Source organism: Oryza sativa, chromosome 1 (assembly GCF_034140825.1).
Source record: "Oryza sativa Japonica Group chromosome 1, ASM3414082v1".
Taxonomy (NCBI): domain Eukaryota; kingdom Viridiplantae; phylum Streptophyta; class Magnoliopsida; order Poales; family Poaceae; genus Oryza; species Oryza sativa.
Window position 1 is genome coordinate 3,794,631 of NC_089035.1, and position 108,608 is coordinate 3,903,238.

General features: G+C 41.4%; 12 protein-coding genes and 3 long non-coding RNA genes across 24 annotated transcripts; 6 read left to right on the forward strand and 9 right to left on the reverse strand.

Moving 5' to 3' along the window:
* The first annotated feature begins 2,299 nt into the window (after window positions 1–2,299).
* On the forward strand, window positions 2,300–3,810 carry LOC136355713 (uncharacterized). The gene is made up of 2 exons (XR_010740008.1): window positions 2,300–2,841; window positions 3,065–3,810. It is a non-coding gene; the product is annotated as an uncharacterized lncRNA (long non-coding RNA).
* Window positions 3,811–19,798: 15,988 nt separating this feature from the next.
* On the forward strand, window positions 19,799–25,850 carry LOC4327122 (ABC transporter C family member 3). The gene is made up of 10 exons (XM_015762000.3): window positions 19,799–22,233; window positions 22,353–22,439; window positions 22,524–23,162; window positions 23,245–23,409; window positions 23,490–23,784; window positions 23,866–24,080; window positions 24,252–24,557; window positions 24,666–24,729; window positions 24,862–25,101; window positions 25,277–25,850. Exons 1-10 carry the CDS (start codon window positions 19,831–19,833, stop codon window positions 25,378–25,380), a joined length of 4,518 nt encoding a protein of 1,505 aa, XP_015617486.1. The 5' UTR covers window positions 19,799–19,830; the 3' UTR covers window positions 25,381–25,850.
* A 323-nt stretch (window positions 25,851–26,173) lies between these two features.
* LOC4327123 (transcription factor HY5) lies at window positions 26,174–27,460 on the reverse strand. Its single transcript, XM_015762010.3, has 3 exons — window positions 27,076–27,460; window positions 26,596–26,978; window positions 26,174–26,524 (listed from the first exon to the last, which is right to left on the reverse strand). Exons 1-3 carry the CDS (start codon window positions 27,194–27,196, stop codon window positions 26,417–26,419), a joined length of 612 nt encoding a protein of 203 aa, XP_015617496.1. The 5' UTR covers window positions 27,197–27,460; the 3' UTR covers window positions 26,174–26,416.
* A 5,715-nt stretch (window positions 27,461–33,175) lies between these two features.
* Window positions 33,176–33,980, reverse strand: LOC112937928 (uncharacterized protein At1g15400). Its single transcript, XM_026023169.2, has one exon. The coding sequence runs from the start codon at window positions 33,831–33,833 to the stop codon at window positions 33,498–33,500; it is 336 nt and encodes a 111-aa protein (XP_025878954.1). The 5' UTR covers window positions 33,834–33,980; the 3' UTR covers window positions 33,176–33,497.
* A 1,324-nt stretch (window positions 33,981–35,304) lies between these two features.
* On the reverse strand, window positions 35,305–39,620 carry LOC4327126 (NADH-cytochrome b5 reductase-like protein). Its single transcript, XM_015766410.3, has 13 exons — window positions 39,359–39,620; window positions 39,237–39,279; window positions 38,496–38,571; window positions 38,018–38,077; window positions 37,501–37,551; window positions 37,345–37,399; window positions 37,150–37,220; window positions 37,014–37,065; window positions 36,795–36,872; window positions 36,459–36,548; window positions 36,256–36,369; window positions 35,996–36,064; window positions 35,305–35,664 (listed from the first exon to the last, which is right to left on the reverse strand). The coding sequence occupies exons 1-13, from the start codon at window positions 39,476–39,478 to the stop codon at window positions 35,608–35,610; spliced, it is 936 nt and encodes a 311-aa protein (XP_015621896.1). The 5' UTR covers window positions 39,479–39,620; the 3' UTR covers window positions 35,305–35,607.
* Window positions 39,621–40,797: 1,177 nt separating this feature from the next.
* Window positions 40,798–44,537, forward strand: LOC9266294 (uncharacterized). Its single transcript, XR_001542640.3, has 3 exons — window positions 40,798–41,155; window positions 41,297–41,456; window positions 41,984–44,537. It is a non-coding gene; the product is annotated as an uncharacterized lncRNA (long non-coding RNA).
* Window positions 42,173–45,477, reverse strand: LOC4327127 (probable prolyl 4-hydroxylase 6). 6 transcript variants are annotated; one of them, NM_001409051.1, is made up of 7 exons: window positions 45,311–45,455; window positions 44,360–44,476; window positions 43,711–43,768; window positions 43,555–43,626; window positions 43,121–43,178; window positions 42,887–43,047; window positions 42,174–42,745 (listed from the first exon to the last, which is right to left on the reverse strand). In NM_001409051.1, the coding sequence occupies exons 1-7, from the start codon at window positions 45,394–45,396 to the stop codon at window positions 42,386–42,388; spliced, it is 912 nt and encodes a 303-aa protein (NP_001395980.1). In that variant the 5' UTR covers window positions 45,397–45,455; the 3' UTR covers window positions 42,174–42,385. The 6 variants fall into 6 exon arrangements, with proteins under 6 accessions (XP_066163002.1, XP_066162998.1, XP_066162997.1 ...); NM_001409053.1 differs by having other exon boundaries at window positions 43,522–43,626; XM_066306905.1 differs by having other exon boundaries at window positions 42,173–42,745; window positions 43,522–43,751; window positions 45,311–45,477.
* Window positions 45,478–45,620: 143 nt separating this feature from the next.
* On the reverse strand, window positions 45,621–46,975 carry LOC4327128 (zinc finger CCCH domain-containing protein 1-like). Its single transcript, NM_001409049.1, has 2 exons — window positions 46,405–46,975; window positions 45,621–46,261 (listed from the first exon to the last, which is right to left on the reverse strand). Exons 1-2 carry the CDS (start codon window positions 46,907–46,909, stop codon window positions 45,927–45,929), a joined length of 840 nt encoding a protein of 279 aa, NP_001395978.1. The 5' UTR covers window positions 46,910–46,975; the 3' UTR covers window positions 45,621–45,926.
* A 3,282-nt stretch (window positions 46,976–50,257) lies between these two features.
* LOC4327129 (protein kinase PINOID 2-like) lies at window positions 50,258–57,765 on the reverse strand. Of its 3 annotated transcripts, XM_066306914.1 has the most exons (7): window positions 57,601–57,765; window positions 55,374–55,422; window positions 55,119–55,280; window positions 53,793–54,110; window positions 53,355–53,457; window positions 52,121–52,710; window positions 50,549–51,580 (listed from the first exon to the last, which is right to left on the reverse strand). In XM_066306914.1, exons 6-7 carry the CDS (start codon window positions 52,699–52,701, stop codon window positions 50,680–50,682), a joined length of 1,482 nt encoding a protein of 493 aa, XP_066163011.1. In that variant the 5' UTR covers window positions 52,702–52,710; window positions 53,355–53,457; window positions 53,793–54,110; window positions 55,119–55,280; window positions 55,374–55,422; window positions 57,601–57,765; the 3' UTR covers window positions 50,549–50,679. The 3 variants fall into 3 exon arrangements, with proteins under 3 accessions (NP_001393229.1, XP_066163011.1, XP_066163012.1); XM_066306915.1 differs by lacking the exons at window positions 55,119–55,280; window positions 55,374–55,422; window positions 57,601–57,765 and having other exon boundaries at window positions 53,813–54,110; NM_001406300.1 differs by lacking the exons at window positions 53,355–53,457; window positions 53,793–54,110; window positions 55,119–55,280; window positions 55,374–55,422; window positions 57,601–57,765 and having other exon boundaries at window positions 50,258–51,580; window positions 52,121–52,771.
* A 116-nt stretch (window positions 57,766–57,881) lies between these two features.
* LOC4327130 (monothiol glutaredoxin-S1, mitochondrial-like) lies at window positions 57,882–60,673 on the forward strand. Its single transcript, NM_001406301.1, has 7 exons — window positions 57,882–58,022; window positions 58,169–58,244; window positions 59,034–59,210; window positions 59,350–59,449; window positions 59,545–59,611; window positions 60,103–60,181; window positions 60,285–60,673. Exons 2-7 carry the CDS (start codon window positions 58,176–58,178, stop codon window positions 60,348–60,350), a joined length of 558 nt encoding a protein of 185 aa, NP_001393230.1. The 5' UTR covers window positions 57,882–58,022; window positions 58,169–58,175; the 3' UTR covers window positions 60,351–60,673.
* Window positions 60,674–61,410: 737 nt separating this feature from the next.
* LOC4327131 (uncharacterized) lies at window positions 61,411–65,341 on the reverse strand. 3 transcript variants are annotated; one of them, XM_015775747.3, is made up of 10 exons: window positions 65,227–65,341; window positions 64,570–64,680; window positions 64,284–64,386; window positions 63,680–63,716; window positions 63,480–63,549; window positions 63,242–63,346; window positions 62,716–62,866; window positions 62,544–62,626; window positions 61,932–62,025; window positions 61,411–61,856 (listed from the first exon to the last, which is right to left on the reverse strand). In XM_015775747.3, the coding sequence occupies exons 2-10, from the start codon at window positions 64,607–64,609 to the stop codon at window positions 61,766–61,768; spliced, it is 774 nt and encodes a 257-aa protein (XP_015631233.1). In that variant the 5' UTR covers window positions 64,610–64,680; window positions 65,227–65,341; the 3' UTR covers window positions 61,411–61,765. The 3 variants fall into 3 exon arrangements, with proteins under 3 accessions (XP_015631233.1, XP_015631316.1, XP_066159439.1); XM_015775830.3 differs by having other exon boundaries at window positions 64,781–65,341; XM_066303342.1 differs by lacking the exon at window positions 65,227–65,341 and adding an exon at window positions 64,937–65,087.
* Window positions 65,342–70,345: 5,004 nt separating this feature from the next.
* LOC4327132 (protein THYLAKOID RHODANESE-LIKE, chloroplastic-like) lies at window positions 70,346–71,163 on the reverse strand. Its single transcript, XM_015770941.3, has one exon. It carries the CDS (start codon window positions 71,052–71,054, stop codon window positions 70,638–70,640), a length of 417 nt encoding a protein of 138 aa, XP_015626427.1. The 5' UTR covers window positions 71,055–71,163; the 3' UTR covers window positions 70,346–70,637.
* Window positions 71,164–73,702: 2,539 nt separating this feature from the next.
* On the reverse strand, window positions 73,703–99,173 carry LOC4326215 (uncharacterized). The gene is made up of 28 exons (XM_066305985.1): window positions 99,042–99,173; window positions 97,899–98,033; window positions 97,699–97,781; window positions 97,393–97,585; window positions 97,172–97,310; window positions 96,932–97,097; window positions 96,209–96,375; window positions 95,907–96,080; window positions 95,341–95,436; window positions 95,135–95,251; window positions 94,517–94,839; window positions 94,086–94,353; window positions 93,841–93,969; window positions 93,482–93,528; window positions 91,993–92,227; window positions 90,951–91,358; window positions 89,357–89,543; window positions 89,199–89,252; window positions 88,358–88,528; window positions 88,124–88,255; window positions 87,652–87,791; window positions 76,245–76,334; window positions 75,995–76,123; window positions 75,103–75,255; window positions 74,672–74,773; window positions 74,387–74,554; window positions 74,227–74,306; window positions 73,703–73,996 (listed from the first exon to the last, which is right to left on the reverse strand). Exons 2-28 carry the CDS (start codon window positions 98,000–98,002, stop codon window positions 73,954–73,956), a joined length of 4,098 nt encoding a protein of 1,365 aa, XP_066162082.1. The 5' UTR covers window positions 98,003–98,033; window positions 99,042–99,173; the 3' UTR covers window positions 73,703–73,953.
* On the forward strand, window positions 77,096–78,458 carry LOC112937940 (uncharacterized). The gene is made up of 3 exons (XR_003240795.2): window positions 77,096–77,235; window positions 78,109–78,179; window positions 78,325–78,458. It is a non-coding gene; the product is annotated as an uncharacterized lncRNA (long non-coding RNA).
* On the forward strand, window positions 90,903–92,881 carry LOC4326214 (uncharacterized). Its single transcript, XM_015765762.3, has 2 exons — window positions 90,903–92,417; window positions 92,779–92,881. Exons 1-2 carry the CDS (start codon window positions 90,997–90,999, stop codon window positions 92,792–92,794), a joined length of 1,437 nt encoding a protein of 478 aa, XP_015621248.1. The 5' UTR covers window positions 90,903–90,996; the 3' UTR covers window positions 92,795–92,881.
* Window positions 99,174–108,608: the final 9,435 nt, after the last annotated feature.

Consider the following 108,608-nt stretch of genomic DNA (forward strand, 5'->3'; position numbering starts at 1 on the left):
TTGCCAAAGTCCCTAAGCATGGTAATTAGAACATCCACCTCGCTTTGTACAGGGTTGAGAAAAACAGCTGCATCATCTGCATAAAGCGAAGTCCTCAATCTAGCATGGCGACTTCCGATGTTGGTTAGTTGCCTACCTTCGGTCGCCAGATGTAGAAGCCTTTGTAGGGGGTCGATAGCCAAGATAAAGAGATAGGGGGATAGGGGGTCCCCTTGCCTCAAGCCACGTCTGTGTGCAATGCATTCCCCCTGGTCTCTATTTAGGACTACCTTGGAAGTGGCGGTGGAAAAGAGCAAACAGATCCAGTTTCTCCACTGGGGGCCAAAACCCATGTTTTGCATCAATTCAAGTAAATATTCCCAGGAGACCGAATCAAAAGCTCTAGCAATGTCTAGCTTGAAAAAAAGTGTTGGCTTTTTGCTGGCATTTAGGTTCCTGAGCACGTTCCGAACATACAGGAAGTTGTCTTGAATGCATCTTTTTTTTATGAAGGCGCTCTGTGCAACCGAGATCAGGCTATCCATCTGCCTGGCATGCCTTATTGCTAGAACTTTGGATGTCAGCTTGGCGACGGAGTGAATGAGGCTGATTGGCCTAAAATCGGTCACCAAGGTAGGGGCGTTCCTCTTTGGAAGCAAGGTAATTGCTGCTCTGTTGAGTGCTCCAAAGTTTCCTCCTGACAGGTTATACAAACACTAGAAAACATCCATGATATCCTATTTAATTAGATGCCAGCATTTCTTGTAGAAGGTACCATTAAAGCCATCTGGACCTGGGGCCTTTTCTGCCGGCATCTGCTTTAAAGCGGCCCAAACTTCCTTCTCTGTAAAAGGTTCATCTAGTTCATCGGGGTTAACCTGTGGTAGATCCATCGCGTTCCAATTTAGGGTGCAATTTCGCGCCTGGTTGTTGCCTAGGATTGAGTTGAAATGGTTGAAAAGCGCCTCACTTTTTTCCTCATGTTCTGTCAGGATAGCACTTGTTGTATGGAGTTGGTGAATGTGGTTTTTCCTTCTCCTCGAGTTTGCGTGAATGTGGAAAAACTTTGTGTTGGCATCCCCTTCTTTCAGCCATGTCAATCGCGATCTCTGCCTTTTCTTTGACTTTGCCACTGCTGCCAGCCCCAAAATTCTTAGCTTGAGGTCTTTCCTGAGCTGGTGTTCATCGACAGTAAGGATCCTATCCTCCTGGGCCAAATCCAATCGGAGAATCACCTCCTGAGCCACGTGAAATTGCATTTTGATCTCTCCAAACAGACTTCTACTCCACTTCCTGAGAGCTTTAGTGGTGGCAGTCAATTTGTGGCTGAGTTTTGTAAATGGATGTCCACCAAAAGTGTGAGATGACCAAGCTTGTTGCACTACCTCCATGAATCCCGGCACCCGGACCCAGAAATTTTCAAAGCGGAAGACTACCCTTTTGGGTGGGCTTACAGTGGAAGCAAGAAGCAAAGGGCAATGGTCTGAACAGAATGAGGAGAGGGCCTGCAGTGTGTGGTTGGAGAACAGGATGTCACCATCAATATTACAAAAAACTTTGTCAATTCTTTCCAGAGTAGGCGCTTCCCGCTCATTGCTCCATGTGAATTTCCTATTTTGGAGCTTGAGCCTCCTCCAATTCTTAATTACGAGTATAAATGGACTCTCTCGATGGTTTATGATTTTACGATAGAGGGCATGTGAATTAAACCTATTGTTGAAGGGATCATCCTGAACATTGCTCCACGGTAATGTGGCACCGACGCATGAGTTATACTTGATACTGCAGTGTCAAAGGGTGTATGATTTCAGCCTCGAGGTCACATGTTCAATCACTAGCAAACTCTTAATTTTCCCTTAAAAATATATTTGGAGGGATGTCTCTCACTCCAAATCTCGGTTTTTTTATGTGGCACCGACGCACCGTGCGGGCTATTGATTTTGGGCTAGAATGAGTTTGTGGGATAGTGTGGGCCATATTGTTTGGGCCGAAAAGGGAATGAAGCTCACGTGTGGCCCATTCTATTTTTTTTCCGTGCGGCCCACCAAAGAACGGGCCGTTCCTGCAACCGGGGATTCGGATATTTAAAGGAAAAAGTACACCGAAGGTCCCTCAACTTGTCATCGAGTTACAAAATCGTCCCCCAATCGCAAAACCGGATACAACGCATCCCCTTAGATCCCTTGGTGGTTTTGACCCCGGTTTTAGCTGACATGATGGCTGACTCAGTGTGGGACCCATGTGGGCCCCACATGTCAGGATGCCACGTCGGCCAGCCTCTCCCTTCCTTTCCTCTCCCCTCCTTTCGTCTCGTCTGGTTAGGAATTAGGATGCAACGTCATCGGCAGGCCGGTCGGCGGTGGGGAGGGGGTTGCCCGGGTGAGAGGTCCGTCGGCCGGCGGGCGATGCGGCAGCGACAACGTGGCTGCTGAGACACGAGAGAAGGGGAAGGCGACGGGCCAGCGTCGTGGTGGAGAGGCGGCAGCAGGCGTGCGAGCGTCGTGGCAGAGAGGGCGGAGGCGGCGGTGGCGGTGGAGAGGCGATGGCGGCGGATGCGAGCGTCGTGGCGGAGAGGAGGCGGCGGCGGCGGCTGCCACGCGGGAGGGGAGGCCAAAGGCGACGGCGTGGGCGAGCGTGGAGGCACGCGACGGCGAGGCCGCCGCTCCGCCCGTCGCCTCTTCTCTCTCAGGTTTCTCCTCGTCTGGGTGGGCAGGTCGGCCGGCGGGTTGGGAAGGAAGGGAAGGGGTTGGGGTGATGGCTTGCTGGAGCTGCTTCGGCTACAGCTGGTCGATGAAGCAGGAGGCGAGGTCTGGCTGCCGGAGCCGTTCCAGCTGTCGGCGCCCTTGCCCAGCTAGCCGCATGGTCTGGGGACTTGTTCGCTTTCATCGTTCTTCGAATTCTCTCCCCGTTTCTTCGTGTACTGTTTAATTGGTTCTTAATCTGCTCATAAATTAATCGTCGTCATCTATGGCCTGGATTGCCGGATAGTATCTTTGTGCTTGTAAATTTTTAGCTGCTATGCGAGAGCTCGTGCCAAATTTGATATGCGAGAGTTTTGTTGTTTGTTCTGCCGGCGACCGAGCAGGACTGGTCCGGGCACCGGAGCGACAGGCACCGCGCGCCGTCGCCCACCGCCGCGCAGAAACGACCGGCGATGCAGCAGCCGCACCGGCCTGCCGGAGGACCGAGCAAATGGTGGGCGAAGCGGGCGACGGCGTAGGCCGGAGCGGCCGGCCGGCGGTGGGCAGGCACGCTGCGGGAGAGGAAGGGGCTGCGGCGGCAGGGGCGCAGGAGGTCGGGCCGCACCGGCAGGCGGCTGTCGACGTCGACCATTTAGAGGGCAGAGAGAGGACAAGAGCGGGGAGAGGAGAGAGCGGAGGCGGATGGCGCCGATGGGGAGCGGGATGGGGATAGCAAGGCTGCCATCGCCGTCGTCGTCCATGGCGTGGGGGAGGCTGCCTCCGCTCCGCCTGTCGCCTGCCTGCCACCGCCGAACCTCCTCCTCTCCCGCCTCGCCCCGTCGGCTTCCTCCCCAACCCGTCGGCCGGCCTGCCCACCCAGAGTCCTAGACGAGGTGAAAGCTGAGAGAGAAGAGGGGAAAGAGAGAGATGACGTGGCATCCTGACATATGGGTCACATGCTGAGTCAGCTGCTATGTTGGAAAAATCGGGGTCAAAACCGCTGAGGGATCTAGTTTGTCCTGGTTTTGTAAGTTAGGGGATGCGTTATATCCGGTTTTATGGTTGGAGGATGATTTTGTAACTCGTTGACAAGTTGAGGGACCTTGGGTGTACTTTTTCCATATTTAAACAACGAACCTTATTTGGGTCTCTGGCAACCGTTAGATGAGGCTGTGCGGTCCAGATCGAATTGGTCAGTGCACACGAAAGATCTAGGAGAGCGGCCGGAGAACAATGGCCGTCGGAATGTATTGTTTTCCCCTGGCAAAATGGCTGATTTCTTCCTCGAAAATTGCTTTGTTGCCTAGCAACAGTCTTGACAAGCATTTCTCTTTTAATCTCGTATAGCTGATGATCGTCTGTTTCTCCATTGTGATTAAGCCAAGTCGATTTGGTTTACTTGTTGTCTGACTATGACCAGTTCAAAACAGATCATTGCTCATTAGATGTTTTACTGAAGTTCTGCACATTATCACCTCTGCCGAATTCCATCTGTCTCGAAAGAGAAAAGGGAAATATCTGTTGTCCACGTCTGACAAACATTTTTTTTAATCTTCAAAAATGAAGTGGCAGATTGAATTGAAATGAAATGCTACTTCAGCTTGACGCTGACAGAAAATTCTCAAATCCTTTGGCTTGCATGCGTTATCTCAGGTAGCGCGCGGGAATAGCGATGCGGCTACTAACAAAGGGGTTCGGGGTTTAAAACTCCGAACTCATTTGGCCGTTCGATTGAGTGGATCAGCTTGTCAGCGACCTGCATCATACTATCATAAATTGGTACTATCTTTATATTTTAATGTATGACGCCGTTGACTTTGTATTCAATGTTTGACCATTCGTCTTATTCAAAAAATTTATACAATTATCATTTATTTTATTGTGACTCGATTCATTATCAAATGTTCTTTAAGCATGATATAAATACTTTTATATTTGCACGAAAAATTTAAATAAAACGAATGATCAAACGTTGGTCGAAAAGTCAACAGCCTCATACTTGCTTAGCGAGCAGCTAGTGCAATCATATAATCATTACACTCACAAATCACGAACGGCTTAACGAAGTCAGTGTTTATTCTAAGTACTCCTTCCTCTTTTTTTCTTTCTTTTTTCTTTGTTAATCTCTCTATGTGATCGTCAGATCAGATGCAATGTACTGCAGTTCGTTTCAGTATTTTTCTTATTTTCTTTTGTGTTTGGTTTTTGCCTATTAACCAGCTGAACGAAATTCTGAAACCCAGCTAGCTATCTGCTATCCCTGTATGTTCAAGCTGACCTGTATCTTGAACAAGTTTATCTGAAGTGGGAGTACGTTACACTGCCTTTATTTTCGAAGCTGCATGCATAACTGAATCTAATATCCTTTTTCAGGCGAAACTACTGCATGATTAGGCCGATCGATTGCATAACTGAATCTACATCCTTTATTTTCAGGCTGCTGATGGCTTGCATGCAATCGATTTTTCGATCATGATCACTAATTGCGTGCTTTGATTTTACTGGAAAATCTGTATATATATCATCACTGGAAAGATGAGCAACCAGCATCAAGGTTGCTGCTGCCGTCATCACTGGAAAGATGACCCCCTCTGGTGGGTCGCTACCAGCCGTTCGATTAGCCTCTGCGGCCCAGATTCGTACTGTGTGCATCAAAGACGGCCCTGTTTGATGTGGGCTGCCTCGCGCGGCCTTTGCAAAGCCCAGCCCATTTAGCCTATGGAGTCCGTTCTGGCCTGGCTCACGAACTGTCATCAGCCCACATAGATAGGCCCAGATGGCCAGATTCCACGGAAATGGCAGGCAGTTCCATGGCCTGGCTGTAAAGCTCGCAGAACAATGAACGAAATGCCACATTGAACTTGATTTTCTTTTGAGATTAGTTTTGAATACTCTGTATCTATACTACTACTATTAGCTAAATGCTCACGCGTTGCAAAAAAATAAAAAAAATATTTCATTACATTTTCCAATGTTAATTAAAAATTCATACTTTCTTTGAAATTCATGGGAATAGATGATGTTGGTTCATATGGCTCACCTTTTGATGTAGAGTAATACTCCTAGATGGTGGATTCACTGATTTGAATTTCAAGTAGAGGCGTGGTTAGGGGTGAAAACGGTACTGAAACGGACGTAAACCACCTTTATCATTTTTGTTTTTATATTTTTTTTGGGTATCGGAATCGGAAACCCCGGATACGAAAATGGAATCAAATATTATCGAAACCGAAAACAGAGCGAAAATGAACCGGCGCGAATACAGTAATGAAAATTTATCGGAATACGAAAACCCCTCAAATTGATAAATCCAATTATCAAGTCTCAACGGTTAACAATTCATCATAAAACACAACCATATAAGACCAATTATTAAGTCTCAACAGTACATCACAAAACACAATCTATGAAATAAATTATTTATGTTTAAGAGAGTAATACTGTTGATAAATCCCAATGCAGGAAAAAATATTCTTATGTAACTTCAGATTTGCATAACAAATATTTTTTTTAAAAAAATAATAGACAAACACCATGGTATTCACTATTCAGTGCTTACAAAAGGAATCCAGGGTATTTCAGTCACAAAATTTCCGGAAATTCCGAGAAAATTTCCGGAAAGTTTCTGATCGATTCCGAGTTCCAACGAAAACTGCCCTTATCATTTTCGATTCCGTTTCTGATAAAATATTTCCGAATTCGTTTCCGTTTCCGAAAAATTCCGACCGACAAATTCCGTTTTTGAAAATATGTCCGGAATCTGGAAAGTTTTTGTACCGTTTTCACCCCTAGCCGTGGTCACACTGACAGCATGAACCCACATAAGTAGATACTATCATTAAGGTCTTTTAAAACAGTATAGATAAAGACCACTAAGTAGTGGTGTAGTTCCGCCAAAACCATTATTTTTATACATCTATTTTCTATAAATTAGTTTATGACATTACATGATAGTGTTAACATTGAAATTTAGTAAGCCCAAAGTTACCATCGGCTTAGAGTCAGTATCGGCTTCAAAGTTCTAGAATCGGCCGATGGGAGTGAAGTCGCCACGATGTCGTGTTCTTGGTGGAGTCGGATCAATCAAAGGAAGCTTATCTAGAGGAGTTCGAGTTCAAGAAGGATGCGACATGACAGTTATCTATTAATTAGGCATAGTTTGTTAGTTTCATTTTATCTTTAGTAAAGTGTGTTTAGTGTCCGATAAGGACTTTATCTTTTCATTTTTAGTTTCTTTCTTGTTCGACAAGGACTAGTATCTCCCTATGGGTATAAATATTGTCACGCCCAGAAATTTCTGAATAGAATTCCAAGCAGAATGTGCATTAAAATCCCCGTCCAGGACCGGTCGGGGTACACAAACGACAATGTTGACATTCAGATCCACGTCTTACAAACATCATAAAAGTCTTACCTAAATGCAGCGGAAAAACGAAAGACAACAGGAGCTAAGCCTTGACTAGAACTGCAGCGGGAACACCACTCCACAGGCATCCTCGACGGCACGGACGAAGCCTACTCCTCAGAGAAACCTCCATCTGACACATACTCATACTCTGGGGTTGGGAAAAATAGAGCAAGACTAAGTACTACCCACTGTACTCAGCAAGTCATACCAGAATAGGGGTATGATGCAGGGAATTATCAAAGAAGAGCTAGAGTGGTTCATTTGCATAAAGCGAGCATTTATAAGCAAAAGTTGAAAGATTTAAATAGTTGTAATAATTAATTAATATTAATCATCCACTGTCCAACGCTATACCACGTTGCGACAGGCCCAACCATCCACATATACTATCCAAATTCTAAGGATTTCACTAGGGTGAGACTAATCACGGTGAATCTGGTTGACCGCCCATAACCGCGGGCACGGCTATTCGAATAGTTTTACTCTGATCAGAGGTGTACAACTGTACCCACAAGACACAGCCCCACGACACGTTTCCGTGCGCCGACATGCCACCACGACATACCGGAAAGAGGCCGTGACAGGACCCTTCGCATAACCCCCTCTAACCAAGCACACTACACCTTAGGTTTCACCCCCACTCCTCGCAAGGCAGCGGGCAGTCCCCTCTCGTGCCTAGGTGAATCTGGAAGCGGCAGAGGCCGTCGTAGGGCCCGCCCCGCTCCATCACGCCCACCCTTGCCTGGATGCGTTGACTAGAGGAAAGCTACATTACAAGCCCAGCCGTTGCCCACGCTGGCTTGTGGTAAATACGATAAGTTCTTCCAGGACATCCCACGAACCGGTCCTTAACTGCCATGGGTGCGACCAGCAAAACCATGCACTCACAACCCACCATGTGATTTATTTTAATTAACCAGCACCAAAGCGGTGGCACTAATCCAACACTACCATTAGAACCAACAGTCTAAACATTAATAAGATTTTCCCCATTGTGCACTAGTTGAACTAAGCATGGCTAAGCAATCCCTAGTCCAATCTCTAGTCATGTTATAACCCCAAGCTGACAAAGGGACATGGTACAACAATAGCGTGGCTATGACAATAGGTAAACACCCCATAGTAACATTATAAAACAATGCGATATTTGAAGGAAAACAATAGAGCATTTGTAATATAGGATCAACATGTTCAAGTGACAAGCATGACTTGCCTTGCTCTGCTGCTGGAGGAACCTCGGCGACTATTTCGAAGTACACCGGAGCGTCGGAGGAACCGGAATCTAGCGACATACAAAGCAAACATTGCAAACAGGCTATAAGACTACTGAAACAGAGAACAAAACCATTTTTAATGGATTCTACACATTTTTCTTGATTTACTGAGACTTGAATGGGCTTAAACGGAGCTCGGATGAATTAGTTATGAATTTTAGAAGATTCACTGTGTTTATTACTATAAAAGAAAAACCTTAAATCATTCATTGCGCAATAAATCCCAGGGCTGACGTCAGCACGGGGGAAGGAGGCGCGGCGCCGACATGCGGGGCCCACCGGTCAGCGGCTCAGGGGGGGCGGTTCACCGTGGACCGGGACCACGCGGGTGGTCCACCGCCGGTCCACGGGACCGACGGCCCAGATCGCCCTCGGGGCTGATCGGACGGGCGGTGGCGACCCGGCTCGGCTCAAGACCGGCCAAGCGGCCACGGCGACGGCGACGGCGCGCGCACACGCGAACGCGTTGCCGGCGACGGCAACCGGCGGCGGAGGCGACGGCGCAAAGGCGACGCGAAGGCGGCTGCGCTAAGCGGCGGCTAGGAAGGAGAGGGAGGGGAATAGATGGGAGAGGAAACCTCACCGAGGGTGGCCGGCGCGGAGGAAGACGACGGCGAACGGCGACGGCAAGCCACGGGAGGACGACGACAACGGGCGGACGGGATTCGGGGTGCCCTAAGGAAGGAGAAGAGAGAGATTAGAGGGAGGGAGATGAACCACGGCGACCGGCATCCATGGCCGAAGGCGGCGGTAGAGGTTGAACTCACCGGAGCGCGAGGGGATGCGAATTCCGGCGACGAAACTCGACGGGGAAGGGGCGGCCGGGGTGGAGCTTAGCCTCGCGAACCCGACGGCGGCGACGGCGCGGTGCGGCGGCGACCCTAGCGGCGGCTAGCGGCGGCTGAAGTAACGGAAACGGCGGCGGTGGGTGGTTGCACGGCGCGGGAGCGATGAGGAGCTCGGGAGAGTTCGGCGAAATGGGGAAAAAGAGAGAGGGGGTGGCGTCGGAGCTTAAATAGGGAGAGGGGGAGCCGGACGTGGCCGGGAGAGGCGAGATTTCGCCGGCCAACGTGGGGAGTGGGGGAGGAGAGAGAGGTGGGATTCGAAAATCGAATCCCGGCCATCTCGGGCGCGGGCGCGGGCGCGAGAGAGAGGGGAAATGGGTGCGGGAGATGCGGCGCACGCGCGGACGTGGCTGACGTGGCCCGGAGGAGGCGGAGGCGTGGACGCGGCGGCGGTTGCGGGCGCGGCGGCGCCGGCTGGAGGAAGGAGACGGGCCCGACAGGTGGGGCCCACCTGTCGGCGTCCCGGGGAGAGAGGGAGGGGCGGCTTGGGCCGGCCCACAAGGAGGAGGGCGCGCGCGGCGGGGTGGACTGGGCCGACGGCCCAAGAAGAGGAAAAGGAGGGGAAAGGAAAAAAAGAAAAGAGGAAAAGAATTTCCCTGGGATTTAAAATATTGCAAGCTCGATTTTAAATGGTTAAAATTATTTCGAGAGCTCTGAAAATTCCACTAAAAATCTTGTTAGTGAATTTCGACATGTAGAACTCAAGAAAAATTCCACATGCCAATTCCGATTATTATTTGCATTGATTTAATAGGGTTTACTCTTGCTTTGCACCGGTGTTTTCTTAGAGTCTCTTATTAATTCAATTTTAGGCTTAGGAGGAGAACTTCAGGGTGTGACAAATATGTACACCCGGGGCCATTGTAATATATCAATCTATCGATCAATAATACTCTCGGCGCATCGCCACCCTCTTCCCTGAGGTTTTTACTTATCTTCCAACGGAACTTGGGCACCTGACGCAGGGATGCATCAGCTTTCGATCTCCAGCGAAGGGATAAGTCCTACGTTCTGTCGGGCCCTGGTGAATCTGTCGGCTACGTTGGTGTTGTTCAAGGCTGCATCGATTCGATCTCTTGGATCGCTCTAGTTTGGTTAATATATTTGCCTACATGATATCTCAATTCTATCTCTAATTGCATTGTGTTTAGAGATGCGTCGGTTTAGTTGGGACTGTCTCGGTTAGGTCTGATCTCCTGTCTTAGCCGATATATCTCTACAATCATAATGAGGTTCTAAATAGATTTGTTATATCCATCACATTTGACAGATCTATCGGCTCATCGAATATTAGATTATCATATACAATCTCGTGCTGCATCGGTTAGGTTCGATCTACTAGATCGTTGTTGATAATATAAGTCTTGTTAAGCCGATAGGTTCATGCTAATGTTTTATCGGGGTGCTAGCCGATAAGTTATCTGGACATTGCATCGGCTCATAAGGATTACATATATATACAAGTTGGATTTAGCCGATGACAACAAAAGTTTCACTGTTTAATCTAATCTGTGGATTTTATGGCATCGGACCTTCAGCCAATGTACGCTTTAACCTTCGAATCAGTGCTTATTCTATCATACCATTGCTAGTCGATTGGTTTCTACTAGACTATATTATTGTTAGATTTTATCATCATCAGCCGATTGCCTTTATATCATTATCTACATTGGACATATGGTCGATTGCTTAAACCCTATCGCTATCGGCTGGTGTCGGCATCGGCTATTATCGGCTATCGGCTGGAACTACTCCATCGGCTTGTCAGCCGATCGGCTGTTTGATCTATTATTTGTATATCTTGTCAGTTGCAGGATCAAACTGACTGGCACGCTCGCATCTCACCAACCTTTGGACCTGCACTGGAGTTAAGCAGATCTCCCAAGCCGGTGTGTTCGATTTTTTCGTCAACAGATAGTCTAATATTTCTTTGAATCAAATGAATACCATGTATCCAAATAAGCAAACAACTAATACTAGCACATTTAATGAAAATATATTTTATCTATAACATATTGTTATATATTTTCTTTTACCTATAGCAAAGTATGTGCATTTTGCTAGTAAATAAAATTAGTATAAACTTTGAAAGATTATACAGAATAGAGTAAATTCCTTGTATACCCTTGAAAAACCACTCAATCCTTCTCAAACCCTTGAAATTTACTCGATACTTTTTGTATCCCTGAAATTTCAACTTGTTCTCTTTCATGCTCCTCCCGTCATTTGACTGTCTAATTGCTCCATTTCATGCCTCTTCCATCAGCTGACTATCTAATTTCTATAAAAATGACCATGTTACCCTTACACATGGTTTAACATAGAAATATATGAATTACATTGTTGAAAATGCAAAAATTTGCTGCATGAAACTATTATAGTTATGATTTTATTGTGCAACACATTATTTATGACAAATTTTATTTTTAGATAACGAAAGAAAATCAGTATGTATTTATTTTATTTATTAAAAAGTCATGAAAAAAGGAGCATTCATATAAATATAGGGCTACTGATGCTCACGATAATATTTTACAGATATGCTCCTCTTTTTTATATAAATGATCCCGACCAAAAAAAAATCCACTGTCCTACTTTCAAACAAAATTTTCAATCTGTTACATTTTTATTTACAAAATTTATATTAAAATGTACTCTTTATTCTTTAATTAAGTCTTTAGGTCTCCGGTTGTACTCTTTATTCTTTAATTAAGGCACTCCCTATACGAAAGGAAATGTGATTAAAAGCACTTTTAGTCTTTTAGGAGTGAAAAAAGTGAGACATCTGTTGAGCCGGCGTTCATATGTCAAAGCCCCACGATACTAAAACCGCCATGTTAACAAGCAACAATGAACCAAACCCATAAGGCAGAACCTCTGTACCTTTTTGCAATTTTGCGTACAAAATGTACTCACTCCAGTTTTTTTTTTATCTTTTTCTTATATTATCACAAAGTATTTAATTCATGACTTGTTTTTTTTACACGTTTGCACGGAAGTTTATAATGAGATAAAATGCATATGCATCTCTAAAATTCAATAACAGTTTTTAAAAGGTACTGATAGGGATATGATATACCTATGTATGCTGATAGGGATATGTGTACATATGTATTTATACGAGCGTATACGAGTGAGCATATCTTCAGATCTTATAGGTATGTGTTGGATCTCCCTCCAAAACCGGTGACCATACACTGACGCGATGTCCGTTAATTCGACCCTCTAGCCTCCTCTGCTGCGTCTCGCAAACTACAATTGTTTGTTTCTCAGCAAGAAGCCAAGATGCATGGTTGTGGCTGTGTACATCCCTTAGGATGTAGAGGCCAAGTTTTATTTAAGTCCATTATCTTAAAAAAAAAACTAAGATGGTAATCGAGCTCAACAGAGATTGTTGCACCTTCGTTTACGTCGCACGTGGCGTTAATTATTTATCTCTTGTCCCGGACGTGGCCTCTTTTTTTTTTCACTTTTCAAAGATCAAAAAGACATAATTCTGCCGGTCGCTGCCTTGGCGCCAAAGTACTTAGCTTCTCCTATCATCATCCATCGCTGTCGATCTTGATCAGACTCCCGGATTCATCAGGCCGATCGATCGACAATGAGTCACCGCTAAGTAAATCAAACGGGAAGAAGCAGCGGCGAAGTTCTTCAGAAAATTTGCGCGATCGCTATCGATCGATGATCGATGCTTGGGGGGCCAAGTTCTGTATAGCTAATTAAGCTGCCAATTTGCTCAAATGGTCACTGGCTAGTCGGACCGACCTGTGAACCTACTTATATATTTAATAAAAAATAATCCGTGAGTTTCACGTCATGGCTTAGCTTATCGTGTCGTAAAGATGCAAGTAGATCAATTCATAAGTTTATTTTGAGGTCAAATTAATAGGTAACCCGTAAATCAATCCACGGGTTACTCACTAATTTTATCTATAATCGGGTTTACGGGTTAATCCGCTTGCATCTCTACTGGCGCGCACGTTAGTTCTATAATTCTAACAGTTGCAATCAAGTTATACCAATTGCAACCAACTATTCAGCTTACAGTGCATCGCCGTCACCCGTCATACGTCAAAGACGACGCTATTGTCGTCAACGCCAAATCATTTTTAGATTCACCTGCTGATTGTTTTTTTAAAAAATAAAAAGATTCACCTGTTGCGGTCGAGCACACGGTAAATTCGAAGTTAATTAACTCAATTTGTTTGTTACTGCCGTCGCATGTTGAGCTATTCCCACAGGCGTTTTGGGTTGTCTTACTCTAAGTTATATTTTTACGAGTTTAATTAAATTTATAAAAGAATATACGTTTTCAACAAAAAAAATATATTGCAAAGTGTATTCACGGGTGGATTTAATAAAACTTAATTTGGGGTTGAGAATGTTGCTCATTGTTTTTACAAACTTAGTTAAATTAGAACAAATTTGGCTTATGACAAATACAAAACTTCTTACACCATGAAATGAAATGGAGGGAAACACATGCTAATTATAATTGTGAGAGGTCTTGATTGGTACGATTTTACGAACTCAACGCAGCTCAGCTAGCTAGGCAACTTAGGGCATGTACAAAGGTAAAGTCAGATACGAGATCTACGTTATTTACAGACTAGCATTCTACAACAGTTAGAGACAATATGGTCTCTAATCATTAATGTATCAAACTACTTTTTCTTATTTTTCTTTCCTTTCTTTCACCACCATGCAACAAAATTTACTCTAATAAATGCTAAGAGTCGATTATAAGCTGTTCATGCATAACAACCATACTCCTTTCTCTTTTTTCCATATCATTAAATTTACTTGCATGGTAATAGAGAGAGACCACTAATAAACACCATTGTACATGCCCTAATGGCGAACCCTACCCAACAAGATCTAGACTTGATATAGGTGTTGACATTTACAACAAAGAAGCATACTACTTCCTCCGTCCCATAAAAAATCAATCTGGTACTGGATGTGACACATCCCAGTACTATGAATCTGTACATGCATTTGTCCAGATTCATTATTCTAGAATATGTCACATCTAGTGCTAGATTCGTTTTTTCGGACTGCGGAAGTATGTGACTTCACATACTCATTGGTCTAGTATGTTAAAGTTATATATGTGTATGTGTATATGAGTCTCTTTGTTTTTTAAGGCTGTGTTTAGATCCAGGGTGAAAAGTTTTTGCGTGTCACATCGGATATATGACCACACATTTAAAATATTAAACATAGATTAATAACAAAACAAATTACATATTCCACATGTAAACTGCGGGACAAATTTATTTAGCCTAATTAATATGTCATTAGCAAATGTTTACTGTAGTACCACATTATTAAATTATGGAGCAATTAGGCTTAAAAGATTCGTCTCGCAATTTACATGCAATTTGTGTAATTAGTTATTTTTTCGTTTATATTTAATATTTCATGCATGTGTCCAAACATTCGATGTGACAGGGTTATAAATTTTGTCAGGGGATCTAAACAGGCCCTAAGAATTTTCATTAAAAAGAAAATCAGCATGAATATAGGATGCTGGTAGCTATAGCCTATATATAGCTGCAGCTGGTATACATGGCCAATAATAATATTTGGAGTGTGTTTAGTTAACGTTAAAATTGGAAGTTTGATTGAAATTGGAACGATGTGACGGAAAAGTTAGAATTTGTGTGTGTAGGAAAGTTTTGATGTGATAGAAAAGTTAGAAGTTTGAAGAAAAAGTTGAGAACTAAGGCCGAGTTTAGTTTCAAACTTTTAACTTTTCCATCACATTGTTTCAATTTTAATTAAACTTCTAATTTTAACATGAACTAAACACACCCTAATCCTTGAAATCAGATTTGGATCTGATTTCCTTGATTTGGAATATTCTGAACCATATATTTATGGGTTCGATACTGCCTAAGAATAGATATTATGCACTAGTGGAATCTGATTGCTTTTCTGAACAGATCAGCTTTCCTTACTGATCACTTTCTGAACATCCTCTTTCAGGGCAGATAAGTGCTTCTTATTAATCACTTTTTGAACAGCCTCTCTTTTGACGGAATTTCTCAACAGCTTTCTTTATCACTTGTTTGGAGAACTTAAGTACGGTTAAGTCGCGTATGATTGCTCTTAATCCCTCATGGAACTACGGGAATGAATCTATTCCGTCCTGCTGATGATGCAGTGGCAACTGGCGACTTAGGATCTCAATTCATAACTCCTCTATAGTTCCGGTTTTCTAACCGGGACTACGAATTTAGGACTAAAAATCGCTATCTTTAGTCCCAGTTCAAATAAGCGGGATTAAAAATGGATCTTTGGTCCCGGTTGGTGTTATCCTCTTTTTAGTCCCAGTTGGTAACCGGGAGTAAAGAGAGAATAGCGGTAGTTCCAGATGGTCTCCTTTTCTTTTTTTTTATTTTCTCCCTAATCTTATCAAGTGGGAAGCATATCCCCAAATCAAAGTAACATCCCAAATCCACATCACAAATAAAGTAAAATCACAAATCTTAAAGTTACATATATACACAAATCAAATACATCACAAATCCTAAAAAATTACACACAAATCAAATACATCACAGGTCATCTCAGATCCATCCAATAAATCACAAAATTATACATGTAAATCACAAACTAAAAAAAAGAGAGAAAACAACGCCGTTGCCGCCGCCGCCGCCCGGCGCGGCCCCGCCGCCCCGGCCCACCGCCGCCTGCCACGGCCGCCGGCCCGCCACCGGGCCTGGCCCCGCCGGCCGCCGGCTGCCGGAGGGGAAGGGGAGGATGGGCAGGAAGGGGGAGAGGAGGAGGTGGAGGAGAGGGGAGGAGGAAGGGGAGGAGGTGGAGGGGAAGGGGAGAGGAGGTGGAGGAGAGGGGAGGAGGTGGAGGGGATGGATCGGGTTGAGGATGTAGGAAGCGAAGGAGGAAGGGAAAGAACAGGTGGAGGAGAGGATAAGGGATATAGATTATATACTATGCTTTGAATTTTAGTTTCGGTTGGTGTTCTCTCGGTTGGGAACACCAACCGGAACTAAAGTGCTGATCTTTAGTCTAAAGATCCTCAGCCCCCTGACATCAATCAGGGGATGAATCGGGACTAAAGATGATTTTTAGTCCCGGTTGGTAAGATCATAGAATGCCTATGGGGTTTTCAACCGGGACTCCCGGTTCTTTTTAGAACCAGGATTATTGTGGCTTTGGGTTGACCCAGCAAAGATTATTTATCCACCAGTGTAACCTCCTCCGTTTCAAAATATATGATATATTTTATTTTATTAGAATAAGACTCCTGTCAACATTTACTTTATCAGTATATATCAGATTCCTATTCTAAGTACTTAGTTATGATTGTACTTTTGTGTCACATAAATAATATCGTTACAAAATAGTTGATTATTAAAATCTTGTATTAATGAAACGAAGCATTCTATATTTTAAAATGGAGAGAGTACTAATAAGATAAATGAGGATATAATATATTTAAATTTTAATTACCAGGAAGCACTAGCCAATAGAGTACCTTTTAGCTGGAGAATCAGCATTATTTTTTAAATTTGATCGTCTAAATCACACTAAACAAGCTGACGCATCTTCTGAAAGCGACCGGCCAAAACATACTATATTATTTTAATTATTGGTTGCACTGTAGTGTATCACTGAAATTTCAAATATAGTATGTCACTGATTCGTCATTAACCTTCTATATCTTTCTGATGGCACCTTAGCTTTTGTGCTAGATTTGACTAGTCCACAGTATAGGTGCAAATAGAATAACTGGCTAAATTTTTAAAAAAGCGCACACGAATTAAGAAGTCGAAAGACAAGGTGAATATATATTGTTGTGGTGCTAGTGCCTCGGTGAAATACCTCGGCAATCTTAAAATACTAATGCAGTATAACTTTTTTTATCCTGAGCGAGATCAGGGCAGAAAAGATATGTTGCATGCTCTCTCTCTCTCTCTCTCTCTCTCTCTCTCTCTCTCTCTTCACGTACTCCGAGAACTAACCAAACAGTTGGGAATGGCAAATTAAAAGATGACTGAAATTGCACGCCCTCTACGACTCGTGTAGTCATGCAAGAGTAGGTTTAATAGTAGAGCTTAATAAATATTAGCTTATCTTAAAACTAGCATATAGTATAATAGATCATATATAAGATTGATTTTAATTTTTCTTCTCCACTATTTTTCTCTCACTTATATATTAAATATAGTTGTCTTGAGTACGTGTTAAGCTAGCTTCTGCATTCGAGTCAACACCTTTCTTTTTTTATTACATCTCTTCTCTAATAAGTTTATAGTAAGTTTATAACTTTTTTTTAAACATATAGTAGGCTTTTAACTCACTAATATTCTTGCTTTAAGTATAACACACACGTAGGCATACGCATGAAAAACTGAGACCGACAGCGGTTCTAAACTCATTAAAATCATATTAAATTGAAGACATGCATGCATCGCAGTAGAAAAATAAAGCATTACGGCCATGAAACATTTCTAGGTTGTTCCTTTTTTTAAAATAAGATGGTGCTACATGTGTAAGTTTGTATTAATAGTATTTAGATTGGTACTGGATGAGTTATATACGCAGTATAGGTATATTTTTAATAAGTAGTTTCATAAGCAATACATTGCATTTTGGACATTTGGTATTCAAAAGACATCAAATCATTCAAACAGGTAGGCCATTTTACTTGCACACACGTCTTGTGAAGTTGTATCTAGAGAACAAATGCTACATCCATCGATCCATATCTAGTACTCCCTCCATCCACTTTTTTAAAAATGTTTGACCGTTCGTCTTATTCAAAAAATTTAAGTAATTATTAATTTTTTTCATATCATTTGATTTATTGTTAAATATACTTTTATGTATACATATAGTTTTACACATTTCACAAAAGTTTTTGAATAAGACGAACGGTCAAATATGTTTAAAAAAATCAACGGCGTCAAACATTTAGGAAAGGAGAGAGTATATTATTAAGGAAGAATACAAAAGAGCAACCATATTAACTATTGCTACGTTAAAAGATTGTTTTGAAAAGATACTTAAGCAATTTACGTATAGAAAGTTTTTTTTTAAAAAACCGTACCATTTAGAAGAATAGGAAACGATTTCATGATAATTTATAAGAGGGGAGGAAATAGCGGGGCTTAAATGTACTAATTGAATTAAAAAAATATACACTGTTCAATTATATTACAATGAGAGATTAGACTATGACGATGTTGAGCGATCGACATAGTTACACATAAAATTCAGTTATGTTCGAGGAAGAAAATACTCCATAACTTTTGCCAAACTAATAGTAGTACTACATAACTTTTGCAAGAATCTCTTCCCGTGTAAAAGTTGGGACAATCTCACCAGCTTATGTAATCTACCAGGGTGCATTTTTAAGTCGCGCACAAACCGAAAGTTGCCCTTCCTTTTGTAATAATAATAATAATAATAATAATAATAATAATAATAATAATAATAATAATAATAAAATCAAAAACATACTAGGAACAAACAAAACAAAACCTGAATTTATCTAACTAATCTCGCATCTACGTCTCGGTCTTCTCCGAACGACGTGCATAAACACAATCAGAACCCCCAGATTTACATTTACTAAACCTTCGATCGAGAACCCACCCCACGTCGTCTCCCGCACTAATTATATATTTTTTTAATTTTATCTCCACGGTAAAATCAAGAGATATATTTAACTAGTTACAATTAAAAATTTATCACCGGACGCACACGTCATAGGCCGTGTTTAGTTCCTTTTCAATTTTCAATTTTTTTAAGATATACGGATACACATTTGAAGTATTAAACGTAGATTAATAACAAAACAAATCACAGATTCCGCCTGTAAACTGCAAGACGAATCTATTAAGTCTAATTAATCTATCATTAGCAAATATTTACTGTAGCAACATATTGTCAAATCATGGTGTGATTAGGCCCAAAAGATTCGTCTCGCAATTTACATGTAAACTATGCAATTGGTTTTTTTCGTCCACATTTGATGCTCCATGCATGTGTCTAAATATTTGATGTGACATAATTTTTGTAAGTTTGAAGGAAACTAAGGCCCTGTTTTTTCAGTTTGGGATTATTATAATCTAGATTATTGAGTCATATTACTATAAACTTGATTGTTATAATCTGTACTAGAATAAGCGGTTAGTTGTTTCTTTCCTAAATTATTAGAGCCTGGATTATTGGGTTTGCAAGTGTAAAAGGGAGTGGGGGTGGCATGGTGGGTAATTTTTTACCTAATAAGATAATTTAGGATCCACGTATTACAGATGGTGAGATTGGTAATTTCTTAATTGTCACATTTAAAACTGAAAAAAAAAATCGACTCATCTGCCCTCCCCGAGGTGTGAAAAAACAAAATAAAATCCCCAATTCGCCGTCGCGGGCCGGCGGTAAAAAGGATGCGGCGGGTGGTGGTTGCCATCCTCTCGCGGTGAAGTGAAACGTGGGGACGAGACGACGAGTCGACGGCGGTGGCGGTGTCTCCCTCCCGCTGCCTTGCACCGCAAGGAGCCCCCCTCGCCGCCCGCCGCCTTTGACCGCCGCGCGCGCGCGCCTACTATACCACAACCCCCCCTAATTGGCCCATCTGTTGCAGAGCTACACTGAGCCACTCACTCCCCATGCCCTTGGCCGCCGCACCGATGCCGCTCGCGGCGATGGCGGCGAGTGGGCGAGACGACGGCGACGACGTGCCCTTGTTCTTCCTCCACGCGGCGGGCGCCGCGGCGCACCTCGCCGTCGCGGTCGCGGTCGCCGCGCGGATGGTGTTCGGCTGGTGGTGCCGCCGCGGCAAGGATGGGGAGGTGCGGGGAGGAGGAGGAGGAGGAGGCGGGTTTCGGTGGCGTTGGGTCGCGGCCTCCGCGACGTGGGTTCTCGGCGGGTTTGGGGTCATCCTCGCGGCGTACGAGGGGTACCTGGGCGGTGGCGGTGGCGGTGGTGGGTGGTCGCGTGGCGCGGTGGTGGAGGAGGCGGACGCCGCGGCGCGCGCGGTGGCGTGGCTGCTGCTCGCGGCGTACCTGCAGTACCGGTTCGGGTGGCGACGCGAGGAGCGGTTCCCCGCGCCGCTGCGGCTCTGGTGGGCGCTCTTCCTGCTCCTCTCCGTCCTCGCCGTCGCCGTCCACGCCGTGACGGGACTCGACGGGCGCCCCGTGCCCGCGCATTCGTGGGCGCTCGACGCCGTGTCGGTCCTCGCTGGCGTGGTGCTGCTCTTCGCCGGGTTCCTGGGCAGGAGGGAACCGGGCGACTCTGCTATCGAGGAGCCTCTCCTGAATGGTAGCGGTGCAAGCGCGACGGCCGCCGGTGAGAACAACAGTAACAATTGCGCCGCCGATGCGTCGATGTTCACCGGCGCCGGCTTCCTCAGCGTCCTCACCTTCTCGTGGATGGGTCCCCTCCTCGCCGTCGGACACAGGAAGACCCTCGACCTCGACGACGTCCCGGGCCTCGACCCCGGCGACAGAGTCGCCGGTCTGCTCCCGCCGTTCAAGACCAACCTCGAGGCGCTCGCCGGCGACGGCTCTGGGCGGAAGGTCACGGCGTTCACGCTCTCCAAGGCACTGGTGCGCACCGTGTGGTGGCACGTCGCGGTGACCGCGTTCTACGCGCTGGTCTACAACGTCTCCACCTACGTCGGCCCTTACCTCATCGACTCGCTCGTGCAATACCTCAACGGCGACGAGAGGTACGCGAGCAAGGGGCAGCTGCTTGTCCTTGCCTTCATCGTCGCCAAGGTGTTCGAGTGTTTGTCCCAACGGCACTGGTTCTTCCGGCTGCAGCAGGCCGGGATACGCGCGCGGTCGGCGCTCGTCGCCGTCGTCTACCAGAAGGGGCTCGTGCTGTCTAGCCAATCCAGGCAGAGCCGCACGAGCGGCGAGATGATCAACATCATCAGCGTCGACGCCGACCGCGTCGGCCTCTTCTCGTGGTACATGCACGACCTCTGGTTGGTGCCACTCCAAGTAGGCATGGCATTGTTCATCCTGTACTCCACCCTTGGGCTTGCCTCGCTTGCTGCGCTTGGTGCCACTGTTGTTGTCATGCTTGCCAATGTGCCTCCAGGGCAAATGCAGGAAAAGTTCCAGCAGAAGCTGATGGACTGCAAGGATGTCAGGATGAAAGCAACATCTGAGATCCTACGCAACATGAGGATTCTTAAATTGCAGGGGTGGGAGATGAAGTTCTTGTCCAAGATCATCGACCTGAGGAAGACGGAGACAAACTGGCTCAAGAAATATCTCTACACATCGACCATTGTTACCTTTGTGTTCTGGGGAGCCCCAACATTTGTGGCAGTGGTGACCTTCATAGCTTGCATGCTCATGGGGATACCATTGGAGTCAGGGAAGGTGCTATCTGCACTGGCCACATTCCGCGTGCTGCAAGAACCGATATACAATCTTCCCGACACGATCTCAATGTTGATTCAGACCAAGGTGTCTCTTGACAGGATAGCATCCTTTTTATGCCTCGAGGAATTGCCGACTGATGCTGTGCTGAAACTTCCAAGTGGTAGCTCAGATGTTGCAATTGAGGTCAGAAATGGGTGCTTTTCTTGGGATGCCTCACCTGAAGTGCCAACGTTGAAGGATCTGAACTTTCAAGCTCAACAAGGTATGCGTATTGCAGTCTGTGGGACTGTCGGCTCTGGAAAATCAAGCTTGTTGTCTTGCATTCTTGGTGAGATTCCAAAGCTATCAGGAGAGGTCAAGACCTGTGGGACGATGGCGTATGTGAGCCAGTCGGCGTGGATACAGAGTGGTAAGATTCAGGACAACATACTGTTTGGCAAGCAGATGGATAATGAGAAGTATGACAGGGTCCTCGAGTCATGCTCGCTGAAGAAAGACTTGGAGATATTGCCGTTTGGTGACCAGACCGTCATTGGAGAGAGAGGCATCAACCTTAGTGGTGGTCAGAAGCAAAGGATTCAGATAGCCCGAGCTCTGTATCAGGATGCAGACATCTATTTGTTTGATGATCCTTTCAGTGCAGTCGATGCTCATACAGGATCCCACTTGTTCAAGGTATGATATGATCTTCTATTTTCAATAGCATTTCATGATTTATTCCCTACAATATCGACAAGTGCATAACCTTTGGCATGTTTGCTCGTAAATTGCTTAAGGTTTTATACCCTTTGTAGGAATGCTTGCTTGGAGAATTGGCTTCAAAAACAGTTGTTTATGTCACTCATCAGATTGAATTCCTACCTGCTGCTGATCTTATTCTGGTAATGATTTCATTGGAAAAGTTTTCATCTATATTTATTGCCATGAAATGTATGTACATGCCTAATTGACTAACTATAATGTAGGTCATGAAAGGTGGGAGAATAGCACAGGCAGGCAAATATGACGAAATACTTGGATCAGGGGAAGAGTTCATGGAACTGGTTGGTGCTCACAAGGATGCTCTTACCGCATTGGATGCGATAGATGTCACAAATGGAGGCAACGAGGCTTCCTCTTCTAGTAAGACAGCAAGCCTGGCCAGGTCAGTGTCAGTTGAGAAGAAAGATAAACAGAATGGAAAAGAAGACGATGCCAATGCTCAGAGTGGGCAGCTGGTGCAGGAAGAGGAAAGGGAGAAAGGAAGGGTGGGGTTCTGGGTCTACTGGAAGTACCTCACCTTAGCTTACAGGGGAGCTCTTGTGCCATTCATCTTGCTGGCCCAAATACTTTTCCAAGTACTTCAGATTGCTAGCAATTACTGGATGGCCTGGGCTGCTCCTGTCTCAAAGGACGTTGAGCCTCCAGTAAGCATGTCAACCCTGATCTACGTCTATGTTGCACTGGCTTTTGGAAGCTCGCTGTGCATCCTCGTAAGAGCACTCATTCTTGTCACAGCTGCATACAAGACAGCAACTCTGTTGTTCAACAAGATGCATATGTCCATATTCAGAGCTCCAATGTCATTCTTTGATTCCACTCCTAGTGGGCGCATTTTGAATAGAGTAAGTCATGTTCATTTGCACAAATTTTCTAGAAAGCTTGGTTTATTTTCTGCGCTCGTGCTAACAGGTTTAAATTGCCTAGGCTTCAACGGATCAAAGCGAAGTGGACACCAGCATTGCTTACCAGATGGGATCTGTTGCATTTTCCATCATACAACTTGTTGGAATTATTGCTGTGATGTCTCAGGTTGCATGGCAGGTTTTTGTTGTTTTTATTCCTGTGCTTGCTGCCTGCTTCTGGTATCAGGTACTTTTGCTTTGTTCTTCTTGCCGTTTCAACTGCAAGATCAACACTCTTCAATCCTCACCACGTTTATGGTTTTGCAGCGTTACTACATCGATACAGCCAGAGAGTTGCAAAGACTAGTAGGGGTTTGCAAAGCTCCCATCATACAGCATTTTGCAGAATCAATAACAGGATCAACAACCATCAGAAGTTTTGGCAAAGAAAACCAGTTTGTATCAACTAATAGCCATTTAATGGATGCATTTTCTAGACCAAAATTTTATAATGCTGCAGCAATGGAATGGCTTTGCTTCCGCCTGGATATGCTGTCATCCCTTACATTTGCCTTCTCTTTGATATTTTTGGTCAATCTTCCGACTGGTCTCATCGATCCAGGTATGGTGACACTATATGTACTGAAGATGATTCCAACTTTGTTAATATGAGCTTGCAGCTAATGTTGTATCTTGTTTTCAGGAATTTCTGGTCTAGCAGTCACATACGGGCTTAATCTGAACATGCTGCAAGCATGGGTTGTATGGAGCATGTGCAATCTGGAGAACAAGATCATATCAGTAGAGAGAATTCTGCAATACATGAGCATTCCTGCAGAGCCCCCTCTTTCTGTACAAGATGATAAATTGACGCAGGACTGGCCATCAGAAGGAGAAATTATGCTCAATAACGTCCATGTAATAGCTCACTCATCTTATCCTCCCATTTTATTTATTAATATTTTTCCCTTTTTTGAATAAGCTGCATCGTTTCCCACTGCCAATAAGATGAACAGGAGTTCAGGTCCAATAATATGTCAAATTCAAAACCTGGTAGTACATATCTCTGAACATTTCAATTTGATGCAGGTGAGATATGCTCCACATTTGCCATTTGTTCTTAAGGGCCTTACTGTCACATTCCCTGGAGGCATGAAGACCGGTATCGTTGGAAGAACCGGCAGTGGTAAATCAACTCTCATACAGGCCCTTTTCCGTATCATAGACCCTACCGTTGGTCAGATACTCGTAGACAGTATCGACATCTGCACCATCGGACTTCATGATCTGAGATCCAGGCTAAGCATCATCCCGCAAGAGCCAACCATGTTCGAGGGTACCGTGAGAACCAACCTTGATCCTATTGGAGAGTACACTGATAGCCAAATCTGGGAGGTAGTTCCAGTCTTCACATGCTTCACCATTGTCAGCTGCCACATACTATTTGTGGACTTGCAGTGAAGTTCTATTATGATTTATGAATATCTTGCCCTTCCTTTTCAGGCCTTGGATCGCTGTCAGCTAGGAGATGAAGTTAGGAGGAAGGAGCTGCGACTTGATTCACCAGGTCCGTTCGGTTCTCTGCATCTGGACTCATTTCTTTTTCCTGTTCAGAATCATGCAGTTCAAAGTCTACTTTTACACTTGGTAATTCTTGGTGAATATTCTCCCGATTTGGCTTGGCTTGGCTTGGTTGCAGTGATAGAGAACGGCGAGAACTGGAGCGTGGGTCAGCGTCAGCTGGTGTGCCTTGGGAGGGTGATCCTGAAACGGAGCAAGATCCTGGTGCTCGACGAGGCCACGGCCTCCGTCGACACCGCCACGGACAACCTCATCCAGAAAACTCTCAGGCAGCAGTTTTCCGACGCGACGGTCATCACAATCGCGCACCGGATCACCTCCGTCCTTGACAGCGACATGGTCTTGCTCCTTGACAACGGTGAGTTTAGTTCGCCTTCCAAGTCCCAAACCAATCACAGATGCCACTAATCAATCTCCGATTTTATAACGACAATAACCACAGTTCCAACTAACCAATCCCAATTTATCTTACATATTGTATGGGTTTGTCGCGTCTGTCTGACGACCGAAACACCGTGCCAATGCTTTTGCAGGTGTGGCCGTGGAGCGCGACACGCCGACCAGGCTACTGGAGGACAAGTCGTCTCTCTTCTCCAAGCTCGTAGCGGAATACACGATGAGATCGACGCACACGTAGCAGAGAAGGTCAGTGCACCTGTTGACGCGATGGCCGTTTTGAGGCTAGCTGACACGTCGATAATGCCGAAAAATCACACTTACTAGTAGGGGATGAGATTTTAAGTAGCGAGCTGGAAAGTACCCAGTGTTGGTGCTCATAATACAGTGCGCTAATTCTTCGCACGATCTGAAATGAAGCTCACGTTCAAGAGGGGAAAGATGCTTTTAGAGGACAACAGAAGTAGTAGTGCTATTAAACTAGCGTTGATGTCTGAATAAAGGGTGTAAGCTGCTGATCATTAGGGGAACAACCAAATCCTGATCAGTGATCACTACTAGTACGTCGTAGAAAGGGGACTATTACACGAAAGGGAATTAGAATTTTCGGGATAATACCGTGTAACCCGATTGACGGACAGCAGAGACCGATGCCTGGTATATGAACATGTTGACAATAATCTGAATAAAATAGTGGTGATTGCGTGGAAACGGACATCTTGATTATTCTCATGGATCCTGATTTCTCTTACAGGTTCGTGCTTTCAAGTTTCAACTTCCTGCTTCCTGTTAAGATGGTTTTATATTGTGCTTTATGTTGATTCCTTTAAAAAAAACTAATCGCGTCATGGCAGAATTTACTTTTGCTTAACTTTGACAGTCTACAGTTTGAAACGCAGGAATGAGCTGCAATTCCTACCAGAACTGTAGATAAATTCCTTGTTATTATATTATGTTAATAACCAGTTAATCCTAGAAAAGGTTTTCTTTAGGTTTGCAAAGGTTGACATACCCTGGAGGTAAGCTTCGATAGGTAGACTGTAAAAACACATCTAATAAAATACAAGACACAATGTTCAGCAACAGTAATTGCAACCATCACCGAAGCAGTCGACGAAGCGTAGAGTAGAACAGAGAAGAAGAAAAAAAAAGAAAAACGTCAACAACAACAACAACAACATCGATGATGTTTCCTAACAATGGTCAGATCAGATGAACAATTCAATTCCTACCACAACCCTGCCTCCGCCGCCGCCGTCACCGCAGTCCCTCTCCTCCTAGCTCTTGGTGAAATGGTGCTTCTTCCCGCCGCCGCCGCCATCGCCGCCCTTGCCTCCGCCGCCGCCGCCCCTCTTGCCGGCGTGCGCCGTCGTGTTCTTGAGTATCTATAGGAGAGTAGAGGAGAAATCGCCATGAGAGATTGAGAATGGTGAAGCAAAGCTCGAGGGGGCTTTACCTGGCGGAGCGTGTTGTTCTCGTTCTGGAGGGTGGAGACGCGCTGCTCGAGCTCGGCATTGCGGAGCTCGAGGTCCTTGGCCTTGGCCTCGAGCTCCGTCATGTACGCCTTCTTCCGCTCCCGCGCCTGCTGCGCCGACACGCGGTTCCGCAGCAGCCGCTTCAGCCGGTTCTGCTCCTTGTCGCCGGCGCTCCGCCCTCGCTTCCTCGCCGGCGGCGCCTGCTCCTGCCCGCCCCCCGCCGCCGCCGCCCCGCCGCCGCCACCACCCTGCTGCTTCCCGTCCTCCTTCCCCTGCCGCTCGTCCGCCCCCGCCCCCGACGACGCCGACCCGCCGCCCCCTCCCATCTCCGGCACCCGCCGTATCTCCTCGTCGCTCTCCACCCCTGCCGCCACCGAATCGCTCGCTCAATTCAGCAGCAAACAACAAAACAAGCAAAGGAAATCCGGCGTACGGACGGCCGACGGAGAACGTGACGTTACCTCCTCCTTCCTTGAGGTTGTTGGGGGCTGAGCTGGAGGAGCGCTCGCTGCTCGACGGCAGCGAGCTCGTCGTGCTCGTCTTCACCTGCTGCTTCTCCTGCTCCTGCTCCTGCGCCGCCATCTCCAACGACCAGATCAAGATCTCCCCCACCAACCACCACACCACACCACACTCACCCTCCCCCCTCGCCCCTCGCCGCCGCGAAAAAGGGAAGAAAAAAAAAGAAAATCAAATCTAGAAGAAGAAGAAGAAACAAGAGACCACGACGAACACGAAGCACAAGTGTGGAAAGGAGAAGCAGATGCAGATCGGATGAGAGGAGAGAGAGAGAAATCGAGAGAGCGGAGGAGAGAGAAAACGAGTCTGTGTGCTCTGCTGCGGGATGGGAGGAGAGAGAGAGAGATGGGGGGAAATGGGTAGGAGAGGTCGGTGGGGTTGGGGGGTTTTGGAGGGCGACGTGGCCGTCATCCGGGCCGTCCACTCCGGAGCCATCCGACGGTGGGGGTTCGGGGAGCGTGGCGTGCGAAGGCACCATACACGCATCCACCGCATCTGACGGTGACCTCCCCGGAAGCGTAGCGGCATCCCCATCCATCCGATTTCGTAAAAGCGTAAAACCACTTGCCTTTCTCGGACGGAACGGAAGCTGTGAGCCATGTGAGCACGCTGCGGGTAGAGAGGATTCGAGTAATATATATACTTTTTTTTCGAAAAAAAATGGATTGTTACTCCTACCCGTGTAGAGACAAAAATGTTCTTCGAGATCGAATGGGACAAAGAAATCATGGGCTTTTTAAAATAAAATAAGGCGACCGGGCTCTCTCTTTTTTTTCTCCTTTACCGTGTACCACTCAACAAGAGGACATGCCTAATATCTACGAGTGCCATCCACCCGTACTATGCTCCCCGTTCTTTCACGTGTCAATTGTGCCAGACCATGAAATGATGTATATTACTCTCTCTCTCTCCATCCCAGAATACAGGAAATTTTTATTATTCAATATGACATATCCAAGTAATAGTAATACGATTACTAGAATGCATACTATTAAACCAAAATCATTTATATTTTAAAACAGGAGAATACTATGCTCCACTTTATTGATGGGAGCCATATCCACTGATAATGTGACGACTAATGCTAACTTTATCAATCTTCATCATATATTAAACTGAGTCTTCGGACATACTTACAATAGTAGGATGTGTGTGTATAGAGGTGAACATGCACGCGTGTATATAAGTGCCTATGTATGTACCTTTTTTGGAAAAAAAAAACACTATACTCTACCTCTTAAAATTAAAACATGCAAGTTTGTCAATTCGAAATGGTTAACCTTTAACTGAAGTTTTATATTACAAACTTTGAATTTTACAAACTAACTTTAAAATTAATTTAGTGGTTTATCATCGCCTTCTATTTTTCTAGCCATGATTTTTCGGACAGGTAAAAGTAGAAATATAAAGATCATACCCTGAATTGTTGTAATTACTAAATTCAAAAAAATATTGTAATTACGTGTTTTGGTTCATATAGATACAGTAAAAATGGCTCACAAGTACATTCTTCAATTATAGTCAGGCATGTAGGTAAAGAGAACAAGTTCAATGTAGATGACTTAACAAACTATAAGGAATTCTACATGCAGAGGAGTATTTGGTATCCACTAACAATTATTAGAAGTTAAAGCTCAACATGCAAGCATGCCACATCATCACCCACTAGTAATTACTCCCTCTATTTCATAATATAAGGCACAACCACTTTTCTTAGATATTCCATAATATAAGGCATGCATGCAAGCATGCAATTAACTATGACATCTTCTCCATTAAATTATTTTTTAAAAAAATTCTCCACTCTCATGTTATCTAATCATATTAGATGCATGCATTATATTTATTATGATGATCCAAACTACAAGATGATAATAATTATTTCTTGGTCTTTGGGTTAAGGGTGGTTGTGTCTTATATTTTGGAATGGATGGAGTACTATTCTAGCCCATTTAAAATCCCATGCAAGTATGCCACATCTTTACTCACTAGTAATGACTATTCTAGCCTATTTTAAATCCTATGTAAGCATGACACGTCGTCTATAATATTATATTATATAGATCAACAAATATGTGTCAAACCATCTTTCTCACATTATTTTTTAACTTTTATCATTTCAATAATATTTTACATATACCCATCCATAAATCCCGTAGCAAAGCGTAGGGTATCACCTAGTTTGTACTATAAATAAGTCTTTTCCAGCTTCTCAGAAACTGACTACCAACCAACCATTAATCAGAATGTTACGCTCCCCAATCGGATCCTCAGGGTGTGCTTAGTTCATGACAGAATTGGAAGTTTAGTTGATATTGGAACGACGTGATGGAAAAGTTGAAAGTTTATGTGTGTAGAAAAGTTTTGATGTGACGAAAAAGTTGGAAGTTTAAAAAAAAGGTTTGGAACTAAACAAGGGCTTAGTAGCAGATGATTATTGTACAAGCTAGCATTAGTTATAGCTGACATGAACTTGTGCTATAACTAAACTAACACCTGTCCTTCATCTAACTAGGAACGAAAACGGTTGGAATTGTGATCGGTAGCATTTTTTTTCAAAATGATTCTCTGTCGGTCAAAAATTTATCATATTTATTGATTTAACTATTCGGTATCACTAACAATACGACGTTAAAAGAAATTTAAAAAAAAAATTCATATATTTTCAAAATAAAAACAGTCAGGTAATAGTGCCATTTATACGAAAATCACTAGGTCGGTCAAGAATTTCCGTGACCATTTTTATCGTAGATCTAATAGCGGAGAGACCTGTTCGTCAGTCCGTCGATAGCTTATGCTTCCCACACCACATCATGTTTTTTTTTTCATGGATGTCCATGAGAGGGGCTTGAGCTTGAGCCATAATAGTGCCAAAATGATGACAAAATATATTGACACCCTTGCATTGACTGTCACTACCAGCTATTCCCCCATCCAAAAAAAAAAGCCAACCTTTAATATGGATAGGACACTTTCTTATGTCCAAATTTGTTTTACTAGAAAGTGTCCCATCCATGCCAAGGTTAGCCTTTTTTTTTCGGGGGGGGGGGGGGGGGGGGGGACGGAAGGAGTATGTGTTGCAGTGGTACTATCGGTTAACCGTCTCTCTCCCCTCTTTCCTTCTTGGAAGGCCATCTGGTAATCCAACCCATTTTCCAGTCACACGTCTCATGTCACAATACCACAACCCCTCACAAGTCACAACCACAAGAATTAGAGATAATTGTGTTTAATTAAGAAGATTTAGGTGTTAAGACATGCTCTTGGTAGACCCAAGCAACAATTAGAATGTGTCCACAGATAACTAATGGAAAACAGACTTATGTTTTCCAGAAGGATCCCCTCGTGTTAATGATGAGACAGCAACTTATTCCTGTAATCCGGACCCTACTACTGCCTTTCCCTTTTGAATGGCTGCAAAATTAATCATGGAGCGTGCAGCTGCACATATTGCTTTGACAATTTAGATAGTGCTTCAACATCACTGCTAATCAAGTAGTAGTACTTCCCCAACTAATCTGATAATCCTACCTATGCTTAGCAAGTCAAGCAAAGAACTCCAATGAAACTAAACAAATATTTATATGGCCCAGAATGTCATGTCATATATTAAAGGCCAAAATAAACACGAAATTCTTCAGCACTTAAGTTACAAGTGCCACCAGATATGTCCTTTAATGATTTAGTACAAAGTACTAGACCACAGGCAGCAGCTCACCAGATAGACACAACAGTAATATGAGATTACAGGTTAGAAGGAGAACACAATCTGATCTGCAATTAACTTCAGCACGTACCAACACTAAAATATTGAATAAATGACCAATAATTACATAGCAATAGACCCTAATAAGATATTCATGGTCGCAATTGATTGATTGACTCCAACAAAGCAGCAACTCAGCGATTAAAAGAAAAGGTTCATTTCTGACTTGTCCAAAAGAAAACAGAGATGTTCTTCACAGCAAAAGTCGAAAATTATAATAAGAGCAATCTGTACAGACAGTAACTTTATAGCATGATTGTATTTCCTTTCATTTTGTGCATTCACATCTTTCTCCACAAAACCTGCTTCTTTTAATCAAACAAGATCACATATTTGCATGTCTGCACTGAAGCCAATCATCACCATCAATCATAAAGTAATGCTAACATAGCCAATGCAGATTGGCACTCAAAATTTCACAAGCAAAGATCTGAAACCCAGCTCTGTTCAAAACTAAAAGAACAGACTCGATGATGTAAACATGCACACTGAAAACTGTTGCTAGCAGAAATATAAGGCAATCTTTTTAAACAAAAGGAACAAAAAGGTTAAGAACATAATATCGTACGGCAAAGAAAAAGTTGTATGTGTGGAGATAACTGGTTGGCTTTTCAAGCAATTAAGCTGAGAATGATCGTATTAAGTACCAGAAGACTTAAGGGGTGGCAGGAAGGTCAATAGCTGGTTGCGTGATCCCAAATAGGACACGACAAGGACCTACAAAAAGTAACATACTTGTATGTTTCTTGAATAATATCCTCATGTTTGATTCGACATGCAACAATGTCGCTTTTGTTTGATCTGTATCTTAGATTTCGGAGTGAGGAGGAACTTGATCTAAAATTTCTGTACTCTTTGAAATAACCTCAACTTCAACAGGCTGTCCTGATTCCAGAATTAGGGGCAATCCCTCAGTACTGCTACATATATTGCTTAGTGCTCTCTCTCACATGTTTTCACAAATTTCTGCCCGCAGGTACCCCGGTGATTTAATTATGTCCCACTATTTGCTTGGTATAATGAGTTAAAGCTGTTATTTGTCTCCTTTTTAGCAGGAAAAAAAAGTTCTCATTTTGAATGGAAATAATCAGTTATCTGTCTATGGTCACTTCAAAGTCATTCAATATTTAAACCTTTGTCTGACAGTATCTGGACATCCATGAGATAGGAATACACAAACTTTACTGCCGCATTCTGTTTCTTATATGTTGGCAGTGGAAGCCAACTAATATATCTATTTGCTCCAAAGGATGAAATGAGTTTCTGGAAGTTTAAAAGGTAAGCCCAACACATATCTACACCTTTCATCGTCAGAAAAGAAGTCCATAGCATGCCTATACACGGGCCAAAATCAATCCCTCCAACCAAGTGTAAATGCACTAGGTCATCTAGTCCACCTGGAAACCACTAGTGGAGAAACTTTGCTAGTCCCGGTCCTGTTCTTCAACTATGGGCACGTACTCTTCTATTAACTTAAGTAATGTCTGCATCAAACTCGATACACCCACATGGCCTTTGAGAGTTTCCTATTTTTTCAGCTAAAAGAAAAAGCAATATACCGGAAAATAGTCTGAAATAGAAAACAGAACTTCACTACAAATTCAAAATTAACATTTCTAACAAACACTAGCATTCCAGTTTCTTGTGTGATTTGCATCAGCTCAAAAGATTTGTAGTAGCTAAAGAATTCATTAAAATGAAATGAAATTAATAATGGCAGCACTGCAAGCAATACTAACTTACAAAGTGCATATGCTTTTTGCAAGAATTTGAAATGGTAAGCCAAAAAAAACAAGAGTTAAGGTTTATTAGACAATATTATTGTAGGACATTAAGATTGTTATTTACATCAAGATCTCTAAAATCAATGTAGGACATCAGTAAAGGGAAAAAAAACTCCTAGCTAGCAGCACACACAATGCTTCATCTGCTTCACGAATGTGCTTACCTACATATTTAACTTCTAGAACTCATAATTGTATGGAACTCTTAAGCCACAAGGAGAAAGACGGAAGCTACAATCAGTATAAAATTTGCAAATATTTGGAATGTTCATTGATTCTTATGGATAAGATTAAATATGACCTAATAATTGATAAGCTCACGAATTTTTTTCCTTAATAGGAACATAAACTGTAGCATAACTGCCAAAGATGTGTTTTTAAAATATTTTGAAGTATCCGATAGTTCTTAAAAGAAGTAAGTTCTCGCTGGTTCATGAGGAATGGATGTACTCATAAGGAGTGGCTGTGGAACAAGACACGTACATGAAAAAGGATAGAAAACGCCATACATCATATTATGTATTTATATGTACAAAGGGCTTATACATATGATACAACGATATGCACATACTCTATCAAGTACATGATGGCAGAGGCGGGCATTCTAGAATACAGCTGCTAACTAGTGTTGAGCTAACAAGAGGGAAACCAGTAAAAAAAAAAACAGAACAGTAGCATAAAAAGAAGAAAGCTGACAGCAACTGCAACTATATGACTTACTACTTACATCTATACATGATGGACCTGACTACAAAGCCACAAAGAAAAAAGAAACTGATAGCTCTGCACAGATAGTTGAGAAGAGCACAAAAGGCTAGAACCTTCTTGGTTTAGATGGCTCTGAAAGTACCGGCTTCCTAAAAATTCCACAGAAGATGCATCCGGGAACCTTGGGTGAAGGAGGATCCTGTGCTGGGGGCACACGGCGAGTATGGAACGCCTGGCTGTTGTTGCACCTGGTGTGCCCTGCACCATCGCCATGCCTACGCTGCAGCCCAATCAACCCAACACTACGGGAGTGTCTCAGCTCTAAGGCTCCATCTTCTTGATCTCTCTCGCTATGACCATCTAACATAAGCCTCTCATCCCAGACCAAGCCAGATGAACCGGACCTTCTAAATGTCTGCGAAGATCTTTGTAGCGCGGCCATGTTCCTCACGGTGGTTCTCTATCTAGGAATGTTCTATGGTATGCAATGAGGACTAAGGGAGCAAGAGAATGGTATGACCAAGGCTAAATAGCATATATATCCACAAATTGGAAATATTGCAAGTTGAAGGGATATGGGTCAGGTGATGGTGACAGGCAGATAAGGGCAAGGATGAGGAAGGTTTGCCCGCACACTGAATTAGCATCTGAGCAATTGATTGATAAATCGACAACGCAACAGAATCATTTATCCTCTTAGACTAGTGGTGCTAATATAACTACGTCTTTGGCTCTTGTGCATGTAAGACAAGCAAATAATCAAGCAAACTACTGCCAACCAGAAAAAAAAATCAGTAGTAAATTCTTAATTAGAATTCCTTGTGCTAACACAGCATGGTTTGAATATTTTTTTTATGATATTGTCACCTGGATGTAGCTATCCATACACTACAATCATGCGCATTTTTAATGACGGTTCTAGACATCACAATCACATTGTGACTGAATCACCGGATCACTTCACTACAGGAGAGAAGTGCCAAGCACCAGGATGGAGCAATCTAGACAGGATTATCAGGGCGATTAAGGCGAGGGTTCCAGCTGCCCCCCTATTCCCCAAACCCTAGCACGCAACAAGCCAAAACGAGCGGCCTTCTTCTCTCCTCGCTTTCCACACGAATCCCATCCCAGAAGAGGGAAGAGGAAGCCAAAGCCTCTCCTAGATGCTACCACATGGTTCCAGTTCCAAATCCCACCACCCCGCCGACGGCGACATCCACTACGCCACCGACGACGACGATCCCGAGTTCCCCCTCGGCACCACGACCACGCAGCCGCAGGAGCAACCAGTGGCCGGGCCATTTTGCGGCGGCAGAGCACCATGGGTGCGCGCGGATCCGTGTGGCGGGCATGGGGTTCGCATCGCACGCGTACCTTGGCGGGAAGCGGCCGCGCATGACGGTCCAGCCGGAGACGCGCCCCTCCCTCTCCGTCCGTCTCCCCGCTCCGCCGCGGCGAGGAAGAAGAGATGGGTGTCGCGGCGTGGCCGTGGCCGTGTGGGAGAGGAAGCGGCGACGAAACGAGGCTGAAAAATAATTTGCAAATAAAATTTTGATATAGTACGTGTTTTTAACAATCTTAAAGTAAATGGTGAAAAATAAATTTCGCTGAAAAAAAACCTAAAATCAAATTTGGTTGAAAATAAATAATTTAGCTGATAAGTATAAGTAAAAAGATGATGAAGCTGGATAACTGTTTTGCTTTTAGAGTTCTTTTAGCCGTTTGTTTGGTTTAAATTTTAAAAACAAACCCTCTAAAACTTGGTTTTCAAAACTAAACCTTTCTAATCGTCGTGCTACTGTGGTTCTGCGGCAACTAAAATTCCAAACACATGTTTAATTTTCACCTCTCCAGCTCTCCTTGTATGAATTTGCTGTTTCGTCAGGTAAAAACTCGAAATGCAGTGCACAAGGTAGTCTCAAATCTGTGAATGGATCTATCTCTATAAGATCATCCACGGCAATTCCAGACCATCTCATAAACGGCTGAAGCAATGCATATCCAGGTGCATGGGCCGCAAGAACATATCGCAGAAGCAAACCACGCAAAAAGATGTGATTCTCAATGAACATTATTGAGAAATGTCAAAACTTTCTCAAGTCTGGAACCCAACTGCTGTGGCATAATAAAAGAAGTGTTCAGCTGTGGTTTATTTGATCATTGCCATGGCGCCATTGCAGCAAGCATGTCAGCATTCTAACGTCTTGAAGACGCACTCAGAACTTGTATACCATCTCTGCAGTGTATCCTAACTCTTTCAGAATGCCGGTGAGCTGCAGAGTAACCAAATTGATGATCAGTAAAACATTAACATGGCCAAGCAAAAGAGGGCAATAAAGTGATAAAACGAATGTCATGTTGTAGTGGTTAATGCAAATCTAGGAACTAGGATACAACTGGGATATTTAGATCACTGGAATGCTCCCTGGCTAGCTTTGACAGGTCTGTTAGCTGGAACTTGGCAAGCGAAAATTGTCGCTTTTAGCTAGGAATTATCTTAGTATGTTCATCCAGATATCATTCTACTGTTTTCATCCAATTAAGAAGGATAAGAAATATGGCACTAACTACAATCACAAAAGGTAGATAGTGACTTCACATTACCTCGCCCTGCGATCTATCCTTTGCCTTGTCACCGGATATATGATTCATCATACCTGGAGGACCACAAACCTGACCAAGCAAAAACCATTGAATGACTGATGCTTTCTTACATTCCAACATTAATAATCATGTTTATGCTACACATGAATGAAGATAATGTTGATGGAGATTATAAGCGAGCTTTAAAATTGTACAAACTCTTGTCAAAAGCTTAAAGAATATCAGCAGAACTATAAGCAGAAATGACAAAGACTACTCACAAGGATCAGAGAATCCTCCCCTGGCCGTGGCAAACCTTTCAAGGCAATGTCCTTGGATATGTAGCCAACACCACCCCTCCAATCATTTGATGGTTTGTCCACCGTGTAGAATACCTAGAGAAAAATTACCAGGGCGTGTTACACTAACAAAAAAATCCCATGTAATCAGATCAAAATGAATTAAACCCTGTAGTAATACCAACCTTGAAATTAGGATAGCTACTGGCAAGTCTATCTAATTCCCTTTTCAGCAAGATATCATCTGGTGACACATTGGCATAAATTAAGGAAACCTAGAAATACCAAGAACCATAAATCAGATTAGAACAAAACATTAGTCAAACATTATATAGCTAATAATGTTATTTCTGGTAGCAGTATGAAAGTGGATACATTGATCTGTTCTGTCATGTCAGCATGCATAACAAAGTTACGTGGTATAGCAATATCGTTCACATAAAATGATAGTTTCTCAAAGGGATGTCACAAGGGTGCAAGTCGGTGCAAATAAGTTCAAAAAAATTGTGATGGCAACAGACCTGAGTGTTGTCATCAGGGTTTTTTAGGATAGCCCTGACAACCTGCAGCATTGGTGTTATGCCAGTCCCACCAGCGATCTGAAAGCATATACATACATTTTGTTAAAATTTTTTAAAAAAAAAGACCAGCTTGATAACTTCAGAATTTTTCTAGCTTTGGGCTTGCTAAATTGAATTGGCAAACATAGACACTTGGCTAAGGTTGAAGTCATGTCTTACCATGCCAATTTGTTTCTTCATATTTGGGCTATATCTGAGCTTTTCAATGGGCCTGGAAAAAAAAAAGAGAAAGACATCAATTACAGATAGCCAATAACATGCATAGAAAACTCAACGGATTTTCATTTCACATTACCCTTTGACCTCAACAACATCTCCTGGTTTCAGACTTGCGAAATACTGACTCATTTTCCCATCAGGATAAACCTGCAACATACATATAGCACAAAAATAACTCTCCTTTCAGTACTACCTTACACTGGACTACAAGAACTGCTGATCTAAAAGCAACTAGCATGTTCTGAACTTCAGACATTAAACTTTGTGTTACCTTGATTAGCAGGTCAAAATATCCTTTAGAATCTGGATCAGAGATAGGTGTGTACCTGCAGAAAACATGTTAGATTCCAATAAAAATCTAATCGAACAGTCGTACTAACATATGTTATGTATGCAATAATGGATAACTGTTTTTGTCTCTGCTTACGGGCGAATGACAAATTTTCTTCCTCCCTCCACTTCCTCTCCTATTGGAGCCCTGAGATGAATTAATGGTTTTAGAGTCTCCAAGGTAAGAAATAAATATAAAAAATACTAGCTCATACTATCAGAAAAGTAGATGCAAAATGATTCACGCCTATAAAAGAGTGAGTAGATAGAAGGCCAAAATATTAAACAAGGTGCTGCTGAAATGTACAGAATGGTATATAAAACCCTCTCTTTTCTGAAACGGCTAACTGCTAAACAGTAACATTTAACATGGGGGAAAAACATGAACTATTTATTCATTTAACATAAAGTGGTATTTTGCTTTGCACAATATTTGTTACAGGCTAGTAGCGACAACAATAATAATTAGCTAGAACACTGTTTCAACTAAGGTTATTAACACAGCATCTGCATCTATACACATTCTTTAAAAAAAAACAAATATTCCGTTTAATTTATATAAATGATTCTCACAGTAGAGGTATTCTAACATATGCCAGAAAGTAAAGGGATACCTTGTTATGAGACATGAAGCAACATCAAGACCCAACTTAGTAGATGGGTCAAACGAAAATCTGCAAGATCAAATCACATGCATAAGCCTTCAATTAAGACAGAAGCATGCAAAACAAGATAGAATGATTCGAATTAATACTCAAGACAATAAAATGATTTGAAAATTTCAAACTTGCCAAAAGGGAAAATACGATGCACCGAATAATTTAATATCTTGAACATTGATATATCTGTTTTGAAAGTTGAGAACAATAAACAAAACATGAGGAGGAAAACAAAGACACTAACGTGAACTACGGGAAATTGATAATGGGTGCAATTAGTCAAAATACAGAAGCATTACATAGCAATATACTACATATGCTAGCAGAGAATAGTCTATGGTTTCATGCAACAAAGACAAATTGCAGTGTACGTAGCAGGAAAAAATATTTCAGCAATTTGTTGTCCAAAAATGTATAATTTTACCAATATTACCTAAATAATTGTGAATTGTGGCTAACTGTTGCCTTCTCCTGGAGCTTGAACTCTAGCCACTTGTCTGGGTTAAGCGCTGAAAAGCAAGAAAAAGAATTGTCAGTTGGAAGAAAATGCAGAAATAAAACAGTAAAGAAGTATAAAGACTAAATTGCTAGGAAAATAATTTAGATTATCACAAATTTTGCAAGCTGCAGCCAGGATCTGAAGAGGATTCTCTAACTTTGTACATCAACACATTGGTGATCAGATGAGATTATAGGCAACAGAACCACTTAAAAAACAATATCTAGGAGACAGCAATGTAGAGGATCCAAATTATGGCATGAAAACCATACAGAACCACCACTAGAATGCCTACATGACCCTACACGGTACCATTTTTATCCGACCATGCCAAAATCCATAATCAGATAACATATTGATGTGCATTAAGTATTTGACAGTAGTATGCCTGAAGGAACACATTTACACTTGGCCTTGTCCATAACAAATGGAACATATATGAAAATTTCCATTTGAACTTGGCTGACTATTCTGTTCCTAGAAAGTCGCCTTAAATTCCTATGCTACGAACAATTTGGACTACTGTTCATTCAGGTGTTCGCATCATTAGCCATCCCCAGCCTCTGGTAGGATGCAGGAAATACCGTAACATAACAGACAAGATAAAAAAAAATAGTCCATGAGGACATAAGAACTGTTTCTATTAATCCACACATCCAAGAAATCGAGTCTCACCAACTTTAGCAGCGGCATCCTCGCCCTTCTCCTCCATGAGCGCCTGCAATCATTCGGCACCAGTGAGACAGAGAAAGCAAAGCTGCAGGAGAAATGGAGCCGGTGAGGAGGTTCGTTCGTACGATGGTTGGGGGAGACGAGGCGCAGAAGAGCGCCGCTCCACCGGTGACGGCGGCGGCGGCGGCCAGAGGCACGCGGCCGCGGTGGGTCCCGGCGAGCCTACGAAGCAGCAGCGCCGCCATGGTGAGAGGAGGAGGAGGAGGAGGAGTCGACGGCGAGCTCCGCGGCGGCGGCGGCGGAGTGATTCCGAGATCTGACACAGGTGTGAAGCTCGAGTGATTTCGCCCGGATGGTGGGAGTAGAGGGAGAGAGAGAGAGGCTGACAGTGTGGGCCCACGGCGCAGTGATCTCGCAACAAAAGCGACTCCTCTAGTCCTGTTCTTCGGTCTTCACTCTTCACTGCCTCCGCCGTTATTACCGCAAGTGATGGTTGAAAAATCACAACTTGAGACTTGAGAGTGGAATTTCATATTCTCTTTTTCATTATTCCAAATAATGTATCTTCAGATTATATCAAATCTGTTGGTTGAAAGTCCAAGGTTTGATTCAAACTTTCAAACCAACTACTTACTCTGTCCCACGAAGTATGTCGTTCTAGGTATTGTCAGCCAAATTAGAGTTAGGTGAAAATGACATATTGCTCATGTTTTATAGGATTGCAGCTAATCATGCGGAGGCTTGAGAGTAGCACGCTACAACACTGCAATAATCAGTTATACTGCCACATCTACTTAAAAAAGAACATTTAAATCATGATAAAATTAATAGTTGGTGCTTGCAGCAGCGGTACACATTGGTACCAACTTTATGGATTATAGTAATCCAACCGGTCCCATCATTTAAAAAACTTCATTAGCTACTGTCACTTTTATGCGCTACTACTAGCTGATGGGAAAGTTCAGCGTCGAGTATTTTGGGGCATTTTCTACTGAGCAAAGCGACTTCCTTTGTGGGACGGAGGGAGTAGATAAAGTTATGATTTTTTTTCATATAATATGGAAGTTTTAAGATCTTTCAATTGGGAGTTTAAATCAGTTGGAATTTCAAGTTTCAAGTTTCTAGTCGAGAGTTATAAGTCATTAGAACACTTCTTCAGAAAAATGAAAGTAACTGCTACATCCGCGGTATAGGAAGGGCAAGTCGATCAACTATGAATCGGTATGACAATGTCTGATAAGGGATAAACTCTTTTCATATTAGCATATTTTTTAGAAACCATAATCATTACAATACAACGGTGAAATGTTAAATACATTTTCAAGGAAGAAATGATGCCACAATTAATAAATTATTTATTCAAAAAGCGGGTTGTTTTTTCAACCGTCAGATTATCCCCTAGCGTATGAAATTCATGATGTGTCAACCTAACCCTAATAGGCTACTTTTCCTCTTGTTATTATCCCCTCCCCTCCACCTACCGCCGCCACGGCACCACCGCTCCTCTCTTGCATCTCCATCTTTCCCCTTTCAATAGCCATTGTACCACCACTTTTCTATTCTCGTGTCATTATCTCTTCGTCCCTCGATCCCCTCCATCTATTGCCGTCGCCAATCCTCTCTCCATCTCCATCTCCCCCCCCCCAAGATCGCCGCTGCCACTCGTCTATCACATCTCCATCTACGCTCCATCCGACTACCGCCGCCCCTCCTCTCTCACATCTCCATCTCCATCCTTCCGCCCACCGCCGCCATGGGTCGTACGCCTCGTGCCATGCTACCAATTGAAACGGAGAGGAACACAGATCTAACCTAATCCTTTAGTTGATTATCCGCCGCCATCTATCTCTACCGGTCGTCGCCACCTTCCTTGTCTTTGATGCTATCATGGGTGGATCTATGTCAATCCACCGCCGTGAGAGGTAATCCACTTTCCTTCATATTATTAGATCTGCATCTTGTGATTGCCATGTTAACCGTTAGATCTAGTGTTGCTACCAGTGGGCAAAGCGCTTGAACCTCGCGACTAATAGCATTTTTTAATGTGCAACCACTTTTTGTAGACACCGAAGCCAGTTAGCAGTTGAGAAGCGATGACGGAGCCTAGGCGGTCACCTGACCTACCCGAGAGGTGGCTCCACCACTGGCTGCTACTTTTGAACCCTAAAGATCCCAGAGGGGATGGCCGATGGTGAAGTAGGCATGATAGCCCTCTAAATTTAGGTACTTATCATTGTGATTATTTAAGATTGTTTCAGGCAAAACACTCATATATATCTTATATATGTAGTACGTACAATTTTGAGTATGCATTCACAGAGTATTAGGTAATACCCTTTGAAACTTTCTTCAAGTAGCAAGTTAGTTAATGAATTGAAACAGTAAACTTCAACTAAAATTCTAAGCAAGCTTAGAAATAGGCAAAAATATATGGTAGAAGTGATAAGAATCATCTTTCACTAGGGTGTAATAGAAACACTCATTTAACAACCACTTTTGTATATATGGTCATCTGTTAATTCTCTAGCTTTCAAAGAAATAGATAGATATGGCAAATATCTCCTGTTTTAATATGCAAGGCTTGCTAGCGTTTGGTATAACCTTTTTGTTTGTATAATAGACAAGTATTAGTGTGTAACTCTGTATGTATTGCACATAGCTGTAAGTGGAAATGGTCATAAATAAAAACTAAGGCAGTGGGCTGTAAGAATATCTCCTATAATTTTCTCACTGTATTTTATTTATTTCAGGAGTACAGCCGAGAGTTATAAATGAGGTGCCAACTGCCAAGTATGATGGTGTCTTCACATGGAACGGCAATTTGGTAAGTTACATCTGACGCCTTGCTTGCTTACCATTTCTCATATTATAATTTTCTCGTGATTATATGCTGAAAGAATAAGGTCATTTAACCAACAATATAAGCTACAATCATATCATGATTAATTATGATGTGCATATATCATTATCATCTGATGGAACAAAATTATTTTCCATAATTTGGGAACAGTGGTCAATCCATTAACTCCAAATTAAATTTCCTAACAAACGCAAAGTAAATCATAAAAGAAAAACGGGCAACATATACAGTTTGTTACACCATTCTCTGCCTATGACATCAATATTTCTACTAGCAAAAAATTGCAAAATAATCAGCACACTCGACAGCTCTTTCGGCAAGAGCCATAGTAGTCTGAGCTTCCTATCATAAACACCGGATTCCTGTCACACTCACCACTAGCAGCCCAACTCACACACCTATCATCTTCATCTGTGCACTCATCCTCGGATGCAAGTGATGATTTTGGATAATCAAATTTTCTCAAATTTATATGTTTTATGGCTAGCCATTTCTCTCCTTCGAGGACAGGACATTCTTCATATTGGCTATCCTTATCTGTTTCTCCATCAGGCCTTAAATTGAACAGCAGTATTGCATTGCCCTTGGCTGGTCGCACTGCATAACCAGAACATTGAGATGGTGCCCCCTCCTTAGCTTGAGCATCCTTCATCTAAAATCATAGTTTAGTATAAGATCTTCTGCTCAACTGAATCAAATCACTGAAGAAATTACATGTGCCTAGACTATAAGCAGTGCATAGTTATTCTGATAAGGTGTTCTGAAAAAGTAGGCCTGGTGAGGATATAATTACCTCAGATCTGGGGAAAACAGTTTCACCACCTTGCTTGACATCAGAAAGATACATCAAAATGGTCGCAAGCCTATGGGCACCACTGCTTGATTTAGGTTCCTCCTTGATACTGCCACTTCTGTTCACTCCATACTTCAAGACCTGAATGCTCTCTCCATTTTCTGAAGACCAGCAGGAATGTCAGCAGCCAGTACACGGCATGCAATGTTTCTGTGTTGTCGAGTGAGTGATTACCTTTTGGAAGAAAGCTCCATAGCGATATCCTGTCCTCAATCTTGGAAACAACTATATCCTTCAAGAGTACAACAATATAGGTGTTTAGAAGTAGCACAGTCCACGGCTAATGGTACTTCATACAGTAGATCATAAGTTCATCCTTTTAAAAAATTCCACAAGTTTAACACCTACAGTAAGCTACATATCCAAAAGAATGATGAAGAAATAAATATCAGGAAAGGTATATAACTTCAATTTCATTTAACTGCAGCCACAGCTAACCATCAAATTACAGGCTAAATCATACTAGATTGTCAAATATAGGGATTGGAGGTTTCTCTTGTATTTATTTCAATGAGAGTATATTTTCTGCATGATTCCAAAATACCACAAATTATGAAAGAGGGATGTATGCTCACTTCGCTATTAGCTAGGTACACTTTGAGGCCTACCTCAATGTTGTTATACGAACTATTTCTATCACCATCAGTAAATGCTAAAGATGACTCCATATTACCACGTCCCTGTGATAATGAAAACATAAGCAGATAAGCTTCGATAACACAAATGCAAATAATAAGCTGTGATAACAGTGTTACAAAAATTACCATAGATACTAAATGGTCACACTCCATGTCAGAAAGAAAACCTTCATACAAGAAGATCCTATATTAAGGTAAGAAATGGGATTTGCCCACCACGTAAAGAAGAATAAAACAAGACATATCTGAAAAATTAAGATGTTTAAGAGACAGTTTGAAGTACATGACTATAAGAACCCAAGTTCTCATAATAAGATATGTAAACACATCAGTGGAAGTGGGATAAATAAATATTGATCCTTCCATATCAATATGAATAAATAAAATGGCGCTTGTGAGATGAATAAATATTGATATCAACGCCATTGTGAATTATTTTGCGTGTCACGGATATATGCATAATATATCATATTATTATGCATTATTATGACTTAAGGCATAAATATACGTATTATCATATATCTTTAATATCATATGACTTAAGGCACAGATATATGCATTATATATCTGCATGAATTGGTATATCATATTATTATACTTTACATGAAATATATTTGATCTATGACATAAATTGAATTAAAACTCAAATGCACAATTCATATAATAATTTTTTTTGCTAACATGAAAATTTTAAAAATTATTAAAGACAACTAAAGTAGTACCGTAGTGTTTAGCACAGGCATATTACTAGTCATATCAAGTTGACAAAACCGACCTTGGATGCCATGAGAGTCTCTTTGATTTTGAAGGATCAAAAACAAGGTGTGAGCTTGAAGCAGTTGAACCACCTGTGGAGTTCACTAACTTTTCTTGTGCAATACTCAGATCAAACCTGAAAGGAGTAATACATGAATTCCATAATATAAGTTTCTGCAAAGAAAAATAACTCAAAACCGTGTTTTCCTTTTTACATCTCAGTTTCCTGTTCTTATCAATGTTAGAACATTTTCTCCTCCATTCTCCCCTCCTTCGTATGCTTTTTTATAATTTTCTAGCGCCTTCCAGACCCCCATAAAAAAATTAGAAGGAACATCCATAGACAAAATAGAAGTCTCCCCCTTCTCTCATGGCCCTCATTACCATTCTTTTAGATGACAGGCTTAGCCCTCATTACCATTTCCCCCATCTATGTTGCCCCTTCTCCACTGCCTCTTGATTGTAATCATTTAATTGGTATGGACTCAGTTTTATAATAGGAATCTCACATATGCCACCAAATGGTTGCATCAACCCACGATAATCGAAGCGATTCATCCAAAGTTTTATACTAACAACACCAGCATTCAGATAATGCTCTATTGCTCTTTACATTACATAAGACCTTCTAAATCAATCCTAATGCATCAATACCATGATCATAATCAACACAAGATCATCAGGGAACAATATAAGACAGGCAACATTATACTTTAGACTTCAAAGACATGTTTTTGTTCACTACCACTAGCCTACAATGTTCTTCCTTTTGAGTGTGCGGGTGGGTCAAAATTACCCACAACAGCAACTGTTGCAAAAGACATCGACACTCATGAAAATCCAACCTTGAGAAACTGAATCATGCTATCCATACACAATATTCCTCCCTAAACACAAGCAGATTTCTTGGGCGCCAAATCCAATCAGAGAACCTTGCATCAAAAATTAGCAAGAGCAAGAACAGCAATACCTGCGCGAAGAAGCCAGAGCACCAGGCGGCGCAAATGTTAGCCATGCTGCAACAAGCACCAGCACGGCTCCAATCCCAGATCCCATCCTCCTCCCCCTCTTCCCCTCCTCCGGTCTCCTCCTCTTCACCTGCACTAAAGAACACCAGATCCGCATCTCTCTCGCCCTGCATATACAATTCTCCAACAACCAAACCAAAACCATTTCCTTCGGCAAAGCGATGGTCTGCAAGCCCATTGGGCCGCGTTGCCACCGAACAGGAAACGGCCCAAGCCACCACAGAGGAAGACGGAAGGACACAAACACAATCTCACAAAGATAAAATTGTTCCAGTTCTTACGACACGACGGCAATGCAGGTCTGCTTACACGCACAGAATTCAACAACAGTTTAAGACACATACAGACATGAGTCCGACAGACACGGATGGTAAAATGACAAGATCAATGTTCGGTTTGGGAGCAGATTTGGAAAATAAATTAAATATAAAATTGTTCTGGTTCTTGACGACGATCGATGAGCTAAGGTAGCAACGCGAAACGATCGATCGATGCATGGCATGGCAATTGGCAGGTGGAGCTCGATCAATCATGGCGAGCGAGAGATCGACGATTGGTTTATGGATGCTCATACCCCTCGAGCCAGTCGCCGTAGATGCCGGTCATCTTCTTGAGGCTGAGCATCTCCAGGCGGGTCATCTTCCGGCCTCCCTGCTCCGGCGGCGGCTGCTGGGCGACAAGGTTGGCGTCGCTGGCGGCGGGCGCCGCGGCGGCCATGGATGCCGCGTTGTAGCTGCTGCTGTTGTTGACACGGTAGTGGGGCGGCGGCGGCGGCGGCGCCACCGGCGGCACGGAGACGAACGTCCTGGGCACGGTCACCGCCACGCTCCTCCGTGCCGGCATCTCCCACGACGACGACGACATCGACGACAGCCTTGAGCCCTGGCGGATCTCTGCGTCGAACACGTGAGGACGGGTCAGGTGTAGCCGTGATCCGCGAGATCCCGATCGACGTGAGATCGGCCATGCACGCGCACGTACGTGTGATCGATCGACCTAGCTAAGCTAAGCTATGGCGATCGCGAGCGAGCGTTACCTGCAGCGGAGACGTGGGGGAAGGCGCAGGTCTCCCCGAAATAGCAGATGCCCTTGTCCCTGAACTCGAAGCACACCTTGGTGATGGCGCGGTGGCCGCCGCCGCCGGAGCCGGATCCCCTGGCGAGGAGCTCGTGCACGACCTGCGCCGGCGGAGGCGTCGGCGCCACCGCCACGGGAGGCGCCGCCGCCGACAACGACGGCGAAGGCTTCCTCCAGCCGCCGGCGCACGCGGTGAGCGAGGGGCGGAGCTCCTCGTCGCCGTGGGCGAACGTGCAGCCGTCCTCGAACATGCACCGGCCGCTGGTCACGAACGTCTCGCACACCCTCGTCTTGTAGAACAGCTTCTCCGGCGGCTCGTACGCGAACCCGCCGGACTCCGGCTCCACCGCCTTCACCGGCGGTGGCCGCCTCCTCGCCGGCGGCCCCGGCGACAGCACGATCACGTCCTCCGAATCCCGCCGCCGCCCCACCTCCCACTCCACCATCCCACCCCTCCCCGCCATCTCGATCCAAACCCTAGCTTGATCTACTACTAGCTCCCGCAGCGCCGCCGCCAACCAAGTGAAGAGAGAGCAACACAAGAGAGAGTGGTGGATTTATAGCGAGAGATTAAGTGAGGCAAAAAATGGATCGATTTGGGGGCGCCGTCTCCGTCGCAATCGGGATCGGGTCAGAAAACCTAGCTCCAGATCGATCGATCGGTCGATCCACCGGCTGCGATTTGGCACCATTTGGGGGCGGATTCATACGCTCCAGTACTCCACGCAGTGAAGGTGCAATAAACGGTTGCCTCCTTTGCTCCTTCTCGTGCTCTCTCCTCTCGTCGATCGAATCGATCGCGTGGGCAACGTGACGCTCGCTTCCGCCTCCGCCGCGCGGCGAGCTGGGCTGCCTCTCTCTCGAGCTCTTGGACCGCCTCCGACGAGCTGGGCCGCCGCCGCGGCGGCGACATGGGCTTAGATAGTTCTTATCTTGGGCCGAAGAGCTGGGTATTTTGATGGGCCGGAGAGGTGGGTTTTCTAGAATCTTGGGCCTAGGATTTCATGGGCCTTGATTAGTGTAGCACGTTGAGCAATGATGGGAGGTAGGGGTGCAGGAGGAGAAGCTCATGATGATCCGTTCCGTAGCCGTTCATCATCATTCGGGGCAGTGCAGTGCCCTCTCACAGTCTTCTCACATGCGTGCAGCGAATCATGCATGCGCATGGAGATCGAGATAGAACTACCAATATACAATAATGCAGCTGAGGAAAAGGAGTTGCAAAGCTCTTTGATTCTCGCCATGACCAAAACAAACACAGCATACCGGACTGGAGTAGCACACATGCTACTACATCCGCTACGAAACACTACAAGAGCTCGTTCGTTTTTTGAGGAAAAACTGAGGATTTGATCACTAAGGATTAATTCCATTGAGTATCATTCGGTTTGTAGGATTAAAGTATAGAAAAATCAAAGGAAAAATTATTTTCCCACAAGAAATTAACATATGTACTCAAGCCTCTTGGAAAAATTTCTCTAGATTGATGTGTGCAAACAATGTTATTTCTCCATTTTTCCTATTCATATGGATTCAAATTCCACCGAATCAAATAAACCCTAGGCATTTATGTATATTTTTTCAAAATTTATCTAGACACACTTCTGTCCAAATATATTTTACAAAAACACGCAAAAATAATGCTTTCGAACGTAGGGCATTAACTTGATGAAAGAGAACTGCGAATGGTGTGATTGATATCTCAATCAGCGAACAACCACATTTACATGCATGCATCATATATATCCATGTCATGGTTTGTATATACGCCATCGAATCATATCGTACTCCAATATGTATGGAGCTAGCTCAATCTATACTACTACTAATAATCGATCATCAACTACTCCATCCTCATCATGTCGTCCATATTGAGCTAAATATAGTTCATATTTTCTTAATTAAGCGAATCACACTCACACGTGAGTATAACCATCAAAAAGAGAATCACACGTGAGTGATTTTATCATTTCATCCGATTTGTCTAATCGAATCGAAGGAAGAATAGTCTACTACTACCAGTCCAGTCTACCGACACCGATGGATCGGGTGAGAGATCACATCAACGCACGTATATGCTACACGAGCGAGTGACCGGTCGATGGCTACGCATGCACATGGTAAGCTAGGCAGTTTCGTGGGCGATCGACGTGACGGATCAGGTGGCTCCGAGAGGGTGGAGACAAAGCGAAGGAGGCATCATACTCCATTTTAAGCGCAGTCATTATTTTCCATGCATAATTTTGACCGTTCTTCTTATTTAAATTTTTTTAAAAAAATTGAAAAACATAAGCCATATGTAAAGTATTATTTAAATTTTATTATCTCATAATAACAAAAATACTAATTATAAAAAATTAAATAAGACAGACGATTAAAATTGGACACGAAAACTTAATTGCACTTAAAATGAAACGGAGGGAGTATGTCCGAGAGCTTGTGCTGCTGCTGCGGCTGCTACTCCAGTTTGCTGACTGTTGAGCGAAGACGACGGCGTACGGACGGCGAAACTCCGGCGACTATATATGCAATGCACCTGGCTATTTCAACCCCTGAGCATTCATGATTTCATTAATTCCGGTGTGTGTGTGTCCATTTCTGTATTGCGTTTTCGTTCGGTAAATTGGTGGTACTACTAGTAGCTGTCAGTCGTGAGACGTGGTTTGTTGGTTAGATCGTGCTAACTAATCAGTCAATCAAACCACAGCATTCTCGCTAGCTCTGACCCACCATGACACTTATACTTCCTCCGTACCATAATATAAGGTATTTTGACTTTTTATTTTCACTATTTGATCATTCATCTTATTCAAAAAAATTTGTACAAATATAAAAAACAAAAAGTTGTGCTTAAAGTACTGGATAATAAAGTAAGTAAAAAAATAAATAATAATTTTAAATTTTTTTGAATAAGATGAGTGGTCAAACAATACAAGCAAAAAAATTTAAAATCCTTATATTATGGGACGGATGGATTACGTGCCTATATATATATATTCATTTTGTCCACCAAAATCCATCTTGGATGTGTTTCGAGTTGATTCTTTTTAATACTTTGAACATCACTATTATTTTTAGCTACTCTCCTTACCTATTTACTTGTCATCAGAACTGTTTACAACTTTGGCCATTAGTGACCTCTTAAACTATTGGCAAAATTGCTTCCATAGATCGAAATTCAAGTTCGCATTTTCAATTTTATAGCAAAATTTAGCATTGCCATCATTGGCACCGTTGAACATAAATTGTATGGCTAGCTGACACTCAGCTGGTTATGTTCCGAGTAGTTATATTTATGGTTAATGATTCTTTTTAGCGACATGCTATATACCTATTAATAATAAGCCGTTCAGTCTAATCTTTTACGGAGGCCAGAGAGATAAGATGTGCATTGCATGTGTACAATTATATAGATAGTGAGTGTATATTTATAGAGATAAATGTGAACAAATGAGCAACGTTTGCACTTGGTTTTAGGGGAAAAAAGCCTACCCGAAAATTTTTTAAGCATGAGCAAATTTCAATATAACTAGTATTTACTATAAAAATTTAAATTTTATTATCGATTTACTCGTCAGTATTAAAATTTAACGGAGTTTTCGTCGACTAGCCTGGGCGGCCTAAGAACAGACATGCTTGACATTTTCCATGATGAGTATAGAGTATACTCGTTCTGTCCCAAAATATAAGCATTTTTACCTATAAATTTGGACACTTAGCTAAAAGTTGTTATATTTTAGGACAAGATAAGTCAAAAGTTATTATATTTTAGAAAAAGTTGTTATATTTTAGGATAAGTTACTTAGACACTTCGCGGGGAGGGGGCTGGCTTTATTTCCGCGAAAGGCGGCACAAGAAATTGCGCGCAGGCGCAGCAGCGAGATCGGCTGGGAGATGCGCGCACGGTGTCCGGGGCCACGCAAACAAAGCTGCTGCTTCACCGATCGATCGATCGACCGACGGAACTGGTGGGGGCTCGTGTCTGCCGCGCACGGGTAGCCGACTAGCCCAACCCAGTGACGAACCGCGCGTGCGCAACCGCGCCATGAGAGCAAGCATGCAGACCCCCACCACCCATGGCCGCCTGCCACTCACTCACTCACTGAGAAACTAACACTGGTTACTCATTGATTAGCACTCTATGTACACTACTAATCTCCCCTCTTACAAGTGATTAATTAATTAATTAACCAAGATGCATCATGCATCATGCTCATGCATGGCAGCTACTTGATCAGAAGTAATCGAAGTGGTTTTCCGGTCGGTAGTTGTACGGCTCTTGCCGCTCCTTCTTGCTCATCGTCATCACCTTCTTCGGCGCCGGCGCCGGCGGCGCAGGAACCTCCGGCGGCCGGACGGACCTGACGAGCGCCCAGTTGACGCCCTTGAAGAAGGGGTGCCGCTTCACCTCGGCGGAGCCCATGGTGCTCCCCAGCCGCTTCTTGGGGTTCTTTGCCAGGAGCTGCAACATCAGGTCCTGCGCCGTCTTCATCTCCTCCCATTCGCCGGCGGCGGCGGCGCCGGCGAGGCGAGGGAAGGTGACCGGCTGCTTGATGATGTTGATGAGGGTCTTCTCGTTGCTCTCGCCCTTGAACGGCGTCCGGCCGTACAGCATCTCGTACATGAACACGCCGAGCGTCCACCAGTCCACCGCGCTGCCGTGGCCCTGGCCGGAGATCACCTCCGGCGCCAGGTACTCGTGCGTGCCCACGAACGACTTGGACCGCGCCGCCACCGGCTCCACCACCACCACCTCGGGCTCCGCCGTCTCGGTCTCCGCCTCCTCGTCGTTGCCGTCGCCGTCGCCATTGTTACCCGCCGCCGCGCCGCCACCGGCGCACTCCTTGGCGTGATGGCACTTGTGCACGCCGCGGAAGATGCACGACAGCACCGGCTGGATCGTCGGCGGCACGCACGACGACGGCGGCGGCAGCGGCGGCTTGCCACCGGCGGCGGCGCTCCTGGCGGGGCGGAGCAGCTTCGGGACGACGTCGCACTTGAGGGAGAGGTCGAAGTCGGAGAGCATGATGTGGCCGTCGCCGCGGACCAGGACGTTCTCCGGCTTGAGGTCCCTGTACACCACACCCATCATGTGCAGGTACTCCAGCGCCAGCACAGTCTCCGCCACATAGAACCTGCCATACACAACACAATGTTAATTCGTTTTCAGCAACATCAGTTCACTGTCCGACAAAGATAATCCATCCACAGTAAGAGACTAGGAATGCTAATAACCCCAAGATTCTCTTCTCTCTTTTTTCCCCCTCTTGTGAGTATCAAAAGCTTAAGCTGCACAATGGTTTGGGTTTAAATCTTACTAAATCATTAGCTTAGTATGAACCCCAAGTGGTGCCAACAAATCTGTTTAGATTGGCACAGCAAGACAAAAAGGATTTGGATGAAAGCCCCAATGCAACATGGAAAGACGATCACTAACCTAAAGCTGAGGTCTAAGCTTTTGCAAAAGTGACACTGAAACAAAGCTTGACCCTGGAACAGAGCATTTCTCCCCCACTCTTCAGATCATCAGATACATTCATTCAGACCACAGTAGTAGTAGTGGTAAAACAAAGAAAAAGGCTAGTGGAGCAGTAACTAAACATGAATGGGTCATGGGTGGGGGCACGCATGCATTCACACGTTCGACGTGGGTGTGGAGGTGTACGAGTACGAACCTGGTGGAGGAGACGGTGAAGCGGCGGCCGGGCTGGCGCTGGCGGGCGACGTGGAGGTCGCCGCCGGGGCAGAACTCCATGACGAGGCAGGCGTAGTGCGACGCCTCGAAGTCGGCGTACAATGTAGGCAGGAAGGGGTGGTCGAGGGTGCGGAGGATGTCGCGCTCCACCTCCGCGCGCCGGAGCTTCTTCCTGAACGCCAGCGCGTCCTTGTCCACCACCTTCATGGCGTAGAGGCAACCGCCCGCCGTCGTCGTCATCGACGACGATGACCACGGCTCGCGCAGCCGGCACAGGTAGACGTTGCCGAGGTCGCCGCTGCCGAGGCGGCGGACGAGCCGGAAGTGCTCCAGCCCGACGCGGCCGGCGCCGGCACGGAGGCGCCGGATGGCCTCCCACTCGGCCTGGTTCGCCTTGTGGGGCTTGTACCGGCATGACGACGCCGGTGTGTCGCCGCCGAAGGAGCGCGCCGAGACCGAGCTGGAGCTACCAATGTCACTGATCCAGCTCCGGCGGGAGTCCGGCGCCGTCAGCGAAGACCGGCTACTGTCGTAGTCGGATTCCTCTTTGATGGCAGCCATTGAAACTAGCTGCAGACAAGTGAAACAATGCAGTTTGCAAGTGCAAAAATAAGGAGGCTTGCTAGCTACTAGCTCTTCCAGCTCTCTTCTTTGCTATATAAGCAGCTGTTGTGACCTTGAGAGAATGGATGGCATGGTGGGGGAGTGGATTCTAATCCCTCGAGGGATATCCCCTCGTATACCTTTTTCTTCTAAATTCGATGCAAATAGTTGTGAAAAAATCTGAAAAAAATTGACAATGTAGAGTATAATGATACCTACTAGTCCACCAAAATTCATGTTCAAATTCGATCTACACATCGAGAAACAAAAAAGACAAATTTAGATATAAACAGTACACTACTATTCATACGCTGAATTTGTCTTTTTTATATCTCGACGTGTGAGTTGAGTTTGGACTTAAGATTTTGTGAAGTTGTATATATGTGTTGTATGAATGTTGTCAAATTTTTCCAGAATTTTTCATAACCATTTAGATGGTTTTTGAGCAAACGAGGGAACATCCCCTCGAGGGATTAGAATAGTTTCCCGGCATGGTGGCAAGAGCTCAAAAGACTATAAAGCCACACAGCCCAGCTTTTCTACTGTAGAGTAGTATCTGCTTGCCAAGTATATACTAACTATTCTCCAGGATCTAGAGTTTTGATTGTCACCTTTTTTTTTCTCCACTTGGATGGATGATTATGTGCAAACAATCATTACATCATTGGACCCCCAAGGATAGTTGGAACTACCTGGCTCAGTGTCCACAAGCAGCTGCACCAAGTGAAAGCCAAAGCAGTAAGTATTACATGGGTAAAAGTGTAGTATATATGTATAAATAACAGAACAGAAACTAGAGGGGAAATGGAATCATGCTATGCACAGTGAAGTGTAAGCATGGTGACACTTTGCTTTATGCCTGGATGGAGTCACATGAAGAGGAGCCAAGGGCAAGTAGGTTTGCTTTGGTATTAAAGAAAGAAGGAGATAAGTAAAGCTTTGCAGTTGAAAGTTACAAGCACTGCATGCATCGCCCGTGCAGGCGGTAACGCCAAACTGAAACTAAAGGAGATGCTTCTCCTTTTTCATCTCTCTCTTTTGGTGCATACCTGCTTCAAGGGATAATCACCTCATGTGAGTCCATTTAGTGGCCACGTCGCACTGTACATATCAGCTGCCTTCCTTCCATCTGTTTCTCCCATGCCTTAGATGCTGCCTTGCCTGCCTAAGCCTCTGTTCATCAGCTGTTTGCCTGAAGTTAACAGAAAGGCAAGAACATGAACAGCATCAGGTCATGTCTTGTTCGTGCTAAGTGCTAACAAATGTCCCCTTTGAACCATTGCTAGTGCTGATTCTTGCATCAAGCAGTTTCTTTGGAGGTGATATTGGAGCAAGCAGGCAAAAGCTTTGATATGACCTATATGCACCTGCGAGAAACAAGACAGTCAGATGAGAACAAAAGAGTATATGTACCAGGAAAAAGTTCAAATGTCAAGTCAGACAGAGGTAAGTAGTAGTGGTAGTGGTAGTTCAGTTCTCTATACTTCTACTCCCATATAGCGTACAGGGAGTCAGGGACCATGATGTTTCATTTGCCCAGATTTTCTATGCCTTTTTATAGTGTGTTTTTGCTACTGCCAGTACAAGCACAAGGGCCATATGTCATATTTTCGTCATATCAGGTCAATGTTTTGTACAATCCTGTCTAGCAGGATTCACTAAGACATTTGCAAGTGGAACTGTGGGAACATTCAAAGCCCACATATCTCGATGGCAGATCCTGCCCAGTCACTTTGCAGAAAATGCATTGCGATTGCAAACATATCAGATCATACTTAATTTACGTAGTTACGAGGAGCAGGGGTGCAGCTAACAAGATTATGTATGTATCAGAAGCCACAAAAACTCTTAATTATGTGCTGCAAATACATGTAGATCCCTGCATAATGTTACTCGGTTGGTTTGAATAGAGTCGACCAAAGATAAGAAGCAGTAACCAGTAAAGCACAGGTAGCAATTTAACACTTCACCATATCAAGAATAGTTCAAGTGTTAAGGAGATGAACTAAACTATGCATACTTGTAGTCTTGTACGTGGAAAAAAAGTTTAAACAAAACAAGAAGAAAATGAACATGAAAACTCAAGCTCTATTTGTAACAAACCAAGCCAACCTAGTGATTCCACAGTTTTAAAATGAGCCAAGCTATTCAAGGGCATTGTGCATGGATTGGAACAATGCAAACCTTGCAGTTATGACATAATATAAGCTTGCAAGATACTGTTCAGCACTTCAACTAATATTGTATTATCCAAAAAAAGCACAATGACATTATGCAGAATATACAGTACCATAGCAGTGGATCACTATCTAGTGCTACCTTTTACCTTGGAGACCGAAACCATTGGGTAGCACCAAGAAGAAAAGGGTTCTTACTGTAAAGCATAGCACATTGGAATCATTGCCAAACGAGACCAATTCAAAAAAGGTTCTGATCGGGGTGAAAAAGTTTTGTTTCCCGCAATTATACCAACACTGTAGACAGCCAGATACCATTACCCATGGCTTGGAGAAGAGCTGGAGAAAGGAATGGCCTCACTGCAGGTCCACAAACAAAAGGTAACAAGACAATAATAGAAGGGAATATCCATAGGAGGCGTCTAATCAACAGGATAGTGATATAGACTAAACCTCGCATTCAGGATGGTTATTTGATCGTGGCTTGCCTGCCACCGTTCACCTGTATTAGTATAACAGCATGGATGATTGTTCTCTTAAAATGAAATGGAAAAATGTATGTGATTATTGACAGCTTGAGCAAGCAGGTCCCAGGTTAACAGTGCATAAAGTTTGTTTTTAGTGATGCACAACAGTTATTTGCAAAAAGACTTGAATAATTAGAATCATTCTGTCATGGACCAGTGCTGTAGCCCGTGAACATCAGTGTTCACTTAGTACCACATTTCCGACTTTGTCTGGGTCGGTGGTCCACAGAAGGAAAATGTCTCAATTGCAAACAGGTTTAGAGACTTGCTTTGCCTACAACTCATATAATATCCAGTGCTCCTACCCTGAGGTCCCATTTGGTCAAGGTTAGAGTAATAATATCACTTAACGCATCTCTTGAGCTTGGGTGATTAACACATTTTTTTTATAAGTTAATTCAGTTCTCGCCTTCTCCGCAAACAAATGCATGTCTTCTCGTTAATTTGCATATTCTGTCCTCCAAGAGGTATAGAAGAATGAATAGGACCCCACCCATGTACTCTCATTAGAGTGGACAATGTGGAAGGAGCTCAATGCACGCGGTTTTGAGAAACAAGATGTCACCAATACAGCAGGTTCTCGAGAACATGCTCCAAGAACTTCCAAGAACTCAGAGTTTGGAGGGGCACTGGGTCGTCGAAGTGCAAACCATTATGCAAGATCTAAATCCTTTTTAAAAACTAAATTCTTTGGAGCCTGTATGCTCCCAGTTTTCTTGTTGTGTAATCAACTTTATTTCTACTCTAATGGAATGACATGCAAAGCTTTTGTGTGCCCCCCTGCAGAATTTTTATTATACTCATCCCCTGAAGGCCTGAACCTAAACCAAACACAGATAGCACTGTAGTGCAAATATGCAAAAACAACATCCCTTACGATATATTCACAATGATAAATAGCAGTACTTAGTAAATGAACACTGCTAACGGTATTCAATATATGCAAGAAAAAGGTCCAATGTGGCTGCATTCCAGACAAAGGAATGGAAATTGCAAATCAGGCTTTGCAAGCATGCCCTACGTTATCTCTTGCTGAATGGAAATTGTCGATGATATAGTAACAAGTAATTCTTACTAAATCAATAGAAAAGGATAATTGGCCTAAGTTTTACCTAAATCCATTAGCCTGCAAGAAACAAAGGAATGCACTTAGGTAGAAACCGAGTGCATCAGCAATCAACCAAATGCAAATGTAACACGAGACCAGCACACTAAATACAAGATGGTGGAGCATGTCTGCATGTGTATCATTTTCAACAAAACTGTTGTGTAAAGACCAGCAATGTTCATTTGGCGGCGATTTTTCATATATATGTACTGACAAGCTGCAGCTCTAATAAATTTGTGAACTCATAGCTGAAATCTTTGTATGATACACTTAAAACTGGGAATGCTATAGAACTAAGAACAATCATTCATAAAAAGCATGAAGTATAATTCCTTCGTCATAGGAAACACTTTTTTAGACTAGAGAAGCAGCAGTTAAAAATTGAAACTACATGGCCTCTACTCTCCACAACCGTCTCATGTGGAAACCACATAAGAAATCCCAGTTACAGCACTCAAAGAGATGTAAACTAATCACACTCCGTTAAAAAAGAATAGTGTTCCGCCCTGTCTAATCTACCAATCTATATAACCTATGTGCTGTGTGCATCCCACTGTAACAGTTAGGTTCAGGCTGTTAGTAATTGGAACACTAGTAGTTTCATACTCCCTCCATTTTAAAATATGAGGCATAACCACCCTTTAACCTGAAAAAAAAAAACAATTATTATCACCTCCTCGTTCGAATCACCCCAACTAATACAATACGGAATCAGAAATCTTCCCGATGATAGACTAATACAACTGCTGACAGCTACACAACAAAGACAATCAAGCGCAATATAGCAGCTTCTCGATGATACTCCTGAATATATAAACTGTACTTGTGAGTTGTGACTGTGAGGCACACCAATGGCGGCCCATGGATCACACCGCCACGGCCGGCCACCGCAGTCGCCGGGAGAGGCGGACGGCAACCCTTCCCCCCCTCGCCTCATCCAGCATCAAATCGATACCAACATCGCCGGGATTACACGCGATGCAGAGCAGCGGAGGCGGCAAGGCCACAGAAACACTACGCGCGCCGGCCAGAGCAGAGCACGAACCTGAACACCTGAAGGAGGCGGAGACCGCAGGTAGAGGGAAAATGCCCCGTCGCGCGAGACCTGACCGCGCCGGCCGGCCTCCTCCTCGCCGCCTCACCGACACCGGCGCCGGGGAAGGAAGCAGCCTCGCCGCCGATCCGACGAAGCCCGAGACAAATCCGGAGTAGTTTCAGTAGGCCTCAACATGGGCTAAAATTCGGCCTCGATTTGGGCCGTTGGTAGGCCTAGATTTGGGCCTAAAACTTTTGGGCTTTTGAGGCCCAATGTACTAGAACAGAAGCAGTTGCCGTGATCAAAACAGCAAACCAGCGTTGGCACGAGCATATCCGGCGGCGCGGCGGCGGCGTGCTCTCCCTACCCTCCTCCGGCCATCGCCGGCGGCTCCTCCGACCACCGTAGGGCTCCGCTCCGCCGCTGCCTAGGTACTCGTTGCAACCTTCACACCGTAGCTGCGGGTTCGCTGTGGGTGGGAATGGGGATGGGAGTTGATTTTTGTGCCCTTTTTTTGGTAGATCGAGGGGGGTTCATGCGTTTGATTTAACATTTTTCTTCGTTGTTGTTGCTGCAGGGGATTCATGGCGAGGTTGGTGTCGACCGCTCTCATGAGAGGGCTCGTGAGATCGAGCCGCGCGCCGAGAGTAGCTGTATGTGAGACTCTCTTGCCGCGTCCTCTTAATCGATAGTTTGGTGCATTTTGTCTGCCTTGTCTGTTCATTGAGGTGATTCTGTAATGTAATTACTCCATAATTTCGTTTTGGTCTTCGTTTGCACCCCCAATTTATCTGATGAGAACACTGTATCTAGGATTTGGAGTGTGAATTGCTCACCCAATTTATCTGATGAGAACGCTGTATCTAGGGTTTGGAGTATGGATTGCTGTGCCCTCTTGTCTTGTGCGTCATTAGCTTTTGAGTAAATTTCATAAAACCCCTGGTTTTATTCAGTAACTGTATATGTGCATAGGTTTCAAAAAAAACTGTATATGTGCATAGCTTCCATCTGGTGAACAAAATTGTTTTAATGGGATGTGGGGGCAATCTGTTTAGTTTTCATGTAGTACGTATCATATTCTTCTCACGGTTTAGGTTTGATCCCATGTTAATGCTTTAATTTGGTGCAATGCATATGGTTCTCTGGCCATTGTGTCTTCCAGATTTCACCTGTGTTGTTAACCTTCCATCCCTGTGGTATATAATTCTTAGGTTTTCTTACACTTCCAATGTTTTAGAGACTAATCTTTCACTGCTAAATTTCTGCAAGCAAATTGTATAGCTTTGCCTTTTACGTAGTTATGCAATATGGGGTCATCATTTTGCACTTAAAATGTTAGCAATATTCTATTGGTGTTTATTATGCTACCTGGGTAATAAATATTCCCTATTGATCTCATGTTTGCGTAACAAACTTGTTTTTCATGATAACCGGAATAATAGGCTGTGTCACAACCAGCTATCCAGCAGTTTAGGAACTACTCACCAGGACTTGGTGGTGATTCTAGAGGAAGTGGGGACTCAAGTTCAACACGAGTAGCTGCTGATCCTGATACACATCAAGATTTCCAGCCTACAAGCAAAAGTTCCAACATGTCTTTTGATGACATTGTTGCTCAGGTATTAACATTTATAAATGGATTTTTGGAATATTTAAATTGATGAGATGAGCTTATTTTCTAGAAAGGCTAGGCATATCTTAAATGTTTCATTTTGTGTTTCTGCCATTTGTTAATGCTACAACACAATCATTGGGCAGGATATCAAAGAGAACCCAGTCTTGATCTACATGAAGGGTTTTCCTGAGTCTCCTATGTGTGGATTCAGTGCATTGGCAGTTAAAGTCCTCAAGCTATATGGTAAGTTAACACTGAGTTCTGATTTGTTTGAAATACAGTTGATGATACGTGGGTGCGCCATAAATTCTTAAACCATATATCATAATCTATTGCAGATGTCCCTATCAGTGCTAGAGATATTTTGGGAGACCTCAAGCTCAAAGAGTGTGTCAAAGCCCACACGTAAGTGGCTTCTTCTCATGCCTTCCTAATCTTGCATTAAGTTTCTTTTAGATGATAGACAACTTATGTTTTTCAACATGGGAAGGAACTAGACTGGGAGATTAAATTCTTCATGACATGAACACAGTATGATGTTATGTGGTAAAACTTGAGGTCATAAAAACAGTTTCAAGAAATGATTATGCTAAAAAAATCATATGGCTTAAGCTAACCACAACCCAAGATGAGTTTTGACTATTAGATTGGCATTGATCACCATTGAGGCTTTATATACAGCATTCTATTCCAGAATATATTATCAGAGGCACCAGCCTGTGTCCCATACTACAATATTATGGAGCTCCACTTGCTGAAGGCTTAGTTTTCATTGAGTTGAAATATAGTGTATCATATAAGACATGGATTGGCATGTGCCTTTCAGCTGTTTCTTAGAAACAGGTAACTGTTTATTCTTCGACAAATTCACTACTTATTCTATTTTGCTTGTGCAGCAACTGGCCTACGTTTCCACAAATATTTATCAAAGGAGAGTTTGTTGGGGGGTCTGATATCATATTAGATATGCATCAGGCAAGTGAGCTTATTGTCCCCAGGTTTTATTACCAGGTGTATCCATCTACAATTTAATTCTTAACTCAGTAGTTGATTCCTTATTTTGTATAATTTTCTTCAGAAGGGTCAGCTTAAGGATGTGCTTGGCGATATTGCACAAAAGCATGAGCAAAAAGAATCATCATGAAGATGACAATAGTACGCCATTTTGGTCACGTGAGCTTTAGCATCAGTATGGGAGCTGGATTCTTCCTTTCCAAATTTTCGTTCCCGTTTATGTAGTATGGATTTGCTTTCTCCTATCGTTTGAGCTTTTCATGTCAAAGATGGTGGAAGAAGAATAACCCTCTGTTCCAGTTGTATACAAGCTTTTTCACGATAAATAAATGCCACTTGTCCTTGTATCGTTTCGGGCTAAGCTGCGACTATAAATGATTAGGGTCTCATGTACGGACTGTTGTGTTTTACTCCTTCCGTTTCATATTATAAGTCGTTTGACCCCTTTTTAAATCAAATTTCTTGAAAGTTTGATCAAGTTTATGAAGGAAATATAGTAACATTTATGCCACCAATTTAGTTTGATTACATCTAACGTGAACATATTTTGATAGTTTATTTGTTTTGTATTGAAAATATTATTATATTTTTCTATAAGCTTATCAAATCTAAAGAATCTAAAGAATTTTAACTTGGGAAAAATTCAAAACAACTTGTATATATACAAGGAGGTACTTATATAAACGGTTGATAGTTTATTTGTTTTGCATTGAAAATATTGTTATATTTTTCTATAAGCTTGATCAAATCTAAAGAATTTTAACTTATGAAAAATTCAAACAACTTGTGCATATACAAGGAGGTACTCCCTCCATTTTACAATATAAGTCATTCTAACATTGCCCACATTCATATTGATGTTAAATGAATCTAGATACATCAATATGAATACATCAATATGAATGTGGAAAATGCTAGAATGACTTATATTGTGAAACAGGGGAATTATATTGTGAAACGGGGGAAGTACTTAGATAAACGGAGGTAGTACCACTTTGCCTTGGGATTATTAACCAACCAATTCTCAGCACTAGCGCATATAAGGGTTTTGCTGCGTTATCCGATCTCATCCTTGTGCGACGGTGTGAGTTACACATATCGTATCTCATGTTGATATTTCACCACAACCGAGCACGTATATCGTCTGATTGACAAGTGATGAGAAATATATGCATTGTCATACTAGCTGATGAACCCAAAATCCCAATGCATCTCATAACTCATAAAGGAAACATACAACTGACCCAATCGGAAGAACACACGGCGTACCAAACAAAAACATCCGTGCTAACCAAAACAAATAATACACCACGATGCCGTCCCCTGCTTTAAGAGGGAAGGGAAACAAACAAAACAAAGACCCAAACTGTGGAAATTATAAGAGTTCTAGTTAAGATGCCGTGAGGCATGTCCGCATGATGACACGCCAGGCTACCCCATGGCCGTATACCCAAGCCCCAAGTTCTTCGCTATTCATTCAACCATTTACCTCTCAATTTTGTTTGGAACAACCACAGGTATTATTCGGACAGCTCAATTCTTCAATCAAGCCGACGATGAGCTGCTGACCCCCAAGTTCGCGGTGAGCCATTTGCAGACTTCATCCATCTCCTCCGGAACAGTGTAGTGTCCAAGTCTTCAAGAGGGAGCAAATAGCATGTAAGTGATTAGAACTGGTACATCAATAAGTAAATAGGGAGGGGCATCAAACCTGTTGTAGGACTTGAACACCACATTTGAAAATCCAGTTGTCTTCAGTGCGTCAGCAGATTTCTCACCATGCTTGTAGAGAACTACATCATCAGCTGCATAGAATCGAAACAAAACACTAAATATAGGATGGATGGTTTGTTTTCTGGGAGTAATTCCTTATATGCCTATCAGATGGTGAGAGCATATATCGGTTTCACAGTTGGTGAGAAAAATCCTTGCATATGCCACTAAATAATTACGACCTCCCATTCACTGAGATGTTAGCACACATTGTGAACATCTGAATGTCATATGAATAATAGAAAAAGTTAAAAAAACACCTATATTAATTTAAAATTAACTTTCCAAATTCAAATTTGGGCTGTGGATTATAAGACTCATGTAGCCTTTCTTTCCTAGGAATAGTGCCATGCTATTGTCAAAACTCAGAACCTGGTATATTAGGTTATGCCTTCAGCTAGCATAAAGCAACGAAACAAGTATAAACCCCAAACTACCTCAAGTTGAATGTTAGAACAATGCCAACTGATTTGGTAATGCCATTACATGTAAATGTAACATGTAACAGAAACTTAGTATACTAATGAAGGTCACAGAACAGTTTATGCACCTTTTCCATGACAAAGCAAAAGAGGTATGGATGAAGCCTTTTGTGCAGCCTCCTGTGAGCTTTCAATTTTGTTCTTCAAAGACCTGTGATAACCAACAAGTATATCAGTCAATATCATTTACAGGGCTGAAATTTCAGTGATACCTAAACACGTGAACATACTAGGACAAACCTGGCACAAGGAAGCCAGCCACTGAGACCAACAGACACACTTAAGTTCACAGGATATGGATTGCCATTTCCGTATTTTCCATGAGCATAGCAGGTTGCAGAGTAAAGGGCGGTAGCTGCGCCCATGCTAAAGCCACCAACACCAAGTTTGACTGCAATAGTCAATGTGATAGGACAATGTTAGAGATAAAGGCTGGTCTGAGTGTTGCATTATTGCGGGGCCTCTGTCTGTTGCATTATCAATATAAGAGGTCAAATTAGTTTGTTTCTGGGGAATAATGTGTGAGCTCCACAGTACATCACTTTTTTGACAAAGTTTTACATAGGAGATAAAGTTTTAGCTTTGATATCCCTGGTGGCTGGGTAGTTACTTAATTCTCTTGCATAGCTTCTTTCCATGTCATACGCCATATTCACAAAGGAAACATATGTGATCTCATGTGTCACATTTGCTTGATAAAGTAGGTTAAAAAGATCATGTTATGCCGCAATAAATGAACAAATGGAGAATAACTCGGGAACCATACTGTCAGCTGGCTCAGTTGATAATAAGTTTGCAACATGTGCAGCTGAGGCATCCAACCCCTCAACATCATCAGGAGCGTCTTCTGAAAGATCAGCAACATCAAACCCTACAAATACAAAAAAAGAGGGGGTCAAAGTTATGTATGGAATACCAGTGCATGCATACCAGAGCAATTCCCAAAGGTTGGTAGAAGTATGACCAAGAGGAAAGGAGGAAATTAGACAAAATATGGAACTTACATGCAGTTGATGGGAACCCACCAAAAACTGCCACTGGCCTTGTAGGCGCGGTGGGGCAAATCCATTTTATCTGCGGTTGATACAAAATACATTATGAAGGGGGGGGGGAGCTACTGGATTTAGCGATGTATACACAAAGGAAATAATCACAAGAACAACTTGGAGTAGGATAGATATTTGAAATCTATGTCCAAACTTACATTGGGAAGGGGAAGGGTTTCCAGTAGTTGAGACCAGCTGCAAATATATCCATTATTTATATCAGTATCTCCCAAATTTTAACTTGCAATGATGCAGTAGAGTTTTTTTTTTTTTCGAACGCACAAAAGCTTTGCATGTCGCAATCAGAGTTATTGTTATCTACGCGTGGTTTCATACAATCTACCTCTTTCGCCAATACTAATAAATTGTGTGCGTGTTAAAAAGTTCATTGTACAGTGGTGGTGGAATTTGGGAAGAAACCATCAGAAAAATCACTACAACATAAACAGAGCAGGATATTTGTGTACACGGTACACTACACCAATCAGATTACTTGAGCAATCAGCTTGCAATAACCCGGGGCTATAAGAAAGGAAATTGACAATGAGAAACTGCCATCGTTGGCATTTGGCAGTAAGCTAACCGGATGCCCGGATGTCAATAAATTGACAGTTATTTGTTGACAGTTGGGAAAAAAAAGTGCATTGGCGCTATTGTTCATCTACGCATCCGGTAAGCACATCAATCACAACGAGAGGATCGATCGCGACGAGAGAGAGAGGATGGACGGCGGCGGAATTGGGGAGGAGAGGGTGGGCGTACCTGGCTCCGTTGTCCCCGAGGCCGTGGAGCCAGACGATGGTGGCCTTGTGCGCGCCCTTGGGCCTCACGACATGCGTCCGCCCGTACTCGAGCCTCTTCCCACCTGCATCCAACCATCCAATCCCACCCCCATTTTACGATTCGATCCCAAATCCCCCAACGCATTCGAATCAAAATCAGGAGCATCACGAACGCAATCAAATCACAGCATCAATCCCATCCCATTTCACGAATCAATCCCCCCCTCCTCAACGCATTCAACACCGATCAATGGAACGAAACGTACCACCGGAGGCGACGGAGCTGGTGCCGCCGAAGCTGCTCATCCCGCGAACAATCGCCGCCGCCGCCGCCCCTCCGCGTCCCCTCGCGGCCACGCTCGCTCCACCACCCAACTCTGCAAACAAAAAAAAAATCCAATCCAAACCAAGGTAAACAACCCAAACATCACCACCACCACCACCAGATAAAGGAGAGGCGCGCGCGCGCGTGCGTACGAGGGGGGAGAAGTGGAAGTGGAAGTGGCAGTGGCGACCCAACCCGACCCGACGCGACGCGACGCGATACAAAGGGAAAGGCGGATTTGGGCGGCGGAAAGGGGAGCGACTTTTCCGGGTTCTCTCGCGTGGGAGTGCGTGGAGTAGGGAATCTACCAGAGATCGCAGGAGGAGCGAGCAGGAGGGGGAGGAGGAGGAGGGCACCACCACCACCACTGCGCTGCGCTGCGCCACATGAGCGCGTGATGGCGGTGGCAGAGAGCCCCCCGGTGGCGCCACAAATGGAACAGTGGAACTGTACGAGATTGGGGGAGCCCTTGGCTGCACGGATTTGGAAAAATAACAAAACGAAAAAAAAAAAACAGCAGACCCGCGGCCCGATTGGCTGTGGGAGCGCGGGGGGGGGGGGGGGGGGTGAGGAGAGGATGCGTGATGATAGGGCGCACCTCGCCGGCGGCGATGGGGGGAGGTGTCGGTGGTGATGCGGCGGCCGGCGACGAGGTCGGCGAGGGCGGAGTGAATCCTGATCCTTCGGCTCCGCGACGCTGGGGGCCTTCTCGCGATATGGTAGGCCTGTTGCTGTGTGTTGTTGTTGCTGGCCGTGGGTTCGGTGGTGGTCCCGCGCCGTGGTATTTGTTTATCGTGGGGATCGGTAATACTACCTCCGTCCCAAAATAATTGCAATGGTGGATATCTGTGCCCAATATTTAACCTTTCATCTGATTTAAAAAATTTGTGAAAAATTTAAAAATATTTAGTCACACATTAAGTACTATTTATGTTTTATCATCTAATAGTAATAAAAATATTAATCATAAAAAAATTTAAATAAGACGAACGTCAAACGTTGAACATGAATAGCGTAAAACTGTATTTATTTAGGGACGGAGGGAGTAAGTACTAGTACTCGTAAGTCGGTCTCCTGCGAATCTCGATGGAGAATACTACCTCCGTCCCATATTACTTGTCGCTTTGAGATTTTATTTGTAAACTTTGATCATTCATCTTATTCAAAAAATTTTGAAATTATTATTTATTTTATTTGTGACTTGTTTTATTATCAAAAGTACTTTAAGTATTACTTATCATTTTTTATATTTAGACAAATTTTTCAAATAAAACGAATGATCAAACGTTGAAAGGAAAAACCCAAAGCGATAACTATTGCGGGACGGAGGTAGTATATTTTTGCCCTGCTTTTTACTGGAGCCACGAAAATCTATCGTAAAGTTTGTTCACAATATTGTATGATTGCATCAGTGTATCAATATACTGTCAACATTAGCATCAGTATCGTAGCTTTGATAGGTGCAGCTACAACTGATAAGAGAAAAATAAGTCCAAAATTAACTAACCATGTATTTTATTTAATGCGAGTGTGTAGTGAGAAAGAATAAAAAAAAGCATGCATACTATAGCTCCCCATATGCACAAGAAAACGAGTGCTTAACTAGTCCTAAATACCTACTACGTCTATAAAAAAAAAGACATGTCTTGATACAACGAATATGGTCAGAAGTCTATCAGATTCTGTAATATATATTACATTCGTTTTTTTTTACGGAAGGAGTACGTGCATGCACGCATACTCAATTTGCATGCATAGAAAAAACACCGTACGCCAAACGAAGAGACCAAGATTATATGATGATCAATTTAAGTATATGTGATCAATATGGGATGTAAGATTGATAACTCAACAAAAACAGATGATGGTATCCTTATAGAGCTACAACTCAAAGATCAACCAATTTTGAATAATGGGGATTTAATGTTAGGGTTAATTTACATGTTTCTTTACCACTTTCATCGATTGGGTTTGGCTTTTGAATCATAAAAGGTGAGAATATATAAAGTCTCAACTTCAACATTGGTAGTTATTACGATTGATTAAAAAAAAGATAGATGAAGAAGTTGTATTTTAAAACAAATTTTCAAATGTTATAAGTTATTTTTATGACCGTCTTAAAATATAGAAACATTGTACTAGATGAGATACAATCCAGTACTGCGAATGATTTGAATAGATGTGTCATGTTTGTGTTGTATTCAGTTTTATTTCCTCCATTCCATGAAAAACTATAAAGGGGTATGTTACAATAATATATTTTAGGATGAAGTGGAATATTTTAAAACGGAGGGAGCAGATTCGTGCAGGCGCTATCAATGTTGCGCGATAGAGAAGAGATGTGCATAATTGCAAGCTGGCCAGAGACAAAGTTGAGTGAAGTTTGCAAAGTGGCAGTGTCAGAGCAGATGGCATGCCCAAGCTAAGGCAGGCAGGACCGGACAACTAGCCAAATGGGCTGGGCCTACGCTGCTCAAATCCTCATATCACTGCGCCTGCGCCACTCTGAAAAATGGCCCAGTTTCTGCCACCATTAGTGAAGCATAATCACGCGCAGCTTAGACAAAGTTACGAGACGGTCGGGCCTCATATTTTCATCTGTACTTAAACTTCTAAAATTTATACTTTTAACCTTAAATTTAGAGCTAATTTTATTTTTTTAATTATAGTTTGTTTTTCAGCATTTGCTTTTAGATCGTAAGAACATGTATATAAAAGTTTTATTCGTAAATTATTTTTCATTTGCAAATATGACGTTTCGCTTATGCTTATAAACAGCCAACCGATGGGGCCGGGTGTAGATCTCCTCTATCCAAATATACTATTCCCTCCGTTCCTTATTATTATAAATCATTTTAGTTTATCCTAAGTTAAACTATTTCAAGTTTGTTCAAGTTTATATGAAAAAGTAACAACATTTTCAATGCAAAATACATTCAACAGTGGATTTAATAAAACTATTTTGATACTGTAGATGTCGTTATGTTTTCTACAATATTGATCAAATTTAAATAATTTTGACTTAGAACGTACCAAAAATGCCTTGTAATAACATATCACATAAACGTCAGTTTGTTTTGAATTCTACATCCAAGAAATCAAATTAAGAAAAATACAAATATTTTTCCCTTGCTGTCTCTCAGAAATAAATTTCGGTTCGACCTGGCTGACGAGCATTCAAAAAATTAGTGGATATAGCTGCATAAATTTGTTGGTCTTTCAGTTTTACACTGTGCTGTCACAACAAATTAAAAGCGAAAAATGAAGAAGAGCAGCTTTCATCAAGGCCCTGTGTATGTAGGATGTAAGGTCCTGTACGTTAAGGGAAAGCCCAACAAAAGGGCTACACATTTAGGCCTTCCTGGCCCAGCAGAGCCCATCCATTTCTTCCCTTTCCTGAGACTTCTGCTATTGGATCTTGAAGGATGTTTCTGTGAGTAATCAAATAATATAAGCATATATAATGTTAAGTAGTGTACACTAGTCTGATCAAGCAGTGGTAATATGTTAAAAAATACTATTGGATGTTTAATTTCAAACATATACACAAGCTTTTGCTTGTGTCCAACGGTTCGTCGTTTTGGGAGAGTTTCTGTGCACTTCGCGTCGGAAAGGCAAAACCGCGGCGATGATCGAGTTCAACCGCAGCAAAAAATTAAAATAATAATAATAATAATAAAGGGTTCCACGGCGTAGGTGTTCTCGTAACCAGTCTGCCGCCGAACAACGGCTCAGAATTGGTACTGCTACTGCATGTTTAAACTGAAGAATTTAAATTATGAATCTTATGCAGTGCCTATGGACTATGGTTCTTCGGAATGGCTAAATAATTTTGTGATCACTACTGAAGAGCAGTACAACTGAATGGATTTAATTAGTTGCCCACAAAATTCATATACAACAGCGCAACTAGAACGCACCATATAGAACAGCGCAACTAGAAATCATTGTTTTAAAATTTTCGTATTTGATTGGTTTTTCTAACTCTAAAATCTACTAGTGGCCGGTTACGGGATTCTAGAGAAACCAGCATCCAATTCCAGTGGCCGGTTCCTGCAAGTCTGCTCCATTTCTGTCCTTTTTGATACGAGTACTCAATTATTCCGACGGTGCCTTTCTAGATAAGCGGAGCTGACTGCTGACGGGGCTCTTGGTCATGTGGGCCCGCTTGCCTGTGGAAGAAAGAAGCCCTTGACATTGGAGCACACCGTCTTGCCGAATTGCCGTGCTTCTAGTGAACTTGTAGACGAAGCAGTTGATGGCGTCGTCATGTCCAAATCTTCTTCTTTTAGATGGCACTAGTTTAAGTCCCTATCACATCGGATATCACATCGGATGTTTGGATACTAATTATAAATATTAAATATAGATTATTAATAAAACTCATCCATAATCTTGGATTAATTCAAGAGACGAATCTTTTTAGCCTAATTAATCCATGATTAGCCTATGTGATGCTACACTAAACATTCTCTAATTATGGATTAATTAGGCTTAAAAAATTTGTCTCGCGAATTAGCTTTCATTTATGTAATTAGTTTTGTAAGTAGTCTATATTTAATACTCTAAATTAGTGTCTAAATATAGGGACTAAAGTTAAGTCCCTGGATCCAAACACCACCTTAATCTCAAGTTGGAGTGTTCCACTAGCCTTTGCTTGATGTCGGTTTCAGTGTCTCTTTGCTTAATTGAGTGAGTTGAGCCATAGCTTGACAAGTAATAAATGATTAGTTAAATGGAGTAGTATACCACTATGATGTGTGACGTGTCTTAGGCTTCGTTTAGATTCAAAATTTTTTTACAAAAACGTCACATCAAATATTTAGACATATGTATCGAGCATTAAATATGGAAAAAAAATCAATTGCACAGATTGCATGTAAATTGCGAGACGAATATTTTGAGCCTAATTACGCCATGATTTTAACAATGTGATGCTACAGTAAACATTTGCTAATGACGAATTAATTAGGCTTAATAAATTCGTCTCGCAGTTTACAGGCGGAATCCATAATTTGTTTTGTTATTAGTCTATATTTTGTTTGTCGTATACTTTAAAAACTTTACACTAAAAAACTAAACAGACCCTTAGGATAAGTTAGCATAAAATTACTACTCCCTCCATACTTATAAATGAAGTCGTTTAGGACAATGTTTAAGTTTAAGTCAAACCTTAGAAATATAAATCATAAATAACTCTCAAGTTATTGAGTTTGAAAATATAAAAATTATATGAAAAGATTTGTCTTGAAAAATACTTTCATAAAAGTATACATATATCATTTTTCAATAAATATTTTATAGTAAAAAGAAGTCAAAGTTGTGTTTTAGAGACCGTGACGCTGTTCTAAACGACTTCCGAGTACGGAGAGAGTACTTATCTTAGTGACTCACACGGGGACACAAAGTGCAATCATGTTATGTGATCAGGAGGACATCAATTATGCGTACAAAGATGACAAATTTATAGGAGCCTTTTTGATAGATCGAAGTTTGTAGCAGTAGATCAAAAGTGACACCAATTATGCGTAAAAAGATGACAAATTTAGGAGCCTTCGATGATCAAGTTCTTCGATCTTAGATGCTGCACATATCTTGGAGAAGAAAAAGGAATAAAAAAACATTGAATTCTCGAAACTTTCAGAGATAAAAAATGAACACTGAAATTTCTGAAAATTTCAGAGTGATTGTGATGTATAGTACAGAAGAAGCCATGGTTGAAGAAACCAGATTAAATTTCTTGTTACAACAACGTTTAGATGCATTAGCTGCTATACTATGAGTTACAGAAATGGAGATATTAGGATGAAATCATCCCATCTCCATGGAATCAATCCGACAAGCACGCCGCCGTCGAGGCCTCATACTAATACTTCTCCGGCCATTGACGGCGTCGGCGGCGGCGACGTTATTGATACCAAAACGACACAACAACATCATCATCATCATCGGCGTTGGATGGCGGCGCGGTATGGGCAGAGGCGGGGAGCCATGGATGGCGGCGGCGGCTCAGTGCTTGCCGTCGTCGGCGGGGGCGGCGGAGGCGAGGCGGGAGGCGATGGCGGAGTGGTACATGCAGTCGTGGAAGCTCTCCGTCTCCATCATCCGTGCGCGCAGCTGCCGCGCCTTCTCCTCCGTCAGCACGCCGAACCTCTTCCCGCCGCCGCCACGCTGCTCCGCCGCCGCCATCGGATTCGGCCGCGCCTCCTCCCGCGCCGCCGGCTGCGCGTCGATGTAGTCGGGCTGCCCCGACCACCCCAGCAGCGGCGCCCACCACTTCCCGCCGCCTCCGCCTCCGCCTCCGCCACCGCTCCCGTCGCCGCGGAACCTCGCCGCGCCGGCGGCCGACGCGGACGCCGCGACGCACGGCCTCGCCGCCGCCGGCGAAGGCCTCACCGAGAAAGCCGCCCCCGATGCAATCGCCATTGGATTTGCTTCTCTTCCAACAACAAATCAAATCAAGAATATCCCCCCAAGCTTCTTCGATTCGATTCGATTCGATTTGGATTCCTCCCTCCGAATTTTGAAGTGGATCGACGAGGCTGTGGATTGGAGGAGGTGGGATTTTATTGCGGGGGAAGAGGAGGAGGGAGACGAACGAGTGGATAAGGTTGCGTGGGGGGTGGGGGGACACGTGGCGCGCATCGAGCGGTGCGCTTTTTCACGCGGGCCGTCGCTTTTGCGGTGGGGATGGGGGGAGTGCGCTTTTGGGTAAATGGGACCCGCTCCGTTCGTTGGTTTATCCCGTGGGCAACGGCACGGGGTTTTCGGTTGTTTTATTCTTTGGGGATTTTTCACCGGTGGTTTTGTTTTCGCCTTTGGAAATTTGGCTGGAGAGGAAAAAAGAAGCACGTTTATCGGCAGGGGGAAGGCCAAGGATGGGGTTATCTATAGTTTGAAAACCTTTCTTTAGAAATCGAAAACGAGTGTTTTCCTTGTTCTTTTAGTGAATGGTTCACATCTTGATAATGAAAAATGTTCACGTACAGTAGAGTTGTCTTTCTATGATTGCAATGTTCAAATATAGAATAAGTTACTATATGTTTTTTTTTTCTCAAAGTGGATTTTAAAAATATACATGTCAAACGATGCATACCCAAAATGAAAGCTTTTTTATTATTATTTTGAGCACCAAAATGAAAGTGAATATCAAGTGATATAGTAGCAACAGTAACAGTTACTGATGCATCCCATGGCCGAGTTTAGATCCAAAGTATTCCATTACATCAAAACTTTTCTACACACTCAAACTTTCAACTTTTCTGTCGAATCGTTTCAATTTCAACCAAACTTTCAATTTTGACGTGAAACACACCCTTCCTTAAATTCTATTTCGAGAAACTTGAGTCTGGCTTAAATAACCGGGGGAAACAGAAAAGCGTAAAACGGAGGGCGGATAAACTTAACTAATCAAGCAACCAAGTAAGCAGCGCCGCGCCCCTTCGAGATCCCGGCGTTTTGGTCCGTAGCTCGCTCGACGGCGACACCGGCCATCGACGACGCGGACAGATATTTCGGTCCCCGGCGCGCACGCGGGGCGTGAACCGGTCCAGCGCACCCGCGCCACCGGTCTCCCTCTCCTCTCCTCCCCTCCCGCGCGCCGCGAGAGCAACCTCCCGTGTCCACTAGCTCGCTCGCGGTCTTCGCTCGCCGTCGCTGCCAATGGCATAGTACACTTCTGCTCCCGCGCGCCTGGAAGGTGGCTCACGGATCGATCGGCACGCACCGGCCGTTTCCACGTACGCGACCGTTTCCGGCCGCGTCGCGCTGTTCATATGTACGCCTGCCTCGCCCGGCCGTGTCGTCGTCGTCGTGGAACTTGTGGAATAATTCGCTCAGCTAAAGGGGGATCGATCGATGGGCTGGAGGGCGAGGCTCAAGTGGGTCGCGTCGTCGTCCCCGTTTGGAGCCAAAACTGGTGCACCTGCGCGGAAGATCTTGTTTGTTTGTTTGTTTGATTGATTGAATGCTTCTGGTTCATGCATGTGGGTGGGCCGATCACACGCTGTCTGAACCGTACAACTACGGTAGAACCGTGGTATATGCTGGTGGGGGTAGGAGCCGGTAAGGTAAGCATATGCCGCGGTTGGTACAGTGGATCGTGGATCGTCGATCCGTGTGTGTGAGAGAGAGATGGAATGGAATACGTGCAACTCCAAGCCACAGGGGGCGATGTCGCTTTCCAGGATAGATAAGATAACAGCAACGAATTCACGTGCTGCTGCTTGGCAAGTGGCAACGCAACGAGAAGCGACGCTTTCAAGCAAACTTGGAGCTGATCTGGAACGCCCATCTCACACACGCACGGAAGCGGACCGGTGCACTGCACACGACTTGGGCCCTGTTTAGTTCCCAAAACAAAAACTTTTTCATCTATCACATCAAATGTTTAGACACATACATATAGTATTAAACGTGGAAAAAATAAAAACCAATTATACAGATTACGTGTAAATTGCGAGATAAATCTTTTAAGCCTAATTACACAATGATTTGAAAATGTGGTGTTATAGTAAACATTTACTAATAACGGATTAATTAGGCTTAATAAATTCGTCTTACAGTTTCTTAGCGGAATTTATAATTTGTTTTGTTATTAAATTAGACAACGTTTAATACTTTAAAAAATTTGCCATCGGCCCAAGGTTGCCGCCGGCGCAGCGGCGAAGATAGTAGGTGGCCGCCTGGCTGGCCCACGAACGGCACGCCGCCACATAGCTTATTAGGGGCCTAATATCCACAGAGAAATCGGACCGGTGCACAAACGTGCGACGACAATGCAATATACTCCCTCTTCTTCCCTAAATCCCTAAATGTTTGACGCTGTTAACTTTTTTAAACATGTTTGACCGTTCGTTTTATTCAAAAACTTTTGTGAAATGTGTAAAACTATATGTATACATAAAAGTATATTTAACAATAAATCAAATGAAAGGAAAAGAATTAATAATTAATTATTTTTTTAAATAAAACGAACAGTTAAATATTTTTAAAAAAATCAACGGCGTCAAATATTTTGGGCGTCAAATATTTTAGGATGGAGGGAGTCCTTCGTACATGCATAACAAAAATGGTTGTACCTTCTTCGTAAGCATTCAGCAATGTTCTGATAATTGCGTGGAACTGAATCAACTGATACAATGTTCAGGGGTTGTGAGTAGCATCAGATAGATAAGGGAGGTTAGTGTGAGCGTGACAGTCAGCTGGCTGTCGATTGGTGAGAGTTCCGTGAAGTGCATTATTTACATTTCATCACATATCCAACAAAATAGTGCAGCGCTAAGAAAAGTTCCTGCTTAGCTGACGATTATGCGGTTATTCTGCCTCACTGCTCATCTGGAGGTTTCGCCATTAATTCCCTAGCTTTCCTACAAAAGATTTGGACCAAAAAAATGTCAGTTATAACAACCCAAAGCGTAAAATTGACCCAAAGATGGAAGAATGGCATATAAAACCGAAAAGAACAGTTGAGTGTTGAGTTGCTTCAGTTGCAGTAAATGTGGGCATAATCACAACGGAATGCCAGTACTAATGGTCATGTTCCCTGCGCAACCACATTTTTATTTGGAAGGCATACTCGAGCGAAACAGAAGATTACCTTAGTTCCCTCTCAATCTCGACATTCCCAGAATCTAATTTTTGTGCATCCATGAGAGCATCACACGCATGTTTGTACTCCTGGTTTTAGAGTAAATCAGGAGTTCAGGACACCGACCATAATACCAGGATCACAAAACGTTAACTGCAGTGAGTCTTACCTTGAGTAGCATGTGAGCTGCACCCTGACGGTAGCAAGCTTTTGCCCAGTTAGGCCGCATCATTCGGCATCTGTAAGCATCAGAAAGAGCACCTTCACCATCACCCATGAGCAATCTACAGATGCTCCTGTTTGCGTACAAAACTGCAGTCGGTCCATGAGCTATTGCCTATGCTCAAGCATCAGATAAACAAATCATTCCCAAGCTTAAGAATAACATACAAAAACTTTATAACAACAATAATTGATTAGCGTTAACAATCAGAAATAAGGTGCAAGAAATTACCAGATCATATATTTTTGCTGCAGCGGCGTAATTCTTCTGCTTGAATACCAAATCTGCCTGTGCCTTCAAAACGACTTTTCTACTCTCCTTCTGATGTTGATCCTAAACAACGTAAACAATAGTATCTTGATGCAAATCTGAAGTTAACTTTTGAAATTTTGAATATCAGAACATTTATTTAGGATTACAAAGCTAAACCAGTACTATTAACCAGTACTGTTAAGACATGATCCTTCTATCTAGTACTATTAAATGCCGTTGATATGTAAGCTAAACCAGTTTTACAGCCTAACAAGCATCAAAGACGTGAAGTGGGTGAAATAGAGCTCTGCAATGCAAAGTGCATGGTAAGCAACATGAAATATGAGCAGAGAGCATAGCAGGACCTTTAGTACAGAAAGATCAAAAGTGCATATCTGTACGAAACGTACCATTGGCTTTGTATTTTTGACTTTTGCATGAGCGATTATTCCATTAACACTCCAGTTTGGGACATTTGGAATTGGAGAAGTCAATGGAAATAGCATTTCAACTTCTTCCCTGCAATCACGTAATGCAGCATGCTCTATTGGCAACCAACCCAACTGCACAAGCACAACAGAATGAAGAAAAATAGTTTCATACAGCGTAATTCAGCAAGGAACCTAAAACAAACAATATTGGTGAAATCAGTGTATGGCCTATTATCACAATCTGTGGCTTTCAAGTTTCAACCAAACGACTCATTGCGTCCCAAAAAACCATGGTCTGTAGGTTCAAAGCTGGCCATGGGCTTTTTGGACATTGATATGAACTTCTATCAAAATGGTATTTTGGATATAGGCTGGATTTGAGAACTCGTCGGTTGCTGAAAGGTCATCCATGCTTTGTACAACTCGTAAGATATACTTACACATACAATAAAATAAAAGAACACAGGTTCAGATAATCCATAGGAAACTACAAAATATGCAAATCATAAGTGCAATGTTTTTGTTAAATTAGGCCCTCTTAGGATGTGACAAGGATGAATATTAAATATGGGACACGTAAAACAAGAAAACCATTAGTGTATGATTAATTTAGTTTTAATTATTTTAAACTTGAAAATGGATTTATTTGATATTTTAAAGCAACTTCTATATAGAAAGTTTTCGCACGAAATACATAGTTTAACAATTTGAAAATTTTGCTAACAAAAACCGAGGTAAAATCTGTATCTTAATCATAAACTGACATGACCTTAGACAAAACATCCTCAGAGTTGTAATAAAACACAAAAGAATCAGACTTATAGACCAAAGTGGAGAAGCAACAACTGACTCAGAAGAATAGAAAACATACATCATCAGGAATATTGGGGTTTGCTCCAGCCTTCAGAAGAAACTGAATGAAGTTAGTATAGCCTCCCTGCGACGCAGCAAGCATCAAAGGGGTTACAACTGTACCCTTGCCATTAACATCAGCACCAGCCTGAGAAAAGCATTGTGCAATAGAATATTTAGCTCCATATGTTCATGGAACAAATGTCTTGAGTTAGCAAAATTAAAACACAGCATTAGTTGACCAAATATAGACTCAATAAAACACTGACCTTTATGAGTAGCTTCATACACTTCAATGATCGGTAGATAAGGGAACTCATCAGGGGACTACCGGCTCCATTATTGATAATTACGTTAGGCTGAAAGCAGAATATAAGTATTTAGCCTAAATACAGCCTGAAAGCAGAATATGTGTAAGAAAAAGGAAAAGCAATATAATGCTCTAACTTTTTTTTTCTGATTAGCGTTTGCCACTTTTTATAAGTCTAACTGTTGAAGTTAGCAACTTTCGCTGTTGAGAATTAAAGTTGCATTATGTGCATATTTTACAGACTTTTTACTACAATAGAAAAAATATATTACACGTGAAACCATAATTATTATAATCAGAGTTCAGATGTAGGCAATGCCACATTTACTCAAATTTCATGAAGCCAAACTGAAGCTACTGCATTGGAATAGAAGAGATTTTAGTGCACATTTAGTGAAGTCAATATCGAACCAGAAGGTCAGCAATGAGGTAGATGAAGGTACAAATATGCCATCTCTTACTATCGAAATCCGTGCAAGTTATCGAGCGATTAGCGATGCCACGTGGCACAGCGTGGTTCGTGCGTGCGCTCCAAAACGCGAAAAGGACTAAAATATAAAAGACAATCTTACGTTGGAGTATAATGAAAAAGTGCAAAGCCACCTGATTTCTCCGGAAGGGCCACGACTCTTCGTCTTCCTTGATTGACTCTTCTTCTTCTCTGTATATATATTCATTCTCCATCATTCCTCTTTCCTCTCGTCATTGTCTCACATTCCTTCTTGCCGTTCCACCATCCACATTCACCGGCACCAAACACCACCATCAACATCCACCGGCAATACATCTGATCCACCGAGGGATAAAGAAGCAACGACCTCCAGCCAGTACCTCTGCGGCAAGCACATCCTGCGCCGTGCGCGACAACACAACGACGAGGAGGAGCCTCCGAGGCGGTGGCCTCTGGCCGGTAGCTCTGCGGCGAGCAGGTCCGGCGACACCAGGACGAGGTCAGTGAACTGAATCACATGTATTAGTGAACACGAGGACGAGGTCAGGTACACGATCGCCTGCATTACCTTGCACGATCACGAAAGCCCCCAAATTAGCCCAGATCCAGTAGTATTTTGCATTTTGATCGATTGATTTATACCGAATCAAAGAACATCAACACCAGCCTACTGCAACTTGCCCTGATCCTGATGATGTGCACGATGGACAACAAGATATACTATATCTGTTACTTCTCTGACACTATATAGGAGTATTAGACTATTTGTTATAATATAAGTCACTGGGAACGGAAGCAATCGGAAAGAAATCTTACGTCCAGCCACGTCTTATTCTGTCACCTAAATCTCCAATGACAACTTAGTAGAGAGGACATATGGATGTGTTCCTTTTGATTTCTGTTTGATCTTTGCTAACAAGTCAAGCTTTCGTGTACTCCTAATAAATTAACTCATAGTATATTACGATGACCACCATTCCAAACTAACTGTTTTCAATTAAACTTTTTAAAAGTTATTCAAAATACATTGATTTATATAGTGGTACTATACAATGTAGCTGTAGCCTCCACTTCTGATCCAAACAAACCATTAATTGACAAACCTAGGTACTTACATGTAATTATACTAACTTCAATCCCGTAAATCAATTAGTCACAAAGTCTAATCTTTTCCTCTAAATAATTTGCAGCAAGTTACAGCAAATTTTACTTTCTATTTAGAAAAGCTATAGCACAACCAATCAGCTGTGAATAACATTTCGTGTAGTATGGATATTTACCAGAAAAAAAAAACATTGTCTATTCTTTTTAGTATTTTTCATCATTGTACATTGATCATCTGCAATGATATTAGTAAATGTTTATTTTACAGGGGATAAAAGAATAAGGAAAAGAAAAGGAGATAAACAGGAGCAAGACACTGAAGCTAGGAAGTACAAAAAGGTAAAAAACAATAACGAGCTGGAAAATTTTATATATATATGTATATATATATATATATATATATATATATATATTTATATTTATATTTATTGTACTGGATGTGTTGTACCAATGACCAAAAAGTTATATTATGCTGGATGCGTAGACATACCAAGATCCTACTACAACCCTTCTGGAAAATCAATGTTCCTATGGAGAATTGGAGAATTGTAGCAACATCAGTGAAGACAGAAAAAATACTTGCACTAGAACCAGTGCAAAAGCTTCACATTTTTTTTGTATTTATTTATTTTTATTTCCATAAGATATTGTTTTACCAATAAATCAGCAAATCCATTTTATCTATAGCCACAAATGCACTGAATTTTAGTATGGAACTAATTAAAAACAATAACCAATCAGAAATATATATAAAAATATCAACACTATCTATTGAAATTTGAAAATTTTGTGCGATGGTTGTAAGAAACTGTAATACAAATGGAATGGATGTACTGTACAAAAGATGTACGCTAGGAATTATTAGAGAATGGCAATAGAATAGCTCTATTGCCCCATTGTATGTATGATCAATAATTGTAGCTCCTATTAATCTTTGTCGTCATAAATATTGAAGTGTTTGTATTAGCTAACACTTTTTTTACTATTCATGTGTAATTTTCTGATTATATATAGCTGTTGAAATGAATGATTAAGTTTTGTATTGATTCAACCAATATCTTTAATTATTCATATTTAATTTTATGCTTATATTCATTTCTGACTTTGGCTATTTTTTGTGCTTATATAATCAGAAGTGTTAATATGCCATCAAAGAGAAAGCAAGATCCAATAAAAATAGCAGAATATGATAAATCAGATTGCAAGAAAAGAAGATATATCAGACTACAAATTCTAAGAGAGAAAAAGCGAAAAAGAGAAGAAGAAAAAAATATGGTGCATAATAACAATAAAAAATGTAATAAAGATGAAGAAGAAACATCAAAAAATAGTAATATAAGAGATATAATATATACAGAAAAGCAAAAAAATATTAAAAATAAAAGAAAAATACAATATAATTTAGATTATCTAGAAAAAATTGCAAAAAAGAAATGTTTAGAGATAGACCATATATCTTCATATTTATCAACTTCACATGGCATGGTGTCCTTTACCCCAGAATACATTAAATATCTAAAAGAATCATATGAAAACAAATCATTTATAGGTATGCCAGAGTATAAATGTAAACATTGCAATGCTATATTTTGTTTTGAAGAAAGAAATAAAAGAGAGACAAAGAAAAGAAAAGGTGAAATTATATATTCAAATTGCTGTAAAAATAACAAAATAAAAATACCACCATTCCAGAACCCACCAGAAACACTTGCTAGGTTACTTAATAATAAAGAAGATAATCTATCAAAACATTTTATGCAGAAGATTAGACAATATAATAGTTTATTTTCTTTTACTTCAATGGGTGGCACAATAGATAAAAATATAAATAATGGCGATGGACCATATGTGTTTCGTGTAAATGGACAAATACATCATCGTATTGGATGTCTCCTACCTAAGCCTAATGAAATTCCAAAGTTTGCAGAACTATATATTTTTGATACTAAAAATGAAATAGAAAATAGAATACATGCTTTAAATAAAGAAGAAATGGGAAGTACAGATATCAATCCGTATATAGTTGAACAATTAAAAAAAATGTTTGATGAATATAATCCATTGGTAAAAACATTTCGCTATGCTCGCGATCTATTTGAAGAACATAAAGGTGTTGATTTTAGTATTCGAATAATAGGGGCTGATAAAGGTGATCCAATACAATATGAAATGCCACATACAGAAGATTTAGCAATTTTAATAGTTGGAGAATTAAATCTAGAAAATTATAAAAGAGATATTATTGTTCAAAATAAAAATAATGGATTACAACGCATATCTATATTCCATCCAGCCTATATGGCTTTACAATACCCTTTATTATTTCCTTATGGAGAAAGAGGATTTCAACTTGGCATACCATATTATAATAGTAATACAAATAAAAAGAGTAAAAAAACAAGATCAACAATTACAGTACATGAATACTACAAATATCATATGCATTATCGACCAAATCAACCAAATCCTTATTTATGTTATGGTAGATTATCAAAACAAGCAATAGTTGATGCCCGTGCAATAGAAGATGAAGATAGACTAATGTTTATTGCTAAAAATCAAAACAAATTACGAGCTGAATGTTTAAAAGGAATATTTGATGCAGTACAAAAAGGTTTAACGGAAGGAAACCAAATAGGAAAAAAAATAATATTACCATCAAGCCATGTTGGTTCTAAACGATATACAATGCAAAACTATTACGATGGCATAGCAATATGTCGTGTATATGGACCTCCACATTTATTTATAACATTTACATGTAATCCTAGGTGGCCTGAAATTACTATGACAATCTTAGAAAACGAACAACCCAATGATAGACCTGATATTATAGTTCGAGTATTTCATATAAAGCTAGAACAATTAATAGAAGATATACAATCCGGCACAATATTTGGACCTACAACAGCTATTTTATACTCGGTAGAATTCCAAAAAAGAGGTTTACCACATGTACATATCTTAGTTTGGTTAGATAAAAAGCCAAGTGAAATAACGATTGAAATGATAGATAAATGGATATCAACTGAAATACCAGATCCTAGAGAAGATCCTCTAGGATACATCCTTATAGCTGAACATATGATGCATGGACCATGTGGAGCCAAGAATGAAAATTGTCCATGCATGAAAAAAGGCAAATGTTCAAAATTTTACCCTAAAGAATTCAATGATCAAACTAATTTTACTGAAAATGGATTTGCACAATATAAACGTAGAAATACTAATATATACATACGTAAAGATAACCATAACTTGGACAATAGATGGGTTGTTCCACACAATTTATTCCTATTAAAAAGATATCAAGCCCATTTAAATGTTGAGTTTGTTAATCAAAGCAGAATGTTAAAATATTTATGTAAATATGTAAACAAAGGAGGGGATAAAGCTAAAATAATTTTCCAACGTATCAAACAAGGAATAGATCATTCTGAAAATGAGCAAACAGAAAAAATAGATGAAATAGAAGAATATTTAGAATGTAGATATATTTGTGATCAAGATGGTATGTGGAGATTACTTGGATATGAAATACATTATCATTGGCCACCAGTGGAAAGAATGCCTGTTCATCTTCCCTTAATGAATATGGTCAAATTAACTAAGGATACAAAACTAAAAAATATTATAGAAAATCCAGATAATCAAAGAACGATGCTTACAGAATGGTTTATGGCAAATCAGTTACATGAAGAAGCAAGAAACTTGACATACTGTGAATTCCCACAAAAATGGAAATGGGATAAAAAAGAAAGGAAATGGGTCAAACGACAACATGGTTTTAAAATAGCCCGTTTATATTATGTCAAACCAACTGAAGGAGAACGTTTCTATCTACGTATGCTATTAATGATAGTTAAAGGAGCAAAAAACTATGAAGATATTAGAACATACAATGGTATTACTTATAAAACTTTTAAAGAAACATGTGCAGCACGTGGATTATTAATGGATGATAATGAATGGTATAAAACATTTGACGAAGCTGCAAGTTGGGCAACATCTCCACAACTACGATCTTTATTTATAATCCTACTATTGTATTGCAATTTAGAAGATGAAAGGAAATTTTTTGAGACAAATTGGGAAAAAATGGTAGATGATATAAAATTTCAATTAATATCAAAATATCACCCAATTAAGTACAACCCGACTGATATAGAATTAAAAGATATTCTAATTGAACAAATAGAATATTTATTATCCAAAAGTGGTATAAGTATAGATAAATTTAATCTTCCTCAGATGACAGTAAGATACAAATTAGATTCAACTAATACACTAATTCAAGATGAATTAAATTATAATGCAAATGATTTAGAAGAGCAAGCTAACAAATTGTACTTACAGCTAAACGATGACCAAAAGAAAGCATTTCATCTTATAGTAAATAGTGTAATAAATAAAGAAAGTAATTTTTTCTTTGTATCTGGCCATGGAGGAACTGGCAAAACATTTTTATGGAATACTATTGTATCATTTTTGAGAGCTAAAAAAGAAATTGTTCTAACAGTCGCATCGTCTGGAGTAGCATCATTATTACTACCAAATGGTCGAATAGCCCATTCAAGATTTCGAATACCAGTTGATATAGATGAACTATCATTATGTGATATTAAACGTGGAACAAAATTAGCTGAATTACTAATAGAAACTTCTCTTATAATATGGGACGAAGCATTAATGACAAATCGCCAATGCTTTGAGGCTCTTGATAGAACATTAAGAGATATATTATCAGAAAAATATATTAATGCTATCGATAAACCATTTGGAGGTAAAGTTGTTGTTCTAGGAGGAGACCCTAAACAAATCTTACCAGTTATAGAAAATGCATCAAAACTGGAAATTATTAATGCATCAATCGTAAAGTCATATCTTTGGGGGTATGTTAAAAAAATATTTCTATTTGAAAATATGCGATTACAAAAAACCAAATCTAATACTTTAGAATATAAAGAAATCAATGACTTTAATAATTGGATTCTGGATATAGGCAATGGTAAAATAAATACCAAACAAAGTACTGCTCAAAATGAAGACACAGATACAACCATTATACTAGTGCCGGAAAATTTATTAATAAACACAGGAGAAAACAAATTAGAAGAGTTGGTAAAGTTTACATACCCAGATTTCAAAAATAGTTTCTTTAATCCAAATTATTTGAAAAATAGAGCAATTCTAGCTACAACTAATGAGATTGTTGATGAAGTGAACAACTATATACTTAGCTTAGTACCTAATCAAGAGAAGGAATATTATAGTGCTGACACACTATCTCAATGTATGGATACAACTAATGATGCGGACATATTATATCCTGTCGAATATTTAAATTCTCTAAATGCCAATAATTTTCCAACTCATGTACTTAAGCTGAAAGTTGGAGTTCCTATAATTTTGCTAAGAAATCTAAACCAAAATTTAGGATTGTGTAATGGAACAAGATTGATAATAACAAATTTAGGAGACAATATTATAGAAGGTATAATAATAACAGGAACTCATATAGGAGAAAAAGCATATATACCCAGAATAAACTTAACAACCCGAGGAAATCAATGGCCATTTACCTTGTGTCGACGACATTTCCCAATAAAAGTGTGCTATTCTATGACTATAAATAAAAGCCAAGGACAAACTTTATCTAATGTTGGTTTATATCTAAAAAAACCAGTCTTTACACATGGCCAATTATATGTCGCAATCTCACGAGTAAGCAATAGTAAAGGTTTAAAAATTCTAATAGAAAATGAAGATGGGACATGTGCAACACAAACAAAAAATATAGTATATAGAGAAATTTTAGATTCATTTAGATCTTAATGTATACTATATTTTTCTCTATATACTATATAAACACAAACACAGTACTAACATTTTCCATTGCTTATAATTTGCAGATGAATATCACTCCAATTGCAGAGCTGCGCCCAGGGCGATATGACTACATGATATGCGTCCGAATATCTAGGATATGGGAATTTAGAGGAACTAATGAAGATGATAACATCAAACATTTAGATCTGGTTTTACTTGATCAAAAGGTAATACTATATCCTTTATTTATATTTTCTCCTAACATATATTTATCATTAAATATATATTATTTTATTAAAATTGCATGGCCATTGCAGGGAGATGCTATCTATGCTGAGATCCCACCTGATGCTATACCTTTATTGAACCAATATTTACAGGAAGGAAATATCGTCTACATCAGCAAGATAACAGTTAACAATGCTAAGCCCAGTTATAGAGCAGTTGGTAATCCATATATGATCAAACTAAACAAAAGAACTTGTATCATTGAAGCCAAAGATCAACCTATGGATTTTCCAAAGTATACATTTGACTTGGTGTCATTTGATAAACTTCATGATTTCACAAGCAAGACTGATCGTTTTCTAGGTACTAAATTAACTTTTATTTCATTACACGTAACCATAATATTCTATATGCAATGTTATAATCAAATACTTTATTCTATCTTTGCAGATGTTATTGGAAAAATCATTGCTGTTTCTAATGCAGCAATGATTTCTACAAGTTCATCAGATTATAGGATGAGAAGAATAGTCAAACTACAAGATTTAAGGTAATTTATGCCAATATCAGCTATATTTCCCCATCTGAACACTAACACTAATCTGAAACTACTTGATACTGACTTTATTGTTTCTTCAAAGTGGAAAAACCATCGACCTCTCATTATCAGGAAAAAGAGCTGTTGAGTTTGATGGAGAGACAATACTGGAAGTTGGTCAAAATAACCATATAATAGCAATATTTGTTGGTACATCAATGAAAATCCTTAAGGGAACATATGAATTTCTAAGTGGAACAACAGCTTGTCGTTGGTATATCAACGAAAATGACATCCCTGAAATCAAGATGTTTCAGAAATGGTAAGTACAATTTAATCCCCTGCATATTTTCTTTTACTTTATGGAATTTCCTATTTCTAACATCTTATATATGCAGCCTTCCACCACATGCTGATCCTATACAAAAGCTATACTTGCAAAGTGATGAAGATATGCAACGGAGCATTGAACACAAAACACTTGCAGAATTGAAGGAAATTGATCCTTTTGTTGACAAGGTTAGACTTATGTACCTAAATTAATATACTATTAAATTCTTTCATTGAACTACAACTTAAACCTTTCATTTATACATTTACATAGGATGAAAAATACCAGTGCACTGCTACTATCATTGGAATTCAGGAAAGAAAAACTTGGTGTTATCAAGCCTGTAAATTGTGCAATTGCAAGATGATATGGGATGGTTCTATATTAAAATGCAAGAAAGAGAACTGCCCATGTAGGCAGTATGAGTACAAGTGAGTATTTCTTTTTCCAATCATACTATTAAGTGTGAATATATATAACTATAATTTTCAAATAACTCTGCACTTGAACAGGTACAAAATACCATTCATTGCAAATGATGGCACAGCTAGCCTTGAACTTGTGCTATTTGAAAAGAAAGGTACAGAACTTATTGGTAGGACTGCTGAAACTATGAAAAGGCAATATGATATCAATCAAACACCTCCAGAAATAAAAGCATGGATAGGACATAAATTCACATTCATAGTGAAGGTTTTGCCGAACATAACTATCAACGCTGATGAACCTTCATTTGAGGTGCTGACAATTAAAGAAAGATTTGGAAGGCAACATTCCAGCCAAGGCTTTAAGGCAACTAAGAATCTTCCCATCAGTTCAAGTTCATCTCAACAACTACATAATTTACCTCCACTGGTGCCTATACTATCCAAGAAAATACAACATGAGGTAAAAGAGTAGTACTCTTTCTTTTATTCATTTTTGTCGGTGCTACATAATCTCTTACTATTTCCTTTCTTTTCTTTCTTATTTACTGCTCATCATCCCAGATAGAACCACCCCAAGATATTCAAAGCATGGAAGTTGAACCATATAATTTAGAAACAAGCACTTTGTCAGGAAAAAGAGCTTATGAAGATCCAAACAGTACAGATCAGGTAAACAACTGATCATATTTAAATTCATTTGTTTTTCATTCTTCAATCATACAATTAACCTACTAACTGTACTGTGCACAAGCTTGGCACCATTTCAATCAAGTGTATTTTTTTAGATAATGGAATGAAATATTCAAGCAAGTGTATACCCTGTGGTCAACAACTATTCTCTATTTACATGTACTATTCACATATATGGCTGACACTAGGGGTCTCATACTTGCCAAACCTACTGCCTGCATTGTGCTAAGTATTGCATGAGAAAGAATTGCTGGTTCCTTAGTAATATACTTTGATAAGGATTCTGTTTTTCTTTTTTAGGAAAATGATGAAGAAGAAAGCACTGACTATGGCTTCATTCAGACAAAGGGCAAAAAGAAGCGTTCTACCTGATAACTTCTCCAATCAAGACAGCCTACTTTTGCTATCTATAGTCCAAGATGGACACTTTTGTTATCCTCTCATCTACTAGCCAAATTACTTTTGGTGTATCTAGCTCTGACTAAGAACCTAGACTGATCTACTAGCCAGTTACTCTAATACAAAGTTGACATGGAGCTTTATTAAAATCTTTCATTATTTAAGCTCTAGATCAACATCTAGAGGATGATGACGATGACGATGGGTTGCTTGGTTCCGGCAAACGATTACGAGGACGTCGGCCGGGTTCTCGAGAATCCTGTCGTCGTCTCCCGTTGTTGAAGATAATATGTCAATACTCTTCAAATGTCTGTCACAAATAGCCACTGTGTTTTGTTCAGATTATACAGTCTATATCACACTATATGTCACAAAAATCTTTTAAATTTTGTAGTCTACTACAGCAATCATGATTGTGCACTGTAGTATCATGCTATAACTTGCGCTTTTTTTTTTAGATAATACTTGCATTGTTGTTAAACTGATTATTCTGTCTCATTAGGGTCAAATAGCATGGCCCATCCAGTATTGCACGCGGCTTTGCCGCGTGTTTTTTTCTAGTGATGATCCTAAAGCATTTCAATCATTAAAGAGATGAGTAGATAAAAGAGCAGGATAATAGCTTATATAAGTGCCATGAATTGAACACCTAAACTCCCATGCTCTTTCCCAAAAAAACATCAGCCAACCTTATTTAGAGCATGCCAAATGGCAATTTTAGGACTTAGGAGTATTACTCAAAGGTCAGCGGTATAATAATAATCACAATGCAGGTGGAAGATGCTATGTACGCGGTGTGGCCGCGTCGATCAGGGGCCTCAGTAGCGTGTGCTACGCGTGGTATCCTAACTCTCATCACAATAATTCATTTCATAACCAAAAAAAAGAAAAGAAATAATCCTTTTTAAGACCTGGAAATCCATATGATCTAAGATCCTCTATAAAATGTCAAAGTAAAAACCAAAAGGATAGATTATGCACTGCAATATCTGAGAATGGGTCAATCCAAGCAAACAGAACAGTCCCATGCAAACACGCATCAGTGCAGTGGCGGAGACAGCGTGGGGGCTGGGGGGTCTATAGACCCCCTACCCCCTAATAGATCATTAGAGCCCCCATTAAGACCCCCCCTAAAATTTAAATCCATATATCTATTAAAGGGGGCTAAAATAGACTTTATCTGAGATTGTTAGAAGGCCCAAAAGTCTGAGGAGCCCCCACTATAATTTTATCCTGGCTCCGCCACTGCATCAGTGTACATCAGCTAATAAGCTAACTATCTAAGTGGAAAGCAAAACAAATATCTATCTATCCAAACTAGCAGTGAGAAAAAGGAAGAGGAAATAAGAAATAGTGGCAACTACATACATCTGCCTTGTGATCCAACAAAATCTTCAGTGTCTTATCCTTGCCATTGTTAGCAGCATGAAAGAGTGGTGTTCCAAGGCCACAGTCTATGTCAACAGGTATCCCTTTTGAAAGCAAGAACTCTGTTACCTTACAGCATCCTGCAGTGAATGAGATGGGCCATAAATCATGGGGAAACAAATACTATATAAATTGAGTTATTTGAATAAACAGTTAGTACCAGTATAATGGACAAATCACAATAGATTACATGTGAGATGTGACCGAGTATAAACAGAGCAAACCTATACAACTTTGAGTGGTGATATATAAACTAAAAGTATCTAGATTAGCAACACAATAAAAGATAACTGTGACGACATGGTTGAATTAAATGTAATCTATTAATAGTAATGCAGTATCGTAGAATCTTGTACAACAATATAATTGGTAATATAACAAGGAATTGGATAGTGTTCATATCAAGGGAGACCTGTGCCAGCAGCATGGTGGAGAACTGTGCATCCTCTAACATCTGCTTTTGTTACATCACCACCATGATCAAGAAAATACTGCACCGTAGGAACATCACCAGACTCAGCAGCGGCCATAAACGGTGTTATATCTGTAATAAACAGCACATCAGTACACTTGGCACATTATACTGCCAAAACATAGACATGGCAGCCGCCAATTTCATGAAAGGATGGTAGAGTTAGATAATAACCTTCTTTTCCAGCAATATTCACGTCACCCCCCAATTCCTCCACCAAGAACTTGCAAACATTCAGATGGCCCTGGCATGCCACGGCGTGCAGCATCCCAATCCCATGCTTGTTAAGAGCTAAGACTGCATACTGGGTCTTTCCTTTCTCGATCCCAAGGCTCTTTAAAATACCTTCTCGCAAATAAGAACAAAAAGAAGTCATCACAGTGAGGAAGATAATCTGCGAATGAACAGATTAACTAGGTAGAACTCGAAAAAGCGACGAATACGTGCAACGTGCAAGAACCTCACTGAGTCATGTGAACCTATACTTCATACTTGCGACTTGAAAAACATTTTTGTAGAGTACTACCTGCTACTCATCACACATTAGCACTTGGAGAGGTAACTGTAATAGAAAGATGATCACAACGTTGTCGCATTTATCCAACGCAAGGACTTGCTACGATAAAAGCCTCAGATCTTGCAATTTCTAGATAAGATGGCATGCATCTCCAGTAATCCATAGACCTGGCTGTTAATTCCTTCACGCAGGGTCAAAAATCCATGCAACATATAAACATTACCGAAAATAAATTGTGGGAAATTCCCAAAGGCAACGAGTGCTAGATACAGAATTTGCATTCCAAAATTCCATGGCCAAATCAATTAACAGTACAGCCATCGCCAAGCGCTCCACACAAGGACACACATGCATCACCCAAACCTAAGGGAGGAAAAGCACGCAACACAGGCGCATGCAAAGGGGGGGCAATGCATACACGCATCGATCGGGGGGGATCGACGCGGCGGAGAAGAAGGAGAGGAGGAGGAGGAGGAGGAGGAGAGGAAGCAAACCTACCTTTGAGGCGTCCGAGGTTCCCGTCGAAGGCCGCCCTCAGGAGAGCGCTCTCACCTGCGAACAAACCGAGAAATCGCCATTAGACCACATGGCCGAGGAGCTAGCAAGCCGATCGAGCTAGGAGGAGATGCGGAGAGGTGGGGGGAGGCTGGACGAACTGGTGCCGTCGTCGGTGGGGCGGCAGTAGACGAACGGCGCCGCCATGGCCGCGAGGAGGGAGGAAGCTTGCAGGAGGAGGAGGACGAGGAGCGGAGTGGGTGGGGGTGGGGGGTTTTGGTTTGGTTTTGGTGCACTGGACCCGGTGCACTCGTGGGACTCGTGGACAAGGTGCACGGAGCCGTTTTGCTACACTACCTCTCGCTGTCTCGCAGATAGATGGTCTATGAGTATGACATGGGTGGCCCATTGCAGGGGTCTAGGCCCTGTTTAGTTTCTGGAAAAAAAATCGCGCTGTTACATTGAATGTTTGGACATATGTATAAAACATTAAATGTAGGCAAAAAAAAAATCAATTACACATATTACATGTAAATTGCGAGACGAATCTTTTAAGCCTAATTGCGCCATGATTTGATAAGTGGTGCTACAATAAACATTTGCTGATGACGGATTAATTAGGCTTAATAAATTCATCCCGCAGTTTTTCTGACGGAATCTGTAATTTATTTTGTCATTATACTACGTTTAATACTTCAGATGTGTGTCCATATATCCAATGTGATAACCAAACCCAAAAACTTTTCCCAACTAAATAGGGCCTTAGTTTCGGGAAAGACGGACTCCCCTGACAGTAACATAAGAGAGAGAAGCGGGTTGTCTATGTCGGACTCTCTTAGGTTAGTCTCTTTTTGTTTAGAAGGGATGGAGTATACCAGTACAGATCTTATTTATGTGCATCCCTCGCTATGACTAATCTTGTCTACAAACCTACGGTGGATTGGAGTTCTGTAGCCCCTCCCCTGTCACGCACTGAAACTTGTCCCCTTTTACCCCATCTCTTTGCTTGCATACATTTGATCCCAAATGCAGCATATCAGAGAGAGAAAGAAATCAGATCCTTCAATCTAAATAGCTATCAAGAACTCCATAATACCCAAATAACACTACCCATGTTTTGGGGCAAACAAAATGCCAAGCCATTCGAGTTTAGAAACGAATCAAACCCTTAACTAGTTGCCTCCAAAGTGTAGAAAAGAGACTCACATTGTCAGTGACGACTATATATATGGCCATCTCATCGACGGTGTCAACCTCCCGTCTCATCGACAGTGTCAACCTCCCGTGGGTGTCTTGGTGGATTCAGAAGGAATGCACTAGGATATTATCTTTTCGCTTATACTTATTAGTCAAATTTTAAAATTTTAACCTTAAATTTAGAGCTAATTTTAAGGGTTTTTTTTATCAAACTTTATTTTTTAGCCTTTACTTTTAGATTGATAAGAACACATATATAAAAGTTTTATTTAGAAATTACTTTTTGTTTGTAAATATACAGTTTCGTTTACTCCGTAGAGTAGAGTAGCTGGAGCGGAGAGACAAAACAGGGTTCAATCTATGCAAAATGGCGACCCCGGATAAAGCACCAATCTTAAACTTAGATGAACGGTCAGGAATTCGGCTGGTAAACAAAAAAAAGACAATCAATCGGACAGTATCACCCCGTATCTGTATAGGGTTGCAACGAAGAACGAGCCAACTTTCCCCGGGCCGAAAACTGATCGGGTGGTGCGGCCTCTCTCGCCTTTGATTTACCCTTTCGCGCACCAAACACCAAACCCTCGCCGCCGCCGGCGCCGCCATGCGGATCCCCACGGAGACGGAGACGGAGACGGGGACGGGGGCACGGATTCCCAGCCACAGGCGGCGCAAGGGATCGTCCGACGGTTCGCGGGCCGTACACCGGCGCAAACCAACGCCGACCAAGGAGACGGAGATTCCCGGCGGCCACGGGCGGCCGAAGCGGTCCTCCTCAGCCCTGTCGTTGGACGGCGCCGGCGACTCCAACCCAACCTGGGTGATCCTGAATCGGGTCGGTGCCCGGAGGGATTCCTTCCGCGGCGACCGCACCACGTCGGTGGCCTCCCGCACCTCCGGCGGCAAGGAGATCTCCGTCTCGTTCGAGCTCGCGCCGCCGCCGGAGACCTCCCTCCTCACCCTCGACTGGCCGCAAGGGCCCCGCCCGTCGGAGGGGACCACATCCTACCCTTACGTCATCGCGGCGCACGGCAACGTCGTGCTGCTCGAGATCATCTCCACCGCCAAGTGCCCTCGCCCCATCGACATCGACTACTTCGTCTACAAGGCCAAGCCCAACGGGGAACCCTCCTTGACGCGGCTGCCCGTTTGCTACTGGAAGGGGGCTTCGGGCAGAGACAATCCTCGGCCACGCATCATGAGTAGGGTGGCCATGGGTGTCCTGTCCTGCAGCAAGGATTCGTTCGTTGTGGCCGAGATGGAGAGAAGGTCATACCAACCTTCTGCAGCTAACATCTACATGTTTTTCTCCGGCTCCGACGGCTGGAGAGTCTTCAGGGATGTGCGGATTGACCATATCAATGGTGCCGGCTGGTGGTCAACTGATGCAGTGTTATCCTACCGCCGTCGCTACTTGATCTGGGTGGACTACTTGAGAGGGATGATTGTTGCCAAATTGGCACATCCAGGAGGAGGAGACCCACAGGAGCCTGCTCTATGGTATGTACCGCTTCCGGTCGATCCGGTTATGGGGAACCCTTATGACAGTGAGCGTGGGCGAGGATGCCCTGAAGCTTCCCGTAATGTGTGTGCCACCCACCATGGCATCAAGTTCGTCAATATCATCAACCAATGTGGTGGCAGTTTTAGCATAACCCTGTGGTCGTGGTGCGAGGACGGAACATGGAGAGAAGATGCGACACTGGATGCTGCCCAACTTTGGGACCTCGATTGTGAAAACCGCCTTCCAAATGTCCAACCAGAATTCCCTATTGTTGACATGGAAAACCCTTACACCGTTTGCTTCTTGTTGAACGAGGGCAACTACATTGTCCCTGAAGCCACAACATGGATGATCAAGGTCCACATGAAGAAGAAGATTCTACTAGGTTGTACTAGTTATTCTAAAAATGGAAGCTTGTCTCATCAGAACACCACCTACATGACTGCCAGAAGGATGTCTGAGAGACTCTCCTTTATCTCCAGTGAAATGCCATATTACCTGTCTGGACAAACCATGAAAAGGTAATAATTTCATGTCTAGTTTGCCAAATGCATGCCATACTGTTCTTTTGGTTGCATGTTGTACAGAATTTTCCTAGTTTGAAGTGAATTGTTCTGCCCATTTATGTTTAGACAGCATTGACGTTGTGGTAGCTTGATCAGTCAAGAGCATGATTTTAGATGAATATAATTGTGGCTAGGATTTAGCTATTTAGCAGCACCAACGTTTCTTGCTCCCTTTAATTACTTGGTCCTGAATCCCTCTATAACTCATCCTATAGTTTATACAAAATCGATGTTTGTTTGCATGTTTTTATTTCGTCTTCTCGACACTTTTTCTAAAAATATCACTGAACCATTTCTGAATCTTAATTTCAAGCAGGAAGTTGATAAACTAGGAATATAACTGGAGATCGAGGAATTGTCTTACCAGTTTGAAGATTGGATCCATCAAACACTGTGTTTGCAAGAGCAAGTTCCCAACACTCCCCTCTCGTTTTCCACGCGCACGCTTTTTAAACTGCTAAACAATATGTTTTTTTAAAAAAAAGTTTCTATACGAAAGTTGTTTTTTAAAAAAATCATATTGATCTATTTTTGGAAAAAAATAGCTAAAATACTTAATTAATCACACGCTAATAGATTACTCCGTTTTCCGTGCGCACTGTGCATGTTCCCATCCTTCCCTAGGATGTGAGCTCCTGCGTCTGCGTGCTACAGTAAGTTATAGGCAAAATTGGTTCGATGCTATATAACCAATTTTGTCAATAATAAAAAGGCTAAAAGTTTATGCCATAGCAAACGAAACATGAAGTGCTACTCCCCACATCTGATTTGCCATGCAATTTTACAATCGAACAGAACAATCAAGGAGCAACATTTCACAGGCTAGAGAACATCGTAAAATCCAGTTGCTTCTGTTTACTCCATGCACAATGTGACAACTGACAAGCATATCATATCATACGGCCGCCGATCTCCTGCTACAGTGCGATGTATAGGAAAGTAGGAATGTATGAGGAAGTGCTATATATGCCTATCGTATACCCATCCGACAGTAAGCCGAAATTCTTTAGCACTCGGACCAGTTTTCTGTATCTCCACACCTGGGCTGAACGGCTTTTGTATGCGCCTGCATGATGGAGATCAACATTTGTCAAACTCAAATATATAAAAAAGATAAAGGGATGCCATGAAATGCGCTTAACGCAAGAGAATTTTGAATTTGCACGTGAACTCTGCCATTTTTCAGGCAGAAAGTACAACAAATCGTGCGTGGTATTTGATCTTCCGTAAAAAAGAAAGAGCTCGATATTTCAACAAGCCTGGCTAGTAGTGACGCTGATAGAAGAGTTAGAGAGCAAATTGTAAGGCCACGCATTGTATCATCTCATCTCTAATCCCGTGCACATTCGGCGCAATATTGTTCATGCCAATAGTTTACCTGCGGGTGCCTTTCTTCACGGTGGTTGAAAGTTCTGTGCTTTAGCTCTCCACGGTTAGTTGTCAGCTCATCTAATATCTCGGCATCGTCACGGCTGCCACAGCTTTCTGAATCAGATGCACCATCCTCCTGTGTGGAACAAAAGATTCAGATTAACAACAGACGTGGGGCATCGGAGAATTAAAGAGTGAAACACAATCATCACTGACAAGTAAATAATCCAAGAATGGGAGATAAATTTATACCAGCGTGTGATCGTGGTGGACACCTTCAAGCTCTTCATACTCAGCTGCATCCAATTCCCGAAGGTCATTTGGCTCAAAAAACTTTGGGAGGACATGCTGCCTGATAAGAATCATAAGGAAGAATGGCAACGGGAACAGGATCCCTGCTATTGGTATCCATGTTATGCCGAAGCATATCAAGAGGTAAACCAACTGGAAGATCGTGAAGACAGTAATTGTTTTTGAAGGCACTGACTCCATGAAAGACGCATGGGGACCCTCCAAAACCCTGCAAATGTTGAAGCATAGTGTGAGCTGTTAATCACTGTTTTGACAAAAAATGGATTATCTTACGATTAATCCAAAAGGAGGCACATAGGCTGCACCGCAAGTAGTCAAGCATGCAATTTCATTGTTCAAATGGGGTAAACAGATGCAGATAGAGATATTACTTGTAGCGTCGGCTTGATGGGATGAATATAAGTCTTATTCTTTCCCAAAACTGGTTGCCAGGTAGACTGTCAATGGCCATATAAGCAAAGTAACCCCAGAGGACCGATGTCGGTATCATCTTGATGACTGGCATAGCTCCAACACAAGCACCAACTAATAAGGATTGCAGCAAGTTACTTAGTCTCTGCTCATTCACTCGAACAGGCAAATGTGCTTCAATATGTTTTATAGGGTCAAATTCTTCAGCCAATGTCCCTTCTTTATCACCTTCTTGCAGCATAGCATCCTTCAAGCTCTTTAACTCCTTGTCAACAGAATCAGTCTGCAGGACAATTTTTGACCTATAAGTTGATTTACTTGAACATTTTCCATACAAGACTAACAGTGGCATCTACATTTTGAATAGTTACTGAAAGAAAACCAAAAGTATGGGGACTCCTCGTAAGGTGAAAAGTAAGGTGTTCAGGCAATTACATGAGCTTAGGACTAATTTTCTTGACAACTGATGTAGTAATTTTGACAGGAACTGGCATTGACAATAGAAGTAAAATGCAACAAATAAATGGAAGAGGAAATTATATGGTAACATACATCAGTAATGAAGAGTACATACTCACATTTTTTTCACAGTCCATCTCAATGAAAACCCCTTGCATCTTGCCATAGATTTCCAAACTGCTAGCACGATTCATCAGGCCTTCGTTGGCAGTTTGAACCATCTTTTTGCGTAGCAGCTAAGCAAACAGAGGAAGAAGATGGGTGAGCTGATGAGCAAATATGGATATTGTAGCAAACAAAACACTTCGGTCTGAAGTTCACCAACCTGCCCCTTAAGGACAGCAAGGCTTCTTGTATGCATCGGGGACTGAGGAAGTACTCCATTAGATGGAGGGATGCCAATCAAACCACAAAGCAGGACCTGCATCATTTTTATACTACTATATGAGAAGAGGAGCATGTCACAGCTTTGGTCTATTACACCACAAAGCAGAATCAGTGTCCAATACTCCTATCAACCATCACCTTGTAGATTGCAGTAGTGCCAGGTTATAATCACGCAAAAAAGAATATAAGATATTATGGATGTTGGATTTTCAATCATACCCATTCAATTGTTGTAACAAATACCAACTCTACTTTAAAATATATGAGAATATTTCTTATTCATTTTTTTTGAACGGAAATATTTCATATTCATAAGACTATACTAAAAGATTTTGGCTAGTTTTAGGCTAGAAGTGATAGAGAAATGAAATGTTCACTGAGGACCAAAAGATGTTAGGTTCCTAGTTAGCCGAGAAAAAAAAACTTAAGAAGGGCCGCCATAAGCAGATAATTTTTTTAGACGGGTATAAGCAGATAAATTTATCATAGAACCATGGCACACACCATGAATCCGAGGACCAAAATGTCATAATGGTAAGCAGAGGGCTTCTTCAAGTTAAACTCCTTTTGTTGCGCCAATTGTGAAGCCACGCTATGATCAAAGAAGTAAAGTCCTGCAATCATCAAAGCTGGCAGAATGGCAGCAAATATGTATGCTGGGGGAACAGAAAACAGGTCCTGGAAATAAAAAAAAAACCCAAAGATATTATCAATGATGCCATGCAAAATAAGCTATACCAAAATTCTAAACCTGAAGACCATAAATATTCACATCTCCAGTATCCCAAGCAAGTTTGATTTATTACCTTTGCTATGGTCCAGTGATGCAGTGAACTTGACTCCCAGGGAAGTGGACTGAACAGCCTCCTAGGAACTCCTGAAGGAACATCCTTTGGTAATGCGTACGATAATGCTGTCCAAACAATCACCATAAGTGGGACACCATAATCAGAAATGAAGCCTCTGAGCCACCCTGCAAGTGTCAACTCAAACGCACAATGATCAGTTCATGTACATGTGCTTCTCAATGGTTATAAAATGTCATCATGGAGTCATTTGCATGCTGATGTAGCATACATAGTAGTAATTTCTTCTCTTTTTACTTGAAAGATGGCAAAAGCTTTGCGTATTTAATAGAGAAGATAGTAGTAATTTCTTGTTTTTGTTTCTAAATGTTAAAAATTTCAAAGAGGGAAAAACACTGTGCAGAATAAGAATCTGTCGATATGGGCTACTAAACACCATCTCAAGCCAAGCCATCCACTCAATAAGGAAAAAAAAGGAGTCCATATGGTTTGCCCCAAAGCTGACAGGCTGACACAACACAAGCTTGCAGCCCAGCCCAACCAACGCCTGATCTAAAGTAGGCCCAGTCCAAACTTCAAAACAGCAAAAGAAATGTTTGGCATAAATCTAACGGTTGGATGGATGACTAATGGAACAGCTATTGCTAATTTGATGACCCAGAGCTCAACTTGCCCCCTAAATTGGACACAATGAGATAAAAGTAAGATGAAAACGTGACCAACCTTGACCATACACCCATGACCTTGCCCTTCTTGACCTTAATGCAGTGTATAACAGCCCAATTGAAAAGATTACACCAAGTAGGCCGTTGACATACAACCACTGGAATCGATATATAGGTGAACTATGGTCGACACCTCCAGGTACCTTGAATTCTTCTATAATTCCCTGCAATAAGTAGGCACCGTTCTAAATATTTTCTTCCAAGATACAAAGCACTGAGCTCGCTAGAAATAGCATACTTTAATAGCTTGTTGCAGGAACAGAACAGTGATCAACATCCCGAAAAGTTCTCCTGCAACCCTTGTAAACCTGCTAATAACATTAGAAGCATTGAACATTGCCAGAAGAAACAACATGATCGCAGTCCAGATGCAGACCCTGTCAACAGTAAGCAAATCAGGAGAGCATTAACTTTTTTTTCTGAAAAGCTAACGTGATAGTATTCAGTTTCAGTTGTTACCATCCAGCCCATGCTAAATACAGTCGTTCCCCCAGAGCTTGCTGGTTCTTGGCAAAGTTGTAGAGATACGTGTACATGATTATAGTTGGCTCTGCAACTCCAACTATCAACAGAGGCTGCCCTCCAAGAATGGAATGGATGATGCCACATATTGCAGTAGATGCCAGTGTTTCTACTGTGGTGAGTATACCATCTGAAATGAACCACTTTCCCTTTGTTAGAGATGTAATTAAAGCCTAAGGACAGCAATTCCAAAAAGAGCACAACTGTAGTATGGCTCATAGTGGCAAGAGGGTAGGTATTTACTTGTTTCTCTGCTCAGTTGCGTTCCGAAGGCTATGACTGGGAGGGCAGAGGCAAAAAATATATACATAGTAGGTGCCAATATCCTGACGATACATCCAGAGGCAACATGAATAATTAAGGAATGAAACTGACAGCAACAAGAGGAGTGAAAACACACACAGTGATCTACTGCAAAATTAATTGTTCGAAACAAAATTAACCTGAAGCCAGAGTGGAATCCCTCAAGCCAATCATGCTTGTACCAAGCTGCTCGGCCTTCGATATCAGCGACGACACCCTTAAAGGGAATCTTTAGTAGTTCCATCAGCTGAATTCCACTCAATACTAACCAGAAGCTGCAACAGTACTTACAATTCAGAAATGGTACATATATATTACATACGTAGTATTTTGAAGACACACATATTGGCATACACACATCCTAGAAGCCCCCATGTTACAAAATTTACAAACTCAGGTTAAGGTGTCAAGCTACCCAGATGAGTCAAATGGAGAGAAACCACGGACCAAACTTGCAATCATCACAAAATGCACGCTTGGTGCTAATACGTATGCAAAGTTTGCAGTATACGTAATTAATTTGCGCTTACTGCATTGCAACATATTTGGTGTACCATAATTAGCATTTGTAATTTGTAATTCGAACTTCTGCATGACGAGGAGACAAATTTGCATTTCTGCATACAATTTCTAGGAAGTTTATACTATACAAATTACTTGGTCACTTGCTGAGCTAAACATCATGCATAAAAGCACTAAAATAAAACCAGCTTGCTGGGTTCTTTCAAAAATAAAAGCACTAAAAAATTGTCGTCAGGTAACCGCGGCAAGTGTCCAACACTTCCTCTCCTCTCATGCCGTCATGCGTGGGGTTCAGTCATAACAGCAAACAACACATACATGTTACTCCAATATTATTACTTAGTGGTAAAAAAAATCAGAAAACAGCAAAAAGAAAAAAAAATCAAGCAGTAGAGACCCAAATCACGAAATATTTACAGATAACTTGTTAGATCCATATGCAAGCATTCCACATCCCGACATCTACATGCGCACGCAACCACCGCACTTGCGAAACGAACAAGCGCCGCGTTTCTCCATCACCTCGAACAAAAAACCCACAAACTTTTACCACCGAAATCGATCAAAAAAAAAACTATGAAAAAACCCAAGCAAATCTCCCCACAAGTAGGAAGAGAAATCAGCCGCAAACACCAGCATGCAACACAAGACTTCACAGTCCGAAAGGGAACGCACGCACACCGTGACTGCAAAACCTCCAAAAACCCATCGCTCACTCAACATCGGCCGAGCAATCGAGGCAGCGGCGAGAGGACCCGTACCTCCGGCGGGCAATGCTGACGGCGGAGGGGAACCCTAGACGTGGAGGTGGCGGAGGAGACGACGCGGCCGCGGCGGGGCGGCGCGGGGCGGGGTTGGCTCCTCAAACCTCAAGGCCCCCGTGATGTGCGGCTATTTATAATCGAGGGCGAATCGAATGGACGCTGCCGAGAAGAAGGGGAGAAAAGAAAAAAAAAAAAGCCGCCGCGGCTGCCTCTGGAAGGCTGGAAAACAAAGGAGACGAGAACCCGTTTACCTAGGAGTATTTTTTTTGAAAAATAAATCGGAGTTGTTAGAAATATGACGCCATATACTACAGTCGATTTTTTCAGCCATTTATATAGTAGTTACACCTCACTTACATATGTAATTAGTATGTAATTTTTGAATTTACATATGTAATTTTATTACTTACATATGTAATTTTGAGATTTACACTGTAAATACACTAAAATTACATATATATATATATATATATATTTAGGAACTTACAATGTAAATACATGCCGACTATTTTTTATGAAAAATATTGTGTTATAAATATAGCTACACCCAAATAAATTCCAAAGGATTTTTTTTCTTTTTGTCTACTCTCTCATCGGCGTCACTCTCTGACAAGTGGGCCCCAGGAGCTGACACCAGTGGGGCTCACCGGTGATACTAGGGGCTCTGCCGCATGGCAGCCGTGACGACGACTCCCTGAGGTTGAAGGGTCAGCGCCAAAGATACTCTACTCCTACATATACCCTCCGTTCTAAAAAAATAACTTCTACGAATGAATCTGACTAATACTTATCTAGATTCATTCACAGAAGTTAATTTTCTGTGGGATGGAGGGAGTACCTACATTCTAAGATAAAATTCGTTTCAAATTAGATATGGTTAAAATAAATAAAATTAAATGGGACAAGTTTATGATTGATTGAGAAATAAAGTTATGAAAAAAATTAAATAATGAAGGATTATGATTGGTTGGAAAAGAAATATTGATGAAGAAAAAAAAATAAAAGATTTAATTATTATATTATATGATAGAGATAGTACGGTATGGCTGTATGGCCTTGTTTAGTTAAAAAAAAACTTTTCACTTATCATCTTGTGTATGAAGTATTAAATGTGAAAAATAAATCAATTACACAGTTTGCGTGTAAATTACGAGACGAATCTTTTAATCCTAATTACGCTATGATATGATAATGTGGTGCTACAGTAAACACTTGCTAATGATGGATTAATTAGACTTAATAAATTCGTCTAGCAGTTTCCTAGCGGAACATATATTTTATTTTATATTATATTACGTTTAATACTTTAAATATGTGCTTGTATATATTCGATGTGATAACCAAACCTAAAAATTAATTTTAAGGCCGGGGTGATGGTGACGTGTACCGATCGTTGCGTCATCGTCAGCTTCCCCCTGCCACCCAGGCATCCACTGCTGCAGGGCACCGCCACGTACGCCGCGCGGCCGAAGGCACGGCCATCACCACCACCAGCAGCAGCAGCAGGCACGGCCGATGTGGGTTTCTCGTCCAACCAACAAGCTAAGCGCAACGAACAGCTGCTACTAACGAGCCTACGATGCCAAAATGAAAAGAAGTTGTGGAGGAGTAAATTGCAGGAGCTTTTTGTTGAGATGCTGACACATTTGCCACGCTGTATTGATGAGAAACAGTAAGTTGTGATTTAGTTTTATAGCGAAAGGTGTAATTTAGTTTTGAGACGTTTACATTAATGTAAAAGATGTCGTACTCTAACAGATGATCGGTTAAAATGAAACTTATTAAAGGGGGACAATAGTGGGTCAGTAGATTCCCTGTATCTATAAATATTATGTATGTGTGAGTCCGTTTTTAATAAAAATTTACGGGTATTCAGAGTCAGGGCTATGCTGAAAATAACTATATGTATGATAAAATTGATAAAATCTTGTTATGATCCTGCCTTGCATGATTAACGATTGGGCCATTAAAACATTATATTGGAGCTCATGTTTGTTGCATGCACTAGTTTCATAGAAGCAACATTAGCAAGAAATTTTATCATATGTATAGTAGGGCTTGGGCTATGCGGCGGTTTTTATCTCTTCAAAACGTGTGTTTTGGAGCAAACTGGCAGGTGAGTGAGTGAGTGGTATGTGTGCACATACGTGTTGTGTGTAATAAAAAAATATATAATTTATTTATGGTTATTTAGATGAGGTTCTACTTCTAATGGCCAAAATATTTTAGTTTTATTCCGTTTCCGTAAGTTGTATAGCTCTATGGTGAAATGGTGACATCATATATTTTTATGTATTGGAGTATTACTGTATTCTTTGTGTAGTCGTACGTGTAAGACTCCTCCATCGTGTTTAAATCATGTGTAATTCCTAATACACATAAATAACCATGAGTTAGCGTAAATTAAGGGTGAGAAATACCCCTTTCTTTCAAAACTGGAAAGTATTTTCCCTACACCTGGCCAGGCGTCACTGAAACTACTCACGGATGTGTTGTTGCATTCAATGGAAAAAAACACCCAAGAAATGCTCGCAGCTGCTAGGAACGTAACGTGAACCTGACGGCAACCTCATCACCACAACCTCTTCTTTTGTCTCTACCAAATAAGGAGAATGTAGGACCTCTCAAGCCAAGAAAGAGAAAAAAACGAATCTCTAAAATTTAAATTTTATGAGACAAGGACTTCTCATATGTTCCCTGATAAAAACTTAAAAGAGACAAGGACTTTTCATGCTCTTGAGTGTACTTCAAAGTTTTTTGTGTGGCCGGTGAGTTCTTGGAGTCTTAGATCTTATTTATACCTATTAGCCAAAGTTTAAATTTTTAACCTTAAATATAGAGTAGATTTTAAGTTTTTTTTTCATCGTTGTTTATTTTTCTTAGATCGTTAAGAATACATGTATAAAAGTTTTATTTATAGATTTTTTTTTGAAAATATATCGTTTCACTTTTTACTCTAATATACCTAACGATTGGGCTGTTAATAATAAGGCGCAACGTAGCAACTGCATGCTGCCTTCTTTGGGGGTTTTCAGTTTGGATCCTGCAGATTGCAGCTGCAGCGACGTCTCGAATTGTTATGATCTGAACAGAAAAACGGAATGGTAGCCTCTTGGTCAGGAAGCAACAAGCGTGGCTGCGTGGGTGTGGCTAACAATTTGTTTGCCGCTCCTTAGGCCGTGTTTATTTCCTTGTTAATTTTTTTTATGTATACGGACAAACATTTGAAACATTTGAAGTATTGAACGTAAACTATTTACAAAACAAATTACAGATTCCGCATGTAAACTATGAGACGAATCTATTAAACCTAATTAATCCATCATTAGCAAATGTTTACTATATTTTTTTTTACAAAAAACATTGTATATATGAATTCATGAAAAAAAACAATTAAAATATATTTCTTAACTTTATAGTATTTAATACATTCGTTTGTGCTATCAAATAATTGTAAAAAAAAAAGAATCATTCAGTCATTGAGCCTTAAAAAGCAGACCCTAGTAGCTAAAATATCTGCATTTTGTGTATAGCAGTACTTACATTGTACTCCCTTTTACCTATGCGTAACAAAATCGTACTACTAAGTACAGTTATAATGTTCAAAAAAAATACAGTTATTGTGTACAAGAAAAATCGTAGCCTTCACAAGATATTTGTTGGTACTTTGCTTGGTATAAATCTTAAACAGGACGTGCTAATACTTTACTGTCTCGTACAATTAATTCGGAGAGCGCTACGTGTCGGACGTACGGCGCGAGACGAAAAATCAGACGCCTCCGCAACCGTCCGATCCATGCACAGATGCACCATCCATCCATCATGCATGTATCAAACGAATTTTAAACTATTTTTTCTCTCAAAATATTTATCCAAATCATGATCCGATTGCACCATTAAATTCGTTGCAATTAAATCTTTAAAACAAGACCACACATGAATATAATCCGATGAAAAAAAATTTTAGCTTATTATTGAATTATTTTTAAATGTTGCACGCAGTTGCACCAAGTATATCGGACTTGTTCCACTAGGTAGATCGAAAATGTTTTATTGGACGCCGTTTCGCCTTATATGAAAATAATGTTTTAGCGAATAGCGAAATGATGTTTCAACTCACTGCAATAGTTGATTCATACATAGTGAAACATTATGAGTACATTAGGTGAAACATTTTTAAATTAAAAAAACGGATGGTCAAATGTTGCAGTTGACCAACAAGTAAAACATCATGTTATATATATGGTGAAACAAAAAAGTCAGCAACTGGAACATTTAAATATTTTATGAAACATAGTGAAGATACATGTTGAAACATGTTGCTGTTACACATGAAACAACAAGTATTAACTGATTGAAACACATGTTTTTCTTTTATGAAAATATAATCAAGCGATATCTTGTTGTAAAGATTTAATTACAACGAATATAATGGTGTGATCGGTTCTTAGATTGAATAGGTAATTTAAGAGAAAAATTATTTTGAAGCTTGCTAAAATACATGTATGTATGCATGCATGAGGTGGAGAGAGAGTAGTAGTAGGTAGTTTCAGGAATTTTGTGAAACACACTTAAAACACATATTGAAACATATCACTATCACGTATGAAACATTTTGTTTTAACGGTTTGAAACATACGTTTTTCTTTTGACATAATATAATCATGTGATATCTTGTTGTAAAGATTTAATTGCAACGAATACAACGGTGTGATCGGTTTATAGATCAGATAAGTAATTTAGAAGAAAAAATATTTAAAGAGATGAGAAAAGAATGAAAAGAAACAACTATGTATATGCATGTATGTTACAGTACGACAGTACCAGGCTGCTGATCTACAACATTTTGTTGACGTCAATAAAGAGAAAGAAGAAATTAGCAAGCAAGGACTGAGCTGACCGTAGGCGTTCGATGTTTTTCATCTGATCGGACGTTCGAAGAGAAGCATTTTCGAATTAATTCTGCTGTAAAATACACACAAAAAAAGATATGATAATCGTGATCTAAGCGATGACGGCGCCTATAGAGTCCAGATTCGCTCATCAAGGCAGTGAAGGCACTGGCTATATGAAGATGACAACGAGACTGACTGTATGAGAATATGAGAGGCCATGTTGAATTATCGATGCAAAAATATTGATTAAGAAAAATGAGTTTTGGAGGGAGAGACGTCCCTCCAAATATTTTTTTATCGAACATGAGATTTTATGGTTAAAATCACACGCTACTTACCACTGCACTATCAAGTACATCTCGTAAAAATGTTGATTAGTCTCAATAAAGTTTGATGCTGCCAGGAATGTTTCAAAGGGATGTCTGTATTTTTTTAAACGAAGTTCTATTGATAGAGTAGAAAAAAATTACAATTTAGGATCATAACTAGAAAAAAGGAATGCCTGTAAATTAAATTTGATGAGTCACTGGGTCAAGATCACTTTTATTTTTTACATTTACCATTTAGCATGCGGCCATGCAAAGCAATACAAATAATGCCCCCTACACCCCTCCGTCATTCTCTTTCCGTTCCACTAAATAAGACATGATGAAATTTAACACAATCTTTAAAACTAATTTTTAACTTTAAATTTCTCATATACACAATGTTTGTAGCAAGAAAATAAAAAAGAACAAGTTTCAATATCAGTCAATTGAATCGATTGATTATTCTTATCAAATAAATAATTAATCCTGAAGATTTTAAACGATATGTACACACACTAAATCCATTACATTAAATTAATCTACACTAGCTCCTCCTTCTGTTTATAAGTTGCTTTAACTATTCTAAAGTCAACATTTTAAGTTTATAGAAATGTACAACAATATTAATATTTATAGTACCAAATTAATTTTATTAAATATAACATTAAATATATTTTGATAGTTTATTTTATATTAAAAATGTTACTATATTTTCTTATAAATTTGATCAAAACTAAAAGAAAAGTTTAACTTGAAAAAAATCAAAAGCGGAGGTGTAGCTCCAAAGTCCAAATGCAATTCTCAGACCAGGCAGGCAGCTGACGGATGAAACAAAAGGATAAAATGCGAATCATCTGAAACATGGCTCAGGTTTAACCTCCAGAATGTTCTCGCTGATTAAAAAGTCTGGGCGAATTAACCAGCTGACACGTACACGCACGTTTCTGATTATATTATCAGCTGGTTTATTATACTAATCTCGATCGGATCATGCAGCATAAATGTCCAATTGTCTGGTCGCCTAATATGCAGAGGAGGGTTGATAATTACTTCCTTTGTTTTATACTCCGACTTGATATGTTTGACCATTCATCGTGTTAAAACATCAATACTATAAATTTGCAGAAATACTACTCATGCATAAAAAGCGTTTTTAATGATAAAACAAACCACACGAAAATAAATAATAATTAGTACATACTCATCGAAAATATCATTATTTTAATATGACGAAGGTCAAATACAATATTAATCGAAAACCACCATTTTAAAAACAGAGGAAGTAATGTTTAAAAAAACAGAGGAAGTATTACGCAGTCACTTTCACTAGCTCAGGTAGCGTTTAGTTAGTCGTACGGATCAGGTGGTCGGCAAGATCAAGATTGTGATTAGAACATAGTACAGTATATAAGTTGGCCATGTGTTCGCTGTTCAGGGGTACAAAGCAGAATAGGCAGCTGCCGTTGCTTGTGAGGAGTTAGCACTAATTATTTGTACTTTGTCACGAGTAAGCATCGTCGAATGCACTCCCTCCGTTCTTAAAAACAACACTGAGGACAACAACAATATATATGACAAAAGTAGTCCATAAAACTAGAACCCACATATATAAACTTTAACTATTATAAATTTCACAATGTATATGGATAGCAAATAGTATTAGTAGAAGAGAAGAGATAGAGACAAATAATATATTTTATTCTCTATAGGCAGGCCATATGTTTATGAGTAGCTTTTGTTATTTCTTTCCTATGGGCTAGTTTCACAATGTTGCTAGGTGGCTGAATCAAATATTATATTGCTTATGGACCATTTTTGGAGTACATTGTGGATGCCCTTAATCGAAGTAAAGATGTAATTTCTTCTAGCACAATGAATCTGACTCACTCTCTATCCAGATTCATTGTACTAGACAGACTGTTTAAATTTATTATAAAAAAAGATTACATCTTCTTGTAGGTTTTTTTTAATGGAGGGAGGAGCACGTACTCCAGTTAATTGGTCGGTGGGAAGTTTCTTTTCTCTGGATCGATAAGGGAAATTTTCAATGGCAATAGAACGTACTAATCCGTAGTTAAGTACGAACTCGAGACATGTACAGGGATATGTATGAGTATGACGTTGGGATCAATATCACAGTGTCATATAGATGATCGGTAGGAGAGTATAGCTAGTACCGACATAGGGAAAAGTATTATTTCTTGACCGATGATATACATAGCATTGGTTGTAAACGAAAATTTAACTATTTGCCACTTCTAGAATAAACAATTATCTAGATGTCATTCTTATATTTGCACTTATTTTTTTGCAAATATTTTTACCCCTCTAAGGTGATGACTTCTTTAACTATTTACCATTTTTATCCATGTGACATACCAATGTGACAACTCGGGGTGAAAAACGGTGTGGAACCCACTAGTCAAACTCTCCACTTCCCTTATCTCTCTCTCAGCTAGTTGACCAGGCCGCGACAGCATGCGGAGAGGCCCAGGCGGCACTGGAGTGGAGGTTGACGGCCGTGACGGCCCTCTCCCCGGCACGCACCCATCGACCTTCATGGCATCGATCAAATTCCACGATGACGACCATTGATGCGGGGCAACGTACCAATCGGGATGCTCAGGCTGCCTTTCCAGTCCGATCTCTCTACCAGCGGTGACTCGCGTGAGCGCTCTTCGGTTCGTTGTCTCCACCATCTCCTCCTCTAGCCCACTGCCCCAGCCTCCCATTCTCCATCTCCGTCCGCGTCAATGTCGGGCCCCTCGGCTCCCATGCCTGCGCCGCACGCCCTTCTCTCTCACCGCCGAGTTCAACCTCGTCTTCGGCAACCCCGTCTTCCCCGTCTTCTTCCTCTTCCTCAAGCTACGGCTCGGTGTTAATTTAGTGGGAAAAAGACATATATGCCTTGCATATTTGCCTTTGTTTTGAGGGTGTTGTGTTTTTGCCATATTTGTGCCAGCGTATCTTGCATATGGCGATGGATATTGCGCGCGCGCGCGCATATATATATATATATATATATATATATATATATATATATATATATATATATATATATATATATATATATATATATATATATATATATATATATATATACACACACACACACACTCAGCCTCATCGGTTGTCCATATTTTCGAATATGTTAAAACAGTTTATTAGGAAACAAAAATTAATTTACAGTAAAACTTTTGTATATATATTTCTGGCAACTTAAGCCAATATAAAAAAAACTATGTTAAAAATATTTTAAATTTAACATCAAAATTAAGTTTGAAAATTCAAATTTGATAAATCAAACCGATAGAACCCTCAAAATGTTAACTAAAAGACAAATCTTCACACGATTGTATGTGAAGGTGAGGAGAAAAGAGGTGCGACGGGCGAGGTTGGCGGCGAGGCAAGCAGAAGCGGGGGAGGCGACAATTAGAGCAGGTACAATAGCAGAATATTAGCCAGCTACAAATATATTTTAATGAGATAAAAGATGAGAGAGAAGAGCAGCGGGATACAGATCTGTAGCTAGCTGCAGCACGGACTCCAAGATGCAATGTATGTATGACAGTGGGACCATATACTATTAGTATAGTAAACAACTATTGTATAAATTGGCTATTAGATTAGCTATAGATGAATTAGAGCTAGTAGTTGGCTATACTATTAACCTTGCTCTTATAGCGTGCACGATGGCTGCGACGACATTGGGCGCGTTAGGCGGCGACGACGTTGGCTGGGTGCTAGGGTGGGCGGCGATGGCAGAGCGGTGGCGATGAAGTGCCGACGCATGCGGTTGCTGGGAGCCTGCCTGCCTGGAGACTCGGGGAGGAGATGCGGTTTCCGAGAGGAATCAGGGAGGGAGAAGCGTGATAGGCAGAGCCGAGTGGGGAGGTCAGGGATGGGACGTTAGATCGAAAGATCCAACGGTCACAAAATATACGTGCGGAGTCATGGGTCTATGCGGGGTCTGGTGTTACGGAATTTTGTTGGATCCTAGGATTGCACAACTGCACTACTCGATTTAATATCAACCCTCTGCAAAGTGGAACAACTTTTTGTCCATATGTCAGTTTATCGTTTCGTGGTGCAAAATTATTATATTATATTCGTTCCAAAATAAGTGTAGCCATAAGTACCTTTGACCGTTTATCTTATTTAAAAAACTTATTAAAAAGTTGAAAAAGTGCATCAACTTAGCTAATCATATGCTAGGTGAGTTTTTTTTTTCACGATGTCAATATGCCATTACATAGAAATCCTAAGGATATTATCTTTAAAAATTATACTACACATCCAATTACCTTTAAGAATTTTTGTTTTCTTCACCTTCCCAAATCTCAACCGAAATATAATAATTT

Excerpts from the sequence above, each read along its gene's own strand:
- LOC4327132 (XM_015770941.3), bottom strand. The coding sequence starts at position 71,054 with ATGGCGATTGCATCGGGGGCGGCTTTCTCGGTGAGGCCTTCGCCGGCG.
- LOC4327122 (XM_015762000.3), top strand. The coding sequence starts at position 19,831 with ATGCCCTTGGCCGCCGCACCGATGCCGCTCGCGGCGATGGCGGCGAGT. Across the intron at positions 23,163-23,244 it reads GTGGGCGCATTTTGAATAGA|GCTTCAACGGATCAAAGCGA; the intron begins GTAAGTCATGTT and ends TAAATTGCCTAG. Across the intron at positions 23,410-23,489 it reads CTGCCTGCTTCTGGTATCAG|CGTTACTACATCGATACAGC; the intron begins GTACTTTTGCTT and ends ATGGTTTTGCAG.
- LOC4327131 (XM_015775747.3), bottom strand. The coding sequence starts at position 64,609 with ATGAGCAGCTTCGGCGGCACCAGCTCCGTCGCCTCCGGTG. Across the intron at positions 63,717-64,283 it reads CTCGGGGACAACGGAGCCAG|CTGGTCTCAACTACTGGAAA; the intron begins GTACGCCCACCC and ends ATATATTTGCAG. Across the intron at positions 63,550-63,679 it reads AAACCCTTCCCCTTCCCAAT|ATAAAATGGATTTGCCCCAC; the intron begins GTAAGTTTGGAC and ends TATCAACCGCAG.
- LOC4327129 (NM_001406300.1), bottom strand. The coding sequence starts at position 52,701 with ATGGCTGCCATCAAAGAGGAATCCGACTACGACAGTAGCCGGTCTTCG. Across the intron at positions 51,581-52,120 it reads TTCACCGTCTCCTCCACCAG|GTTCTATGTGGCGGAGACTG; the intron begins GTTCGTACTCGT and ends TGTGTATGGCAG.
- LOC4326215 (XM_066305985.1), bottom strand. The coding sequence starts at position 98,002 with ATGGAACTACTAAAGATTCCCTTTAAGGGTGTCGTCGCTGATATCGAA. Across the intron at positions 93,970-94,085 it reads TCCACCACGATCACACGCTG|GAGGATGGTGCATCTGATTC; the intron begins GTATAAATTTAT and ends TGTTCCACACAG. Across the intron at positions 91,359-91,992 it reads TTGACGAACTTGATGCCATG|TCGAGGGTGAGGAGGGAGGT; the intron begins GTGGGTGGCACA and ends CCTTGCGGCCAG.
- LOC4327126 (XM_015766410.3), bottom strand. The coding sequence starts at position 39,478 with ATGGCGGCGCTGCTGCTTCGTAGGCTCGCCGGGACCCACCGCGGCCGC. Across the intron at positions 37,400-37,500 it reads AGAAAATTTGTCATTCGCCC|GTACACACCTATCTCTGATC; the intron begins GTAAGCAGAGAC and ends TGTTTTCTGCAG. Across the intron at positions 36,549-36,794 it reads ACCCTGATGACAACACTCAG|GTTTCCTTAATTTATGCCAA; the intron begins GTCTGTTGCCAT and ends TGGTATTTCTAG.
- LOC112937928 (XM_026023169.2), bottom strand. The coding sequence starts at position 33,833 with ATGGCCGCGCTACAAAGATCTTCGCAGACATTTAGAAGGTCCGGTTCA.
- LOC4327128 (NM_001409049.1), bottom strand. The coding sequence starts at position 46,909 with ATGGCGGGGAGGGGTGGGATGGTGGAGTGGGAGGTGGGGCGGCGGCGG. Across the intron at positions 46,262-46,404 it reads CCCCCACGTCTCCGCTGCAG|AGATCCGCCAGGGCTCAAGG; the intron begins GTAACGCTCGCT and ends TGTTCGACGCAG.
- LOC4327123 (XM_015762010.3), bottom strand. The coding sequence starts at position 27,196 with ATGGCGGCGCAGGAGCAGGAGCAGGAGAAGCAGCAGGTGAAGACGAGC. Across the intron at positions 26,979-27,075 it reads CAACCTCAAGGAAGGAGGAG|GGGTGGAGAGCGACGAGGAG; the intron begins GTAACGTCACGT and ends CGGTGGCGGCAG. Across the intron at positions 26,525-26,595 it reads AGAACAACACGCTCCGCCAG|ATACTCAAGAACACGACGGC; the intron begins GTAAAGCCCCCT and ends ACTCTCCTATAG.
- LOC4327127 (XM_066306900.1), bottom strand. The coding sequence starts at position 45,465 with ATGCGGATCTGGTGTTCTTTAGTGCAGGTGAAGAGGAGGAGACCGGAG. Across the intron at positions 43,179-43,521 it reads TGTACCTAGCTAATAGCGAA|GATATAGTTGTTTCCAAGAT; the intron begins GTGAGCATACAT and ends GTACTCTTGAAG. Across the intron at positions 42,746-42,886 it reads CTGTTTTCCCCAGATCTGAG|ATGAAGGATGCTCAAGCTAA; the intron begins GTAATTATATCC and ends CTATGATTTTAG.
- LOC4326214 (XM_015765762.3), top strand. The coding sequence starts at position 90,997 with ATGCGGATCCCCACGGAGACGGAGACGGAGACGGGGACGGGGGCACGG.
- LOC4327130 (NM_001406301.1), top strand. The coding sequence starts at position 58,176 with ATGGCGAGGTTGGTGTCGACCGCTCTCATGAGAGGGCTCGTGAGATCG. Across the intron at positions 59,450-59,544 it reads TAAAGTCCTCAAGCTATATG|ATGTCCCTATCAGTGCTAGA; the intron begins GTAAGTTAACAC and ends AATCTATTGCAG. Across the intron at positions 60,182-60,284 it reads TCATATTAGATATGCATCAG|AAGGGTCAGCTTAAGGATGT; the intron begins GCAAGTGAGCTT and ends AATTTTCTTCAG.